Source organism: Mobula birostris, chromosome 12 (assembly GCF_030028105.1).
Source record: "Mobula birostris isolate sMobBir1 chromosome 12, sMobBir1.hap1, whole genome shotgun sequence".
NCBI lineage: Eukaryota > Metazoa > Chordata > Chondrichthyes > Myliobatiformes > Myliobatidae > Mobula > Mobula birostris.
Genome location: NC_092381.1, coordinates 80,865,099 through 81,006,795, shown reverse-complemented (window position 1 = coordinate 81,006,795; position 141,697 = coordinate 80,865,099). Strand labels below are relative to the sequence as shown.

At 40.0% G+C, this 141,697-nt stretch overlaps 2 protein-coding genes across 6 annotated transcripts; one reads left to right on the top strand and one right to left on the bottom strand.

Annotated features, from left to right (window-relative positions):
* Nucleotides 1-20,336: 20,336 nt before the first annotated feature.
* uhmk1 (U2AF homology motif (UHM) kinase 1) lies at nucleotides 20,337-53,684 on the bottom strand. Its single transcript, XM_072274208.1, has 8 exons — nucleotides 53,200-53,684; nucleotides 44,689-44,981; nucleotides 43,542-43,733; nucleotides 40,273-40,367; nucleotides 37,704-37,780; nucleotides 36,384-36,482; nucleotides 35,677-35,765; nucleotides 20,337-27,855 (listed from the first exon to the last, which is right to left on the bottom strand). Exons 1-8 carry the CDS (start codon nucleotides 53,519-53,521, stop codon nucleotides 27,700-27,702), a joined length of 1,323 nt encoding a protein of 440 aa, XP_072130309.1. The 5' UTR covers nucleotides 53,522-53,684; the 3' UTR covers nucleotides 20,337-27,699.
* nuf2 (UF2 component of NDC80 kinetochore complex) lies at nucleotides 53,392-136,833 on the top strand. 5 transcript variants are annotated; one of them, XM_072274202.1, is made up of 15 exons: nucleotides 53,392-53,879; nucleotides 56,415-56,708; nucleotides 81,366-81,493; nucleotides 82,705-82,779; nucleotides 83,370-83,446; nucleotides 91,423-91,484; nucleotides 95,170-95,267; nucleotides 98,540-98,613; nucleotides 99,950-100,046; nucleotides 110,520-110,582; nucleotides 118,828-118,965; nucleotides 123,017-123,160; nucleotides 126,756-126,931; nucleotides 133,772-133,907; nucleotides 134,542-136,833. In XM_072274202.1, the coding sequence occupies exons 2-15, from the start codon at nucleotides 56,663-56,665 to the stop codon at nucleotides 134,671-134,673; spliced, it is 1,446 nt and encodes a 481-aa protein (XP_072130303.1). In that variant the 5' UTR covers nucleotides 53,392-53,879; nucleotides 56,415-56,662; the 3' UTR covers nucleotides 134,674-136,833. The 5 variants fall into 5 exon arrangements, with proteins under 5 accessions (XP_072130303.1, XP_072130304.1, XP_072130305.1 ...); XM_072274203.1 differs by lacking the exon at nucleotides 53,392-53,879 and having other exon boundaries at nucleotides 55,761-56,708; XM_072274204.1 differs by lacking the exons at nucleotides 53,392-53,879; nucleotides 56,415-56,708 and adding an exon at nucleotides 57,270-57,496.
* Nucleotides 136,834-141,697: the final 4,864 nt, after the last annotated feature.

The following is a 141,697-nucleotide window of genomic DNA, read 5'->3' as shown; positions in this document are numbered from 1 at the left end:
CACAAACAACTCCCCACTGCTCACACCCTGTTCACACTGCGAGAGCCACTGATGGATCTGCCGAATCGATCCTCTAAAACCCACTTTTTCTGTGGGCACAACAAAGCTCATTCAATGTCCAAAATCATGTGTCTCAGGTCTATCATCTGACCTTCTATTTATCTCCCCATACTGAGTACCAACTGTCATTCAACCAGCTCCTCCCTTCTCTGTCTGTAAGAATGTACAAGCAGGCAATGTCCTTGTAGAAAGTATAAACAAACTATGAGCAGTCTTTCTTTCTCTCTCTCTCTCTCTCTCTCTCTCTCTCTCTCTGTCTGTCTTAAAAACAATACGTTGGTGTTAAATAACTCTCTCTCTCTTTTCAAAAGCACAGTTCATAGGGGTAATCGAGCGCAGTTCAAAGGGGTAATTCAGGACCCCATCACAGTACAAATAATAATTGCTGTACACAATGGATTTATTTATTCCAATCCTTACAATAGAAAACAATGTGATACAAACTCTACATTAATCTAACAGTGAACATTTTTGAATATCACCTTGAGACATTGCAAATGAGACCTAAATTTTGTATAAACCATCTCCATTTCCTGCGTCAGGAACGTGAAACATGTCTTGCATTCAAATGTACTGCCATTCTGACTGATAGTTTCATCTTCTTGAAGTCAGTTTTAATTGATTTACAGTACCTAGAAAATGCCATATTACAATTTCAAATTAAATAAATTGATGCACATAAAATAAGAAGTAGATTATTAACATTCATGCCCTGGGATTTAGAAATGTTAATATACCCAAGGCTGGTAGGTTTAATCTTTAATGTTCATGTTCCTTCTCCACTAAGATATTTCTGCACCTGTGATTGATGTATTAAATCTATTGCCAATACAATTTAATATAACCTCTTCTTTTGTTCAGAAATTACCTCCAGTTTTTGGATTTTCAGGCACACTTATTAGAAGTGCTGTTGGCAATAGAACCTGAAGATTACTGGATAGAGGTTCAGATCACAAGTAAATATTTTTAAGTTATCCTTTCTGATCTGTTTTCTTAAATTTAATAAAACTGCAATGTGTCTCGCTACGTTCTTTGCAGAGATAGATACATGTCCTATATTCCTTTTTGCACTTTATATCATGAAAAACTTTTAAATCCATTGGTTCTGAGGCATTGTAAAATGAGTAGATCATTTAGTCCCTTGTTCCTGTTCAGTGGGATCATTAGTAATACATGAGCTGACTGTGCCTAGCTCCTCACATTCCTTGACATGTTTGACCATCACTCTTACATTTAAAACAGTGTTGATCCAGCTCCAGTTGTTGTTTGTAGAAGGTTGCTTCAAACATTTTTTAAACTGTGCTGCATATTCTTAGATTCCTCTGGAGGAAACAAAATAGCTTGGCCTAGATTAGTTGGATAGATAGAGCCTCCCTTTTAACCTGGTACTCAGTCCCATATCCATTTCGATCAGTGTAGATCATGCTGGAGATTACTTCTGGGGGAAGACTTGCCAGGGGCAAAATTGGACCCTGGAGCAACAAACAGGGGAAGGGTTAGGGTGGAAATGTGAAGCAGCTGTCAGATTATCACCAGTAATTAATTTATTTATTCAATTTATAGTACCAACCACACACCTGACCTCTCCAGTGTCAAATATACACTAAATTGTGTCATTGTTTTCATAATACTTATTCTCCTTTCCCCAATAAAAATGGATTTTAACACTCCACATTGTGATCACAAAGAGAGAAAAGCATGCCACACTCTTGTTGTTGCTCCTTTACTCTTTATTATTAATTAGACACTCTACTGACGTCAGGAGACTTCATTGGACCCACTCAGCAAGCTGATCAGACACTTACCAAAGATCATAGTGTACACTAAAAGCAACCCTATGTTTTCTCCAGCTGAGATATTAACTCAGCAATAGCACAGTCTGCAGTACTACAGTCTTGGAGAGGTTGGGTCAGGGATCTGCAAGGGACAATGAAATGGCCACTAAAGAAGCAGCCATTCCCACAGCATCTTTGAAGTTCCCACATTCTACCAAACCCTCGCATGAACAGTATATATGTATGTCTGGATTCAGCTTTTCCAAGGCCATCATCACTGAGGTAATGGGCATTCTGAGTGAGAATCCTTGACTGCACTTTAACACTGGGATTGTTCTCATTGTGGAGCTCGGTGTCATGTCCATTCTGTCCTAAAAAGTATAACGCTTTTTGTGTTACTAATTAAATTGGCATCTTTTTATCTAGTTTTGGGACTTGCGTGAAGATCTGATCACATTTTAGGTCATACTTACGCAGAAATAGAGAAAATTCTACAGGGTTCACAAACTTTCTAGCACCGCTGTAGGTATGACAAAGGTTCTCGAGTACTATCTGAGCCATGCTTAAGTTGCTTTGAAGTAAATGACATCACATAGTGAAAAGATTGAACATAGAACATAGAAATCTACAGTAGTTACAGGCCTTTTGGCCCACAGTGTTGTGCTGACCATGTATCCTACTCTAGAAACTGCCTAGAATTTCCCTAGCGCATAGACAATGGACAATAGGTGCAGGAGTAGGCCATTCAGCCCTTCAAGCCAGCACCACCAGTCACTGTGATCATGGCTGATCATCCACAATCAGTACCCTTTTCCTGCCTTCTCCCCATATCCCTTCACTCCGCTATCTTTAAGAGCTCTATCTAACTCTTTTTTGAAAGAATCCAGAGAATTGGCCTCCACTGCCTTCTGAGGCAGAGCATTCCACAGAACCACAACCCTCTGTGTGAAAAAGTTTTTCCTCAACTCCGTTCTAAATGGCCTACCCCTTACTCTTAAACTGTGGCCTCTGGTTCTGGACTCCCCCAACGTCAGGAACATGTTTCCTGCCTCTAGTGTGTCCAATCCCTTAATAATCTTATATGTTTCAATCAGATCCCCTCTCATCATTCTAAATTCCAGTGTATACAACCCCAGTCACTCCAATCTTTCAACATATGACAGTCCCGCCATCCTGGGAATTAACCTCGTGAGCCTACGCTGCGCTCCCTCAATAGCTAGAATGTCCTTCCTCAAATTTGGAGACCAAAACTGTACACAATATTCCAGGTGTGGTCTCACCAGGGCCCTGTACAACTGCAGAAGGACCTCTTTGCTCCTATACTCAACTCCCCTTGTTATGAAGGCCAACATGCCATTAACTTTCTTCACTGCCTGCTGTACCTGCATGCTTACTTTCAGTGACAGATGAACAAGGACACCTAGATCTCGTTGTACTTCCCCTTTTCCTAACTTGACACCATTCAGATAGTAATCTGCCTTCCTGTTCTAGCCTCCTACTATTCTAAGCTCCATGTGCCTATCTAAGAGTCTCTTAAAAGACCCTATTGTATCCGCTTCCACTGCCGCTGGCCGTGCATTCTACACATCCACCACTCTCCATGTGAAAAACTTACCAATGACATCTCCTCAGTACCTATTTCCAAGCACCTTAAAACTACGCCCCCTCATGTTAGCCATTTCAGCCCTGGGAAAAAGCCCCTGGCTCTCCACACAATCAATTCCCCTCAACATATGCGCCTCTGTCAAGGTCACCTCTTATCCTGTGCCGCTCCAAGGAGAAAAGGCCCAGTTCACTCAATCTATTCTCTTAAGGTATGCCCTCCAATCTAGGCAACATCCTTGTAAATCTCCTCTACACTATCTATATAGTATCAACATCCTTCCTGTTGTGAGGTGACCAGAACTGAACACAGTACTCCAAGTGGGGTCTGACCAAGGTCTTATATAGCTGTAACATTACCTTACGGCTCTTGAATTCTATCCCACAGTTGTTGAATACCAACACACCATACACACATTCTTAGCAACACTGTCATCCTGCACAGCAGCTTTGAGTGTGCTATGGACATGGACCCCAAGATCTCTCAGATCCTTCACACTGCCAAATATTCTGTCATCAAATTTGACCTACCAAAATGAACCATTTCACACTGGGTTGAAGTCCATCTGCCACTTCTCAGCCCAGTTTTGCATCCTATCGATGTCCTGCTGTAATCTCTGACAACCCTCCAGACTATCCACAACACCCCCAACCTTTATGTCATCAGCAAACTCACTAACCCACCCTTCTACTTCTTCATCCAGGTCACTTACAAAAATCACAAAGAGGTGGGGGTCCCAGAACAGATCCCTGAGGAACACCACTGGTCACCGACCCCCATGCAGACACGGATTCCTCCATGATGTAGGGAGAAATGGATTTCAGCTTGCAGGGCTCTGGCACCTATACTGGGAAAGGACAGAATTGTTCTATTGGCATAGGCTTCCCTTCACTCAGTCTAGGATGCGTGCTTTGATGAATCTACATCACCGTAGCGTCAAATTAAATAGTTGATGGGGGGGCAGGGCGCGGAGGGTTGAGTTGGGAGGATAAATGCCGTGTTACAAAATGGGAGACGATGCAGTTTGTCAGGAATGTGCAATGTATACCTCAGATCAAGAGTCAGAGTAGAGAAATATGAAGAAACAACAGAACTGAAGGCTCTCGACCTGAATATACGCAGGGTTGTTTTAGGGGAGTGAGCTAATGGTACAAATGGTCATGGAGTTGACCAACACAATGCTGTCTCTTGTACCCTAGCTATATGGTTCCCACATACCTTCATTCACGCCATAAATGGAAAATTCCACAAGTTGCTGGGAAGTTTCCCAGGCAATGTGCGGGTCTCTGTGCACCAGATAGTTTTGGGAAGTGACCCCACACACTGTAGGGAATGAAAAGAAATTAATACAAACATTTTTTAAAAAAATGCATAAAGTAAAAAATCGAGATCTCAATCATGTATTGAAAGAGTGGATTCAACAGTGTCTGAGTGAACATGTACCACTTAACGGTATGCTGATCATGAAACGAGAAAAGATCCATCACGACAAATTGAAAATTGAAGGTAATTAGAGTTTTCAGCAGGCTGGTTACAGAAGTTTAAGAAAAGTCGCAGCATTAAGCCTTTAAAGATGTGTGGTGCTAATGTCTTCTGGTCACAAAGGAGCAGAAAAATTGATGGATGAGCTTGCCAAGAAAGTCACTGATGAAAATCTAACATGCTGAACAGCTGCATCAGTACATACGTGTGATGAACAAAGACTGTGTATGTGTGAGACAAAGACTGTTTACCAGCAGCACACCAATTCAGAGTCAGAAATGACAGCAATCTCAAGCTACCTCATTATTATTCCAAACTCCAAAATTCAAAATCTGGAACACTTCTGGCCCATAATCATTTCAGATAGGGGGTACTCGACCTATACTGTGCCAGTGACATGGTTGCAAAGTGAGCAAGGTTGGAAATTAAATATTCCAGGACACAAAGTTTGGAGCTTGAACTTTTGTACTTAAATTTTTGAAGTGCTAGGCAAACTGGAAAGGAGTTGAGGTAAGTATGAATTTAAAGAATCAGATAAAGGCAGCAGCAAACCTCAGAAAATTAAGAAGCTGAATCAGTTTGGCTAGAGCCAAGGTAGCAACATTGGGTAGAGGTCATCAGTATGAGTTATACATAGGGCTCCAAAGAATAGTGTTAAAGCAGGGCGTAGTACAAATCAGGAAATCAAAGATGTATGTAACAAGACTAATAAATAAATCAATGCAGTTTTAATCTATATATAGACTAAGAAATTTAGCTATAAAAGTGTGGAGGAAAAATTTGTGGAATGTATAAGAGAGCCTTTTCCAAATTAATATATTAAGGAACGTGCTTAACTATATCCAGTATTGTACATTTTAAAATGGTTAATTGTTGATTTTGTGGATAAGGGAATTCTAGGAAATGTTGAACATAATATGATAGCATTTTGTATCAAGATTGAAAATACATTTGTAGTTTAACTTGCTCTGCAACTGGGGCAAAGAATCCTAAACAAAGCAAACTACAAAGATATAAGGTATGAGCTGGCTATGATAAGTTGAGAAATCATATGAAAAATGCAATTGTTAAAGGAATTAATACATAGTTTACAAATACTATAATGTATGTCCCAATTGTGTAAAGGTTAAAAGTCCAGCTGTGGCAACCAAGAGAAGTTAAAGATTATTAGATCCACATTTTGTTGCCAAAAAAAAACATAAAGTCTGAGAGTTGGGAGCCTTGCAGAATTCAGTAAATGATGTCCTAGGCATTAGTAAGGAAAAAGCAAGTGAAGTGCAAGACAAGCAACAGGAATTCTGCAGATGCTGGAAATTCAAGCAACACACATCAAAGTTGCTGGTGAACGCAGCAGGCCAGGCAGCATCTCTAGGAAGAGGTACAGTCAACGTTTCAGGCCGAGACCCTTCGTCAGGACTAACTGAAGGAAGAGTAAGAGATTTGAAGGTGGGAGGGGGAGATCCAAAATCATAGGAGAAGACAGGAGGGGGAAGGATGGAGCCAAGAGCTGGACAGGTGATTGGCAAAGGGGATATGAGAGGATCATGGGACAGGAGGCCCAGGGAGAAAGAAAAGGGGGAGGGGGGGAAAACCCAGAGGATGGGCAAGGGGTATAGTCAGAGGGACAGAGGGAGTGCAACACCTGCTATTATGGTGTAAGGTTGAGAAACACACTACTCTGTCACTTGTCAAAAGTGGCCCTAACTGCAAACAGTGTAAGTAGGCTGATTACACACTCTGTGTCCAATTTATTAGATACACTGGTACACCTGCTCATTAATGCAAATATCTAATCAGCCAATCACATGGTAGTGAATGCATAAAAGCACATAGACATGATGAAGAGATTCACTTGCTGTTCAGACCAAACATTAGAATGGGGAAGAAAAGTAATCTAAGTGACTTTGATTGTTGATGCCAGACAGAGTGGTTTGAGTATCTCAGAAACTGCTGATTTCCTGGGATTTTCATGCACAACAGTCTCTAAAACCAGAGAATGGTGCAAAAAATAGAATAAAAAATCCAACGAGTGTCAGTTCTGAGGGCGAAAACACCTTGTTAATGAGAGAGGTCAGAGGAGAAAGGACAGACTGGTTCAAACTGATGGGAAAGCAATAGAAGCTAAAGTATTCATGCGTCACAACAGTGGTGTGCGGAAGGGCAACTCTGAACTCACAGCACATCAATACTCGAAGTGGATGGGCTTCAGTGGAAGACCATGAAACATACACCCAGAGGTCACTTTATAGGTACAGGAGGTACCTAATGACGTGGCCTCGGAGTGTATTTGAATCTTGTGTACTGTAAAGGTCAAAGCAATGTCACGGATCAGAATTAGAAGCAGGTTTAATATCACTGGCATATGTCATGAAATGTGTTGTCTTTGCGGCAGCAGTAGAATACTATACATAATAATAGAAAAAAGATGAAACAGAAAGACCATGGAATAGGTCAGATTAAGCCTACTAAGAATATGTCATAATGTGCTAATGACATATGGTACTTCGAACAATTAAGCTAAGGGCAGAGCATTAATTAAAAGAGAAGATAAAAGATTTATTTGTCATTTGTACATCGAAACATAGAGTGAAATGCATCATTTGTGTCAATGACCAACACAGTGTGAGGATGTGCTGGGGGCCAGCCTGTAGGCCAGTAGCGGTGTCATCGTGCTTCTGGCATCCTGGTAGCCTGCCCTCAACAGGAAAGGGAGGACACTGAAGGAGTGTTTCTCTGACCATAGGGGACTGTACCTGTAACATAATGTGAGATAATTAATGTGACAATAAGAGAGAAATAAGCGTGATAGAGGATGACACAGTGAAGCAGCTAGAGCTGCTCCTTCTCAGCTCCAGAGACCCAGGTTGATTCATCCCAAATGTCTGAGATTCATTTTGGATTCAGATTCATTTATTTGTCACATGTATTTTGAAACATACATTGAAATGTGTCGTTTGCATTAACAACCAAACCTCCTAACGATGTACTTTGGACAGCCCAAAGTGTCACCATGCATTCCAGCGCTAACATAGCATGCCCACAGTGCTCAGGAACAACATAGAGCACAACAAAACAACAACAGCTAAACAAGCCCCTTACCCCACTCCCTCCCACCCACACATATGGACAGCCCTCCAACGCCAGAACAGGACTGGCCTCTGGGCCTCCAGTCTCCAGGCTTCAGCATCGGGCTTCCATCAACCTTTGGGCTTTATGCTGTCTGTGAAGTTTGCACGTTCCCCTTTTGACATGAGGTTTACTTTTCTAGAAGCTGTGACTTCCTACCACATGCCAGAGACATGTGGGTTGGTGCATTACTCACGGCAATTTGTCCCAAATATGTAGTTAAGTCATGAGGGGGGGTAGGGGATGGATATGTGTGGGGAGAATGAAAGCAGATGAGTGTAAATAGGTTATTAATTGTCAGTGCAGTCTTGATGGGCTGATTGGCCTGCTTCTGTGCTGAATGACTCTGTAAAAGAAGATAATGAGACGTAAAATATTGTTGAAATGCTGAGAAAGAAGCTGCTTTGCTATGACATAAAATCAAAGGGAAAATTCAGATAAAATATTAATGTCAGAGAGAGGACAAGGCTGTTAGTAAAAGAGACGCTCAGATGTCAAACCTCAGAGGTTTCAAGGAACAGATTATGACTTTAATTATTAAGTATTGCTGCTCCGTATTGACTCAATTTAATAAGTATACCTGTACCAATAGCGGGTAGTTGTGGTCAAGAACAAATCTCTTGAGTTAGTTTATAACCTTTGAAAATAAACTAAAACTACAATCTGGCAAATCCTATACAAGGGAACAGCAGATAAAATTAAACAAATGTTTTGTATCTTTTTCACAGAAGAAGTCATAGAAAATCGGGGAACATAAGGAACTGCATACTGTATCTAGAATGGATTTAGAGATCAAAATAAATAGCAATGATAAAACATAAACACATGAGATTCTGCAGATGCTGGAGATCTTGAGCAACACGCACAAAATGCTGGAGAAACTCAGCAATTCTGCAAGCATCTGTGGAGGGGAATGAACAGCTGATATTGCCATGCTCATTCTGACATGCCTGTCCACAGCCACGAAGAGGACACACTCGGTTGGCGGAGCAGCACCTCTTATGCCATCTGGGCAGCCTCTAACATGACACCGTAAACACTGATTTTGCTAACTTCTGGTAAATGTTCCCACTCCCTCCTTCTTTCTTTTTCCATTCCCCATTCTGGTTACTCTCTCATCCCTTCTCTTCTCCTCACCTGCCTCTCATCTCCCTCTCGTTCCACAGCTTCCCTTTCTTCTATAGTCTACTGGCATCTCCTAGTAGATTTCTTTCTCTTCAGCCCTTCACTTCTTCCACCTATCACCTCTCAGCTTCTTATTTCATACTCCCTCCCTCACCCACCCACCCACCTACCCACTCACCTTGTCTCACCTGCCAGTTTGTGCCCCTTCACCCTCTTATTCTGGCTCTGTCCCCTTCCTTTCTAATGCTGATGAAGGACAGTTGTAAAACCTTGCTTTGGGAAGGAGGAAATCTAAGACAGGCAACAGTACATTATTTAACCTGACGCATTGTGGGGGAACTGTTGGAATCTGGTTATTAAGCAAATGTATACAGGCTGCTTGGAAAATGGTAAAAGGATTTGGCAGAGTCACCAAGGACGCCACGGTGGCATGGCGGTTGGCGTGATGCTATTACAACTTGGGGCATTCTGGAGTCTGGAGTTCAATTCTGGTGCCGTTCTGGAAGGAGTCTCTATACGTCCTCCCCATGGAATGCGTGGAGTTTCTCCGGGTGCTCCAGTTTCCTCCCACAGTCCAAATGCATACCGGGTTGGTTAATTGGTCATCATAAATTGTCCCATGACTAGGTTAGAGTTAATCGGGTTTGTCAGGGCTTGCTGAGGTAGCATGACTTGAAGGACTGGAAGCCCTACACAGCATTGTAATGCTAAATAGATAAATGAAGGGGAAATTACTTCTGACAGATTTGGTAATATTTTCTTTGTAACTGGCAGAATAGATGTAGTAGGTTTTGATTTTCTGCAAGTCATCTGCAGGGTGCTGTGCAAGAAATTATTAAACAAAATTATAGATAATTATATACAACTTTGGTTAGGCTGTACTTGGAATACTGTGTGCAGTCCTAGTCATACCATTACAGGAAAGATATGGGGGCCCTGGCAAGGGTGCCTGGATTGGAGAGTATGAGCTACAAGGAGAGGATAAACAAACTTATATTATTTACTCTGGAGTATAGGAGTCCGAGGGGATACCTGATAGAAGTTTATAACGTTATAAAAGGCACAGGATAGACAGTCAGAAACCTTACCCATTGTAGAAATATCACCTACTAGATGGAATGCTTTTACACAGAGAATAGTGGGTGTCTGGAATGGGCTGTCAGGAGCAGTGGAAGCAGATACAATAGTGTAGTTTAAAAGGTTGTTAGATGGGCACATGTAGCAGGGAATTGAGGGATTTGGATTGCATAGAGGCAAAAGATTTATTTTAATTTGGCACCATGTCTGGCACAGACATTGTAGGCCAAAGGCCTGCTCCTGCGCTGTGCTGTTCTACATAAACATTAGAGTACAAGGGAATAGTTGGGAGGCTATGACCAGTAGGCCACTGCAAGGGTGACAGTCAATAATCTGGATGATACCCAAGGTGGCTCCTTATACAAGACTGGGTCAGAGTTGTGAGGAAAATGCAGAAAGACATCTGAGAAAATAGTATAAGAGAACAGGCAAGGACATGATGGATGGAATATAATGTGGAAAGTGAAAGATCATCCATTTTGATAGAAAAATAGAATAATTTTTAAATGTTGAGAGATCAAAGTCATCTATGTCTAGAGGAATCTGGATGCAGTTCTACTTAAATCCCCAAAGTTAATATGCAGATACAACAAATAATTAGGAAAGCAACTCATGCACTGGCCTTTATTGCAAGAGAATTTGAGTACAAGAGTAGAGATTACTATTCCAATTACATAGGGTCCTGACAAGACTACATCTGAAATATTGTGCTTAGATCTGTTCTCCCAAACTAAGGAAAGATAAACTTGCAATAGAGGGAATAGTACAAAGATTAGCCAAATTGATTCCAGGGTTGGTGGCTTTGTCATATGAGGACAGATCAAACAGATTGGGGCTAGACTCTCATTTAGAAGAATGAGAAGTGACCCTAGTAAGGTGTACAATATTCTGATGAGGTGTGACAGGGTAATACAGGAATTACAGTATGTTTTTCTTAGCTGTCTCTAGAACCAGGAGTTGCAGTCGCAAGTGGATGGAAAACTTGGAATTTTTTTTACCCAAGAGGACTGAGGAGAATCAACAATTGGAAATATTCAAATTGAGAGATTTTTTAAAAAACTGAGCGAGTTAGGGGATATATAGTTAGTGTTAGAATGGTCAGGCGCAACCTTACTAAATGGCAAAGCAGGCAGAATGTGTTAGGCCACTCCTGCTTTGATTTTTTATGAACTTATATATCCATCCTGAACGTGGTGTGGCCAGATATGAGAATGGTGTTTTCATACATTCTAAACAATGCCTGGGATTGGAAAAGTCTACAGAAAATGGTAGACAAAGCGCAGTCCATCACAGGCACAACCATCCCATTAGCAAGTGTATCTACAATGAGCCCTGCCACAAGAAAGCAGCTCCCATCATCAAGGACCCCCATCCTCCAGCTCATGGCCTCTTCTCACTTCTACCATCAGGCAGGAGGTACAGGAGCGTTAGATCCCAAACCACCAGATTCAGGAACAGTTATTACCCTACAACCATCAGGCTCAAAAAAAGAACCTCTACATTTCCACTGTGCATTTTCTTGGGTACATCGGTTCCCAAATTACACTCCATATTGCTTGCCAAATAGCCTCATAATTCACCCTCCCCCAGCTGAATACTGTTTTCTCCTATCCCTGTACAAAGCTATGGTAAAGGCTAGGGTGATGTAGTCAACGTCTCTGAAATGTTCACCCACTGGGAGGTCTGTCAGCTGACTGGGTTCTTTATCCATAAGACATAGGAGAAGACTTAGGCTATGTGGCCAATTGAGTTTGCTCTGCCATTATTTCATGGCTGATTTATTCTCCCTCTCAACCTCATTCTCCTGTCTTCTCCCTGTAACCTTTGATGCCCTGATTAATCAAGAACGTATCATCCTCCGCCTTAAATATACCCAATGACTTGGCCTGTACAGCTGTCTATGGCAATGAATTCCAGATTCATCACCCTCTGGCGAAAGCAATTTTTCCTCTTCTCTGTTCTGATGAAGGTCTCTCTACTTTGAGACTGTGCCCTCTGTCCTGGACTCCCCCACTATAGGAAACAGCCTCTCCATATCCAGTCTATCTCGGCCTTTCAATTTTCAACAGGTTTCAAAAAGAATTCCCTTCATTCTTCTAAACTCCAGGAAGTACAGGCCCAGAGCCTTCAAACGGTCCTCATATGTTAACCCATTCCCAGAATTATTCTTGTGAACCTCCTCTAGACCCTCTCCAACGTCAGCACATCTTTTCTTATGTATCCCTCAGCAGGCTTGTACACACACTTGGCTCATTAGCCAGCTAGAAACATAGAAACATAGAAAATAGGTGCAGGAGTAGGCCATTCGGCCCTTTGAGCCTGCACCGCCATTTATTATGATCATGGCTGATCATCCAACTCAGAACACCGCCCCAGCCTTCCCTCCATACCCCCTGATCCCCGTAGCCACAAGGGCCATATCTAACTCCCTCTTAAATATAGCCAATGAACTGGCCTCAACTGTTTCCTGTGGCAGAGAATTCCACAGATTCACCACTCTCTGTGTGAAGAAGTTTTTCCTAATCTCGGTCCTAAAAGGCTTCCCCTTTATCCTCAAACTGTGACCCCTCGTTCTGGACTTCCCCAACATCAGGAACAATCTTCCTGCATCTAGCCTGTCCAATCCCTTTAGGATTTTATACGTTTCAATCAGATCTCCCCTCAATCTTCTAAATTCCAACGAGTACAAGCCCAGTTCATCCAGTCTTTCTTCATATGAAAGTCCTGCCATCCTAGGAATCAATCTGGTGAACCTTCTTTGTACTCCCTCTATGGCAAGGATGTCTTTCCTCAGATTAGGGGACCAAAACTGCACACAATACTCCAGGTGTGGTCTCACCAAGGCCTTGTACAACTGCAGTAGTACCTCCTTGTTCCTGTACTCGAATCCTCTTGCTATAAATGCCAGCACACCATTGGCCTTTTTCACCGCCTGCTGTACCTGCATGCCCACTTTCAATGACTGGTGTATAATGACACCCAGGTCTCGTTGCACCTCCCCTTTTTCTAATCGGCCACCATTCAGATAATAATCTGTTTTCCTATTTTTGCCACCAAAGTGGATAACTTCACATTTATCCACATTAAATTGCATCTGCCATGAATTTGCCCACTCACCCAACCTATCCAAGTCACTCTGCATCCTCTTAGCATCCTCCTCACAACTAACACTGCCACCCAGCTTCGTGTCATCCGCAAACTTGGAGATGCTGCATTTAATTCCCTCATCCACGTCATTAATATATATTGTAAACAACTGGGGTCCCAGCACTGAGCCTTGCGGTACCCCACTAGTCACCGCCTGCCATTCTGAAAAGGTCCCGTTTATTCCCATTCTTTGCTTCCTGTCTGCTAACCAATTCTCCATCCACATCAATACCTTACTCCCAATACCGTGTGCTTTAAGTTTGCACACTAATCTCCTGTGTGGGACCTTGTCAAAAGCCTTTTGAAAATCCAAATATACCACATCCACTGGTTCTCCCCATCCACTCTACTAGTTACATCCTCAAAAAATTCTATGAGATTCGTCAGACATGATTTTCCTTTCACAAATCCATGCTGACTTTGTCCGATGATTTCACCGCTTTCCAAATGTGCTGTTATCACATCTTTGATAATTGACTCCAGCAGTTTCCCCACCACCGACGTTAGGCTAACTGGTCTATAATTCCCCGGTTTCTCTCTCCCTCCTTTTTTAAAAAGTGGGGTTACATTAGCCACCCTCCAATCCTCAGGAACTAGTCCAGAATCTAACGAGTTTTGAAAAATTATCACTAATGCATCCACTATTTCTTGGGCTACTTCCTTAAGCACTCTAGAATGCAGGCCATCTGGCCCTGGGGATTTATCTGCCTTCAATCCCTTCAATTTACCTAACACCACTTCCCTACTAACATGTATTTCGCTCAGTTCCTCCATCTCACTGGACCCTCTGTCCCCTACCATTTCTGGAAGATTATTTATGTCCTCCTTAGTGAAGACAGAACCAAAGTAATTATTCAATTGGTCTGCCATGTCCTTGCTCCCCATAATCAATTCACCTGTTTCTGTCTGTAGGGGACCGACATTTGTCTTTACCAGTCTTTTCCTTTTTACATATCTATAAAAGCTTTTACAGTCAGTTTTTATGTTCCCTGCCAGTTTTCTCTCATAATCTTTTTTCCCCTTCCTAATTAAGCCCTTTGTCCTCCTCTGCTGAACTCTGAATTTCTCCCAGTCCTCAGGTGATCCACTTTCTCTGGCTAATTTGTATGCTTCTTCTTTGGAATTGATACTATCCCTAATTTCTCTTGTCAGCCACGGGTGCACTACCTTCCTTGATTTATTCTTTTGCCAAACTGGGATGAACAATTGTTGTAGTTCATCCATGCAACCTTTAAATGCTTGCCATTGCATATCCACCGTCAATCCTTTAAGTGTCATTTGCCAGTCTATCTTAGCTAATTCACGTCTCATACCTTCAAAGTTACCCCTCTTTAAGTTCAGAACCTTTGTTTTTGAATTAACTATGTCACTTTCCATCTTAATGAAGAATTCCACCATATTGTGGTCACTCTTACCCAAGGGGCCTCTCACGACAAGATTGCTAATTAACCCTTCCTCATCGCTCAAAACCCAGTCCAGAATAGCCTGCTCTCTAGTTGGTTCCTCAACATGTTGGTTCAAAAAACCATCCCGCATACAATCCAAGAAATCCTCTTCCTCAGCACCTTTACCAATTTGGTTCACCCAATCTACATGTAGATTGAGGTCACCCATTATAACTGCTGTTCCTTTATTGCACACATTTCTAATTTCCTGTTTAATACCATCTCCGACCTCACTAGTACTGTTAGGTGGCCTGTACACAACTCCCACCAGCGTCTTCTGCCCCTTAGTGTTATGCAGCTCTACCCATATCAATTCCACATCTTCCCGGCTTATGTCCTTCCTTTCTATTGCATTAATCTCTTCTTTAACCAGCAATGCCACCCCACCTCCCCTTCCTTCATGTCTCTCCCTCCTGAATATTGAATATCCCTGAACGTTGAGCTCCCATCCTTGGTCACCCTGGAGCCATGTCTCTGTGATCCCAACTATATCATAATCATTAATAACAATCTGCACTTTCAATTCATCCACCTTGTTACGAATGCTCCTTGCATTGACACACAAAGCCTTCAGGCGCTCTTTTACAACTCTCTTAGCCCTTATACAATTATGTTGAAAAGTGGCCCTTTTTAATGCTTGCCCTGGATTTGTCGGCCTGCTACTTTTACTTTTCTCCTTAGTACTTTTTGCTTCTACCCTCACTTTACACCCCTCTGTCTCTCTGCACTGGTTCCCATCCCCCTGTTGTGAACTAACCTCCTCACGCCTAGCCTCTTTAATTTGATTCCCACCCCCCAACCATTCTAGTTTAAAGTCACCTCAGTAGCCCTCGCTAATCTCCCTGCCAGGATATTGGTCCCCCTAGGATTCAAGTGTAACCCGTCCTCTTTGTACAGGTCACGCCTGCGCCAAAAGAGGTCCCAATGATCCAAAAACTTGAATCTCTGCCCCCTGCTCCAATCCCTCAGCCACGCATTTATCCTCCACCTCATTGCATTCCTGCTATGCTAACAGCCACATGATCAGTGGTGAGAACACCATCTTTCACAAACAATATATGCCTAGGGTAGGTATGACTTGGGGTTCAATCAAACAGGAACATAATTATGTTCCAATTAAAGGAATCTTGATTTGAGTGAACGCTATATAAATATTGCCCATACACAATTATCGGTCAGCCAGAAGTAACAGATGGTTCATCACATGAAATTATAAAGAATATCTATTTGCTAATTTCAGCTTTATCAAACAGTTAAGAGAAAGAAAAGAAAGAAAAATTTAAAGGGCCCATTACAGTTAGACCCGTCTAAATGTGCACACAAACATTGGAGCTCATATCTTCCAAAAGCCTGGTATAACCATTGCTCACAGTGCTGAATTCTCATCAACAATCACTAGTAGAACTTCTCATCTTTGTTTTGCGAAGCACTCCTTGCTGTCGCATCTTCCTGCCATCTCCGCCGATTTTCTCTTCTCTGCATCTCCCACCAAAAGGCCACAAATCCCACTAGTGTCTGCCCAGCTCTCTCCAGAACCTTCTCCCAATTCCTTCATTATGATTGGCTGACGTAACATTCCTAAGTTGAACATTTTAGCCCATTCTCTTTAGCTGAAACCAAAACATTCTACCAGCACTGGTTTTACAGAAAGTTACTAAATGAAATACCCCACGCAATAGCAGTAGAAATCTTAACCAAGGCATTACCCTTAGATAAGTGGTTCAAAACTATTCACAATACTGCGTGTAGTCTGACCAATGCCTTATAAAGCCGCAGCATTACATCCTCCAGTCCACTCGAAATGAATGTTAACATTGCACTTGCCTTTGTAGCACTGATCTAACCTGCAAATTAACTTTTAGGGAATCCTGCACAAGGACTCCCAAGTCCCTTGGCATCTCTGATTTTTGAATTTTTCCCCCATTTACAAAATAGTCCAGGCCTTTATTCCTTCTAGCTAAGTGCATGACTGTTCTGCCCTTTGGACAATTGACTTATGTTTTTTACTATGTAATTAAGCATATTCAGCTTTTATGTTAAAATGAGCAGTTTCAGATCAGGTCACTTGCTGTGCAGTGAGGACATAGTAAGAAAGTACATTGGCTGGCAGAAGTCCAGAGGCTTATGTCAGAAGCAAAATAAGTTTCTATCTAAAGCCATCCTGTTGTTTCCCCAGCAGATGTATTACTTGTAAGTTGATGTTATATTGTTTAGAAGTTAATCTAAAGGTATCAATATGATTTTGCTAAAATAGAAAGTTATAATTGAGTTTATTAGACACTAACATTTTACACATACTATTTACTTGTAGTATTTACTTCTTGGAATCTTAAAATATTCACCTGCAGGACACTTAACAAAGTTCTTACTTACCTTTGTATATTTACTTATGTGAATGGACTATGCAGTAGTTGTACTCCATTTTGGTGTTTTTCAGTTTCATTCCTATTGGCATGCCATTGAGTCTGCAATAAACCCAAGGAGCTAGGATGCAACATCCTGTCTCATATCATTTTTGAATGAAGTTTGGCTGACTGTCTAGTTGACATTACAACACCTCAGCAAGGGCAGTACAATGACCATGCACTTCTCTACACTGGATGATCAGCCATGATCATAATAAATGGCGGTGCAGGCTCGAAGGGCCGAATGGCCTACTCCTGCACCTATTTTCTATGTATGTTTCTATATTTCATCTGGCAGTTTACTCAGTTCCCAATCCGTCCAAGTCCTTCTGCAGACACCCTGCTTCCTCAACACTACCTATCCCTCCACCTATCTTCATATCATCCACAAACTTCGCCACAAAGCCATCAATTTCTTCTTTCATATCATTAACATATGTGAAATGAAGTCATCAGAACATCAACGCCTGCAGCACACCACGACTCACTGGCACCCAACCAGCAAAGGCATCCTTTATTCCAACTCTTTGCCTCCTGCCAGTCAGCCAATCTTCTATTCTGCTAGTATCTTTCCTGCAATACCATGGGCTCATCTTGTTAAGCAGTCTTATTGGTGGCACCTTGTCAAAGGCCTTCTTAACATCCAAATAACAGCATCCATTGACACTCCTTTGTCTATTCTGCCTATTATTTCCTCAAAGAATTCCAACAGATTTGTCAGGCAAGATTTCCTCTTAAGAAAACTATGCTGATTTTGGCCTGTTTTGTCAAATGTCTCCAAGTACCCCAAAATGTCATCCTTAAAAATAAAATTATGTCTGCCTACATACTGGTCTGGAATCCTTCCTTCACGCATGTTACTCCATCTGGCAGTACGTGCACACAGATCATTGAAACTGGCAGGACAGTGTCATAAAATGCAGAATTTTGTGTGTACATAAATAAAGATATTGGCCTGAGATATTGAGAAAAGTACTGGAGGAAATCATGAAGTCACCAATCATAATTGTTCAGTGCTCTGGGATTGGAAAGCAACATGTTACTCCTTTGTTCAAAAATGGGAATAAAGTTAAGCCCAGCAACTACAGGTCAGTTTTATCCTTGGTGGTGTGAAAGCATTTTGAAATATTGATCTGGGGCACGAACAATAATCATCAGGGGAAGGACAGATGAATTAAGGCAGCATGGCTTTAAGGGCAACATCAGTAAAGGGCAAACTTAGCCACAATTATTCTAAACCCTGGTGCTTCACAAAATTGGATTCTCAGTCACCTACTCTACTCCCTGTACAGTCAAACTGCATGGCCGGATTCTGCTCCAACATCTTGAGGATAAATTCTGTGGTAAGCTGCATTTCAAATAACAGTCAATGAATATAAGTACAGGAAGGGCATAGAATGTTTAATGACAGGGTTATGACAACCACCTTTCTCTCAATGTCAACAAAAGAATTGGTCAATGAAGTGTGTGTGAGGGGGTGTGCATATGCTGTTGTTTGTCAATAATGGTGTTGAGGTTGGGAGCTTCAAGTTCCTTGGTGTGAACATTACCAGTAGTCTATCCTGGTCCAAGTATATTGCAAGAAAGCTCACCAATGCGTCTACTTCCTCATATGACTAAAGAAATCTGCCATATCCCCATCCACTCTTATCAACTTTTTAGAAGCATTATAGTAAGATTTCTGTCTGCATGCAGATCAGTATCAGCTTGGCATGGCAATTGCTCTGCACTTGACCACAAGAAACTGCAGAGCTGTGGACACAGCTCAGCGCATCACAGGGTCCAGTCTCCCCTCAATGGACTCTATGCTTCTTGCTATCTCAGTGAAGCAGCCAGTATAATCAATGACCTGATTACTCACCCTAGATATTCTCTATTCATCCCTCTTCCATTGGGAAGAAGATACAAAACCCTGGAAGCACGTATCACAAGGCTCAAGGACAACTGCAATCCCACTGTTATCAGACTCCTGAATGGACCACTTGAATGTTAAGATGGATTCCTGGCCTCACAATTTTACCTTGTTATAATCTTGCATTTTTGGTACCTTTTACACAATGTTCTGCATTGTTATTGTTTTACCTTATTGTAGCTCAATGCACTATGTAATGATTTGATCAAATATGCAAGACAAGCTTTTCAATCTATCTAGGTGCATGTGACAATAATAAACAATTGCAAAATTAGGTTTACCAAATTTGACAGTTCTTTTTTCCAGTTGAGGTAACAGATGAAAGTTGTCAGAGGTAACGTAATTTATGTGGTGTGCATAGGCTTCCAGAAGACTTTTGTTGAGAGTTTCACTAAACAGGCCTATTAGTAAACCTTACATAAAAGAGACATCAATAACTTCAAAATAAAGTTGGATAAGAAACAGAAAACAGTAGGGCATGGTGAATGATTGTTTTTCAAACTGGAGGCAAGTAAACAGTCATATTCCCCAAGGGATTGGACTTAGGACATTGTCTTCTTGACATATTAATCGAGTGCAAGCCATAATTTGTTTTAAGTTAATGGATGACACAAACTTGGCACCGTGAGCTGCAAAGAGGTTATAGAATGCTGTAGGATAGGAAATACTCTGGTTGAATTTTCAGTTGCATGGCAGATGAAGTTTAACGCACAGAAATAAACCAATATATTCTAATTGAAAAAATGAGTTGCAACATAAAAGGCACTTTTCTAAAGAGGCAGGACCTGACAGTTTGTGCACAAATCACTAATAAGGCATGCAGAATTCTGAACTTCAGCAAACTCTATTAAAGGGACAATTACGTTTTACCTTTTCAAACAATTGCCTGTCCTCAGGAAAGGTGCATAATGTTCAGCTCTTTTTAATATATTATTGTAAGGATGTGAAGGCTTTAAAGATGGTGCAGAAAAGTTTTATCAGAATGGTGCTTGGGAAGATAGTACTAATAAGCAGAAACTAATAGATTTTATAAGAGCATATACAATGATAAGATATCTAGACAGAAAAGATAGTGTCAAGCTGTGCACTTTGGTGGAGGGATTAAGGTCCACAAGTTATACCAATGTAACATGGCAAATGTTTCAATGGTAAATTCACTTTCATGACAAGACTGAAAAGTTTGTTTAGGTAGCTCTTTATTGTGACTAAAGCATAAGGCATTATTTCACCAACAAAAGATATATGTTACAAGACATAGTAGCATGTCTTTTAAGATAGTTAAGTACACAAAGCAGCAGAATAATCAATGTAACAACACCAGTGTACATAACCAAACCCTTGCATAAGGTACGTGGATGCAGCACTGTAAAACTGCTTTTCTGGAAGAGGATAGGAATTGATATACTAATTGCATATTTGGATGCAGGAACCATCTAGTAATGCTACAAGTTTGGTGGGAAATTCAACAATTTTATCATACAATAAAAACTGTACTGGAAATACAGTGATAAATTTTGTTTCCGCTTTTTCTGCAATACGGTTGTGCAAATTTCTGTCTGCAACTCAGACAGAAATTTCACGTTAATCATTGTGGTTAAAGTAATGCAGATGTGAAACAACCCATTGTTTAGAATTAATGGTCTGAAGATAAGTCAGAATTATAATCACTCATTTTTTTCCATCTTCTAAAATTTTGTAGCTACAATATCAATAGTTATTTCATTTTTCCCATGACCAATAGTACTCTGCAAATATATGTAAGTATACAACAGCTCTTAATCTATCAGGCTGGCCTGAATTCTCCCTTGCTTAATAAACTTCAGTTGGTTCTAAACTGGAGTTGCACCCAGATTATTAGCCTGCTCCAAAAGAGTTCATGTACTATTAAGTGCAGTTTCAGTGTTTTAAAATATTCAGTGGAATAAAATTTGACAATATAACCATGAATACAACACAAGCCAAAAATTTGCAAGTGGAAGAACAATCCCAATATTGCAATATACTGTATATAAAAAAACTGCCTCCAAATGTGAAAAATGATAAATCAACACTGATCCATTTGTGTCAAATGACTTCAGTCCTGGAAACACAGAATTAACTCAAACATTGGCCTTTTTGCTAAGGCAGAAATTAGCTTAAAACAGAGTTGACATTTTCTTTGAAAAAAAAATGTTGTCTCGGAAAGACGATTATCTGCAGAATAAACTTGCACAACCAGCACACCCAATGAACATTCATTCAAACTGCTTGGGAAATTAAGCTTCCCAATTATTTTGATTTGCAATTCCTGTGCATTGTCTTTTACATGACTTCTTCATTTACTAGTGTGTTTCTCTGCTCTCTGTCTTTAATCCTCTCTCTCTCCCTTCCAAAGAAATAACTGCAATAGGTTTCGGTTTCATTGCTTGGCACAAGTGTTAGAAATAGGCATCTATATGGTACTTAGCATTTTAGTGCAGACATTTTTAATTATCAATCATTATGAAATGCATAAAATGAAAGCTGAAAAATACATTTCAATGTTGCAGCAATTAATGTATACAAACTGCAGCTCAATCACAATATTATTATACACAGTTGGTTTATGCATTTTATGCATGTTCACAGTAGCATATCAATATATTAGCAAAAGAAGTATCACGAACAGCAGTATTTTATAATGAAAACAAACTAATGCACCTCCACTTACATTAATTCAGTTAGATGATGCTTCAGTGCATAATTACATTTATAGGCCCACTTTAAAAAAAACAAAGCACATACAATTCTTGTAATAGTACATAGCCAAGATATATTAAATATTGAGAAAGATCAATTTCTTGAACATCTGGCGGTAATGAATGGATTTTCAATTGCAGTTGAACACGCAGTGCTTCAGTGTTTTTCACAACAGATACAAACTGACAATATAGATACCTGACTCATTTTTTAAAAGCACTGTATTCAATCATCTGTGTTTATAAAGTTTCAGTGTTTAATATTAGACATCCAATATAGCAACCTGGATTAGGGAAAAATTATATTTGCTCATTAAAAGTTTGCCAGAAAAAAAACTGGCTTATCTATGCACTAAGAATTTTGTTCATCTTTAAAAACCTAACACAGCAGCAGAGAAATAATGGGTGATGGAGTGATCTCAAATCAGAAGTGCATTGAAAGACATCCAAATGCCAAAGTACAGGGCCACATTATGGCTGGTACATTATGTCTTAAAACTGTCTGGGGTGTTATGTTTTTGAAGACTAATGAGTTATCCAATCAGCAAACTGTCTGGAATCTGAGATGCAATCAGCCTTCATATAATGTTGTGGCTTCTACAGAAACTGCCAAGGATTACGATTGATTGTACAACTTTTAAGGACAGTTAATTTTCACTTTAACATTTTTGGGGGTTTAGAGGATAATAATTCAGAAATATAACAACATTGTATATCATACTTCTTTGTGGCAGCACATTAATTTTACAGAAATAAATTTCAAATGATAAACAATCTCTCAGTGAAAAGAAGCTACACCCAGAATTAACATTTACCAGCATATAAAACTTAGTAATTCCTTGCAAAAATCCAAATTTTCCTGTTTTACAAATGAAACTTATATCACCCTTGTCATAGCAAGAATCAAACAAATGCAAAGGAGAACCCATGGAAAATTAGAAATGGCACACAAAAAACGCAATAAAAATGCAAGAGGTTACAACTTGCATAAGCCATTCAGACTGCATTCTGAATATCGTGATCTGAAATGTAAACTGTGAACCTATTGTATTTTTGTAAGTTTTGTTAAAAATCTAAATTAAAATGTTATCTATAACTGGAGGAACAGCATGTCAGATTGAGGTGAATGATCTGAAGCACTCTTTTGGAATAGTCTTCATTTAATCACAAGATTTTTCAGCATGATTGTACTCCTCTTAGGAGTGGATATGTTGCAGATGACTGACCCTGAGAGATGCTTTGGGGATGATTCTGTAATATATTTTAAAAATAACTACTGGAATCATTCCAGTTGAGCAATTATCAACTACAGAATCTCAATGCATGGCTACATTTAATCATCAAAACCATAAAATTTATTGAAGATGGCAACAAACGCAAAGAGATAAAACATATCCAAAATCAACTGCACAATGTTCTGGTAATCACATCAGTCTTCAGGTATGTAAAAGAAAGGGTATATGAATAAAATTTTTATAAAGGCTTATGCTTTTTGAAGTGGCCCTATGCACACTGTTCAAAAGTGGAAAGTTTTATCTCTTCCCTTCCCATTTTCTCTTCTATTTCAGTAAAAAAACTGGATGCACTGCTACAAGGCATCTGGGGAAACACAAATATTCAACCCACCCCAAACAACTGCTATAAGGTGGCATGTTTATTTCTTTTGATTCAAATCTTTAGCACGGGGAACACAGAGATCAAGGGAAAAGTGTGTATGATCTGTGCAGTGTCAGATTATTCACTACTTTCAGTAGATAAACAAACTGCTGCTAGACAAATCATACAGGTCTAACACATGCATTCTTAAAAATTAATCCGAACAATGTTAACTTTCAACAAGTTACCTTACATGAGAATTTCATATACAAATCTGGCTGTATATTATTTTGTGAAACAAATTGTGATGTAACATTAGTGTGCTGATAATGAAGAGAAGCTTTGCCTTTCTATCTCTCGTTTAATCTCACTTAGATGCTGCAGTTCCTAAAAACAGAATCCAGAATACACCATGTTTACCTCCCAAGATTTTGGTGCAAAAGTAACTGGGATTGTTGCATACTTAAATGGAATATTTTACTGTCTTGTGGGTGAGTTGCCAGATAAAGAACCCTGACTCACAATTCAGTAAATGGTAAGTCACATTACATTCAAGCCCATGCTATGTATGGTTTTTAATTTGCAAACATGACTCAGGACTGATCTAAGAATGTAACCAGAATTAACTGAACTCTTAAAGCATCCAGTAGTGGAAAAAACCAACAGGTTTCTTGTGTTATCATTTAAATCCTATGGATCAACATCATAGGTTTGCATAAACACACTGAAAAAAATCTTTGGCCATTTAAAAATATGTATTATTTTGCTCCATCTGGACAGAAATTTATAAGACAAATTAATATGGCCAGAGCTCCAAAACGAGCAGTGCTAAATCCAGTTAATTATATCTACCGCAGCTCTTTCAGCCTTATTCAACAACAAATTAAACCTACTCTGTTAAAGTTCTTGTGTCCTGGAGAACTTACTTCAGGACTTACAAGGCCCTTCAAAAGGAGTTGTGATTTTTTTCAAATTTCAAAACAAGTTTTTCACATTGCAAAGATGTATGTTTTTGAAATCTCATAACCCCTTGGATTTTCTATGAAAAAATCTTCTATGTATAGTTTAAAACTTTACAATTGTTTAGAATAGATTGGAGCACACTGAAATATGCCATTGCGGTTTCATTGTTTCTAACTTCAGCATTGTGCTAATGAGAACTGTAGAATTACATGTTTAAATATTAGTACTTACTAATTTGATTAATTTCTTCCAAACATACTGAAAATCTGTTCTTTTTCAGCAGTGTGTAGCTAGATTTAATGGCTTCAAAAAATCTTATGGCAGAAATCATATAAAGATTTGAACTAGCACAAGTGACCAAATCAGAGAGTATGAACTAATATCATAAGCCAGGGAGAGTCCAGGTACATTGAAACTTAAGCGTGCACCTGGTAAGTACATTTCATATTCAACTGCTGAACTGTTTTACTCATCTGTGTGTGAGAACCGATTTCAAGTACCTATGCATTTACTTGACCAAATCCGCAAAATATACATCCAAAATTTAGGAAACCACCTTAAGAAAAATGTAATCCAAGAACCAGCACTGCATCGGAATTGAATTGGAATGTTAATATCTAGTTCAACAGAATTATTCAGATTCACTTGTTTTAAATTGGAACTGTCTCAGCCACTGGTAATACAATATTAACATAAGCAAATGACAAGATCAAAATGTACTGTATAACACAATCCATGAGGATACGAATATCCCTAGATGAATTCTCATTTCCCTACAAATATTTTAATACTTTGATAATCACAGAATATTTAAATCAGAAATCTATTAATACTAATCAAATAAAACACTAACTTAGGAGATACGCACTTTGTCTACACCAATGGCTGATTTCTGAGTGTAGATAATAAATGTTCTAAATAAATATCAGTAACAGTAAAGCAAGAAATGGTCTCGAAGTGCATTATTTAATTAAAATGAGTTGGAAGACACAAGCTCACTTTTGTGAATAAACACAAGAGCTGAGTAATGGTTTAGCGTATTCGTGTATATAGAAAATTATGGGTAAGTGTGATATGTAGGGACAGAATTTGCAGCCACATAGGAATCTGATAGCGGAAGGATGCAGTTGTGAGGCATTCCTAATTGTTGGGAGTATTTGTGTTGTTTTTTTTTACTTTGGCATAATTTGATAAGTAAACATTTTAAAATGGTTTACTTTGCTATAAAACATCTGAACTAAATGTTAGAAATACCTTTTCACAAATTGCTAAATTTAAGTTCACTGTTTTGATTCTAAATTTCTTGAGTTTAAGTCCACAGATAAATTGCTAGAGTTCATTTGTTTTGTGGCTTAAGATTGCAGAGTACAGCTAAGTGACAGAAAGACATATCAATTTTTAAAACACTTTTATAATTGCCTTATATTATAGGTTCCCAACCTGAGGTCCACGGAGCCCCTGCTTAATAGGATTGGTCCATGGAATAAAAACGGTTGGGAACCTCAGCCTTAAACGCACCTGAGCAAATGCCTGAAAGAAACAATCTCAACCGTGCATAACCATACTGCAACAATCCAACAGAGTTCTTTTTGAGACTGAATAGTTCATGTGTCTTCATAAACTGGTTCAATATTCTTGTTCTGCATTTTCTCCATTTCAGCAAGCTGTCTTTGGTTATTAGCTAGAATTGATCAACTTTATGAAATATCCTGCACCTTTACAATTCTAATATTGTAGGAATAAGTGCAATGAACTAGAACACATAACCACAATAATATTTTAACTGCTAAGGACCTGATACTAGCGCTGTGAATACTGTCAATTCCAAATGTAATCTACATTTAGGTGAGATGTTTTCCAAATCAACTGATGGGAGTCCCTGTAAAGGACTACATGGAAATATTTTTCCTAAAATATGTATTTAATATTGCCACAGTAAAATGCTGGGTACATGGAAAACTACGCAACAGTGATGCAATCCAGATTAATTGAATCTTTTGGTTAGGGTATGATTACTTTTGGTTTTTGTTTGGAGTATATATTAAATTTTACTGGAAAGTCAACATATAAATTGCACTCACCGGATTATAACATATGTGCAAACTCACTTGAACCACTGTTATGAAATTCATCTAAAAGTACTTATTAAAATCATTTAATTTTAGCAGTATCTTTTAAAATGTTTAGACTCCCAAAGTGATTTGAACAATTACTGCCAGTCTACTTAGTCATTTAGTCTAACAATGATTGCACAGTTTTACTATTTTAGAATTACTATTTTATTGTGTGGGTTGTCAATTTGCTGAAAAACTAAGTGTAGCCAGCAGTCTGATGTTTTCCTCAGCCTTTATACCAAATTACATGGAATTAATTATCTGCATGCTTATTATTTCTGATCAGATTTGCTCAAGTATTAGAACACTTGTCATTCATTATGTCTTTGTGTGCCACTGTGGTCAAAAAGTTCAAATCCAGGCTACACAATAGCCAAGCCACCCCCATGCAAGGAAAACAATATAAAAAATAACCTTAATGCAATCTCTGAAGCTGAGAAAGGATACAAGGAGCTTTCTTGTGTTTCTCCCCTAATATAAATAAATCTGCAACACACCACACATGTATACACACCATTCAAGCAGCTGTATACTAAGGCCAAAAAAAGCACTATTAAGGAATTCTAGGAGTTGTGCTCAAATATGTGTACCACTTGCCCACAATAAAAATCCATTGTTTAATGTATGTCTATTTATGCAAATACACTCACTAAAATCCTTCAAGATATCACAAATATTCTCCGTCTGATGTACCCATAGTAGCTATAGTTAAATGCTTGCAATAGGATCCTTATGACATCACTAACAGATTCAATCTATTTTACTTTTTATTCCATCATTTACAAAAAAGTGTTCTTTGATTTATTCAGATTAAGATATAGTAATCTATAATAGGCTTCATCAGCATGCTCCCCATTATCAAATGCATTCTTGTTACCTCTGCCAGCAAAACTGTTAAATTAGCATTTTATAAACCAAATGCAGTGGCTATAATTTCTAGTAATAAAATAGATTTTGTTAATAACTTGCTGGCAGTTTTAAGTGCATTAATACCTAAGTTTGTAAACCTTTTTCTAAACCAGCTGCTTAAATCAATGCTATCTTACACATAAAATGAATCAGAGCAAAACATTTAACCTTTATACTGTTGTACTGAGGAATTTTTCAAAAGGGACCTGGGTGATTGTAAAAGGTTGCATGCCCAGTTGAAACTTAAGTATCAGTAACTACTGTATGATACAGATATCCCCTCTTATAGGCACACAGAGGGTAGAACGTAGCCACAACAAACTTGCCATCGAACATTCTTCCAGTCAGCATCTGCTGAGCTATTTTGCAGTCACCAGCGCTTCTGAATTCAACAAAAACCTAGTTTTAAAAAGAAAGAATTAGTGTTGCACACCTTTTGTTTCTGTAAACCATTTGGTCATCTTGCAACAGCTACATTGTCAATTGTTGCTGAGGAAATTACATCGGAATTGGACCCTCATCAAAACGGTAGCACCTTTGGCAGTTTCGTACTAACTCTGTTCTGCACTGAGGTTTAATCTTGTGCTCTATTCTCCAGAGAGGGGCTTGACACTTGTCTGAATCAGAATGTTGTGAGTTCATGCCAACTTAGTCAGAGTTGATAGCCAAAGTATAACTTAACTATCATAAAATGTGGTACTTTTCTAGGCTGAGTCCAATCCAGACCAGCGATGCGGAAGTCTGAATATCCTCCTGTTGAATGAATTGTCTCCACTTGGTGCAGATTGGACAAAATACCCAACTTGAATCAAAATTTCTCAAAATAGCTAGATAGCGGCAGCAAAAGAATTAAGTCCCAAGATATTTCCTCATTCCCAAGTTATATCAAATCCATGCACTTAAGGTGAGAAGGAGTAAGTTTTTGTTTACACATAGAGAGTGATGGATGCCTGGAATGCACTTCATGGAGTGGTAGTGGAGGCAAAAACAATCAAGGTGTTTACGAAGTGCTTAGATAGGTACATGAATGTACACAAAATGGAACGATATGCTCAATGTGTAGGCAGAAAGGCTTAGTTTAGTTGAGCATTTGATTATATTTTAGTTTGGTACAACATTACTAGATGTGGGTGGGGCCTGTTCCAGAGCTGCATTGTTCTTCATGTTCTATCCTCCAATTATCAGGAAGACAAAATAAGCTGCGAGAGTGAACTATAAGTTGTTGGAGCAGACAACTAGCATAAGGAGGTGAGGGCATCTTGTCTCAATTCTCTTCCTCGCCTCTTTCTTTCTGGCTATATCCCTTTACGATCTCAGTTCTGATGCATGGATTTGATCCAAAACATCAACTATCCCTTTGCCTCCACAAATGCTACCTGACCAGCAGCTTGCTTTTCACTCCAAGTCCCAGATTCTGCAGTCTCATGTGCCTCTAAGTCTGCTAGACTTGGATAAGTTCACAGCAAGTGGATACTTTTTCCATTTCCTGAGGAAAGATCTTTGCATTCATCCCTACCCTACCCCTGCTGCTACAATAATCGTTTATAGCTACATGGGTTATATCAAGCTCCAGGTCGCACTGTCATGGATGTGCCCTGTACAGAAGTGATCTGTGAGCAGTGACTAAGCTTCAAGCAGCTAGACCACCCAGATGTCCTTTTGTCAGTTGGCTGAGGTACTTAAAAACAGCTAATGACAAAAATAATTAAAGTAAGACCATAAGACAAAGGAGCAGAAGTAGGCCATTCGGCCCATCAAGTCTGCTCCGCCATTTTATCATGAGCTGATCCATTTTACCCTACTTAGTCCCACTGCCTCGCCTTCTCACCATAACCTTTGATGCCCTGGCTATGCAGATACCTATCAATCTCTGCCTTAAATGCACCCAATGACTTGGCCTCCACTGCTGCCCGTGGCAACAAATTCCATAGATTCATCACCCTCTGACTAAAAAAATTTCTTCGCATTTCTGTTCTGAAAGGGCGCCCTTCAATCCTGAAGACATGCCCTCTCGTACTAGACTCCCCCATCATGGTAAACAACTTTGCCACATCCACTCTGTCCATGCCTTTTAACATTCGAAATGTTTCTGAGGTCTCCCCTCATTCTTCTAAACTCCAAGGAATACAGTCCAAGAGCAGGCAAACGTTCCTCATATGTTATCCCTTTCATTCCCGGAATCATTCTAGTGAATCTTCTCTGTACCCTCTCCAACGTCAGCACATCCTTTCTTAAATAAGGAGACCAAAACTGCCCACAGTACTCCAAGTGAGGTCTCACCAGCGCCTTATAGAGCCTCAACATCACATCCTTGCTCCTATACTCTATTCCTCTAGAAATGAATGCCAACATTGCATTCGCCTTCTTCACTATTGACTCAGCCTGGAGGTTAACTTTAAGGGAATCCTGTACGAGGACTCCCAAGTCCCGTTGCATCTCAGAACTTTGAATTCTTTCCCCATTTAAATAATAGTCTGCCCATTTATTTTTTCTGCCAAAGTGCATAACCATACACTTTCCAACATTGTACTTCATTTGCCACATTTATTAAATAATAAAACTATCTAAAACACATTTGAGTGATATAAATTAATTTAAAACATGATGCAAAAGAAAGAAAGATACCACACTGAGAGGAGCTGAGTCACATACAGTACGTAAATTCTGTTGAAATAATGTTGAGCAACTGCACACTATGTCACTGCAAAGGACATTGGAGCTGCACTCACTGGGAACTCAGACGTGCTGGCACCTGACCTTCAGGAGTACCTCACTAATAAATCTCTACCAAACTATCAGAAAAGTACAAGAACGGTTTATCCCATTTTCAACCTTTCAAAGTCCTCAAAATAATTGACACTCACATTATAAATACAGTTGCAAGAAAAAGTTTCTGAACCCTTTACCAGGTTTTCTGCATTAATTACTCATAAAATGTGGTCTGATCTTCATCTAAGTCACAACAATAGACAAACACAATCTGCCTAAACTAATAACACATAAGCAATTGTACTTCTTGTCAATACTGAATACATCATTTAATCAATCACAGTCTAGATTCCAAGAATTATGTGAACCTCTGGGGTAATGCCTTCTACAAAAGCTAGTTGGAGTCAGGTGTTCCAATCAATGAGATGACACTGGAGATGTGGTTTGTTGAGATGCCTTGCCCTATAAAAAAGACATATAAAGTCAGGTTGCTGACAGAGACCCTCTTCTCAAGAAAGATCTGTTTTTGTGCAATTTGCCTTGATCAGAACAACTTCCAGAGGCCCTTCGAAGAATTGTAGAGATGCACAAATCAGGAAAAGGCTACAAAAACATCTCTAAAGACCTAAGTATTTATCAGTCCACAATAAGAGAAATTGGAGGAAATTTAGTACTGTTGCCACTGTCCCTAAGATTGGGTGTCCTGCAAAGATCCACCAAGAGCAGAATGTGCAATGCTGAAGAAGGTGAAAAAGATCCCAAGGGTAACAGCAAAAGATCTGCAGAAATCTCTGGAACTTGCTAAAGTCTCTGCTCATGCGTCCACTGTAAGAAACACATTGAACAAGAATAATGTTCATGGAAGGACACCATGTAGAAAACCACTGCTCTCCAAAAAAAAACATTGCTGCACACCTCAAGTTAGCAAAAGATCACCTGAATGTTCCACAAAGTTTATGGGACAATGTTCTATGGACAGACCAGACAAAAATTGAACTTTGTGGCAGAATTGCACAGTGCTATGTTTGGAAGAAAAAGGGCAGTGCACACCAACAATAAAACTTTGACCCAACTGTGAAGCATAGTGGAATGAGTATCATGGTTTGGGACTGCTCTGCTGCCTCAGGGCTTGAACATCTTGCAATTGTTGAGGGAATAATGAATTCAAAATTGTATCAAGACATTATACAGGAGAATATCAGGGTAGCAGTCCATCACCTGAGACTTAATAGAAATTGGATGATGCAACAAGACAATGATCTGAAACACAAGATTAAATCAACAACAGAATGGTTTAAAAAGAAGAAAATTTCTGCTATGGAATGGCCAAGTCAGAGTCCAGACCTTAACCCAATTGAGATGCTGTTGCATGACCTGAAGAGGGATGTTCATGCAAGGTATCACAGAAATATTGATGAACTGAAACAGTTTTGTATGGAGGAATAGCGCCAAAGCAGGTTCTACTAGTATTAAGTACAAGGGTTCACATACTTATTCCAGCCTGGACTGTGAATGATTAAAAAATGTGTTAAATACAGACATGAAAAATACAATTGTTTGTGTGTTAATAGTTTAGGCAGATTGTGTTTGTCTATTATGGTGACTTAAATGATGATCAGACCACATTTTATGAGTAATCAATCCAGAAGACCAGGTAGCTGCAAAGGATTCACAAACTTTTTGTTGCAACTATACATAAGATTCAGTCTTTTGGCTTTTTACTTTAATTTCTTGCATCAAGAATGGAGCTAAATAAATTTGGCAACCAGCTTTTTCAAAGAGAGCTAAAGTAAATACAGGAAGTGAAACATGGGAATATAGATATTTGAAAGCGGCAGAACAAATTGGGAAGGTTGTTGAGGAGGAATGCAAGTTTATTAATAGAAACATAGAAAACCTACAGCACAATACAGGCCCTTCAGCCCACAAAGCTGTGCTGAACATGTCTTTACCTTAGAAATTACCTAGGGTTACCCACAGCCCTCTCTTTTTCTGAGCTCCGTGTACCTGTCCAGGAGTCTTTTAAGAGACCCTATCATATCTGCCTCCACCACTGTCACCGGCAGCCCATTCCACGCACTCACCACTCTGAGTAAAAAACTTACCCCTGCCATCTCCTCTGTACCTACTTCCAAGCACCTTAAAACTGTGCCCTCTCGTGCTAGCCATTTCAGCCCTGGAAAAAGCCTCTGACTATCCACACGATCAATGCCTCTCATCATCTTTTACACCTCTATCAGGTCACCTCTCATCCTCCATCGCTCCAAAGAAAAAAGGCCAAGTTCACTCAACCTATTCTCATAAGGCATGCTCCTCAATCCTGGCAACATCCTTGTAAATCTCCTTTGCACCCTTTCTATGGTTTCCACGTCTTTCCTGCAGTGAGGTGACCAGAACTGAGCACAGTACTCCAAGCGGGGCCTGACCAGGGTCCTATATAGTTACAACATTACTTCTCGGCTCCTAAATTTGATGAAGGCCAATACACCGTATGCTAGCTTAACCACAGAGTCAACCTGTGCAGCAGTTTTGAGTGTCCTATGGACTCGGACCCCAAGATCCCTCTGATCCTCCACACTGCCAAGAGTCTTACCAATAATACTACATTCTGCCATCATATTTGACCTACCAAAATGAACCACCTCACACTTATCTGGATTGAACTCCATCTGCCACTTCTCAGCCCAGTTTTGCATCCTACCAATGTCCTGCTGCAACCTCCGACAGCCCTCCACACTATCCACAACACCCCCAACCTTTGTGTCATCAGCAAATTTACTAACCCATCCCTCCACTTCTTCATCCAGGTCATTTATAAAAATCACGAAGAGCAGGAGTCCCAGAACAGATCCCTGAGGCACACCAGTGGTCACCGACCTCCATGCAGAATATGATCCACCTACAACCACTCTTTGCCTTCTGTGGGCAAGCCAGTTCTGGTTCCACAAAGCAATATCCCCTTAGATCCCATGCCTCCTTACTTTCTCAATAATCTTTGCGTGGGGTACCTTGTCAAATGCCTTGCTGAAATCCATATGCACTACACCTACTGCTCTACCTTCATCAATGTGTTTAGTCACATCCTCAAAAAATTCAATCAGGCTCGTAAGGCATGACCTGCCTTTCACAAAGCCATGCTGACTATTCCTAATCAAATTATGCCTCTCCAAATGTTCATAAATCCTTCCTCTCAGGATCTTCTCCATCAACTTACCAACCGTAGAAGTAAGACTCACTGGTCTATTATTTCCTAGGTTATCTCTACTCTCTTTCTTGAATAATGGAACAACAGCCGCAACCCTCCAATCCTCCGGAATCTTTCCCATCCCCATTGCTGATGCAAAGATCATTGCCAGAGGCTCATTGGAACAAACCTATGCAGGATTCCACACAAATATCTCCTGAACATTTGCCACATTTCTTCTGTACATTTCCCTGATAACATCTGTTCCCAATTTATGCTTCCAAGTTCCTGCCTGATAGCCTCATATTTCCTCTTATTCCAATTAATAGATGCATATTAGACAAAACATTAGTAAGAAAGACCTGGAGATCAGAGCCAATGAAAGAAGGCAGATTTAGTTCCAAATCAGACTGCTGTGGGACTTGTAGGAGAACATGTAGGAAGTAACATTACCAAACACCTGCAATTCTTATCCTAAATAGTAGAGGTCTAGGGTTTCATTACTGCTGTTGGAGTAACCTGGGTTAGTAACTGCAATGGATTTTGAAGACGGCATGTATCAGAATCCTGGTGTAATGATCATGGAGGGAATGAACAATTAGGGTATTTCTGACCTGCTCATGTAATCATAGTATTTATGTGGCTGATTCATTTGAGTTTTAGCAATGTGTTAGTAAGGATCCGGGATGGCAATTCAATGGAATATCAATCTCTGGTAGTTTCTTAACTAGAGATAGGGTTACTGGTCACTCAAATGTTATTTGCCAGTTATCAACTCATCACTGAATGTTCTACAGGCTATAAGGTCACATGCACAACATTTTAGAGAGGGAGGGAGAGCAAGCAGATGTCTTAGTACATATTGGTACCAATGACATAGGAACGAAAAGCAAAGAGGTCCTGAAAAGAGAATTTAGAAAGCTAGGTAGAAAGCTGAGGAGAAGGACCTCCTGGGTAGTAATTTCTGGATTGCTGCCTGTGCCACGTGCCAGTGAGGGTAGAAACACGATAATTTGGCAAATTAATGCATAACTGATAAACTGGTTCAGGGGGCAGCGCTTCAGGTTCTTGGATCATTGGGATCTCTTCTGGGGGAGGAATGGCCTGTTCAAAAGTGACGGGTTGCACCTGGACCCCAGGGGGACCGATATTCTCACGGGCAGGATGAGCCATGATTGAATGGCGGAGCAGGCTCGGAAGACCAAATGGCCTAATTCTGGCCCAATGTCTAATGGTGTTTACTGCAAAGAGTCATAAGCTGCTCCATTTCCGTAAGAGTTACAAGTGGAAATGTTTCATGGTGGGGATGAATGCAAAGAGTGTTTGGATCTTTATCATGGAAATGCAAGAAGGCTCCACCTGCTAAGAATTCACCCAAGTCTTAGAGACTGCAGATGACCTTACAATGGATGGCAATAATGAAACAGCTGAAGATTTTGCCTAGTATACTGCCTCAAGGGTTCTCATGTACAAGACTGAATGACTGGCATCCAACAACTACAACCCCCTTTGCTTTGTGCTAAATATGACTTAAATCATTGGAGCGCTAACAGTTATGCAGAAAGGCAGAATTGTTCTCTGCCTGGAGATAAGGAGGCTAGATATGTTCAAAGTCACAAGAGTTTTTTTGTGATTGAGGAAAAGGAAAATGTTTCCAGTGACAAAAAGGTAGGTGACCCAAGGATAGATTTTAAACAATTGACTGTTCAAATAATTTTTCTCATGCAGATGGAATTGACCTCTAATAAACTACTTGAATGAAAGGTGAAGGACTTTTAAACTTAATGGATAGCAATCTTAAATCACAGGTGAAAGAGTTGGCTCCTCCACCCCTGCTTCACATTGCTTCCTTTATTTCTAACAAGTTAGATGTACTAAAACTGGGTCCAGACACCAAAAAGGTTCTTTGGAGAAGTTCAGGACTGTCATGCCTTTGGATACAGTTGAAATCTGTATTAGGAGCTCACAACCAACTTGCCTTATGCTAGTGAGTGAATAACAACCAATGACATTCAAAGGTTTTGTTAATAGTAATAATATAACTTTCTATGATATTGTGATTTAAATGTGCTACATTGAATATTTTTGATTTTTTTTATAAATAAAGTATATTTTCAAATAAAAACAAGAGCCCAAAGGCTATTATTGCAGGTTGCTTTTGGGGTTTTACAAATAAATTGCCTAAGTAGCATTGCTCATGTAAGGTTCTATTCCAAACTGCCCTGCTGCCTTACTCAAGAGATCACCTTTACTCCCAGAAATATACTATATTTGTTATTATAAAAATAGAAGCAATATGCAACATTTTAAGGTAAATGTTTATTTACCTGGCCTTTACCAGGGTTCTCCTTTGGGACAAGCAGACTCATAACTGGTCCAAACTTCTGACATTCTTCCCTCACATCTTCTACGACATCTGTTTGGAAAAGAAATACTAGATTTTAAACAAAATTCAAATGCAGTAATACACTCAGTGGCCATTTTATTAAGTACACCTGTACTTCTACTTGTTAATGTAAATATCTAATCAGCCAACCATGTAGTACAACTCAATGCATCAAAACATGCAGACAAGGTCTAGAGGTTCAGTTATTGTTCAGACCAAGTATCAGAATTGGGAAGAAAAGTGATCTAAGTGACTTTGACTGTGAAATGATTGTTAGTGCCAGATGGGATGGTTTGAGTATCTCAGAAACTGCTGATCTCCTGGGATTTTCACACACAACAGTCTCCAGAGTTTAGAGACTGGTTCAAGATGACAGGAATGTGACCGTAACTCAAATAACCATGCATTATAACAGTGGAGTATAGAAGAACATCTCTGAACATTCAACACGCTGAACCGTGAAGTGAGTGGCTATGGCAGCAGAAGACAAACAAACATACTCAGTAGGCACTTTATTAGTTACAGGGGGTACCTAATAAAAGTGCCCACTGAGTGTATCTTACAAATAACTAACCTTCATTTCTTTCTAATATTATTGAATTATTTAGAAACTACTTCCATAAGTCAAAAAAGAAAGCACGAACTGACCTTCATATTCTTCTTCACTTTGAAGGTGGTTGTCATCAATAACATTTAGCAGTCTCAACACCGGGGTTGGAAGCATAACCAAATCTTCAATATGGGGGGCTAGTAATGAAAAATTATATGACAAAGATTTTATTTTGACTGTCGATATTATCACAGTTCAGGGTAAGGAGCTACATTTTTCTGATACATATAAGGAATTGCGATGGAGTAAAAGACTAAGATGCTTTGCTAAACTCATTCCAAGGGTTCTTCATAAAAGAAAAGGGGATGGAAGTAAAGGCATTTCTATCCCAGAAATATGACTGAACCTTGTGTAAGGGGGTTTCGATTTTTATGTTACTGTGGAGGCGAATTAAAATGGCGTCTTTATGTTAATCTGGGGAATGCGGCTTTGTTGTCTTAAACACTGAGAAAGTTTGCGCTAGCAGCTTGTTGTGGTTTAGAGGGTGATAAGAAATACATTATTAACCAATTGGGATAGTTGTTATGGCTTTGGTGTATTTGAAGATACTGATGCGCGGGGTTTTGGGGCAGAAGGCGGGAGAGCGAGACAGAGGATGGACGAGGTGCTGTGAGTCCGCTAACTGGGTTGGACCCTGAGCGGGACGTTCGGCAAGGAGACGGAGACGGATTCGTGTGGAGCGTCTGGTCGACCACAGTTGTTGGTCCCAGGCGGCCGGTCAAGGTGGTCCGAGGGGGTCGCAGGGTGAAGAAGAAGGTCCTTGAGCTCCAACGGGTTTTTTGTGCACAAAGAGATTGAACTTTGATAAGTGTGGCGCCTTTTATTTTCCTTTTACATTTTATTCTCTATTAATTATATAGTTCCAGTAATATCTATAAACTGTAAATCATTTAATTGCATCTGGTGTATTGTCTGTTATTTGGGCAGGGTGGGGTACCTCACACAGCATCCACACAAACTAATTACCCAGTTTTGGCGGGGCCGAGGCGGTTTCCCTAGACAACAGCGAGCCGAGCGACCCTGAGGGTGGCCGGGGGGCTACACTTGCAGTGCAAACTAATGTGGATTTTCACACAACAGTGCCGATCAAACATGACACATTTGTAATTGCTCCTTAATTGATGATAATTTAAATTACAACTTTCATTTATTTTTCTTATCAGGATAAGAATGGATGGCTAAGCTGTACAAACGATGAAAGGAACACAAAAATCTCACATTTTCAGATTAAAATTTCAGTTGCAATCTAATTCATAATACAGTTGTATTAAAATGTAAATTCAATAGTTTTATGTAAGTACATAGCACTGGTTTTGGATTCTTACCAATATGCAATTCATAAAGGACACTGAACTTACCAAAGGGAATACTGAAGAACGGGTTGTATAGAGCACTTTCTGCTGTTACTCTCTGTGCTGGGTCATCATGAAGCATACTGTAATTTAAATAATGGAAGGTGAAAAATGTGGCATTGAAGTATTTTTTTATATAAACAAGTATCCTGCTGTGGGTTGAATATAATTATTTTCACCCATGCACAATGATGTACTTTAACATTTCTAATATCACTATAGAAGCTTTCTGAATCAATATCAAAACTGAATTTTTTAAAATTTCAGTTACTTTCTATAATAAAGCATGATTATTATATAGGGATAGTGTTATTTTACAAAACACTTGCTTTAATAATATTAATATCCATCCAGTTAGCAAAGACTTCCCACTCAGTTATGCTTGGAAATCTACTACAGGTGACTTCTGTGCTACAGGGTGGGGGCAGGAGGAAGGGACTGTGTTCTACAAAATGGTTTACATCATGATTTTCTGTAACATGAAGCATCACATGCTTGCATTCAGAAAATTGAGTTTATTTACTTTTTCCATATACAGGTTTCCCCCGCCATCCAAAGGCAGAGCGTTTCTATGAAATGGTTCGTAAGCCGGAATGTCGTAAAGTGAAGAAGCAATTACCATTTATTTATATGGGAAAAATTTGTGAGCATTCGCAGACCCAAAAAATAACCTACCAAATCATGCCAAATAACACATAAAACCTAAAATAACAGTAACATATAGTGAAAGCAGGAATGATATGTTAAATGCACAGCCTATATAAAGTAGAAATACTTTTCCACAATCATTGCCGAACTGTCCACCGTAGCGAAAATCTCACGCAAGTGCTCTCGGCAGAAACACTCTTTCCAGTAACCCTTAAGCTATGAATTTGTCAAATCATACCAAATAACACATAAAAATACACAGCCTATATAAAGTAGAAATAAAGTATGTACAGTGTAGTATCACTTACCGGAATCGGGAAGACAGCACCAAGCACACTGATGATGGTGTGTTAGGCTGAGTTGTCGGAGGTTGGGGTGGTGCAGTGGACCCCAACCTCCAGGCTGCCAACCAATACCGATCCGCGAATCATGCAGTGGTACAGTGGTAGCTGGAACTCACTCAGCATATCGTTAAGAAAAAAGCCGAAATAAACAAGCTACTTAATTAGGTGCCGCCTGGCACGTAAATGTCGGCCCAGGTCAGAGGTGACGCAATTGGCAATCGCCTCTGATCTGGGCCGACATTTAAGTGCCGGGCGGCATCTAATTAATTAGCTTGTTTATTTCGGCTTTTTTCTTAAAGATGTGCTGGGTGCATCCCGGCTACCGCTGCACCGCTGCATTCTTCGCAGCCCGGTATTGGTCCGCGGCCCGGATGTTGGGGTGGGGTGGGACACTGGGGTGTCATGTCATCGTCGTCAGTTTCCATCAGGGCAGGCAGGTCATCTTCTTTTATGCCTGCCTGCCTGCCTCAATGTCGAAGGTCAAGGTTCGTTGTCTACTGTGGCTGATGTGGATGGCTTGAAAAACAACAGTATGCTTGACTGCTCAGCCTCGCCCATTTTTCTATCATACAGTTCTTTGTATGCACTCAAACCATCCTGCAAATACGCCCTAAACCTAAGTACCCTTTCAAAATTAAAGTCGTATTTTTCTGCAATCATTGCAGTGAAAATCTCAAGCAGCTTCTTCACGTTCAGTTCCTGGACGACTTCACTTTCCGTCCGTTTTCTACTGCATTTGGTTTCGATTGTTATCCTTTCCTCTTTCAAATGCATCAGCTCTTCATCTATCAGTTCTTGGTCATGGGATGCCAAAACTTCTTCAACATCATCTTCGTCAACTTCCACAAGCCAAACTCACTTTGTCCTTACTTCGTTCACCACGATTGAAATGCTTAATTATGTCTAGTTTTACGCTAAGTGTAACACCCTTACGGGCTCTTTTAGGCTTTTCCGATACCTTAGAACTCATCTTGCTAATGAATGCTCTAAGTAAATCGACATAATGCAAAGATGCTCACAGGCACGTGTTTAAGCAATGCAGGCTAGAACGCCGCTCCGGGGGAGGAGCTTGGCTGCGTGGGGCGCGCGCTGCCTTTTTTCTTAATAGTGAAAACTGGTAATTTTTTTGACTGAGGAGCTACTCAAAAAGAGTAAAATTCACATTAAGTTATCTGTATTGTACTGAAATAATTAAAAGTAGGGACAATTGTTTCAGTTTTGGCTCATTGGACGTAGTCTCACCTCTGAGTTAGTGGTTGTGAATTAAGCCACTCCAGTAACTTAAATAATCTACTTTAACATATTTAATAAAACAGTAACCTTTATATATTTTGTTCTTGTTATCCCTCACAGCAAATGCTTATAAATATTAAGATTGGCTGAATTAACACTACTAGCTATAACATTTGTCTTTAAAACACTCTTATTCATTATCTTTCCATAGTTTGATATAGCACAGATATTTTTCCTGTCCCAACAAGCGCATACACATGTATAACTTTCATTTTATTTAAGTGAATAGCAACATCCATTTAAATAAAGAAAAGATCTTAGTTAGCAAATATTAGAGGATGATAATTTACCTTTTAATAACATCTCTGAGGTGATAAACTGGGATAGCTGAATATACCATATCTTTACTTGCAAAAATGGAATCTATGATAGCAGAACTGTTGGCCTAGATAGAACAGAACAAAAATGATTAGATCAGAAAACAGAAGTTTTGAGTGTAATCATAAAAAACAAGTCAATCTTTTTTTAAAAATTGCAGAAAAATTACTATGTTATTATTTCCCATATTTTGCCCAATTCCACTCATGAGCCTCTCTCATGTGTTACTTCAAAATAAAAATTTTAAATTAAATGTGTTTGTGGGAAATGAAAAGCACTCTGGCAGATGCTCAATAGTGGAAATTATTTACAATCTACAATATAATTATATTATATATTATTGCATTTATATTTGCAATATAAAATATCCATCCCCCTGTGTAACCATCTACACTATCTACAACACAACCTACCTCAGTATCATCAGCAAACTTTCTAAGCATGCTTTGTGCATTCACATTTGTAATTATATAAATTACAAACAACAAAGGTCCCTGCATCGACCCCTGTGGCACACTACTAGACCCAAGTTTCCAGTCTGAGAAACAAGCATCACTCTCAGCTCCCTATCTTTGAGCCAATTCCTTGCCAACTCCCCTGAACCCTATGCAACCTCATCTTGCATTATCAGCTTACCAAGTGGGACCTTGTCAAAGTTAATACATACAAGATCTACTACTGACCCTTGTTGATATCTCCTCAAAAAACTCCAAGAGATTTGTCAGACATGATTTCACATGCACAAAGCCATGTTGACTGTCCCAAATCAGATCCTGTCCTTCAGAATCCCCTCCAGCAATTTACCCACCACTAATGTCAGCTGGCCCATAGATTCCTGTCTTGTTTTTGCTACCCCTTTAAAACACTAATACCACATCAGCCACTCTCCAAGCCATTGCAATTTCACCTGTGGCCAAAGATGGAGCAAGAAATCTCCATAAGGGCCTCCGCAATTTCATCTCTAGCTTCCCACAAGGTCCGAGAATGCACCAGATCAAGCACTGGAGATTTATCCACCTCAATGAACTTCAAAACTCTGCCGTGGATGGTCCCAAACCAGGCTGCAAAAGGAGGACCGATCATGGGGCTAGCAACTCCATCCTGTAAAACCCAGAGCTACAGAAACGCCAACAGAAGCTCCATAGACCTCGTCCTGGGAGATGAAGAATTCTAAACACCTGGAAGCAACTTGAAAGTGGCCAAGGACAGAGGACTCAGGACAAGCTACTGTCACTGGCCTATGCCCAGTAAGAGTGATGGGTTTAAGAAGAATGCACTCGGCCTCCAATGTTCCACCCTGTTCATTCATATGAAGTTTAAAACAACACCACTTATTTTCCCCATTTCTGTTATTTCCATTGGTTTAACTCCATGAAAAACTGGAGAAATAAAATATTCATTAAAAATCTTACCCATTTCCTTTAGTCCCACAAAGGGCCTGCTGATCTTTAAAGGGATTTACTCTCTCCCAAGTCATCCTTCTGATATACCTACAGAATTTCTTTGGATTAGGTCTCACTTTATCTGCTAGATTCTTCTCATATCCTACTTTCTGCCCTCCTAACTTCTCTCTTAAGTGCATTCCTATACCTCTTGTAGCCATCGAGATATTTACAAGTTCCCAATTGTTCATGCGCAGTAATTGCCTCTTTCTTTTTCTTAACCAGGACTCAAAATCTCTTGTCAACCATAGTGTCTGAAACCTGCTGGTCTTGCCCTTCACCCATGCAGGCCCTGAACTCGTGACCTTAAAGCCTTTCACTAAGCTCCCAAATGCTGTGGCAGATAAGCAGTATCTATTATCAGGGACCCCCACCACCCAGGACATGTTCTCTTCTTGCTGCTGTGTTGCTGCCATCAAGAAGGTACAGGAACCTCAGGACTCATACTACCAGGTTCAGGAACAGTTACTACTTCTCGATCATCAGGCTCTTACTTCACTTGCCCGATCAATAAAATGTTCCCACAACCAATGGACTCACTTTCAAAGAGTCTTCATTTCATGGTCTTGATATTTATTGTTTATTTATTAATTATTATTATTTCCTTCTTTTTGTATTTGCACAGTTTGTTGCCTTTTGCACACCGATTGACCACCCAAGTTGCTGTAGTTTTTCACTGATTCTGTTATGGTTATTATTCCATAATTATTCAGTATGCCCACAAGAAAATGAATCTCGGGACTATATATGGTGATACACATGTACTTTGATAATAAAATTACTTCTAATCAACCCCTGCAAGATCCTGTCTAATGGCTCCAAAATTTGCTCAGCTCCAGTTCCTGGATCCCCAGCAATGGAATCCACAGTATCTTTCTCCACAACTATTTTAAATCTAAGGGAATTATGGTCACTGTATCTAAAATGTTCGCTGACAGACAATTCCTCCACATGCCTTACCTTATTACTATCTACAAGGAGAAGGCAACATCTATTGTCAACAATCCCTACTATCCAGGCTATACCATCTTGCAACTACCGCTGGGCAGAAACATGAAGTTCACACCATCAGTTTCAAGAATGGCTATTTCCTTTCAACCATTTGGTTCTAATCACTACAGTTTAATAACACTAGGACAACTCTGATCACTACACTAAAATGGATTTTGTGTTTTTTTTTATTTTTGTGTTCTTTCTTGGAAAAAATATGCTTAATTTATATTTAATTTGTTTTTCTTGTGAATACTGCTTGCTCTTCTTGTGCATATTCTACTTGTGCACATCCCAATAAACTTGACTAAACTAATTTCCCAAGGGGTGCCCTAGTGTTGAAACCCACTCTAGTAGTTCCCTCAATATATTAATAAAAAAGCTTTCTTGGGCATATTTCACACAATCCACTCTGTCCACACCATTTATACTGCCAACAACACGGAGGTTAAAATCTTTAAAAGATTTTAAAGGTTAGCTTTGTTTGTCATATGTGGAATGTGGAAGGAAACTGGAGCACCTACAGAAAACTAATGCGATCACAGGGAGAACATACAAACTCCTTACAGACAGAGGTGGGTATTGAACTCTGATCAGTGATTGCTGGTGCTGTAAAGAACTGTGCCAACCACTATGCTATCATGTCACCCTTATCTCCCACTAATGCTAATCCATTATGTTTATAACTAGCTGCAATGTCTCTACATATCTGACTGTCAAACATGTCCATTTTCAGTTGATGTTGACCTGTAAATCAACATTACAATGCATATTTTAAATATCTTGGTCTAGTAAATATCACTTCTTACCTTCCATTGCAGAGATTTGATTGTCTCTTTCAGTTTAATTCCTGAGAACATTTCCAGCAAAATTATTCCCAGACTCCAAATATCAACTGCTGTTGTGCATTCTGTATTACTTTCCAATCCCATCTGTGCAAGAATATTATGCAACTCCGCTTCAGGAGCTCTGTAACCATCCGTTTGGATGTATTTTACATCCTGCATAGAATATGCAAACAAAGACAGATTATGATTGAATCTTTGATTACCATATCCTAAAGTAGGTCAAGTAAGCAATTTCCAGATCCTTTCAAGCAAGTTACAGTACTTAATTTAGCTCCTGTAAAGCCCTCTGGAACACTGTACCATAATAAAAATGCATTTTGCTATTGGAAGATTTATTAATAAATTTACTTTAAGAAAATAACTGCCATATGCCAAAGAAACTGCTTACTCAATAAATGGTCAACAACTTCTTGCCAAAATTAACTATAAAAGTTAAAGACAGAAAGCTACATTTTAAAGATTAATTCAATTTATTTTGCTTGATTGTTCATTTGTAACTACTTAAGATATTTGGCTACTAAAAGCTCAAGCAGTTGATTATACTTATTATTTCATCCACGGCAACTTCCAATGATTATGTTTAAAATTCAGACTTCTGTGAAAGGAATGAACCTTTAATTTTATTGACATAATTTATTTAACATGTAATCTCCCCATAAAAATAGCCAGTTTTTCAAAATTTCATGCCTGCTCCTCCTGATTAAAGAAGTTTTCTAACTCGTCATTTACCTCACCAAAAACTACCAGAAATAGTTTTCTGCTTACTAAAACTGTAATGTGATTGTTGAGTCCTTCAAGATTTAAGCTGCATGTTAACTGCAATTCTGGCACCACCGCTTTCAAACTAGACACTTGATTTGTCTTCCTCAATGTTTACACACCTCCTTTACTTTAGAAAACTTACTAAAATGTCAGATCAGATAATCCTTTCAAATAAAGTCCAGATGGAAATAAGCAGTATTATTTATTTCAATAATATTCATTTAAAGTATTAATATCATTGCAAGTTTTTGCTGTTAAGCAGTGTGCAAATGTTTAACAAGCTATGCTTTTAAAAATATTTGAACAATTATTGCTATATTCTTACTTAATGAAATATCTAATTTACCTGATTTCCCTCCTGGAAACTAAGCCCAAAGTCTATGAGTTTAAAACATTCATCCTCTGCACTCCAGAGGATGTTACAAGGTTTGAGGTCTGCATGCACATAACCCTCATGGTGAATAAAAGCCAGTGCATTCAGAACATCCCGTGCACAATGCTGGATCATCCACATCGAATGCCCTCGATTAATGGAGTGTAGCAGCAACTCAGAGACACTGACATCCAACAGTTCAAGCAAAATGCAGTTGCAACGTTGGTTTGGGTAGGATAAGTTAGAAAATCTCCCATATAGAGTTACTGGAATATAAAGAAGAAATTATGGAATTAATCCACATGAAATGATAGAATATTCCTTTTCTGTTATTGTATTATCTTCGTCACAAGCTTCCAATTCTGTGTTGCAAATGCCCGTTTTACTATCACATGAAATAACATTGTAGTGAATGTGTTTTTGGGAATCTTGGTCAATATCAAAGTACAAATAACACACACTGATCTCGCAGCTTTAAAATATATACTCAGATGTATGATACAAACGTTTTAACAGTGCTATTGAAGAAAAAGGGTATTACCTACCATCTGCATTAACTTAAAAGATCCTGTGGCGCAATTTTGAAGAGCAGGAACGATATCCTTAGTGCTCTAAACAATATTTTTAATATCATCAAAATATAACACTGCAGATTGTCAGAGCTCATTGTGTGCAGATTGGCAGATGTTTTCTAGATTATGATTTCACTTCCAAAATACAATATTGGGACTTTTAGAAATGGATATGAAAGTTGGCATTTCTCTTTGCCTTCCACTGCTGTTTTAAGTACCAGATTTTAAAAATTTACAATGGATATCAGACTGAGAAAAAATATGAAAACCATTGTGCAGAGATGTTAAATTAATTGCAAAATCTTGATCTTAGTTATTGAAATTTGCACTCAAAAGTTTTGACCTCATTTGAAGTGATTTAAACAATGGAGAAAGTCAGCTTGTTTTGTGTAAACAACAGGAATTCTGCAGATGCTGGAAATTCAAGCAACACACATCAAAGTTGCTGGTGAACGCAGCAGGCCAGGCAGCATCTCTAGGAAGAGGTACAGTCGACGTTTCAGGCCGAGACCCTTCGTCAGGACTAACTGAAGGAAGAGTTAGTAAGAGATTTGAAAGTGGGAGGGGGAGGGGGAAATCCAAAATGATAGGAGAAGACAGGAGGGGGAGGGATGGAGCCAAGAGCCTGGACAGGTGATTGGCAAAAGGGATATGAGAGGATCATGGGGCAGGAGGTCCGGGGAGAAAGACGGGGGGGGGACCCAGAGGATGGGCAAGGGGTATAGTCAGCGGGACAGAGGGAGAAAAAGGAGAGTGAGAGAAAGAATGTGTGTATAAAGATAAATAACGGATGGGGTACGAGGGGGAGGTGGGGCATTAGGGGAAGTTAGAGAAGTCGATGTTCATGCCATCAGGTTGGAGGCTACCCAGACGGAATATAAGGTGTTGTTCCTCCAACCTGAGTGTGGCTTCATCTTTACAGTAGAGGAGGCCGTGGATAGACATGTCAGAATGGGAATGGGATGTGGAATTAAAATGCGTGGCCACTGGGAGATCCTGCTTTCTCTGGCAGACAGAGTGTGGGTGTTCAGCAAAGCGGTCTCCCAGTCTGCGTCGGGTCTCGCCAATATATAGAAGGCCACATCGGGAGCACCGGACGCAGTATATCACCCCAGCCAACTCACAGGTGAAGTGTCGTCTCACCTGGAAGGACTGTCTGGGGCCCTGAATGGTGATAAGGGAGGAAGTGTAAGGGCATGTGTAGCACTTGTTCCGCTTACAAGGATAAGTGCCAGGAGGGAGATCAGTGGGGAGGGATGGGGGGAACGAATGGACAAGGGAGTCGCGTAGGGAGCGATCCCTGTGGAAAGCAGGGGGGGGGAGGGAAAGATGTGTTTAGTGGTGGGATCCCGTTGGAGGTGGCGGAAGTTACGGAGAATAATATGTTGGACCCGGAGGCTGTACCTCTTCCTAGAGATGCTGCCTGGCCTGCTGCGTTCACCAGCAACTTTGATGTGTGTAGCTTGTTTTGTGTTCTCATTACCAAGACTGCATAAACAACTTCCTTTGAAAAAGTCAATACACTACCAGGGAATAGCCAAACCACTGATTTAAATGTATAAATTATATTTCTAACTCCAGTTCCTTTTTAAACTTATTTGCAAAACCACTTTTGTACTTCAGGGGGATTAGAAAGCTTCCTTTCCATCTCACAAACATGAGGAAATCTGCAGATGCTGGAATTTCAAGCAACACACATAAAAATTGCTGGCCAGGCAGCATCTATAGGAAGAGGTACAGTCGACGTTTCGGGCCGAGACCCATCATCAGGACTGACAAAGGGTCTCTTCCTTTCCATCTGATGTGTTTTCACGTGCCCAAAATCACTTCACAGCTTTGTTATCAAATGTTACAAGTAATTTGCATCACAGAATGAAATGAATAAACAATTGTTTCCTAAAGCTGTTCAAGAATTTAAAATGTTAAGATGTTAAAAATTCAAAATGTTGAGGAACAGGAAAACCCCTCCTTTACAAATAGGACCCTGTTGGTATTTTAAGTCGGTGGTGCATAAATTTACAGTCCAATCTGACAAAAATATTTGGCCACTGCAACACCATTAACTCCAATGGAGAGGAAATGGTTTTGAGGAAGCAGGCAAGTTTCAGGAAAACACTTAAAAAGCTGGAGGAACTCAGTGGGTCAGACTGCACCTATGGTGGCAAGGGCTAACCAATGCTTTGAGTTGACACCCTTCATCAGAATTTAAGTAATTTACATCCAGTTGCAGCTAATTTACTTTTTATAAATATTTAAAACTTCTAGAAATACCATGATTCCTTAATTTAAAATATTTTCTGATCATTATTCATTCCTACAAATTCCCAAATATTTTCAACTTGATGCAAGTATGCAAGAATATGGGAGGCATAAATGGTATAATCAAAGTATTTTTCTCATTTAGGGGTATTAAAACCAAGAGGGCATAGAGCTGAAGTAAGAGATCGAAATTTTTAAGAGGTCCGTTTTTACCAAGGGAATCAGACATAATTACAACATTTATGAGGCACTTAGACAGACACTTAAATAGGCAAGGCAGAGAAGGATGTAGTCCTGCAGGGAAAGGGGATTAGCACAGATGAGCAAAACAGTTTGCATTGATGTGGTGGACCAAAGTTTTGATGTGTTATACAAATCTATACTCATACATGTATTCAGTGTTTTGCCAGCTTAAGTAACTGTCATAGCATTTCTGGAAGTAGAGCCCATCACTTATTGCAGGATAAACCTCTATCCAGAGAGCCTGGCTTCAGGGAGAAAACCATTGCTGCAGGTACTAGAGTGGAAACTCACATGGCAAATGAAAGGAAACATTGTGCAGGTCAATTGTACTAAATGACACTGTAATATTTGTATGCCTTTCTACTAAGCTGAGCCCAAGAGCTGGTAAATGAAGATGTCTTTGCTGTAATTCAATTATTTTTGGAAAGTTTACATATACCATAAAAAATTTAAATATGTCATTACTAAAGTTTAAGTAGCTATTTATCAACAGAGACAGCTCCATTTACTGGGTCTATCCATTTTTGAACCTATTTTAAATTTTGGACGAATTCATGTGTTAACATCTTTTGTTTCTGTAATATCTACTGTATCACTGGCCACGATGTTAAACAGAAGCCTAGTCATGTGGCTATAAAAGATAATGTGACATTATCTGAAGGCAAGCAAGAGGTTTGCTGTCTTCCTTCCATAATCATCCTTCAAACACATTAAGTTGTAATGGGATAGCACACTTGTGCAGCTGTACAGATTCTGCTTCCTAGCTCCAACGAAGAGTTCAGTCCTGGTCCCTAGTGTTATATGTGTGGAATTTCCACTCTCTGGGATGCTCCAATTTCATCAAAAAATCCATGGTTTGCTGGGTTGATTGTCTCCATCGTGTAGATGAGTGTAGAATAATGGGGGAGGGGAGAGAAAGAGGAATTGATGGGAATATGGGAAATAGGCTAGGATATGATTGGTGTAAAAAATTGGTGCTTGCTGGTCGGCACAGACTTGGTGAGCTGTCTTCATTACTATTAACCAGTCATTTGTCTTTCTTGCTGTTTATATAGCTGCACCTTCATAATGCCAATGGCCACTTTATTAGATATGAAAGCTTTTGGAGCATTCTGCACTTGAGGTAATGCTTGAAATGAAATTCTTCAAATGTTGTTTTGTTTTACTGGAATCTAACCCTGTCCCCAAATTAGATCTAATATATAAAGGCCTATTAAATTATTTCCCGTTTTAATTTTATACAGGGGGTTCTAAACATACTATGCTCTGTAAATCAAATGATTTAGATTTCTAAGAAAGGAATGTCCTTTCAGATAAAATAATCAGTGCTGATGGGACTAATAGCAAGCAGTACTAGATAAACACTTTACACTACACAGTATTAGATCTGCACTCTATGAATCATCCTGATCCAGTGCATTTCAAATTTTGGTGGTAAAATCAATATTTGAGTATAACTGATTTGATGAAATTACTTTACAATGTATTCACTATCTTTACTATCCTGTTCAGAAATGCAGAGTTTAATTACAAGTTATGTTCATATTTTTAAACAACTAAAGGACTTTTGGAAACCTAGTTAACTTTAACATTGCATACCAACAACAAATTCACACTTAATTCTACTTTTAAAGCACTTCAGTGGGGCTTTTTTATACAATACTGAGGGTCTACATTTTTGATCATTTGCATTTCTTTTAAAGCTCTGGATATCCAAGAGCTGTGTGGCTGCAGGTATAAATTGATCCACCCTTTTCAAATGGAAAAGGCTTGCCCGTCAGAGTGATGTATCATCTGGGTAACTTGATCCGAAAAGACATTAGAATGTTCTTCTCTTATCTGTTGTTAAATTTCCTGGAACTTTTGCTACACTACCACAAAAGTTACAAATTATATGCGCCTGCTTAAATAAAAATTGTAGCTGTATACGTTAATCTTCTTTTGACCTTCCTCAATACTATAATACTAAGGAAACAAATTAGTATAACAGAAGAGTAAAATAAAAATCTTAAATAAAAACAGAAGCTAGAAATATTCAGCAGGTCAGGAAACAACGCAGTTAATGTTTCAGAACAATTTTTTTATATCATAACTGGTGAAAGTTGAGGAGAAATATACAACAATATGCAGGAAGAAAGAACAAAAGGGGATGTCTGTAGAAGGGTATGAGACAAGACAGCACAAATGACAAAATGAGTTTACACTGCAAAATAAAAATATTGTACTTAATAACTTCCTGGTCCTTGTTCTCGTATTGTGTTGTACTTTATTTTGTAATTTTACATTTGTTTCAATACAGTTGCTTTTCCTTGATTTCATTTTCATTGATCCAATTATGTGCTTATTACATTCGATCCTTTGCTTTCCCAGGATATTTAACCTTTAATTTTAAAAGTAGCCACTTATACTTTCAGAATTACTTTCGCATAATCTTCTTTAATATTACTCAGCACAATAAACACATTATATGTGTGGTTTGATTATTTACTGGACTGCTTACTATGATATTGCAAGAACTACTGCATCATAATCATTACCACCAGTTTACTGAATCCACATGGCACAACTTCCCAGGCTCTATCTAGTTACGCGTGGGACAAATACTGCCATCTGTGAGACAAATATTTTTATAATAGAAGAGAAATGGCACATGGAAATGTAATGAAGTACCTTTTCTAGAGCATTAAATTACTGTCATTGTCAAAGATACAGTTTACCCAATCACATAATGATACTATAAAATAATTACTTCCTAATTGTGATTGCACTTATTATGGCTCAAATGGCAGAGACATTTGATTCAACCATAGAGGGAAAGGACCTCTTTTCAAGCCAGCTGTGACAATGGTAAAGTCAAATTAAGTTCAAACATCTGATCAGAACAGAAGTGGTGATGTGCTGAATAAAAACTTGTTCTATGAATATAGTGAGCAACAAACAAAGAATCCAAAATGGAGAAGACAGTAAACAATGTGGAAATTAACAATGGAAAAAAACATTTTTACAGAAGCATAGTGTTTAAAACTAAACATTAAAATATTAGTTGCATTATTTCAGTTCCTATCATAAGTTCCTCTGAAGCCAAGGTCTTTCGGATAGAGCATTTTGATCAGAGTGTGGGTATGATACAAAATCTTCAAATGTTGTTCTAGCTATGCTTTCATATTTACCAAGAGGACAGTGTTTTCCCTGATCTGACCTTCTACAAATAATTGTAATATCACTGCAATGTCACAAGGTATGTATAAGATATGATACAATTGTAAAATACATGTTACTCTCCTCCATGCATTTTTCCAAGTGCTTTGATAACAAGGGCCAAGAAAAAAAATTGCGTACTAAAAAATCCTCATTGCATAGAAATAGAAATGAGTAACCAGTATAGTGATTGTGCAAAACATCTGATGTGATAGACTGGGATGCGTGTTAATCAGCACACAATTTGTTTGTTCATCAATTTATTTTCATACAATCCTCTTCAGCCTTCAACACCTGCAGTGATCACAATATATTTTTAATTGAAATTATACACACTGAAACAGTTGTGCACACAAATAATTGGAAAATTAAAACTTCTTTTGCCACATGAACTTGTTTTCAGGTTGATATAAAAGATATTTTAATATTCAAACAGAAATGCAATTCACTCTGTTGAACTGTCTAAAAATACATTATTATTAGGCACACCTAATCACTAGTTTAGTAACAGTACAGCACTCCAATCATTTTGCATTACATGGACTTTTTTTTATTCTAATTGTTTTCTTTCTCGTAAAAGTTGTTTAAGTTCTTCTTGTGAATCATCTGTCTTTGATGCTATATTCCTAAGATGCTGCTGCAAGTAACATTTTTTCATTGCTCCTGTGCATACATGTACTTGTGCAAATGACTATGTACTCAACTTTTACTTTTGATATTCTGTATTTTAAGCTGGTTCCTGGTTTTCTACATTACTCCTACACTTAAAGTATTGTTTGCCGGAAAGGTGCAAAAGAAAAATTGGCTACAGGCCTCTCAAAAAGGTAGGGCAACAAACTTAAGATTGTTTTTTTTTGAATAAGTACACCTTCCCCCAGGGATATTCACATGTGCACTGGTTTCCTGGTGTAAATTCATTCTAGAAAGTTTCTCATCACTTACATTTTCATGATTCCAAACGACAAGGCACATGTGTTTCATCCATTTATGTCTGTTCTGAATATGCTTAATGTTAACTGCAATATATCTTGACAGTGATAATTTATGTATACTTCTCATTGAGCTATTTGAATACCTGTAATACTAATGGCTGTACAGTTGCCTTCTTCAAATGGACACTGATTTGGAAAAAAAAGGCAAGGAGCAATTAGATTACAGTCCACATGATATGCAAATTCTAATTTACCACCTCATTTTTATTCAATGTAATCTAGTTTTAGTAGCATTACATACTGCAGTGCATCAAGATTATGCTTAGTCTACCTGTACACTCAGATCATTGTAAAACACTTGGTAGCCAATGAAGCTCTTCTAAAGTAGAGCTATGTTTAAACACAGCAAAAGAATATGCAAACAACTGGCAATTATTAACTTATTTTGGATACTGACTGGGCATAAATAATGAAATGTTTCCCTGAAATTGTGCCACAGCATATTTTATATTAACCCAATGGAGCAGATGGGGTCTGATATAAAATTTAATTGTATAGCAGCATCTGTGATAGGCTGAAACTTACTAATTGTGTTACATAAATTTAATGATCCAATTGCTGCTGTATCATTTCTTTCCATTTATGCCTTGTTCTGTCATTTCTGCAAATAGACCCAAACAGAAACATCTGATCATAAAGTATGAGGTGAAGGTATGTAATGGTCTAACACCCATTACTAAATGGAAAATGACAGAAATGAACCAAATCAGCATCTGTAAAGAAACACACATTAACAATGCGGGACAGTGATTTGGGAATTAGGTCCTTCACACCTACACTTTAGTTTTGATTGGCAGGGTGGGTGGTGAATTTGGCAGCAACCCACTATAGGCTTTTCGCACGTACAGAGCGTGGGTTGCTATCAAGTTCACACAAAAAGATGGGCATTATTCCACACTTGCTGGTGTCAAAATGCAGTCGCTGAGAATGTACGTGGAGCAGAGAAGGAAAACACAAGCTGCAAGGACAAGTGGTCGGGGATGGCGAACGGCAGGCGGAACTGAGGATGCAGCATCAGTGGTTAGGTGTGGATGGGGGTAATATGCATGGGCCGGGGGCAATGTATAAAAGGGTGTGTGTGGGGGGGGGAAGAGAAGGGTAGCGTGTACCTAGGGTTGTGGGGAGGGCAATACATACTGGGACGGGGTGGCGTGTACCGGGGAACGTTCTTGCCCACAGGTGCCCCGGGCTCCGCTCCCACCAGTCCCTCGGATATTTACCGATGTTCCTGTGGCCCTGCAAGTCCTCCAGGACCCCGCTCTCCGTCAGGAAGCCGTAGTCTGACTTGGTGTCATGAACGAATTGTTTGACGGCGGCCCGCGCCGTCCCCGACGTCACACCATAGACAGCGGCCGAGGAGCCTTTGCCGAGGCATCGCTGCGCCCGCCACAGGCGCCCATTGGCCTGGAAGACTCCCGATGGCGGAAGAACATTGCAGCCCCGCTCCGGCTCTGAGTACCAACCGCGCGCCGCTCCGCCACCGCCGCCGCCACAACCACCGCGGTATCTGGGTCTCGGCCTCGACCCGCCATACATCGCCATGACGTGGCGGCGGCTCGGACGAACTCGCGATCGGCCTTGGTGCGACAGCCTGACTGTAAACAAGGCCGTAGGTCCGGGGCCGACTCCGCCGCCACCCGTTCGATCGATCGGGCCTACACGGTCACGTCATCACCACGCCCCTTTTCAGAGCCCTACAAACAAACGCATGACGTAATTGACTCCGGGTCTCTGATTGGGTTATTCAGGGTCCGGAAAACCGAGTTTCATCGAGCGAGACGAGTGCCGAGTTCGTGAAGCCTCTGAAGTTCACCGGAGGTTCGACACTTCAATGAAAGCTGATCAAATAATGAAAGGGCGACCCGTCCCGGGCGGTCACATGAGTGACAAAGCTGCTCCAGTTAAGAGCTTTGATGCCCATATACATACGTTTTTTAATGTTTCTTTAAACAGGGCACTTTTTATTCTCCGTGGAGGAAAAACATCGGAAAGTTACTTCGCAGTGGCTAATTGGTGGCCAGTAGCACCTCTCACACACAAAACAAAAAATAACTTTACTGGAACTGCTTAACCAAGTCACTGCCTTGAAGCAGTTCCGCACCGTTAAAATTTTCCACTGGGTAGATACATCTATCAGTAAAATTTTCCATTTTGTTTAATGGTGTTCCATTTTTATTCCCTTAAAATTAACGTTGATATTCAAATTATTTTGCTAACTTAATTTATTATGCCCTTAATCTTTTTGTGAAACTTAAGTAATTATCTCTATATATCTCCCAATATAGTTCTTAAGTTTTATTTTGCATGCCCTAAATTTATTACAAGGTCTTTTAAATTTACCTTTTATTTTTACTAATCAATTTTGTATTCATTGACTATTTATAACCATTATACCGTAACTTGATATGCTTTTTATTCATGCCTAACAACTTTGGTGTTAATTTTTCTAATTCTCTGACTCTCCCTTTTCTAGTTTAAAGTCAGATCACCAAACTCCAACGGGATCCCACCGCTAAGCACATCTTTCCCTCCAGCCCCCCACCCCGCTTTCCGCAGGGATCGCTCCCTACGCGACTCCCTTGTCCATTCGTCCCTACTATCCCTTCCCACCGATCTCCCTCCTGGCACTTGTAAGCGGAACAAGTGCTACACATGCCCTTACACTTCATCCCTTACCACCATTCAGGGCCCCAGACAGTCCTTCCAGGTGAGGCGACACTTCTCCTGTGAGTCGGCTGGGGTGATATACTGCGTCCAGTGCTCCCAATGCGGCCTTCTATATATTGGCGAGACCCAACGCAGACTGGGAGACCTTTGCTGAACACCTACGCTCTGTCCGCCAGAGAAAGCAGGATCTCCCAGTGGCCACACATTTTAATTCCACGTCCCATTCCCATTCTGATATGTCTATCCACGGCCTCCTCTACTATCAAGATGAAGCCACACTCAGGTTGGAGGAACACCACCTTGTATTCTGTCTGGGTAGCCTCCAACCTGATGGCATGAACATTGACTTCTCCAACTTCCGTTAATGCCCCACCTCCCCCTGGTACCCCATCCATTATTTATTTATTATTATTATTTTCCCTCTCTCCTTTCTCTCCCTCTGTCCCTCTCACTATACTCCTTGCCTATCCTCTGGACTTTCTCCCTCCCCCTTTCTTTCTCCCTAGGCCTCCCATCCCACGATCCTCTCATATCCCTTTTGCCAATCAACTTTACAGCTCTTAGCTCCATCCCTCCCCCTCCTGTCTTCTCTTATCATTTCTGATCTCTCCCTCCCTCTCCCACTTTCAAATCTCTTACTATCTCTTCTTTCGGTTAGTCCTGATAAAGGGTCTCGGCCTGAAACATGGACTGTACCTCTTCCTATAGATGCTGCCTGGCCTGCTGCGTTCACCAGCAATTTTTATGTGTTGCTTGAAATTCCAGCATCTGCAGATTTCCTTGTGTTCACCAACCTTACTCATCTTTTTCTCTTTCATCCAACAGTAAAGATAATTAATAACCATAACTGGGTAATTGTTTGCTTCCAAAAGGAAGCCAATAGTTGTTAATACACTTAAGAACAATGGGCCCATATCCTCTATGTAGTTGTGTGGATTCATTTCTATATATTATTTGTGATATTTCAATGTTTTAAATATCTTATGGTTTTTATTTCCATATTTTCCTTAAGTTTCTAAGATCAAAATAGACTACAGATCACACATACTTTGATATTCCTCTTTATGTTATTTTAGTAAGAACATTAGTTCAACTATTTTCATTATTAATTCTCAAATATATTTAATTTCAATTTAACATTATTCTCAAATATGTATAAAACATGAACATACTTTTGGCGAAAACATTCTTCTGCCATTCCGCAACAATCTCATCAGTTAATGATCTTCTTTTGTTTTTTTCCTATTATAATACCAACCACCCTCCAAGAGGACCAAAACACTGTCGTGGTTTGGAAGGCTGTGTGGCCTTAATGATCTGTAGACCTATATTGGCTGGAGTCAGGGCTGTATGTTTTATGTAGGTGTTAAGAGTGATTTTTGTGTTTAGGTCATTTACATTTAGCAAATGGCTTTGGCCACTAGTCTTCTGTTACTTGACAATGTATTGTGGATTTAGTTTGTAACAATGTATTTCCTAAAAGCTGTGAATCCCAGTCCAGACACTGCTGGCGCCTGTGGGATGGATGTAATCTGAAGGTGTGAAGTTTGTATGTAGCTTCAAAAGAAAGCATTGTCTATACTTTGTAAATATGGATTGCCCTTTGTGCTTAGCAAATAAATATTGAGCCCCACACTGGGCCAGCAGACCTTTCCACCAAAAGCATCTCCATACGATGCCTGCTGTATCTCGTTTTGTTGCATAAAGAAGATGCTTTGTATCTAACAGTAACTCTCTCTCTCTGGTGATTTCATTCATGCAACAACAGTAGGGTCACCGATACTGAACAGGTCAAAGGGTAGAGGCCAGGCAGAGAGTGGCCCACTGGTCCACCAGCTTCGGGGGTTCAGCTCAGGACTGGTAAAACAAAATTGTTACAGAAGTAGCAGTGAAGAATCCTTCTACATCTGAGTGCCACGGTATCCCTGGGTCCCACTGGGACTTGCATGACTGGCAGTAGAGAAAACAGAGAAGATGCAACTGACATGATGAAGGAAGCCCTGAACACCGCCAGGGATGGAGGACCTTTATTGCTTCCGAAACACTAATGACATAATTGACAGTAAGTAAGTAATAACAACTGCGATCAAATGATATATCCTGTATATAGATCTTTCGATCACCATCATTATGTACTGTGTTGTATAATTTTGTAGTGGAACCAAAATCTGATAAAAAGGTCTAAATTTAACAGGCACAGTTGAATTGAATTGCATAACATTGATATATATGACTGCAGTATTTTCCTCTTCTTTTCCATTATCTTTGAACCAGTTAACTGTAAGAGTTCAGTGAAATTTAGATTTGAAAATGATCCCTTTAGAGTTTTATCGAACTTGTTCAAAGCACTTCTTCAGCAGATTATTCTCTGAATCCAGGACAATCTTGTAAGGCTGCCAACTCTAAACACACCCTTTAGACGTTTAGGGCTCTACAATATGACGGCTAGAATACCTTTCTACACTTTCTAACCATCTGTGGAATTAGGAACAAACTGATACATTTAAAAAAAATGTTAGATTACTAAATATTTACAGAGAACAGTGCTCGCTCAGTGCCTCCGGAGTAGGAATATATGATGTCCTTTTTGTATCTGGATCGTGCAGCAACTGGATGCATCCGGCATTTTGCATTATTCCAGAATTCCGTGGATGAAAACCTATTGCCAGCTCGCGTCATTTGATCAGCACAAGCCTCGTTCCGTTCAGAACAATTGGTACAGTATCTTGAGCCGGCCCGATCCCGCACAGCCCAGTGACGAGTGACGAGCCCGATGAGGTCATGCGCTGGGCCGTTGACGTCGAACGCGCCAACTTTCAATGTTCGAAGACGCCGTGGCGGTTGGAGTAGGTAAGCGCGAGCTTGTTTTCGGGAGGTTTGCGATGGTCGTTGTCAACAAGAGTACGGCGCCAGTTGCTGTGTTTGGAGTAGCACTGTCTTTTTGTGTTTTCTTTTCTGTCAGTGCCTTTGTTCTACCTCCACAGAAACCTTTAACGGTCTTTTATTTTGGTCTAAGGGAATGTGCAGACAATTGAATGTGACAGCTCGGGCCGTGCTGGTTATAGTTTCTCTCCCCTGGTGGTTTATTATTTTTTTAACGCTACATTATAGTGAAGTGTCAAAGTTGCGCCCCAATCGGCTTGTTAGAAATTGCTCTGTACACATAAAACGAAAAGCGGTCGAACTTGGCGACACATCTGAAACTTGTCGGCAATCAGTTTTTCGTCTGCGCATGCTCTATTGAATGAGCGACCGGCCCTAAGGACACCGCCGTTATGTTTGCGCATGCTCGGCCTCCGTTTGGCGCTTGCTCAGTTAGTCAGGAGCCGGCTTTATAACTTCGGTCCTTTCAATATAGGATTGACGAGAAACTCCGCTGCTTTATTGGAGTATACATTTTCGATGGACTCCTAAGATGCTGAGTTTTGATTATGTACGTGCAATGTATAAAGAAAGCATCTCCTTCTTAAGCCCATCCTCCTCCACCTCTAGTTTAAATTCCATGCGGAATATTTTGAAGGATCAAGAACCAAGAACGATATGTTCAATATCTAAAATAATTTCCCAAAGTGCATAACTGAATACGATAGAGGCGTTTCCGAGGCTCCTAAATATGCACATGAATGTACTGAGAATTTATTCTTTTGTTATAATTTTCTCAACGCTCTAGCAGCAGATTCCACATACGTATACAGTTGGTCCTCAAGTTCCTTGTAAATATTTCCCTCTCATCTTAAACCTATGCATTCTACTGCTTGATTTCCCCAACCCTTGGGAAAATACTGAGTGCTTTCACCCTATCTGCACGGCTCATGATCTTATATACTTTTCGACAAGATCACCTCTAAGTCTCCTACACTCCAAGCAATAAAATCCTAGCCTCTTCAAACTCCCCCTATAATTGACTCCCACAAATCCTGGCAACATCCTTACAAATCTGTTCTGTCCTCTAACATTTTAATAATCACTTTCCTATAGTGGGGAAAGCTGAACTCAGTATTCCAAGTGTGACCCCGCTAGTGTCTTGTATAACTGTGCCATGACCTCCCAACTTCTATATTTAATGCCCTGACCAATGAAGATCAGTGTGGCAAAAGATTCTTCACTGTTCTCTCTACCTGTGGTTCATTTCAGAGTATCATGTATTTGCGCTCAAGCTTTACACTTCCCAGGGCCCTACTATTCACCTGGCATTAATCTAAATGGTGTTATATTTGAATGCACACAATATATAGTCAAGACCATAAGATTTAGGAGCAGAATTAGGCGATTTGGCCCATTGAGTCTACGCCACGATTTCATCATGGCTGATCCATTTTTCCCCTCAGTCCCAAATTTCTGTCTTCTCCCCATATCCCTTATGTCCTTGAGTTTGAGGACAGAGAGGAAATTAAGAACCTGGTGGTATGGTGCGAAAACAATAACCTATCCCTCAACGTCAGCAAGATGAAGGAATTGGTTGTTGACTTCAGAAGGAGTAGCAGACTGCATGACCCAATTTACATCTTTCTTGCGCAAGTGGAACAGGTCAAGAGCTTTAAGTTCCTCAGGGTCAATATCACAAATGACCTGACTTGGTCCAACCAAACAGAGTTCACTGCCAAGAAGGCCCACCAGTGCCTTTACTTCCTGAGAAAACTAAAGAAATTTGGCCTGTCCCCTAAAACCCTCACTAATTTTTATAGATGCACCGTAGAAAGTATTCTTCTAGGGTGCATCACAACCTGGAATGGAAATTGTCCTGTCCAAGACCGAAAGAAGCTGCAGAAGATCGTGAATACAGTGCAGCATATCACACAAACCAATCTTCTGTCCGTGGACTCACTTTACACCACATGCTGTCAGAGCAGTGCTGCCAGGATAATCAAGGACATGACCCACCCAGCCAACACACTTTTTGTCCCTCTTCCCTCCGGGAGAAGGCTCAGGAGCTTGAAGACCCGTACGGGCAGATTTGGGAGCAGCTTCTTTCCAACTGTGATAAGACTGCTGAACGGATCCTGACCCAGATCTGGGCCGTACCTTCCAAATATCCGGACCTGCCTTTCGGTTGTTTTGCACTACCTTACTTTCCATTTTTCTATTTTCTATTTATGATTTATAATTTAAATTTTTAACATTTACTATCGATTTGTAATCCAGGGAGCGGGAAATGCAGAATCAAATATCGCTGTGATGATTGTACGTTCTAGTATCAATTGTTTGACAATGAAGTATAAAGTCCTGACTATTCAAGAATTTATCAACCTCTGCCTTAAATATACTCAGTGATTTGGCCTCCACAGCTGGCCGGCAACAGATTCACCACTCTTGGCTAAAGAAATTCCTCCTCATCTCTGTTCTGAAAGGACATCCTTCTATCCTGAGGTTGCGTGCTCCGGTCTTAGACTCCCCTAGCAAAGGAAGCATCCTTTCCACATCCACCTTATCGAGGCTTTTCAACATTCGATAGGTTTCAATTAGGTTACCCCTCATTCTTCTGAATTCCAGTGAGTAGAGGCCCAGAGCCATCAAATGCTCCTTATGTGACAAGCCTTTCAATCCTGGAATCATTTTTTGTGAACCTCTTTTGAAGCCTCTCCAATGTCAGCACATCCTTTCTTGGCCCAAAACTGCTCATAATACTTGATATGAAGAAACTTTGAGATGGGATGCGAGCCAATTTTCGACTCTGTTTCACTGTTTAAAACGTCGAGGAAGACTGAGACATCGAGGCGAATGCAGAAGTGTCAGTGTCAACTGCCTGCATTTGATCGCTGCTGGAGAAGGAGTCTGAGCGATCTATGATGTGTGGCTTGCTGTGGCAGCCGGTAGGCCTTTTTGCTTTGTGTGGTGTTCCTCTCTTTCGATGAATATCGGTGATATCATATGATGGTATCGTGGTTTTGCGTTGACGGAATGGACTATTGCATTTATGGACAGTGGAATTTTTCAGACATAGTTTTTATTCATCACTTGTTACTCTGCTGTTTTCTGAGGGGAGGGTGTTCGGGGTTTGATATTTTAGAGTTTTGTGTGGTGGAGGTGTTGTTTTTAAGTGGTCAATATTTCTGTTCCGTTTAGGTGGGGGAGTGTTTTAATTATCGGGATGCTGGTCTTTTTTGAACGGGTCATGAGGGAGTGTTGGGTTTGATGTTTCTCTCTGAATGCCCTTCATGTTCTTTCTTTGTTTCGTGGCTATCAGGAGAAATACAGATTTCATTAAGTTTTACATGGATACAAGCGTTGATAAATGAAAATTTGAACCTTTGAAATGAGGCCTCAGAGCTTTATAAAGTCTCAACATTATATCCTTGCTTTACATTTTAGTCCTCCCGAAATGCAATCCTCACCATTGACTTGACCTGCAAATTAACCTTTAGGGAATCCTGTACAAGAACTCCCAAGTCCCTTTGCAACTCAGATTTTTGAATTTTCTCACCATTTAGAAAATAGTCTACACTTTTTATTTCTTCTACCAAAGTGCATGACCATACTTTCTGACACTGTATTCATCTGCCACTTTTCCCTAATCTAAGTCCTCTGTAGCTTCTGCTTCCTCAGATCTTTCTGCCCCACCACCTATCTTCATACCATCTGCAAACTTGGCGACAAAGCCACCAATTCTTTCATCTAAATCATTGACAAATAACAAAAACAAGTAGTCCCAACTCCAGCCTCTGTGAAATGCCACTTGTCACTGGCAGCCAACCAGAAAAGGCTCAGTTTATTTCTGCTCTGCCTGCTGCCAATTAGCCAAATATCTATCTATGCTAGTGTCTTTCCTGTCATACCATGGCAGCCTCCTGTGGCACCTTGTCAAAGGTCTTCTGAAAATCCAAGAACACATCTACTGATTCTCCTTTGTCCATCCTGCTTGTTATTTCTTCAAAGAATTCCAAGAATTCCCTTGAGGAAACCATGCTGACTACGACCTATTTTATCAAGTGCCTTCAAGTACCTCTAAACTACATCCTTAATAGACTCCAATTTCTTCCCATCCACTGAGATCAGACTAACTGGTCTATAATTTCCTTTCTTCTATCTCTCTCCCTTCTTGAAGAGTGGAGTGACATTTGCAATTTTTCAGTCCTCTGGGACTATGCTACAATCAATTGATTCTTGGAAGATCATTACTACTGTCTCCACAATTTCTTCAGCCACCTCTTTCAGAACCTTGGGATCTATGCCATCTGGTGCAGGTGGCTTACTTACCTTCGGACCTTTTGAATTGAATTGACTTTATTGCTTGCATCCTTCATGTACATGAGTAAAAATCTTTGCATTACATCTAAATGTGCAATTTATAGTAATTTATAATAGTATGTACAACAGGATAGTCAATATAACATAGAAATACAGTTGTGTCAGCATGAATGAATCAGTCTGATGGCTTGGTAGAAGAAGCTGTCCCGGAGCCTGTTGGTCCTGGCTTTTATGTTGGGATACTGTTTCCCGGATGGTAGCAGCTGGAACAGTTTGTGCTTGGGGTGACTCGGATCCCCAATAATCCTTTGGGCCCTTTTTACACACCTGTCTTTGTAAATATCCTGAATAGTGGGAAGTTCACATCCACTGATGCGCTGGGCTGTCCACACCACTCTCTGCAGAGTTCTGCGATTGAGGGAAGTACCGTTCCCATACCAGGCAGTGATGTAGCCAGTCAGGATGCTCTCAATTGTGCCCTGACAGAATGATCTTAGGAATTGGGGGCCCACACCAAACTTCTTCGACTGTTGTGCCTTTTTCACCACACAGCTGGAATGTACAGATCATGTGAGATGCTCGGTGATGTTTATGCTGAGGAACTTAAAGCTGTTCACCCTTTTAACCCCAGATCCATTGATGGCAATAGGGGCTAGCCTGTCTCCATTCTACCTGTAGTCCACAATCTGCTCCTTTGTTTTTGTGACATTGGGAGAGAGGTTGTTTTGACACCACTGTCAAGGTGATGACTTCTTCTCTGTGACTACCTCATTATTATTTGAGATTAGGCCAATCAGTGTAGTGTTGCCAGCAAATTTTAATTAGCAGATTGGAGCTGTGGATGGTGACACAGTAATGGATATACATAAGGAGGGGGCATAGGTCATGAGGGGCAGAGGTGAGGGGGCCCACTCTTACCACCTGCCAGCAATCTGACAGGAAGACCAGGATCCAGCTACACAAGGCAGGGTGAAGGCTGAGGTCTCTGAGCTTCTCGTTGAACCTGGAGGGAGTTATGTTGAATGCTCAACTGTAGTCCAAGAACGGTATTCTCACATAAGCATCCTTCTCCAGATATATAAGGATGGTGTGTAGAGCTGCGGCTATTGCGTTATCTATCGATTGGTTGTGTTGGTAGGTGAGCTGTAGGGGATCCAGTGTAGGTGGAAGCATGCTGCAGATGTAGACCTTGACCAACCTCTCAAAGCATTTGCTTATTATTGAGGTGAATGCGACAGGACGCCAGTCATTCAGACATGTTACTTTGGTCTTTTTAGGTACCGGAACAATGGTGGTATTAGTTTCCCAAGAATCTTCTCCCTAGTAATGGCAACTTCACACACTTCTACCTCCTAACACTTTCGAACTTCCAGCATACTCCTAGTGTCTTCCACAGTGAAGACTGATGCAAAATTCTGATTCAGTTCATCTGTTGTTTCTTTGTCCCCCATTACTACCTCAACAGCATCATTTTTACAGTGGTCTGATATTTTTCCCTCTGTTTTACACGTTATGAATCTGAAGAAATTTTTGGTATCCTCTTTAATATTATTGGCTAGCTTGCATTTATATTCTATTTTTCCTCCTTTATGACTTTTTTTTTTAAAGTTTCCTTCGGTTTTTAAAAGCTTCCCGATCCTCTAACTTCCCACCAATTTTGTTCTAATTATACTCTTTGGCTTTAATTTATTCTCTTTGGCTTTAATGTTGGCTGTGACTTCCTTTGCCAGCCACGGTTGTGTCACCCTGCATTTAGAATACCACTTTGGGATGTATATATCTTGGGCCTTCCAAATTGCTCTCAGAAATTCTAACCATTGCTGCTCTGCTATCATCCCTGCTAGTGTCCCTTTCCAATTAATTTTGGCCAGCTCCTCTTTCATGCCTCTGTAATTCCCTTTCTTACACTGATGCTGACACATCTGACTTCAGCTTCCCCTTCTCAAATTGCAGGATGAATTTGATCGTATTATGGTCTCTTCACTTGTTCCCTAAGTGTTCCTTTAGCTCTAATCAATTCTGGTTCATTGTACAGCATCCAGTCAGAATAGCTGATTCCCTAGTGGGCTCAACCACGAGCTGCTCTAGAAAGCTATCTCAGATGCATTTTAGAAATTCCCCTTGGGATCCTGTACCGACCTGATTTTCCCAATCAACCAGCATATTGAAATCCCTCATGACTATCATAACATTGCTCTTTTGACATGCATTTTCTATGTCCTAATGTAATTTGTAGACCCCATCTTTACTACTGTTTGGGGATCTGATATAACTTCCAGCAGGATCCCTTTTTTTTTTTACCCCTGCAGGTCCTTAGCTCTATCCAGAAGTGATTCTAAACCTTCCGATTCTATGTCACCTCTTTCTAATGATTTGGTAGATGATTTTATAATACAGTTAGATTGGCAGGTATGATATTGTGGGCATTACTGAATCGTGGCTGAATGAAGATTATAGTTGGGAGCTCAACATCCAAGGATACACATACACACTCTATGGAAAGGATAGGTGGGTAGCAGAGGGGTGGGGTGACCCTGTTAGGGGAAAAAAATGAAATTAAATCCCTAGAAAGAGGTGATCTACCAATGGAAGATATAGAATCCATGTGGAGTAGAGTTAAGAAACTGCAGGGGTAAGAAGATTGATATGGGAGTTGTACACAGGCCTCTGAACAGGAGCCAGAATGTGGGGTAGAAATTACGAAGGGTGAAAGAAAAAGCAATGTTATGATGGTCATGGGGAATTCAAATATGCAGATAAATTAGGGAAATCAGGTTGGTTCTGGATCCCAAGACAGGGAATTTGTAGAATGCATATGAGATGACTTTTCTTGAGCATTGTGTGGGAACCACTAGGGGAAAGGCAATTCTGGATTGGGTGTTGTGTAATTAACCATATTTGATTAGGGACCCTATGGTAAAGGAACCCTTAGGAGACTGTGACCATAATATGATAGAGTTCATCCTGCATTTTGAGAAGGAGAAGCTGAAGTCGGATGTATCAATATGACAGTTGAGTAAAGGGAACTACAGGGACATGAGAGAGGAGATGGGTAAAGTTGATTGAATGAAGACATGAGCAGGGATGTGGCAGAACAGCAGTGGCTGGAGTTTCTGGGAGTAATTCGGAAGGCATAAGATGAACGCATCCTAAAGATGAAGTACTCTAAACGGAAACCCTTTCTAGGGAAGGGGTGACCAGTATAAGAGGGATGGGTTGCACCTGAATTGGAAGGGAACCAATTTCCTGGCTGGGAGCTTTGCTGATGTTACCCAATAGAGGTTAAGCTAGTTTTACAGGGGGCTAGACACCAAAGCCCCAGGTCGGTAAGGGAAGGACTAGACCAAAGGTAGATGTCAGGGGAAGCACTGAAGGGCAGAAGTGGTATGATGGGTTGGATAGTTTGAAGTATGTATATTTTAATGCTATGAGTATTCGAAGTAATGGTAATGAACTTAGAGCATAGAGCATTACATGGAACTATGATGTTGTAGCTATTACTGAAACTTGGTTGAGAGGGAGGCAGAAATTGGTCATGAATGTGCCATGTTTTTGAAGTTTTAGAAAAGAGAGAAGAAGGGCTGTACCCTCCAAATATCCAGACCTGCCTCTCGGTTTTTTTGCACTACCTTACTTTCCATTTTCTATTTATGATTTATAATTTAAATTTTTAATATTTACTATTGATTTGTACTCTAGGGAGCGGGAAGCACAGAATCAAATATCGCTGTGATGATTGTATGTTCTAGTATCAATTGTTTGGCGACAATAAAGTAAAGATTGGGGGAGGGGAAGAGTTGTACTACTAGTTGGGGACAATATCACAGCTGCACTCGGGAGACATAATGGAGGGGTCAGACACTGGGTCCATTTAGGTAGAACCAAGGGTGCAATCACACTGATGGGATTGTACTACAGACCCACTTATAGCTTCCGGGACATTAAGGAATAGATGTGTAATTAGATTAAGGAAATGTTTTAAAAAAAAATAGGGTTGTTGGCGTGGGGAATTTCAACTTCCCCTAATATAAACTGGGACCTTTGTGTAAGGGTTTAGATGGGCAAAGTTTAAGTGTATCCAGAAAGGTTTCTTAAATCAATATATACACAGTGCAAACACAGGGGCTGTGTTGGACTTGGTGTTGGATAATGAACTTGGCCAGGTGACTGATCTTTCAGTGAATGAAAAGTTAGGGAACAGTGACCACAACTCTTTAACTTTCAGGCTATCTATAGATGAGGATAGGTATGGTTCTCGTAGGAGAGTTTTAAATTGGAGTAGGGAAATTACAAGGGCATTAGGCAGGAACAAAGAAGCATTAATTGGGACCATCTTCTCTCTGGCAAGTCCACATCAGATATGTGGATGGTGTTTTAAGATCAAGCATAAAGTACAGGAAAAATATGTTCCTATTATAAGGAAGGACAGGGATGGAAAGGATGTCGAGAGAGGTCAAGAAGAAAAAGCTTCAGAAGTTAATTTCAAACGTAACACATGAGTATCAGAAAGATAGAAAAGACCTAAATAAAGAATTGGGAGGGCCAGGAGAGGCCATGAAAAGTTCTTGGCTTAAGGTCAGTCCCAGGCATTCTATACATACATCAAGAGTAAAAGGGGTAGGACAACTTGAGGATGGGGGGGGGGTGGAATCATTTGATTGGATGCAGAGAATAATGAGTACTTTGCTTCAGTATTTAAAAGGAAAAGGATATGGAGGACCAAGAGATCAGTGAAGTTTATAAATATGTTGGGATGTTTAGAGTTCAAAGAGTAGGAAGTGTTGCACCTCCCTAATGAGTACTAAGGTGGATAAGTACCCAGGGCCTGATGGGATTTACCCCAGGTTATTGAAGGAAGCAAGAGATGAGATTGCTGGGCCCCTGACTGTATCTTCTTGTCCTCCCTAGATACAGCTAAGATCCTGGAAGACTGGTGAGTAACTAATATTGTACCTCTACTTCAGAAGGGAACAAGGGAAGATCCTGGGAACTATAGAGCAGTGAGTTTCATCAGTTGTAGGGAAATTGCTGGATAAAGTCCTTAGAGACAGGATATGAGCATTTGGCAACCCATTGAGAGCCAGCATGACTTTGTGCGTGGCAAGTTATGCCTTACCAACTTGATTGTTTATTTTGACAAGGTGACAAAAGAGATTGATGGGGGTAGGGCAGGCATGTTGTTTACATGGATTTTGGTAAGGCGTTTGATGAAGTCACCGAGGCTAATCCGGAAGATTAAGATGTATGGGGTCTGCAGCGAATTGGCTATTTGGATTCAGAACATGATTGTGCATAGAAGACAGAGGGTAGTGGCTGAAGGGACTTATTTGATCTAGAGGTCTGCAATCAGTGGCGTTCTGCAGGGATCTGTGCTGGGATCTCTGCTGTTTGTGATGTATATAAATGACCTGGATGAAAATGTTGATGGGTGGGTTATTAAATTTGCCGATGATACCAAGATTGATGGAGTTGTGGATAGTGTAGACGACTGGCAAAGAATACAGCACCATATAGATCAGTTGCAGATATGGGCAGAGAAATGGCAGATGGAGTTTAATCCAGATAGGTGTGAGGTTTGCACCTCAGTAGCTCAAATGCAAGGAGACATTACAATGTTAAGGGCAAGATCCTTAACAGTGTTGCTGAGCAGAGAGATCTTGGGATCCAAGTTCATAGCTCCTTGAAAGTGGCTACACGGGTTGATAAAGTGGTTAAGAAGGTTTATGGAATGCTTGCTTTTATTAGTCAAGGTGTTGATTTCAAAAGTCAGGAGGTTATGTTGCAACTTTATAAATCTTTGGTTAAGCCACATTTGGAGTATTGTGTACATATTTGGTCGCCCCGCTGTAGGAAGGATGTTGAGGCTTTGGAGAGGGTGCAGGAAAAGTTTACCAGGATGCTGCCTGGTTTAGAGGACATGTGCTGTGATGAAAGACTGGATATATTTGGGTTGTTTTCACTGGAGTGCCAGAGGCTGAGGGGAGATCTGATAGAGGTTTACAAGATTGAGAAGCATAGAGAGTGGACGGAGTATCTGGTTCCTCAGGGTTGAAATGTCTAATACCAGAGGGCATGCACTGAAGGTGAGAGGTAAGGTAGTAGGTTGAAGAGGGATGTGAGGGGTAAGATTTTTTACTCATTCATGGATGCCAGGAATGCGCTGGTATGGTGGTAGAGGCTTTTATAAGATGTTTTCATAGGCACATTGATGTAAGGATGATGGAGGGATATGGACATGGTGTAGGTAGGAAAGATTAATGTTTGAGTGTTTTTGATTTGCTTATTAGCTGGTTCAGCACAACATTGTGAGCAGATTGTACTGTTCTATGGGAGGATGACACAACTGTGGCTGATGAGGGAAGTCAAAGACAGCATAAACTCAAAAGAAGGGGTCATATAATACAGGAAAGTTAAAGGATTGGGAAACATTTTAAACAATCAACAGAAGGCAATTAATAAAGCCATTGGAGAGAAAAGATGAAATGTGAACATAAGCTATCCAATAACATAAATCAGTATGCCAAGTTTTTTTTCCAGATGTATAAAGAGTAAAAGTCAACCCATCATATGACGCTCAATGGAAAAACATTGAGGAGGGGATACTTCCCATCCCCATACAGGCAATTTTGGTTGATAACAACCTACAAAGTTACATAAATACTATTGATAACCCGTGGGTGAAATGGACTCTTAAAGTATGGAAAACTATTATAAAAGAATATAAACTAGAGAGAGACATTGCAATTCTTAAATGGTGTGCATGTGACTCTGATTTTACACTGAATAAACTGGATGCTAGATTTAAGGTCTGGACAGCTAAAGGAGTAACAGCTATTTGCAATATAATGAAAGAAGGAACACTGTTCAGTTTTGAAATGCTCAAAGAGAAACACTTATTAGAAAAACAAGACTTTTACCAGTATTTACAGATGTGACAGTATGTTAATAGGTTGGTTAAAAATGTAACCAAGGCAAGTACATGTCTGATACAGCTATTTAGAAAAGCATATAATTCAGACAATGGTATTAGAATTATCTCAAGCATGTATAAGGGTTTGTCAAATCTTAAAACACATTCAACTTCATACAGTAAAACAAAATGGGAGAAGGAGGGAGGGATAATAATATCTGAGGAAGACTGGACAATAATGTGGAGGTATCAATGGAAGTGTACCAGTTCACAGAAATGGAGGGAGTTCAGGTGAAAAACTTGATAAGATATTTTACTACATCCTCTCAGAAATCCCATTATGATAGTAGCCCCCACTGTTTGCTGGAGAAATTGTGGAAATCAAAATGCAAACAATTATCATATTTTCTGGGAATGCCCTGTTATCAAAGACTATTGGAATGGGATACATGATGCCCTATAAGACATCTTTAAATGTGAAATACCTTTAGAGAGTAAGACCATATATTTTGGGTATATACCTCAAGAATGGTTGAAAAGAGATAAATATTTAATGAATGTACTGCTGGTGGCTGGTAAAAAGACCCTTACCAGGAAATGGATATCACAGGAGAGCCCAACTTTAAATGTATGGATGGAAATTACAATGGGCATTTACAAAACAGAGAAGATAACAGCATCTGTTAATCATAAGTTGGAACAATTTTATTCATATTGGGAAAAATGGTTTAACTACATAACACCTCATAGGCCTGATTTTATTCTCACAAGTCAATGAATATGTTGTAAAAAAAAAGATCACTCCATCCTCTACATAGTTTTCTTCTTTCAATTGTTCTTTCTTTCCTCTCTATAAGTGTATACCTCAGATAACTATTATGTGGAGATTTGACAAATATGATTATATGATATATATGTACAGTATCTGAAATACATCTTATGGAAATGTTTGAAATTCAATAAAAAATAAATTACAAAAAAAAAGAGTAAAAATGAGGCGAGAGTGATATCGGATCATTGGAAAATGATACTGGAGATGTAGTAACGGGGGTGAAGAAATGGTGGATGAACTTTAAGTATTTTGCATCAGTCTTCACTGTGGAAGATGCTAGTGATATGCCTTAAGATTTCAAGAATTGCTGGATTTTGGAATGGTTATGGAGGATTGGAAAACTGCAAATGTCACTCTACTCTTTAAGAAGGGAGGGAGACAGAAGGAAGTAAATGCTAGACCAGTTAACCTGACTTTAGTGGTTGGGAAGATGTCAGAGTCCATTATTAGGGATGAAGTTTCAGGGTACTTGGATGCACATGATAAAATAAGCACAAATCCGCATGGTTTCCTTAAGGGCGAATCATGCCTAACATAATTGTTGGAATTCTTTGAGGAAATGACAAGCAGGATAGACAAAAAAACATTTGTGGATGTGGTAAACTTGGATTTTCAGAAGGCTTTTGACAAAGTGCCACACATGAGGCTGCTTAAAAAGATAAGAGCCCATGGTATTACAAGAAAGATACTAGTATTGAAGATTGGCTGTCTGGCATGAGGCAAAGAGGGAGCCTTTTCTGGTTGGCTGCCAGAGACTAGTATTCTACAGGGATCGATGACCACTTCTTTTCATGGTGTTTGTCAATGATTTGGATGACAGAATTGATGGAGTTGTGGACAAGTTTGCAGATGATATACAAGGTAGGTGGAAGGGCAGATAGTCTACGGAAGGACTTGGACAGATTGGTAGAATGGGAAAAGAAGTGATAGATGGAATATAGTGTAAGAAAGTGTATGGTCATACACTTTGGTAGAAGGAATAAAGGTGTAGAATATTTTTGAAACAGGAGAGGAATTCAAAATTCAGAGATGCAAAGGGATTTGGAAGTCCTCGTGCAGGATTCCCTACTGCTTAACTTGTAGGTTGAGCCAATGGTAAAGAAGACGCGCAATGTTACCATTCATTTTGAGAGGACTAGAATAGGATGTAATGGTGAGGCTTTATAAAGCATTGGTTGAATTGCACTTGGAGCATTGTGAGCTGTTTTGGGTGCCTTATCCAAGAAAAGGTGTGCTAGCGTTGGAGAAGGTCCAGAGGAAGTTCATGAAAATGTTTTTGGAAATGAGAGGGTTAATGTATGAGGTGTCTTTAATGGCTGTGGGCCTGTACTCACTGGAGTCTAGAAGAATGAGGGGAATCTCTATCTATCGAATGTTGAAAAGTCTAGATAGAGTTGTCATGCAGAAGATATTTCCTGTGTGACAGTCTAGCACCAGAGGGCATAGCCTCAGAATCGAAGGACATCCATTTAGCAATGAGGAGAAAGTTCTTTAGCCAGAAATGAATCTATTGAATTCTTTGCCACAGACAGTTGTGGAGACCAAGTTTGGGTATGTTTAAAGCAGAGGTGATGAGTTCTTGATTAGTCAGGGCATCAAAGGTTACGGGGAGAAGACAGAATGGGATTGAGAGGGATAATAATACAGCCATGATGGAACTGACTCGATGGGCTGAATAGCCTAATTCTGCTCCTCTGTTTTATCGACTTTGAATTAAACTCTATTTTCCATTCTTCAGTCCACATACTCAGTTGAGTAAGGTTTCTGTAAATTTTGATAACTTTCTTCATTCTTCACTATACTACCCATTTTAGTGTCTTCTGCAAACCTACTAACTAAGCCTTGCACGTTGTTATTCAAACCATTGAAATGCATGACAAACAATGGTCCTAGCAGTGACCCCTGAAACGTACCATGAGTCAATGGCCTTCAGACCAAGAAACAGATTTTCACCATCACACTCTACTACCTGCTGTTAAGCCAATTGCGTATCCAATTAGTTAACTCTCCTTGGATTCCATGTCTTCTAACCATTCAGAGCAGCCTATCACTGGAATTTTATCAAAGCATACTACAAGGCTATGCCCCTTTCCCTGCATAAAGACGGAAGCTGAAGCATGAGAATCCAGTACGGAAAATTTTCAAGTCTGGTCTGAGGAAATAAGTGAGCTGTGTGACTTCTTTGAGTCGGTAGACTGGTCCATGATCAAAGACTCAACAGTTAGCCTGGATGAGTATGTCATCTTCATCATAGACTTTATCAAAATTGTGTTGAGGTCTGTGTACCAAAGAGGGCCACCTGGATGTTCCCAAACCGGAAATCATGGATGAATGAGGAGATTCACTCCCTACTGAAGTTCAGGGCTGCAGCATTCAAATTGAGTGACTTAGATCTTTAGAAGGAATCAAAATATGACCTCTGTAAAGCTACACACATCAAAGTTGCTGGTGAACGCAGCAGGCCAAGCAGCATCTGTAGGAGGAGGTACAGTCGACGTTTCAGGCCGAGACCCTTCGTCAGGACTAACTGAAGGAAGAGTGAGTAAGGGATTTGAAAGCTGGAGGGGGAGATCCAAAATGATAGGAGAAGACAGGAGGGGGAGGGATAGAGCCAAGAGCTGGACAGGTGATAGGCAAAAGGGGATACGAGAGGATCATGGGACAGGAGGTCCGGGAAGAATGACAAGGGGGGGCCACCCAGAGGATGTGCAAGAGGCTTTAGCACTTTAAAAACTTTTCCCCCTCGATTTCTTGTCGTCGTCAGATATTGAGGACAGCCACCAGTAGTATTGGTAGTGTTCTAATTTGTTCTGTATTTCATTTAAATACGTAGTTTTGTTACTCAGTTAAATGGTATTTGTCTTTTTATACCTTAATATTTCCATGAAACTGGCTGATTGGGAGAGCTGCTTAATTGAGCCAAAATGTACGGGTCCCAATGGGCCTCAATTAATTGGAATCCACTGTATTTACTTAAGGGTGCTTGGAAAATAGCATAAAATAGAAAATAAATCATTATCATTTACAACACTAAGGGACAAAAAGCTTCGGTGATGTAGCTTATGGTCACGTATATTGTTTGAAAATAACTCCAACGAAAAAGTAAGTGATTGTGTGAAGGGTAACACAAAAATCAAAATAACTTTAATCTTGTACACTGGAGACATCGATTAACAAGATTAGTTCAGATTCATTCTGAGTGCATTTAGGCTATATTCCCAGGAGAACTTGTTATGAAACCAACTTGGAAACAGATGAATGATTTTACTGTGTAACTGATCCTTCCAAGAATACCACAACCTAGTGATAGTTAGGAGGCTTGCTTGCCTCAATCACCTGGAGATCTATGTTGGCTGGAGTCAGGGCCTTGTGCCTTGGCTCTTGGCAGGGTCACCCATGCCAAACAGGTCAAAGGGTAGAGGACAGACCAAGTGTCCACCAGACCTCCAAGTTTGGGGGTTCATCTTGGGGCTAACAACCCTGACTGCTCAAAAAAATTTGTTGCAGAACCAGCAATGAAGAATCTTTCTATACAGTCAGAGATGGAGGATCTTCATTAATGCTCTGAATGCAAATAGTGTAACAGGCAGAAACCTAATGGCCTATGTAATTGATCAAGGTCAATCAAACAGTAAAGAACCTTTTGGTAGAATTGCAACCACAATATAACAACACTTTTCCTGATCTAGTTTTATAAACTCCACTTTCTTGGTAAAAATTATTACATTCACGGTTGAAGTACAAATGCATTTTGAATGTTTATGGTTCAATAGTTCAATTTAATATCAGAGAATGTATACTGCATGCAACCTGTGAAATCCTCACTCTATCTCTTTAAAAAAAATCCCAGAGTGAATGACAGAAATGTCAGAACCTCAAAGTCTCCCCTCCCATGCACAAGCAGCATGAAAAGCATCAACCATCCCCTCCCACTTGCTCCAGCAAAAGTTTTGATCCACTTCCCCCCCACCATGAAAACAGTAGCAAAGCCCCCCCCTTCCCCCCACCCACAGAGACCTAATCTGGAGTCAATCCAAAACTACTGTACTTAACCCATCACTTCGGTATCTTAGACAGTCTGTCTGTCTGTCTGTCTGTCTGTGTCTCTCTCTCTCTCTCTCTCTCTCTCTCTCTCTCTCTCTCTCTCTCTCTCTCTCTCTCTCTCTCTCTCTCTCTCTCTCTCTCTCTCTCGAGAGAGAGAGAGAGATCACTCCTGCAGCAATGAGAGTGGTACACCAGCAGCTCGCTGTTGCAATCTGCCACATTGCTTCTCAGAGTCCCCCAACTCAAGGACCGAAAGGGTCTCACTCACCATTGAGAGAGAGGATCACTCAAGTGCAGGGGCGTACTGTCTCGATGTTTCAGTCTCCGAGGTGCCTCAGTTAGTGACATGGGCAAGAAAACAGGTCGTTCACATCTTCCAGGCCGCATCTGGAGATATCAAAATGCCAGGCCACACAGTGAGTCCGAGAGCAAGAACCCATCGCCCATGGAGAACCCTGGTTTGAGCTGTGCATCATGGATTCTGACAGAACCCCAGCCTCCTTGAGAAGAAAAGAAACGTGAGTAAAGAGGAGCAAGCTGTTTCGTGGACAAACTTGAAGCAATCACCTGGGTTTGCAAGAACCATCTTTTCTAGCTCCTCCCTACATTCTGGCATTTTTGATTTGAATGATAAATTATCATCACAAATCAGGTTAGGCTCTTGAGGCACTGTCCAAAGCCCATTGACTGCCAAATTGTGAATTTTATTGCTTTTAATACTTAAAATTCTCATACTGGGGACATCAATAGTAACACTAATAGGTGTTATCTGTTACCAGAGTAATTGCAGTTGTTGTGATTGGCCATGTGGGCTGGGTTGGTAGCCTTAGCCCTTGAATTGAGTATGTATCAATCAAAGATACTGTTCCTAGCATGTTCAGAAACAGTTTCCAATCCAGAACTCTGAATGTCTTTAACCTTTGAAATTCTGAGCCTGTTATCATGATAAGGTCTTTGTGCCACACTGTCATGCCCAGGACTGCTGTTTTGACTGTCAACTTCCTTTACACAGGATCATTCTAAGTAGCCACCACAGCTTTTGCTACAGCTCCAAGGTTGTTGCTTACTGCTGTCAGAGCAGCAACAGAGCCACTTATGGAGGAATCAAGAGTTCAGTATGAATTGCCTGTGGAAAGAAAGCAAGTAATATACTGTAACTGGTGGTGGTTAGTCATATGACTACCCCACATACCAAAGAACGTCAAGAGATGTCAGGAGAAGTTAACGCAAGTTTTTTTTTGTTTGTGTAGGCGACAATCTGCTGACATGCTGCCCCTATATTCATGTACAACATAAAAGCTGCTCACATGCAGCATCCTCCTATCCCTAGAAGATGAACTGCTTCGAGATAGCATCTTTACATCTTAAAAGCAAAAATTTTTGCCATCCACATCGCTCTGTGCAGGGCTATTAGGCTGCATGTTAAAAGCACAAGGCTGTACTCGTTTAGCAGAGATCAGGATGTAAAAGCCTAGATAAGTTTGAACTTTGTGTGGCTTCTGTCTGTGCTTCCACCTCAGCTGATGCCTGCATCAATAAGTGTTGTATGAGGTGTTGATACTAAGCCCATGCGAACCTATCCTTATGGCCACCAGAGGATAGCTCATGGCACCTTGGCTCCAGCCAAACTGCTGTAGGAGCCTGCAGGTGGATTTCTCCATGGTCCTTGTCATCTCAACATTACATCACGTAGCTATGACAGCATACTTGCCATTTCCAAATGCAATTACATTAGCCCTGTTGAGGTAAGCACTTTGACTGAAGACACACTTGATTCCCTTTGCCTGCTGGTACTCTCCCAATTGCCAAAGTCAAATGTCCTAAGATAACATTTTGATCTTTCATTGTGCCTCTCTGAGTTGATGCTATGGACTATGTAACGTAATGATACAATGTGTACATCTTCAGTTTTTTTCACTTTCCCATCTCATATCAGTATCTCCTTGGCTTTCTCCTGTGACCTTTCTTACTCTGCCCTTCCCTCCACTATTGCCTCTAACTTCTGCTACTCCATTTATTTTTCTGAGGAGTGGGTTATCTCAGACCTGCATCGATACTTTGCAAGTTTAAGAAAAAGACATAGTGGGATGTAAAAAATGTGGTATCTAGGGTTTTGTTAAATGACATCCGGAAAGTATACAAACAAAAGCTTGTCATTGTATTCAGTACATGTGACAATAGTAATCTATAACAGTACTATGGATGTCAGAAGGCTGTGCACTTATCTAGCCCCTTGCTTTTTGCAACAATTTGAAGTCTGAATATTGGGTGTGACTGAACACCTCAGTAAAAGTCTTGTCTATGATATTCTCCCAGATGGTCCTGAGTACATCCAAATCCAGTTGCAGTTCCTTGACTCAGCCTGTCAGGAGTTGCAGTTGGTACACTTCCCACAATTGTAGTCATCAGGGACACAATGAGGCTCCCTGACTTTCATCATCTTAACATTCCACTATCTTAATTGCCATCCTGCCTACATTGAATCAAGTACTAAGGATTAACAGCAAGGATAAAAACCTTACTCATTCTTAATTGTGCCCCTTCACTAAGGCCTCAGCTCTCAATCTCACAATTTCTGCTCCATAAGGCCACTCCATTTAACCTTGCCTTCTATTTGTTAAAGGGCCCACCAATCAATGAGTTCTGCCCTCTTAAAGTTCCTGCTCTGACTTGCAGCACCTAAGGCACTTACTCATTTTCCTCATACCAAAGCATCTCCACTCAGCTCATTGTCACGGTGGTCACTCCACTTCATTCAACCTTTTTATTGGCTGTGGCTAATTATCAGATCACCTATTAACTTGCAATTAGTTTAGTGTCCTGTAAACAAACTCAGATCATGAGACTCGCCTTTTTTAAATTCTCTCGTTCTAAATCCCAAGTCCGCTGGCTGCACACGAATTAAGGCGTGCTGAGTGTTGGGGAGTTGGAAAAGAGCATGGAGGCTGCAACTGCTGAGTTGATGAAGAAAATATCCTGTAGGATGAACAGATCGACGGATAATGAAAGTGAGATTGAGATGGAGGAATGGAGTGAAGAGAGTGGGGAAAGGAAACCGAGGTATGAGATGTCAAACTCTAAGGAGTCAGGGGACAAACAAAATAGGATAGGAAAACAATGGAAAGAAGATGAGATTAAAGCAATTATAGCACTGAGTGAAGACGGAGCAACTTTTGGTGAATGGAACCTGATTCATTTGATGAAGATAATCAACAAATTTATAGGTGAAGTCAAAAGAGCGAAGATTTGATGAAATGGATTGCTATTAGTGATTTATTGGGATGGTGCTCAACAAGGCAAAGTGATAAGATTAAATAAAATAGATGGCAAAAAAGTATAATGCTCAATACCCAACAATAGAAAGTGGACTAGAGGAGTTATTTTGGGAATACCAACAAAAGTTACTATGGATGAGATTAACAGAACATAAAAGGAGCAAAAATTATTGAGGCCAAACGTTTGAAAGTTATAAGAAATGGGAAATAGTGTGATAGTTTATTGGTTATGATCAACTTTGATGAAGAGAGATTGCCGACTAAAGTTTATTCAGGGTATATGTGTTATGAGGTCAGAATATATATACCACCGCCTTTAAGATGCTTTAAATGTCAGAAATTCAGGCATATTGCGGCGGTCTGCAGAGGGAAACAAAGATGTGGAAGATGCGCTGGAGAACATGAATATGGGAAATGTGAGGCGGGAGCTGGGCTGAAATGCTGCAATTGTGGTGAGGAACATAGTGCAGCTTATCAAGGATGCATTATTAGCAAGAAAGAAGCTGAGATACAATATGTAAACGTAACTCAAGGGATCAGTTACGTAGAGGCAGTGAAAGTATTTGCTGGAAAAAAGAAGGCTATCAAGCAAACAAATACAGGGAATAATAAACCGGTGAACTGTGAGGGTTGTAATATGATAAATAAGGACAGACTAATTATGAGTAAGAAGGATTTCGTACTGTTTATGGTAGATGCAATTAACTGTTCAGCGTAAACAGACAAAAGAACCGAAAAAATTAAAATTATAGTCAAGTCTGCCAAAAAATATCTTGGTATTACAGGGCTTAGGTGGGAAGCAGTCAAAGATGTGCTGAATGGAGGATCAAACAGTTCACAGGCAGGAGATGCGAAAAAATTAATGGCTGGCTGTGTGTGTGTGTGTGTGTGTGTGTTTATGTGTGTGTGTATATATATATATATATATATATATATATTTACACACACACACATATATATTACAAGGGAATGCAAGGAGTATTATCGCAAATGATCAAGAATTTACGAAATATGTACCGGAATTTAAGGGAAAAAAAACCTCAGATTTTATGTTACAAGAAACATGGTTGAAACCCAGGGTAAATGTGTGGAACTCCATCAACAAATAGAAGTACTCAATAAGAACAACTGTGAGTTGGAAAGAGATTGGACGAAACGGTACTGCATTTAAAGGAGACGGTTTCTGAAAAAGATGCTTGTTGTCAAAAATTCAGTGACATGGAAAACAGATTAAAAATGGAGGAACTTATTCCAAAGTTACAAAAGGAAAAAGGAATTTGCAAAGTGAATGATCTGCATTTGGATTATAAAATGAAAACATGGAAACAATTGAGGAAGAATTTCAAGATCTCAATAAACAACTACAGGCTTTGATTCAAGAAAAGGAAAATTTGGAAATAGCAGATAGCCTTAGAAAACAACAATTTTAAATGTTAAGCATGCGATAATGAATAATCTCAAGCAAGAAGCTTTTAGTTTTACAAATGATTCAAATGAAATTAATGTAATTTGAGGCAATGCAATTATTTGGAAACCACATGACAAAATTTGAGAAGGAAAACAATCTGCGACATTGCTATTTAATGAGCACATACAGCATTTGCAAGCGGAATTATAATTGATTCTATATCCTGCAGAGGGCAGTAATACGCCTAGATGTGTCTAAGCTGCCGGAAATAGAAGAAGAAGAAGTCGTCCCAAGTCCTGTAAAGTGAGCCCCACTTGTAGAAGGTATGCAGAAGGAAATGCACTGTTTGATCCAATGTGCCATTCGGGTAGAAGAACAAAGAAAGAAGATTGTAATCTATGATCGAATAAGCAAAGTAAATTAGCTTTCACTTTGGTTTTGTTTTATGTTTTGTATATCTCGGGTATCAACACTCAATTTTGCTGCTTTTTTAAACAGTGGATTCTGGCTAATTACACATCGGTTCCAGTACATTTTGGCCCAATTAAGTGGCTGCCCCATTAGCCAAAGTTTCATGGAAGTGGTTAAAAAGGTATAATAAGACAAGCTATCATTTAACCGTGTAACAAATTATGTATTTAAATGAAATACAGAACAAATTAGGACACCACCAAAACTACTACACCACCAAAACTGAGGGTTCCTGATAGTTATTGACAGGGAAATTAATCCAGTTTACACTGCTATGTTCTTTTGATTGTAAATGAATAAAATCATTGCTGTTACCTAGTGCGGACAATGGACTGCCTTCAAATCTTCATTTTCATTGTAACATTCAAGATGCTTGTTGATATGTTTTACATTTTTCATAGTTCCTAACTTGAAGTAGTAAAATTGTTTCATTTTCCCTCCTGGCTGATTCTGACATCTCAAAGTCTGAATGCTTGAAACTGCAGTGAGCAAAACAGTTCTGAATTGTCTTGCTGCTTATTTCTCACCATCTGTCAATGACAAAAATAACTTGCTTTTTTTTTTAAGCACAAACTCATGGTTGTGACGCTATTTTAAAAACTTCACTCTAAGCATGGTGCAGTGTCTAACAGCCACACGGCATGCATGCAACTGATGCTCATTAGAAACTGGCCACAGTCTGTTGTCCCAATTAAGTGGCATAGTGTCCCAAATAAAGGGAATCCTGGCTATTGTCTCAATGTGTTGTTGTTCTTCCCCTCTGCCATCCGATTCCTAAATGGACTTTGAAGCTTTGGACACTACCTCCCTGTTTTTTAATATACAGTACTTCTGTTTTTGCACATTTAAGAAAAAATCTGTTCAATATATGTAATTGATTCACTTGTTATATTTATTATGCTTTATCTCTCTGGCCCTACATTCCTCCTTAGAACACCTGGAGAATAAAGACGCATACGTAAGGCTCCTTTTCATTGACTACAGCTCTGCCTTTAATACCATCATTCCAAATAAACTGATTCCTAAGCTCCGGAACCTGGGCCTTAGCACTCAGCTCTGCAGCTGGATCTTCAACTTCCTCACAGACAGGACCCAGGCTGTAAAAATAGGGGACAAGCTTGCCTCTACAATCACTCTGAGCACCTGTGCCCCCCAAGGCTGTATACTCAGCCCCTTGCTGTACTCACTGTACACCCATGATTGTGTAGCCAAGTTTCCATCAAACTCAATATATAAGTTTGCTGATGACACAACAATTGTAGGCCGTATCTTGGGTAATGATGAGTTTGGGTACAGAGAGGAAATTGAGAACCAGGTGGCATGGTGCAAAGACAATAACCTATCCCTCAATGTCAGCAAGACGAAGGAATTGATTGTTGACTTCAGAAGGAGTAGCAGACCGCACGACCCAATTTACATCGGTGGTGCGCAAGTGGAACAGGTCAAAAGCTTTAAGTTCCTTGGGGTCAATATCACAAATGACCTGACTTGGTCCAACCAAGCAGAGCTCACTGCCAAGAAGGCCCACCAGTGCCTTTACTTCCTGAGAAAACTAAAGAAATTTGGCCTGTCCCCTAAAACCCTCACTAATTTTTATAGATGCACTGTAGAAAGCATTCTTCTAGGGTGCATCACAACCTGGTATGGAAGTTGTCCTGTCCAAGACCGAAAGAAGCTGCAGAAGATCGTGAACACGGCACAGCACATCACACAAACCAATCTTCCGTCCTTGGACTTGCTTTACACCGCATGCTGTTGGAGCAGTGCTGCCAGGATAATCAAGGACACGACCCACCCTGCCAACACACTTTTCGTCCCTCTTCCCTCCGGGAGAAGGTTCAGGAGCTTGAAGGCTCATACGTCCAGATTTGGGAACAGCTTCTTTCCAACTGTGATATGACTGCTGAATGGAGCCTGACCCGGATCTGGGCCGTACCCTCCAAATATCCGGACCTGTCTCTCTTTGCACTACCTTACTTCCCATTTTTCTATTTTCTATTTATGATTTATAATTTAAATTTTTAATATTTACTAATTTTAACTATTTTTAATATTTAATATTTGTAATCCAGGGAGTGTGAAGCGCAGAATCAGATATCGCTGTGATGATTGTACGTTCTAGTACCAATTGTTTGGCGACAATAAAGTATAAAGTATTTTATTTATTTTTTTCTCTGCTAAATAATGTATTGCATTGAACTGCTGCTAAGTTAACAAATTTCACGTCACATGCCGGTGATAATAAACCTGATTCTGATTCTTTATGCAAGATTTCATCTCCTCTGAAATGTTTGAACCCTTTGTAGATTTTTATGTCGAAAAGCCCGGTACATTTCTATCAAATAGGCAAGATATAATTCGTAAGTCCCTGTCATGTTGTGCTCTAAGATAACGGTGTTTAGTGTTTCATGAATTTGTCTCTGAATTTATTTGTGTCTGGTCAAAAAAAAAGAAATGCAATATTAAATGTATGTCTTAAACATTGCCAGCTATCGCCATGAATGATGGTGAGCTCTTCTAATGCCATTACCAATGATGGTGATATATTAAACAAGATTAACCTGAATTCTAAAATGTAGTTGTTTCCTTCATAGCTCAAATGGAGGGGGAAAGCAGAGTTCCTTTTCCTATTTACAAATTGGAATTTATCGTAAGTTATTGTCGCAAGCATATTTTAAATGGGTCAGAAGCTAACAACTTTACAAAAGCTGACATAACAAAGGTAAGCAGTTTACAATTTTTCTAAACCTTTCAAGTCCACAAAAGCTAAGAATGCGTGGATTTATAAGAGTATTAGGCAATGTAATGTGTACGTTGTTTTAATGAAGTTATTCCTTTCTAGGTAAATGTATGCGTCTATACAATCAAAACCTACACTAATTTTTTTCTGTGTCACTTTTAGTATACTATACCATTGACAGTTGTGAATAAATGTCTGTTTTTGAAAGTACTTTGTTTCTTAATGCTTAAGTGATCCTTATAATACCTTTAATGTTTTATTATGTATTATTTTCAGTGAGCTAGATATCTAGCTGTTTCAAAGGGAGTTCCTTGGTTGTGAAAAAAGATTTTGGAATTGAAAGTTTGACTGCATTCTGCAAAACCACCTTTCATATTAGATTATGAGGGCACTCAGTATTCGTTTATTGTCATTTAGAAATGCATGCATCAAAAAATGATACAATATTCTTCCAGTATGATATCACAAAAACACAAGACAGATCAAGACTAAAACTGACAAAAACCACATAATTATAACATATGGTTAGAACAGTGCAAAGTAATATCATAATTTGATAAGAGCAGACCATGGGCACGGTTAAAAAAAAGTCTCAAAGTCCCGATAGCCCCAATATCTCATGCAGACGGTAGAAGGGAGAAACTCTCCCTGCCATGAGCTTCCAGTGCCGCAACTTGCCGATGCTTTGGTAGCACCCGACTCTGAGTCCGTCCGAAAACTTCGAGCTTCCGACCAGCCCTCCGACACTGAGCACCATCTCTGCCAAGTGCTTCGACCCTGGCCCCGGCTGCCAAGCAACAGGCAAAGCCGAGGATTCGGGGCCTTTCCTTCCGGAGATTTCGGATCACACAGTAGTGGCGGCAGCGAAATAGGCATTTCAGAAGTTTCACCAGATGTTCCTCTGTGTTCTTACGTCTACCTCCATCAAATCAGAATTGTGCACGGCCTCCTGCTTGACAGATAACAGATATTCATCACTGGAGAGGCCACGCGTGCGCTGCGTCGCGTTGCGTCACCATCTTTTCCTCCTGCCATTGATTAATAATTGACATTTGCATATGTAAATAAATATTCGAGACGAAACTTGGAGGGTGAGAAGTCCGCTAATAATATTCTTGTTTGAAGTTGTCAATATTCAAACTTGGATGCAATGTAATTTGAATGGGTTTTTCATTTTTCTTTTGTTTCAATAGCCAGAAGTTGTGCAGCGCTTGTATGTAAGAACCTTGCAGTATATCTTTGATGCAAGACCAGACTGCTTCTGCATGGTTAGTAAAATTTGAAAAGAATAATGAATGTGGTGTGTTTTTATATTCTTTGCCCTTGCCTATATATTGGCCATTTTATGGTGGCATGCTTTGTCTTGAGGTAACTACAAAAATTGGCCTATGTTTAGAATGCCGATACTTGATTATTAAAATACTATAATCAATGAATTAAATATGTAATTCCCACTTAAATGTATATTTATGTTTCTTTATCCAAAGATAGTTTGGTATTATTAATTCTCATGATTTTTACATTGGACTTAATGGACTAATATATTAATTCAGAGAAATTTTAATTTTTCCCGATTTCTTGCATCTGTTAACTTCTGTTATTATTTCAGCAGGCTTGATTATTTTGAATTTTAGAGGTCACAGTGAGTCTTGTGAAGTGATGTAGACAGTAGTTTTATGAAATATTCTTTTGCTGCATGATATTGTGAATTCTTGATAATGGACAATGTGCTTTTGACTATAGTATTTGAAGAACTACTTTAGTTCTATATAACCTTCTCCCAGCTAACTTCTCAAGTGTATTATTCAAATGGGATGTAAGAGATATAAATTGATCATTTTGCTTTTTTTTCCTCAAGATGACTGGTGATGAAAACATGCCATATCCTCAACTTATTGAAAATTGTGTCCCAATATTGAATCTGTATATTTGCATGTAAGTATCAAAGTGGCTTAGCAGAATAAAAGATCTTGGGTATGTGAGAATCTAAGTTGTTGAGATTGTCTCTTCTAAGATCTTTGGTTTGACAACATGTTTTCTTTCTGATCATAGTTTTGAGACTCTGTGATCTGAGAAGCACAATGAATATGCAATAATTAATTAAACCCTGACTTTTAGCTTCACAAAGTCACTTTTTAGATCCTATTTTAATAGTCTAATTCTGGAAATGTATCAGAACATTCCAATGAGAACAATGATCATCTCAAGATTTTAAAAACTTATTTAGCAATAAAGTGCAGAGTAGGCCCTTCTGACCCTTCAAACTACACCACCCCAGCAACCCCCCAATACCTGATTAACCCCAACCTATTCATGGGACAATTTACGATGACAATTAACTAATCTAGTACATCTTTGGACTATGGGAGGGAACTGGAGCAGCTGGTTAAAACCCATGCATTTCACAGGGAGAACGTACAGAGACTCCTTACAGCACAGCTCAGGTATTGAACTTAGAACTCTGGAACACCCCGAGCTGTAATAGTGCTGTGTTAACTGCTAAGCTGCCATGATTTGTGCTTCATAGTATTCCATCTCTATTCTTGGACATTTAGTGCCTATAATATTATTGCCTCTACTATGATGATTGGCAGCTTGTTGCAATCGTATATTGATGTTCTTCTGAATATCCTCTGCTCTATCTTCAACTACTTTTGTTACCTCCTCAAACAAAAAACTCAATCAAGACATGCCCTGCCCACTAAGGCCAGTGTCCAATTTTTATAAGATGCTTCAATAAAATATTCCTTACTCAGTGGGAAATAAAACATTTAAGATACAATTGTGATGATGAGCATGCAAGATGGAATTGGATTTGGTGTAATGTTCCTTTTAGACTATAGCTCAATAACCCTAGCGATGGTGATTAATCCTAACCTATTACTAAAGCTTCAGAATTCACCAGGGGAAAAGGTCCTTGGCAATTGTGGGGATGACTTAGAGCGGAGTGAAACGCTTGAGCATATAGACATTAAGAAACAGGATATGCGGGAGGTTTTGAAAAGCATTAAGTTAGTTAAGTCACTGGGACTGGACGAGATGTACCCAAGACTACTGTGGGAAGCGAGGGAGGAGGTTGCTGAGCCTCTGGCGATAATCTTTGCATCATTAATAGGGATGGGAGAAGTACTGGAAGACTGGAAGATTGCAAATGTTGTTCCCTTGTTCAAGAAAGGGAGTAGAGATAACCCAGGAATTTATAGACAGGTGAATCTTGCTTCAGTAGTGGGCAAGTTGTTGAAGATCCTGAAAAGCAGAATTTATGAGCATTTGGAGAGACACAATCTGATTAGGGATAGTCAGCATAGTTTTGTCAATTGGAGGTCATGCCTTATGAGCCTCATTGAATTCTTTGAGGTTGTAACAAAACACATTGAAGGTAGAGCAGTGGATGTGATGTATATGGATTTCAGTAAGGCATTTGATAAAGTTCCCCATGCAAGGCTCCTTCAGAGAGTAAGGAGGCATGGGAGCTAAGGAGACCTTGCTTTGTGGATCCAGAACTGGCTTGCCTACAGAAGGCAAATGGTGGTTATAGATGGTTTGTATTCTGTATGGAGGTCAGTGACAAGTGATGTTCCGCAGGGATCTGTTCTGGGACCCCACCTTTGTGATTTTTATAAATGACATGGATGAGGAAGTAGAAGGGTGGGTTAGGAAGTTTGCTGATGACACAAAGGTTGGGGGTGTAGTGGATAGTCTGGAGGGTTGCCAGAGGTTACAGTGGGACATTGATAGGATGCAGAACTAGGCTGTGAAGTGGCAGATGGACTTCAACTGAGATAAGTAAGAAGTGGTTCATTTTGGTAGGTCAAGTATGAAGACAGGATATAGTATTAACGGTAAGACTCCTGGCAGTGTGGAGGATCTGAGAGATCTTGGGGGTGTGTGTCCATAGTACACTCAAAGCTACTGTGTAGGTTGACAGTGTTAAGGCGTATGGTGTGCTGGCATTGATCAACTATTGGATTGAATTCAAGAGTTGTGGGGTAATGTTACAGCTATAGAAGACCTTGGTCATACCCTACTTGGGGTACTGAGTTCATTTCTAGTCACCTCACCACAGGAAGGCAATGGATACTATAGAAAGAGTGTAGAGGAGATTTACAAGGATGTTGCCTGGATTGAGGAGCATGCCTTATGAGAATAGGTTGAGTGAACTTGGCCTTTTCTCCTTAGTGATGGAGGTTGAGAGGTGACTGCTAGAGGTGTATAAGATGATGAGGAACATTGATCGTGTGGATAGTCAGAGGCTTTTTCCCAGGGCTGAAGTGGCTGTCATGAGGGGGCATAGTTTTAAGGTGCTTGGAAGTAGGTATAGAGGGGATGTCAGGGGTAAGCTTTTCCACACAGAGTGGAGGGTGCTTGGAATGCACTGCCGATGACAGTGCTGGAGGCAGATACAATAGGGTCTTTTAAGAGACTCTTGGATAGGTACATGGAGCTTAGAAAAATAGAGGGCTATGCCGCAGGGTAATTCTAGGCAGTCTCTAGAATAGGTTATGTGGTCGGCACAACTTTGTGGGCCGAAGGGCATGTGAGGTGTACGGTGGGAAGTTACTCCAACAAGGCCCATTCTCAGGCTAACTTTTGAGAACTGTTCTTTTAGGTGGCAATGCCTGGCGATCGCAGATCTTTGAAAATGGAGCCACCGGGAGTGACAGTTTTTCTTTTATTTAATGAAAATATTTTCCATCTTTCCATTGAGATCTGCAGTGTAATGGAATAAATTCTACAATGAATTTACACTTGAGTATAGTCAGGGAACTAGCACAGCAAAATATTTAAGTAAACAAATTACTGGAGGGATTCAGTGATCAACTTGAACTGGATTAATTGGATGCTGCAAGAGCTTCAGTTCCATGTGCAGTAAGGATCTTGCCAAGTAGCATTCCATATAACCTTTTCAGTACAAATCACACTAGTACAAGGAGACATGGGCCAAATTGCTCTTAGAACTTGGATACAATCACTGTTGCTGTAAAGACAAACATTAAGTTCGTGATTGATTTTAAGTTTACAGTTTACTTTTAAGCCTTGTTCATAGAACAGAGACGGATCCATTTGGTGTACTAAGGCCAGCATCGGCTCATAGAGAGCTTCAGTTCATGTCTACCTCACCCAGATTGATATTGTCTGTTCAAGTATAAATCCATTTCCTTTATGTGGGTTGCTGATAAATTTAATGGGACCACCTTTTACAGTGAACTCAGATTGCAAATTACTGCCTTTAATAAGCAACTTGCTTATGACCCCCAGTAACCTCTCAGCTCTTCTTTGAATTAGTTCTGCTTCACATTTACCTGAAAAAGTAGATGGGACTTTATTTTAACATCTCATTGGGGAAACAAAATCATAAAGTATCCTTCCCATGTCTGGAGTATCAAAAACAAGAGGGCAAATGTTTAAAATAAGAGGAAGGAGCTTTAAAGAGGATCTGAGATGTAACTTTTCTTCACACACACACACACACACACACACACGCACACACACGCACGGGCAAAGCTTGATATCTGTAACTTGCTACTAAAGTATAGGTGGTGGAATCAAATACAATTACTACATCTAAGAAGCATTTAGACAAATACTTCAATAGACAGTTCAAAGAAGAATATGGTGTAATGTGTGACAATGGGATTAGTGTAGATGGGGAGAAAGGTCAGCATGACTGGTGAGCTGAAGGGACTGTTTATGTGCTGACCTCTGATATATATAAAACTTATTGTTATCAATTTGCTTTTGTGTTCTGATCACCTCTCTTTAATCTGCTTTGGTTTTATACTATTTAATATTTTGTGCTAAGTGCTTTTAAAATTGCATGCTTTAAGTCAGGGGTCCCCAGCCTTTTGTGCGCTGCAGACCAGTTTAATTTGACGATATTCTTGCGGACCAGCCGATGGGGGGGTGGGGTGGTGTTCAAGTTCAACAGTGCATGACAGGGAATGAGGAAAGGTGCAGCTGACTTATATTGGTTCATATTGCCAAATCATGTCGTTTCCTCGGTGGTTGGGAGCCACTGCTTTAAGTTACAGGCAGAGTTACTGCATTGCAGCCATTTGGTACAGAAATTTGCCCTTACAAAATTCACAAATCACTACCCAAAACTTTGACATATAAGTTCTGCGAGGCCGAATTTTATTCATGTGGAAAAATGTAAAATGAATAAACACTAAGTTTATCATTCTCTTTCAACTTGCGTTTCTTGACATATGTGTAGAAGATGTAGTTTTATGTTATGCAAAATCACAACATTGACTATTTTCTAGGAATGCAGCTCTGTAACCTGGGAATGTCTCTTTTAAAATTTTCTTTAGTCAACTTATTTTGTAGTAATAATTGGCACGTACGAGGGGTGATTGATAAGTTTGTGGCCTAAGGAAGAAGGAGTCAATTTTAGAAAACCTAGCATATTTTTCCTACATTTACACACTTAGTCTAGCAGTCGTGGAGCATATGGGTTCCTTCTTTGTAGAAGTTGGCGTCTTGGACCTCCAGAAGTGTTCCACAACAGGGGTGATTGATAAGTTTGTGGCCTAAGGTCGAAGGAGATGAGTTATTAACTTCAAACTTTCTGCATTTCCACTCAAAGAGTTGAACTACACGTACATCTAACGAGAGCTGTATAACCTTCTACCTTAGGCCACAAACTTATCAATCACCCCTGCTGTGGACCACCTGGCGGTCCAAGATGCACTCGTGACATGCACGAGCAGTTCAACTCTTTGAGTGATAATGCAGAAAATTGGAAGTTAATAACTCATCCCTTTCTACCTTAGGCCACGAATTTATCAATCACCTCTGCTGCGGACCACTTCTACAAAGAAGAGATCCGTATGCTCCACGACCACTGGACTAAGTGTGTACATGTAAGAGGGGACTATGTTGAAAAATAAATGTGCTAGGTTTTCTAAAATTGACTGAGTAATATAAAGAATCCAGAAAAGGACTTGTGAAAGGAATTAGAAAATTAGGATCCATGAAAAGTTCTTGGCAAGTAGGAATAAAGAGAATCCCAAGGCATTCTATATTTACATCAGGAGAGGGTTGGAGCACTCAAGAATAAAGGAGTGTTCATGCGCTTGGAGGCAGAGAATGTGGGCAAGGTCCAAAATGAGTACCCATTTGAGTGAAGGGCATGGTGAACAGTGAGATCAGTGTGCAGCATGATTATATGCTTGGGCATTTTGGCCTCCCTCCCCCCCCCCCTTCAAATCTCTTACTATCTCTTCTTTCAGTTAGTCCTGACGAAGGGTCTCAGCCCGATACGTTGATTGTACCTCTTCCTGTAGATGCTGCCTGGCCTGCTGCGTGCACCAACAATTTTTACGAGTGTTGCTTGAAATTCCAGCATCTGCAGATTTCCTTGTGTTAGTTTTTGATGGAAGATGCCATGTTTTTTTGATTGTAAATGAACAAATTCAGCGCAGACACCTAGTGCATATAATGGACTGCCTTTATAGAATGCTATGAAGAATTGCACTCTCCAAGTCTTCATTTTCATTGTAACCTTCAAAGTGATTGTCGATACCTTCAAATCCTTCATGGTTCAAAACAGTTCTGAATTGTCTTGCTGCTTATTTCTCACCAACTATAAATGAGGAAAAATGACTGATTTTTTGAACACCAGTGCACACAACTGATGCTCTTTAAAAACTGTTCGCTCTAAGCATGGTGCAGTATCTAACGGGTACACAAGTGCATGTGTCTAATGCTAGTTAGAAACTGTTCAGCAACAGTCTCCTGGCCCAATTAAACAGCATAGTGTCCCAAATAACGAATCATGGCTATTTTCTCGATTAGTTTTTGTTCTTTAAGAGTTATTCCAAATTAGCTGTCCCAATTAACTGATTGGCAAAATTAACCTGAATCCACTGTATTTGTAATGACTTGGGCGGAAACATATATGATTAGTTTAGTAAGTTTGCAGATAACACAAAGGATGGTGATGATGTGTATATTGTAGAAGGTTGCCAAAAGATACTGTGGGATGCAAGTTGAATATATATACAGGCAGAGAAGTGGAAAATGAAGTTTAATATGGGGAGGTGGGAGATGTTGCACTTTAGGAGAGTAAAGGGAAAGTACACAGTTAATGGCAGAACTCTTAACCGTATTGATATATACAGATACCTTGAGGTCCAAGTCAATAGCTCCTTCCCTGCAAGTGGCCACAGAAGTTGATGGTGTTTTGGCATCCACCTGTCTCAAAGGACAATAGGTGATAATGATCATTGTTGCAAGTCTGGGCAGAAGTTATAGAGATCCTGAGATGCCCAGTCATCAAGATCCCCCTCTCAGCATCACCAGTGTAGTCCAAAGGAAAGCTTATGAAGCAATACTTTTGGTACCAGCTTGGATGCAGGAGCTGCCGGAAGGATGTTCAATGACATCCAGCCTCCTTAGGGGCTCCACTCTGGATTTGCTGTCTGGGCTTACTCCCGATGCTGCCCACAAGGCAGTGGGGCTAATTACCCATAGCTGGGGATCTGGTTCACGAGTACCAGGGCATGCCCACACTCTGGTGGGACTGCGTGCTATGGGAGCAGGGGCCAGACCTCCTCCCTGTCCTCTATAGTTCAGCCTGAGTCTAAAAGGAGTTTAGTTTCATTGTGTCACCAGCGAGGAGGCACTACATGAGGCTTGCTGTTGAAGAGGCTATGTACTGGCAGGGAGAGACTTGCATATTCAGCTCTCCTTTTCGCAAGACTGCTAGCCAGTGGTGGAAACTGAAAGTGAGTGACAAGTACTACCCACTACACTACCACACTAGACAGGTCACAGCAACCATTTTGACACCGGTTGATAAGGTAGTTTTAAGAAAAAAGGAATATGTGTGTTTGCCTTTATTAGTTGATGCATTAATTTCAAGAGTTGGGAAATTGTGTTTAAGCTGCATCTGGAGTATTGTATGTACTTCTAGTTGCCCTGTTATGGGAAGTATATGGCAGCTTTTGAGAGGATTTAGAAGTTTACCAGGATGTTGACTGATACACCTCATTCCATCTGGGTAGCCTCCAGTATGATGGCATGAACATCAATTTCTCTAATGTCCGGTAATTTCTCTGCCTTCCCCTTCTCTTTTTCCCATTCCCCATTCTGCCCTTCCCTTCTCATCTGCCCATTACCCCTCTCTGGGTGCCCCTTCTTTCCTTAACTTTCACATTCCCCTCTCCTCTCCTATTAGATTTTTCATTCAGTTCTTTCTCCTATTACCTCCCTGCTTTTCACTTCATACCATCTCCCCCATCCATCCACCTTCCTCGTCACCTGGCTTCACCTGCCAGTTTGTACTCCTTCCTCGCTATTTCTTATTCTGTTTTATCCCCTTTTCAGTCTTGCCCCTAAACATCAACTATTCATTCCCCTCCATAGCTGCTGCCTGTCCTGCTGAGTTCCTTCAGCATTTTCTGTGTTGCTGTGGATTGGAGGGCATTGTATTAAATGAAATTGAACAAAATATGGTTGTTTTCTGTGGAGTGGCAGAGGGAAGATCTAATGGAAATTTATAAAAATAATGAGAACTATAGATAGACAGCCGCTATATTTTGTCTCACGATCAAAATGTCTAATACTGCAGGGCATTGGCACAGAGACAGTAAAGTTCAAAGGAGGTGTGTGGGGCAAGTTGTTTTTTTTTCCACTGAGCATTGGTGCCTGGAAATGTGCTGCTAGGTGTGGTGGAGGCAGATAAGAGAGAGGTATTTAAGAGGCAGAAACGTTTAGTCATCATTAGCTTTTTTGTTCAGCACAAGAACCCTGTGCGGTACTGTTCTATATCAAGATTTAACATTACTTTAGAACTATGTATTTACATGGAATTTGACACAAGAAGGATATTGTTAGCTTTTTTTTTGTTTGCTGTATTGTTTGAAAGAAGCCATAATACTCATTGATTTTAATATCTCTTCCAGGCATAGCTTAATATCGTTATGTGCCATACCAAATTTTACGATGAATGACTTCTGGAATCCGAGTAAGTTTCCAAATTAATGCAAATTCCATATTGAAGCATGCTTAGTTTCAGTGGTTGGAAAAGTAAATCAGGGGTTAGACAATTTCATCTGTCATAATACACCTCAGGATTATAACCAATTACAATTTGCTAATTGCATAGTTTTATGACTCAAATTCACACTACTTGTATTTAAAATTAAGGGTATTATCCAGATTGAAAGTCTTTTAAATCATATTATTCAGTTTACTAAATGAAATGAAATTACAACAGACTCAAAAGCATGAAGGAATTCCCCGAAGAAGTAATTTATAGACTTGTAAAGAGTCATGGAAAACTACAGTGCAGAAACAGACCCTTGGCCCATTTAGTCAGTGCCAAACCATTTAAGCTGTCTAGTCCCATTGACCTGCTCGCGGACCACAGCCATCTATACCCGTCCCTTCCATGTACTTGTCCAATTTTCTCAAATGTTGAAATTTGAATTGTATCCACCACTAGTGCTGGCAGCTCGCCACCCTGAGTGAAGAAATTTCCCCTTGTGTTTCCCTTATAAATTTCACCTTTTCACACTTAACTCATGTCCTCTAGTTGTAGTCTCATCCAACCTCAGTGGAAAACGCCTTATTGAATTTACCCCATCTATGCCCCTCATAATTTTGTATACCTCTATAAAATCTCCCCTCAATCTTCTACTTTGTAGAAAATGAAGTTCTAACCTATTCGATCTTTCCTTATAATGCAGGTTCTCCTGTCCCAGCAACATCCTTGTAAATTTTCTCTGTATTCTTTAAATATTATTTACTTTTTTCCTGTAGGTAGCTGACAAAAACTAAACACAATACTCCAAATTAGGCCTCAGCAGCATCTTGTACAACTTCAGCACAACATCCCCAACTCCAGTGCTCAATACTTGGATCTAAACTGTTTTGCATCCACAAGTTTTTTTTTCAGTTTCAAACCTCTTCTGTGTAGTATAGTGAATAATACAGCAAGGGAGTTAATTTGACTGTGACTTGCCACTGTAAGTGAATAGCCAGATGTATGAAGTTTGTTTATTTTGCAAAGGACCTTTTCCTGGTTAGCAAAAAAACTCAGTTGAATTAAATTTTTCTTGAAATTTGTTATGTTTTGATATCTGGTGCTGTTTAAATTTTTAGAGGCAATAATTTGCTGAGCCAACTGAAATTTGATACAATAAAGTCCAGATTCTTTTCCATGTGGACAGTATGAATCACCACAACACGACTATAGTGGATAGATTTCAATTCAGTATTTGATGTGGTAAACCACAATTAACCAAAGAGAAAAGCGATTAAGATTGCAACAAAATATTTATTCCTCTATCCAGAAGAATTGATTATACTTTTTGCCCATTACATTCTCCCAGGCATTCCTTCCCAGTGTGAAAGATCAACAGTCCTTTCATACAGTATGTTTCAACAATGTGTTTGCTAAACCTGTCATGGAGGTGTATAAAGATGTTCCTTTGCTTAATAACTTATTTTCAGCATTCCCTAGAGTACTGTGATATCTCATATACATTCCTGGTGGTCTCATTGAATAATCATTAACTTTATCTAGCCTATAGAAGCATCACCAAAAATGCACCAACTCTTAGCAATATTATTAACCACTTAAAAGTTTTGATGATCTTGACTCGTGAGGAATCTGTTCCTGACTGAACAAAAATAATAACAAGCTACATGGAGCAGAGCATTTTTTCTAGCCAAAGGGTGCTGTAGCATTCATGCAGAAATGCGAGAAAATATGATCGGGAGTCCTTTTAAACTGCTCCGCCATTCATTTGGATCATGGCTGATATGCCCCTGGCCTCAACTCTTCTGTACCAATTCAGCAAAGCTGTGAATTCACTGACCTTTCAAAAAATTATGTAGGTTTTTTTTTTAAGAAGACTACATTAATCTGGGTTCTACAACCCTTTAGGATAGAGAATTACACAGACTCACCACTTCTGCAATCGTCCTTTTTATTCCTTTAAACTCCAAGTAATCAATTTTGACTTTATTAACTGTTTGTTATGGGGTAGCCCACTTATCCCAGGGATTAGTTTAGTGAATCTCTTCTGGATAGCTTTTAAAGCTGGTATACCCTTAAACAAGGAATTCAAGTTAGACTGAATGCTCCAGCTCCAATAACACGCTGTATAATTTTGACAATGCTTCACTATTTTTTAAAGCCTGAGCAATATGCCACTCCACTTATTTCTAAATTGCTTATATTCACTACATCCTTTTTTTTCGCTGGGACATTAACATTCCTCTGTATTCCACTAATTTGCAATCTCTCTCCATTAAGATAATAGACTGCCTTTTGATTCCACCATCAAAGCACATGACTCGTACTTTCATATTTCAAGTTCCATTTGCCAAATATTTATCCATCCATGCAACCTGTTTTATCTCCAGAATTTAACCGAATCAGATAATATCACTAACTTATGACGGGAAATTTGTTTTGTAGCAGCAGTACAGTGAAAAGACAAAATCTACAAAATTACAATATATAGGGCAAAAAAGGAATAACAAGGTACTGTTCATTGGTTTATAGATTGTTCAGAAACCCGATGGCAGAGGAGAATAAGTTGTTCATAAATTGAGTGTGGGTCTTCAGGCTCCTGTATCTCCTCCCTAATGATTGTAATGAGGATCACATTATGATTTTCCCATTGCCATCAGTAAACTTGAATGCCTTGCACTCTTCCTCCTCTAAGTCATTAACATAAATAGCAAATAAGTGAGGGTCAACAACTGATCCATGGGCCTAGTTCTCAGTCCATGTTAACATATTACCCATTTTCTCCACCCCATACGTAATGCTGGCTTACAGTTTGCTGTAATATGTTTTTTTTAAAGGTATTTTAGGAAATCAGATTCTAGGTATTATCCAGCAGTTGGGCAACAGAACAAACTTAATGGTTTGAATATTCCATATGAATGTCTTTTTAAGCACTTTTGTAACAACTTTATCCATCTATGTAAATTTTCTTATCTTCTGCTGTAATAGGTCATGTAAAGTGAAGAGAATGTTTTAATCCTCACATAGTTACCTCTGAACCCCAGTTTCCCTCAAACATCTTTTCATGCCCAACAAATTATAGATTTTAAGCTATAGGACTGCCTTGGGAATCAGATCTGATGGAAAATGGAAGGCAAACAAAAAAACTGAACTAGGGCAAACTTTTTCCAATCTATTCACATAGTTCCAGTACACTTTGAAACAATCTATAAAGATAAATTTTGAACTGCATCTAACAGAAAACTAGTAGATTCCTTTTGATCTATAAACTTTTTTTTATTGCATATGCAGTATGTCGATGTAGGAAAAGTAGAATCGTCCAGTTTAACATAGTTTTGTTATACATCTTACTGTTAACCTGTTGATAATTACAGTTGACTTGAATTAAATAAAATGGTTTTACAATTGTGTAATTGAAACCAGATTATTGTACATTACACTTTGGAAAAATGACAAGGAAAATTACAAGTTTGTAGATTTTTTTTTTGAGAAGCACTGGTGTTGAATGGATTTTATTATTGTGGCCCAACACATTTGCCTGAATGGCTTAATTTTAATAATTGAACTTCAGAATAATATTGAAGGTATTTTGGAATGTGCAAAGTTCTAACCATTTATTTTTCTGCTTCTTACTTGCTCATCTTTTACGCTATTTTCAATATCAAAGAAAAAAAGCGTACCATTATGATCCTGAGTGGTATCATTAGTTTCCTTCAACTAAGGAGGAGAGCCTTGGACACCTATCTGAACCAACAAAAAAGTTTTGTAAGTACTGATTTTTTTTTTCAAATTACTGGATAATATTATGTTCCAGCAAAGAATATATACCAATATTCCTGTAACAATTAAAGTGTTCACAGCTGTATCATCATAGGAAGGAATTGGGTTGATATGGAATTATTTTTAATGAAATTTCTCTATCATACTCTGTTATTTGTCCTGATAGATTTAAAAAAATTGAAGTAGTAACTTTGCACTTTTTTTCCTATGGGAGAATGTGCATAAGGTGTTGGTTAAGGGAACAGAAAGTGGGTTCGGTGTACAAGAATGAGATTCCTGGATGAAATGTCTCCCGGGTGCAAGGGTTAGGAACATCTCTGAGTCCACAGCATTAAGTTGAAGGGTGAGCAGCCAGAGATTGTGGTCCATATTGGTACCAATGACATGGGTAGGATGGGTGACAAGGTCCTGCAAAGTGAGTTCAGGGAGTTAGGTTGAAGGTGATTATGGAAAAGGATAGGTCTGGTCCTCTGGTTGAGTTTCTAAATTGGATAATGGCCAAATATGATGCTATCAGAAAGGATCTTACAAGTGTGGTTTGGGACAGGTTGTTTTCTGGCAAAGGTATACTTGGTAAGTGAGAAGCCTTCGAAACTGAAATTTTGAGAGTACGGAGTTTGTATGTTCCTGTCAGAATAAAAGACATGTTTAGGGATCCTTGGTTTTCGAGAGATACTGAGGCCCTGGTTAAGACAAAGAAAGAAATGTATGGCAGGTAGGAGCAAATGAAGTACTTGAGTATAAGAAATGCAAGAGAACATTTAAAGATAGAAATCAGGAGGGCTAAAAGAAGACGTGGATAACAGATAAGGTGAAGGAAAATCCTAAGGGCTTTTATAAATGTACTGAATTAAGAGCAAAAAGGATAGCAAGGGACAAGATTGGTTCTCTGAAATATCAGAATGGTAATCTGTGTGTGGAGCTAAAAGAGATGGGAGAGATCTTAAATTTTTTTTTGCATCTGTATTTACTCAGGAGACAGACACACTCTTTATAGAAGTGAGGTCATGTACTGCATACATATTACAGAGAAGGAGGAGGTGTTTGCTGTCTTGAGGGCTTGAGAAGGTGTTCCCTTGGATCCTGTGGGAGGCTGGTTCAGAAATAACAGAGATACTTAAAACATCCTTAGTCACCAGTGAGGTGCTGGAGGATAGCTAATGTTTTTATTTAAAGGCTCCAAGCATAAGCCAGGAATGAGCCTGATATCAGTAGTGGGAAGTTACTGGAAGGTATTCTAAGGGACCGGATATGCAAGTATTTGTATATTGACTGATTAGGGAAGGTCAACATGGCTTTGTGCATAGTAGATTGTCTCTAACCAATCTTGTGTTGTTGTTGTCATTGTCCACCAGGAAAGTTGATGAAAGCAAGGCAGTGGATGTTGTCTACATAGACATCAGCAAGGCCTTTCGGAGGTTGGTCAAGAAGGCTCAGTTGTTTGGCTGTCAAGATGAGGTAGTAAATTGGATTTGACTTTGGCTTTGTGGGAGAAGCCAGTGAATTGTAGTAGATGGTTGCCTCTGTGACTAATGTGCTGTAGGGATTGGTGCTGGGTCCATTGTTTGTCATCTATATCAGCAATCTGGATGATGACATGGTAAACTGGATACAGAGATTGGGGATGTAATTGACAACGAGGAAGACTATTGATGCTTGCAGCGAGATCTGGACCAGCTGAAAAAAATGGGCTGAAAAATGGCAGATGGAATTTAATGCAGACGAATGTGAGGTGTTGCACTTTGGAAGGATCAACTAGGATAGGTCTTACACAGTGAGTGTTAGGACACTGAGGAGTGGGAAGATCAGAGGGATCTGGGAATATAGGTCTATAATTCCTTGTAAGTGGCATCACGGGTGAAATCAAAAGATAAAGTACAATACTCTACACAATCTTAAAAAGCTTTTGGCACTTTGGCCTTCATAAATCAATGAGTACAGGAGTTGGGATATTATGTTGAAATAGTACAAGACATTGGTGAGGCCTAATGTAGAGTATAGTAAGCAGTTTTGGTCACCTACCTATAGGAAAGATGTAAATAAGATTGAAAGTGCAGAGAAAATTTACAAAGATGTCGCTGGAACGTCAGGACCTGAGTTAAAAGGAAAGGCTGAATAGGTTAGGACTTTATTCCCTAGAACGTAGAAGATTGAGAGGATGTTTGTAGAAGTATACAAAATTGAGGGGTATAGATAGAGTAAATGCAAGCAAGTTAGGTGATATGACAACTGGGGGGGTGGGGGTCATGGTTTAAGGATGAAGGGTGAAATGTTTAAGGGGAATGTGAGGATGAACTACTTCACTCAGGATGGTGAGAGTGTGGAACAAGCTCCCAGTGCAAGTGGTGGATGCTGATTCGATTTCAACATTTAAGAGAAATTCCGACAGGTACATGGATGGGAGGGTCATGGAGGGCTATGGTTCGGGTGCAAGTTGATGGGACTAGCCAGATTAATAGTTTGGCATGTTCTAGCTGGGCTAAATGATCTGATTCTGTGCTGTAGTGTTCTTTGACTCCAAAGCTATAAATCTTTCATAAATCTATTTGTGTGCCAGATTAATAGTTTGGTATGTTCTAGCTGGGCTAAAGGATCTGATTCTGTGCTGTAGTGCTCTTTGACTCTAAAGCTATAAATCTTTCATAAATCTATTTGTGAATCTGGAGAGTTGTCAGCATTGTATATGCATCAGAAATAATAAAACAATCCTTACCTAAGATATTCCAGAATTGAACACAATGCACATATGATCAGATCAAAAACTGGTAGTTCTTTAACTATAAATAATTTGATTCTGCTATTGATTCTCATTGTGTTACTTCATTGTTTAGATATTGAAAGTGCAAGAGATTACAATGTTTGTTATTTCTGATCATCTATCAGAATTTCAGCATTTTCACCATGTGTGGTATATTACTATTATCAGAGCAGCACTGATTTTATTTTGCTCATTTGGTCTATGCATTTCTCTGTCTTTCCCTGTTTGTATTATCTGAAAACTTAACCAATTTACATTTTTAAGTCAAGATCTATTCACTGACTTCCTTTAGTTAAATGGATTTGTTGATTTGATTTTAAGTACATTTTGACGTATATCTGAATGCAAGGAAATGGACTCTGTACTTTGCTGATCTAGTTATTGTAGACATGACTATTCTGACAATAGAACAGTGAAAAGTCTGTTTTAGGCAAAGTACTCTTCACTGTGAAAGTATAATGTTTGTCAAAAATATGTCACATTCAATTATTCCCCACAGAAACTGAATTTGGAGATGATGCAGCAGATGTTTTCTTCAAATGAAGAAATGAAGTACAAAATTCAAAGCTTAAAGTAGGTTTATCTTCATGCAGCTTAACCTAATGAAGGAATAGTTATTTCTCAATTATACCAGTATTATGATACAAGTTTAATCACTTCTGCTAGGTATATTGCGAGATCACAGATCCCACATGTACAGAAAATCAGATTTGCTGTACTTGTTTTATGAGCCTCCAGTGGGAGTTGACCTGCATTATGTGCACTACAAAGCTGTACGAAAAATCAAAATGATGGGAGCTTTTTAAACTAGGGTAACGTAAGCAAAGCAATTGCAAATAGTGCAAATGTAGTGAACGCAGTTGTAGAAAGAAATATGGTTGTATACGAAATAGCTAATTGGAAAAGAAATACTAGATTTTGAACAAAATTCAAATGCAGTAGTACATTCGGTGGCCACTTTATTAGGTACATCTGTATACTTGCTCATTAATGCAAATATCTAATCGGCCAATCATGTGGCTGCAACTCAGTGCATAAAAGCATGCAGATATGATCAAGAGGTTCAGTTGTTCAGATGAAACATCCTAATGGGAAAGAAATTTGATCTAAATAACTTTGACTGTGGAATGATTGGAATGATACCAGATGGGTGGTTTGAGTATCTCACAAACTGCTGACTTCCTGGGATTTTCATGCACAATAATCCCTAGAGTTTTATAGAGAATAGTGTGAACTGCAGTTCTGTGGACAAAAGGGCTTTATTAATGAGAGAAGTTAGAGGAGAATAGCCAGACTGCTTCAAGTTGACAGGAAGGTGACAATAACTCAAATAATCATGTGTTTCAATGGTGGTGTGCATAAAAGCATCTCTGAACGCAAAACACACAGCCTTGAAGTGGATGGACAGAAGACCATGAATGTCCACTTTATTAGGTACAGGAGGTAATTGTTAATGAGGCCTGAAATATATTACTCTCCTTCAATCTCCATTGTTATACATTCTGTACCATTTTGATAAAATTCAATTTTCTTGGGTGAATGTTATAATTTTGCAAAATTAGTGGCTCTGTAATAAGCCATTGATGCTATTCTATAATCATTTGCACAAGATAATAGTTTCATTAATCATTAGTTCTTCAAAAATGCAAACTTGATTTTTCTGTGCTATTACAATTGTAATGGAATACTTTTATATAATCCTATGCACTTTGAACTCAAGTTCTCAGTTGAAGGGTGAAGAGAGGCCAGTTCAGTCATCTGGTACCACAAACTGAAAGTAAAATTGATTGAATCCTATAGTACTGCTCAAATGTATTTCTATAAGACTGACTTCAGTGACATTTTAAAGATGTGCAAGTTGTATGAAGTAATATAAAACAAAATAATTGGAAAACATTTCTTTTACCAGCACAGTACCACCTGAGCAAAAGGCAAAAATTGACGTACTTTCAGCTGATATTACAGAATTACACCAAGTGATAAATGGGGAATATCGTCACAAACAAGTAAGTGTACTGTTGTTTCTGGCAGCAGGCATAGAATAGGAATCAAAGAGGGCCTTTTCTGGCTGACTGTCAGTGACTAGTAGTGTTCTGCAGGGGTTGGTGTTGAGTTGGCTGCTTTTTGCATTATATGTTAATAATCTGGATGATGAATTGATGGCTTTGTGTCATGTTTGCGGATGATATAAAGATATGTGGAGGGGCAGGTAATATTGAGGAAACGGGGAGTTTGTAGCAGGACTTGAACAGATTTTGAGAATGAGCAAGGAAGTGGCAAATAGAATACAGTGTAGGAAAGTCTATGCTCATGCACTTTTGGTAGAAGAAATAAAGTCATAGACTATTTTCTAATTGGTGAGAAAATTCAGAAATTAGAAGTGCAAAGGGACTTGGAAGCCCTTGTGCAGGAATCTCCTAAGGCCAACTTGGAGGCTGAGTCAGTAGTAAGGAAGGCAAATGCGTTGCTATCATACATTATATCAAGAGGACTAGCATGTAAAAGCAGGGATGTATTGCTGAAGCTTTAAAAGGCATTGATCAGACCACATTTGGAGTATTGTGAGCAGATTAGAACGTGTGGAATATAGAACATTACAGCTCAGTACAAGCCCTTAGTCCATGATGTGCCAAACTTTTAACCTAGTTTAAGATCAATCTAGCCTTCCGTCCTGCATAGCTCTCCAATTTCTATCATCCACTTTCCTATCCAAGAGTTTCTTAAATGCCCCTAATGTATCTGCATTTACCACTACCACTGGACACTTCTGTCTTTGTATAAAGAAAAACTTACCTCTGACATTACCCCGCTTTACTTTCCACCAATCATCTTTAAAATTATGTCCCCTAGTATTAGCTATTTACACACTGGGAAAAAGTCTCTGACTGTCCAATTGATCTATGCCTCATCATCTAGTATACCTCTTTCAAGTCAGCTCTCATCCTCTTGCTCCAAAGAGAAAATGCCTAGCTTGCTCAACATATCTTCATAAGGCATGGTCTCTAATCGTGGCAGAATCCTTGTAAATCTCCTCTGCACCCTCTCTAAAGCTTCCACATTCTCCCTATAATGCGCCGACCAGAACTCTATACAATATTCCAAGTGTGGTCTAAAATAAGGTTTACAGAGCTGCAACATTTCCTCTTGAACTGAACCCCTGACTGATAAAGGCCAACACACCATACACCTTCTTAATAACCCTATCAACCTGTATTGCAACTTTGAGATGTCTATGGATGTGAGCTCCAAGGTCCCTCTGTTCCTTTACACCGTTAAGATCCTGCTATTAACCCTGTATACTGCCTTCCAATTCAACCTTTCAAATTTTTCTGGGTTGAACTCCATCTGCCAGTTTTTAGCCCAACTTTGCATCCTGTCAATGTACTGTCGCAATGTGCAGCAATCTTAATTAATACAGGTCCGCAATCCCTTATCCAAAATCCTTGGGACCAGTTGCATTTTGGAATTCAGAATTTTTCAGATTTCAGACCCAACCCCCCCCCGCCATACCAAAAAACACGTATGCCTCAAGTCCCTTATTTAACCTGTCTCAGTGCAGTGGACTTTAGGACCCAGCGGTGCATCAAACCTATGCACATCCTCCTGTATACTTTAAGTCATCTCTAGATTACTTATAATACCTAATACAATGTAAATGCTATGTAAATAGTTATACTGTATTGTTTAGGGAATAATGACAAGAAAAAAATTTATTTCCAACAAAAACATTCAATAAAACATAAAAATGTACAGTTTCAAACGAAACGAATCAAACAAATGGTAAATGACTTATTGGAATAAATGTAGAACGTCACTGTCAGTGTCACTATAAAACTTCAGTAACTTGTCTTTCTGTTTATTTAAGTCATATACAATGGTAGTTCCAACACTATTTTCTTCAGTAAGACACCGCACAGACACACCACGATCAAGCTTCTGCAATAACTCCACTTTCTGCGTTATGGATAATGATAGATGCTTCCTTCCCTTTTTCTCATTGTTACCCATAGGGGTATCTGCAGCTCTTTTTGACATTTTCACAGTGAAATTAAACACAAAGTCAACAGTGAACACAAAATATCAGCGAACAGCAAGTGCACATGTAACCAGTACGAGCGCTGAGCCACAACTGACGTCTGGCAGCCTCTGCTAGTGCTGCTACGGCACAACTGAGTGATGTCAGCTGTTGGCGAAAAAGAACTTTGGTTTTCAGAGCTTTTTGGATTTTAGAATTTCGGATAAAGGAATGTACATGTGTATCCACAACTCCACGGACCTTCGTGTCAGCTGCAAACTTACTAACCAACCTTTCCATTTCCTCATTCAAATCATTTATAAAGTTCACAATAAAGCAGAGGTCCTAGAAAATACATGTGGAGCGTTATTGTCCATCAAATTCTAGGCAGAATGTGCTCAATCTACAACCACTTTTTATCTTCTATGGGCAAGGGAAACCGGTTCTTTATCCACACAGCAAGGTTCCCTGGATCCCATGCTTACTGACATTCTGAACGACCTTACCATGAGAACCTTATCAAAAGCCTTACTAAAATCCATATACATCACAATCATTGCTCTACCATTATCAATGTGCTTTGTAACATCCTCCAATAATTCAATCAGGTTCGTGAGTGGTGAATCTGTGGAATTCTTTGCCACAGGAAACTGGAGGCTAAGTCTTTACGTATATTTAAGACAAAGGTTGATAGATTCTTGATTGGTCAGTGCGTGAAGGGATATGGGGAGAAGGTAGGAGGTTGGGGCCGAGGGGAAAATTGGATCAGCTGTGATGAAATGGTGCAGCAGACTTGATGGATCAAATAGCCTTATTTTGCTCCTATTTCTTATGGTGAGGCATAGTCTGCCTCTCAAAGCCACACTGACTATCCCTACTCAGACTATTTCTCCAAATGCTTGTAAATCCTGTATCTAAGAATCTTCAATCATTTGCCCATCACCGAAGTAAGACTCACTGATCTACAAACCTCAGGGTTATCCCTACTCTCTTTCTTGAATAAAGGAATAATATTTGCCACCCTCCTAACAACTGGTACTACTCCTTTGATTAGTGAGGATGCAAAGATCACTACCAAAGGTGCAGCATTCTCTTCCCTTCTTTCAATAGACAACAGGCAATAGGTGCAGGAGTAGGCCATTCAACCCTTCGAGCTAGCACCGCCATTCACTGTGATCATGGCTGACCATCCACAATCAGTATCCAGTTCCTGCCTTAACCCCATAACCTTTGATTCCGCTATCTTTAAGAGCTCTATCCATCTCTTTTTTGAAAGCATCCAGAGACTTGGCCTCCACAGCCTTCTGGGGCAGAGCATTCCATATATCCACCACTCTCTGGGTGAAAAAATTTTTCCTCAACTCCATTCTAAATGGCCTATCCCTGATTCTTAAACTGTGGCCTCTGGTTCTGGACTCACCCATCAGCGGGAACACGCTTCCTGCCTCCAGCGTGTCCAATCCCTTAATAATCTTATATGTTTCATTAAGATCCCCTCTCAGCCTTCTAAATTCCAGAGTATACAAGCCCAGTTGCTCCAATCTTTCGACATATGACAGTCCCGCCATCCCGGGAATTAACCTTGTGAACCTATGCTGCACTCCCTCAATAGCAAGAATGTCCTTCCTCAAATTTGGAGACCAAAACTGCACACAGTACTCCAGGTGTGGTCTCACCAGGGCCCTGTACAGCTGCAGAAGGACTTCTGCTCTTATAGTCAATTCCCCTTGTTATGAAGGCCAGCATGCTATTAGCTTTCTTCACAGCCTGCTGTACTTGCATGATTGCTTTCAGTGACTGATATACAAGATCACCTAGATCTCGTTGCACTTCCCCTTTTCCTAACTTGACTCCATTTAGATAATAATCTGCCTTCCCGTTCTTACCACCAAAGTGGATAACCTCACATTTATCCACATTAGACTGCATCTGCCATGCATCTGCCCACTCACACAGCCTGTCCAAGTCACCCTGCATTCTCATAACATCCTCCTCACATTTCACACTGCCACCCAGCTTTGTGTCATCGGCAAATTTGCTAATGTTACTTTTAACTTCCTCATCTAAATCATTAATATATATTGTAAACATCTGCGGTCCCAGCACTGAACTCTGCGGTACCCCACTGGTCACCGCCTGCCATTCCGAAAGGGACCTGTTAATGGCTACTCTTTGTTTCCTGTCAGCCAGCCAATTTTCAATCCATATCAGTACTCTGCCCCCAATACCATGTGCCCTAATTTTGCCCACTAATTTCCTATGTGGGACTTTATCAAAGCTTTCTGAAAGTCCAGGTACACTACATCCACTGGCTCTCCCTTGTCCATTTTCATAGTTACATCCTCAAAAAATTCCAGAAGATTAGTCAAGCACGATTTCCCCTTAGTAAATCCACGCTGACTCGGGCCAATCCTGTTACTGCTATCCAGATGTGTCGTAATTTCATTTTTATAATTGACTCCAGCATCTTTCCCACCACTGACATCAGGCTAACCGGTCTATAATTCCCTGTTTTCTCTCTTCCTCCCTTCTTGAAGAGAGGGACAACATTAGCCACCCTCCAATCCACAGGAACTGATCCGGAATCTATAGAACATTGGAAAATGATTACTAATGCATCCACGATTTCTAAAGCCACCTCCTTAAGTACCCTGGAATGCAGACCATCAGGTCCCGGGGACTTATCAGCCTTCAGACCCAACAGCCTATCCAACACCATTTCCTGCCTATTATAAATTTCCTTCAATTCATCCATTGCCCTAGGTCCTTTGGCCACTATTACATCTGGGACATTGTTTGTGTCTTCCCTAGTGAAGACAGATCCAAAGTACCTGTTCAACTCGTCTGCCATTTCCTTGTTCCCCATAATAAATTCACCCGCTTCTGTCTTCAGGGGCCCAATTTTGGTCTTAACTATTTTTTTCCTTTTCACATACCTAGAGAAGCTTTTACTGTCCTCCTTTATATTCTTGGCTAGTTTACCTTCGTACCTCATTTTTTCCTCTGCGTATTGCCTTTTTAGTTACCTTCGGTTGCTCTTTAAAAGTTTCCCAATCCTCCGGCTTCCCACTCGTCTTTGCTATGTTATACTTCTCTTTTATTTTTATACCGTCCATTACTTCCCTTGTCAGCCACGGCCTCCCTTTACTTAGGATCTTTCTTCCTCTTTGGAATGAACTGATCCTGTACCTTCCGCATTATTCCCAGAAACACTTGTCATTGCTGTTCCACTGTCATCCCTGCTAGGGTATTGTTCCATTGAACTTTGGCCAGCTTCTCCCTCATAGCACCATAGTTCCCTTTGTTCAACTGTAATATTGACACTTCCGAGTTTCCCTTCTCCCTCTCAAATTGTAGATTAAAACTTATCCTATTATGGTCACTACCTCCTAATGGCTCCTTTACCTTGAGGTCCCTGATCAAATCTGGTTCATTGCACAACACTAAATCTAGAATTGCGTTCTCTCTGGTACACTCCAGTACAAGCTGTTCTAAGAATCCATCTCGGAAGGACTCCACAAACTCCCTTTCTTGGGGTCCAGTACCAAATTGATTCCTCCAGTCTACCTGCATGTTGAAGTCCCCCATAACAACTGTAGCATTACCTTTGCGACACGCCAATCTTAACTCTTGATTCAACTTACACCCTACATCCTGACTACTGTTTGGGGGCTTTCTGCTCTGTTGATTCTGCTGTCATTCTTAACTTTTCTTATTCTCACTTTCCCTTTATCTCTATCCTTATGTTTCCAGTTCGTCCCCTCCCCCACAATACTTAGTTTAAGCACACCCGTGTTGCAGAGACAAACCTGCCTGCCAGAATGCTGGTGCCCCGCTTATTCAGGTGCAACCTGTCCCTTTGAAACAATTCATCCTTACCCCGAAACATACCCTAGTGGTGCAAGAATGTAAATCCTTGCTTCCTACACCAGTTCCTCAGCCACACATTCAGATCCATTATCTCCCTTTTCTTTCCCATAGTATTTTCTCATCCGGCCCCAGGAACTTGTCTATCCTAAAAAATTTTCAGAAATTCCAGCACATCTTTTGTAACTGCAACATGTTATAGCATATTACCCTTTTTTAAATTGCCCTCACAAATGTCAACGTCCCTGTCACTGGTGAATTTTTTGTTTTACGTCGCATCTGGACGATTTCCCTCCATGCCTCTCTGACGTAGTGGGGAACTGCGTACGAGGCAAGTTACAGCAGTGGTTTGCCATTGCCTTCTGCCAGGTGAGTTTCCAAAGAGATCACCAGCTTGTAACCCAGCACGGATGGAAAGCATGCAGGGGAGCCGGCTGGGTTCGAACTCGGGACCTTTCGTCCCGAAGTCTGATGCTGATGTCACTAAGCCACCAGCTGGGTCCACTGGTGAATACAGAAGCAAAATGTTCATGAAGGACCTTCCCTCCCACCTTCTTGTGTCCCAGCTCTAAGAAAGCATGTGTTGGCATTGGAAAAGGTCCAGAGGAGGTTTACGAGAACAGTCCTGGTATGAAAGATTTAACGTGCGAGGAGAGTTTGATGGCTCTGTGCCTTTATTTTCCAGAATTTAGAAGAAACAAAGATCTCATTAAAACCTGTTGATTATGGAAAGGCCTAGATAAACTGGACATGCAGAGAATATTTCGAATCGTAGGAGTGGTAGTGTCTAGGACTGGAGGGCACAGACTCGGAATAGATGGATCTCCCTTTAGAACAGAGATGATGAGGAATCTCTTTAGCTAGAGGGTGGTGAATCTGTGTAGTTCATTGTTACAGTCAGCTATGGAGGCTAGGTCACTGGGTGTATTTAAAGCAGAGATTGATGTCCTCACTAATTAAGTATCTATCAAAGGTTATGAGAAGAAGGCAGGAGAATGGGGTTGAGAGGGGAAAATAAATCAGCTACGATAGAGCAAACTGGATGGGCCGAATATCCTGATTCTGTACCTGTGCCTGATGGTCCAAGTATTTGCACTTCTCCTTTATATAAAAAAAAATAAATAATTGGACAGCAAATGTTTTCTACCTCTGTTCTCTTCATTTTGTTAGCAACTTGAAGTAATGTAGCAGAAGATTACAAAGTTCCTTCATCATCATCATCATCATCAGGTGCCATGCCCAGTTTGAGCTTTGACTGCCATGGCCCACGCACTCCTGTTTCAGGTCAAGTGGATCAATTCATTGGTATTCATTTCCAGTTCTCTGGCTGCTGTCTCCATCATCATTTGTCTTTGTCTTCCTCTTGCTTTCTTCCCTTCAATCTTTCCTATAATTACTGTGCATCCTAACTTCTCTTTCCGAATCACATGTCCAAAGAAGTCACGTTGCCTTTTCATGATCTCATAAATTATTTCTCTTTTTATGCTTGCTCTGTTCATGACATCCTCGTTAGATATTCGTTTCATCCATGATATTCTTTGCATCTTCCTCAAAAACCACATCTCTGCTGCTTCAATTCGTTTCTTCATGTTACTAGATATTGTCCAACATTCTGAGCCATGTAGCATAAGTGGATAAATATAACATCTCAGTGCTCTGAGGTGGGTTGTCATGCCTAGTTTAGTGTTGGTCAGTATACTCTTCATTCTCATAAAGGTGTCTTTTGCCATCCATATTCTTCTTTTGATGTCCATGTTGCACCTGCCATCTGATGTCACCCAGCTTCCTAAGTAGCAAAAGTTCTGTACTTGTTTTATGTCTTCCCTGTTTATTCTCAGCCTGCAGATAGGATTCTCCTCCTTTTTGGATATCACCATACACTGTCTTTTTGCAATTGATGGATAGACCCATTTTTGCACTTTCTTCAACAACTATATCAATTAAGTTTTGTTGTTCCTCCTCCGTACTTGCCATCCGCATATCTAAAATTATTGATGTTTTCATCACCAACTTTGATACCCAAGATGTCTTTTTTTTTGTAATATTGTTTCACTGTACACATTAAACAAATTGGGGATGTGACGAGAATATACATAAATTAAGATGTTTGCTGGCCTGGGCTAGCATCAGTGGCATCAGCAGTTGGTCTGCCACCTGTCCTCAGGGGAAAGAGAGATAAGGAACTGTTTGAAGTGATGGACAGGCGATCTGGAGATGTGTAATGAAGGGGCAGGAGAGAGAGCTGTCTGGAGCGGCTCCCCCTTTGAACCCTGAACTGTTTGAAGTGATGGACAGGCGATACCCCAGTAGGGGGATAAAAAGGGACAGGTTCGCTAAGGCAGGACACACACAACACTCGAGGTAACGAGACCCTGGAAGCGGTGTGCCTCTCACGAGTCGGTGGGAAGCTCTTGGACGGCTGATCGGGGGATCAGCCTTAAACGCACAGGGTGGAAAGGTACGATCAGCGGGAACCCGGTGTGTGTCCACCCTCGCTTGGGTGCCGGGCTCACTGCAGAGGATCGACCGCATCTGGAGGAGGGGTCACAGTCGGTGACCTCAGGTGACATCACAAAGGACCCGCCCGAAAGCTGCTTGTGAGCAATATCGCTGGTCTGTGAGTGGAAGCCGTTTCTGAATGATCAGTCGTTCTCTCTCTCTCTCTCCCCCCACGTTGTCCATCGCCATGGCAACGATTACTGCGAACTGAACTAAATTGGACTGAACTTTGTGTCACTTTGAAATTGGTCATTTACCCCTAGACAACGATAGAGCTTGATTGATGCTGTTATCTTAATTCTGTGCACATGTGTGTTTATCATTGCTGAACTGCTGCATTTATTATCCTTTCGATTACTGTGTTGCTTGTTTCTTTAATAAAACTTTCTTAGTTCTAGTAATCCATACTCCAACTGAGTGATCCATTTCTGCTGGTTTGGCAACCCAGTTACGGGGTACGTAACAGGGAGAAAACACACCCTTGTCGAATGCCTCTCTTGATTTTCGTAACTGACTCACTTCTCCATCTATTCTTACAGTGGCAGTTTGTTCCTAGTACAGATTTCTGATTAGGCGGAAGTTTTTCGAATCTAGATCTAGAATTTCCTGTAATATTTCAAATAAATTATTGTGTTTCACTTTATCAAATGCTTTTGTGTAGTTGATAAAACAAACAAACAAATCTTTTTGCACTTGAATAGCTCGTTCTGATAGTATCCTTAACATCAATATCGCGTTTCTTGTACCTTCGTCTTTCACAAAACCACATTGTTCCTTACCTATTTCAGCTTGTATCTTACTTTTAGCTCTCGTTATCAAAATTCTTAGAAGTATCTTAGTGATATGGCTCATTAAACTTATGGTCCTGTGTAATTCACATTCTATTGCTCCATGTTTCTTAGGAAGAGTGATAAATACTGATTTTTTTTTTCATCTCTTCTGGTATTATTCCAGTCTTATAAATGTCATTGATTAAATCAGTAAGCTTTTCAATTCCATAATCTTCAAGGGCAATAATTTGTTCTATTACTAATTCATCAGCACCTGCTGCCTTTCCTTTCCTTCATCTTATTTATTGCATTACGAACTTCAGATTTTAAAGTACTTGGACCTTCAATGTTCTTCTTAATTTCTGGCTTTTCGCCTCAATCGTCTTCAAACAATTCCTGAATATGCTCAGTCGATCTGTTCATAATCTCATCTTTTTCCATGATAATGGTACTGTCCTTTCCTTTCAAACATCCACCTGAAGAACAGAGGAGCTTTTTACCAGTGATATTCTTGATTTGTTGGTGTAACCTTTTTGGATCAGTAATAGGGATTCTTTCTAATTGCTCACATTCCTGGTTTAACCATTCTTCTTTGGCTTTTTGACATAAGCTTTTAACTTTTTTATCTAAGGACTTGTATTCTATAGGAAAGTTCTTTATAACAAAGTTCTTTACCATTACATTTACCGATGCATATGTTTACTGTTAGATGGAGAAGCACAGTCAGTGTGTGATCTGCTACAGGCAGAGGAAGCCCAAATTCTGCATTTAAAAACCTTCAGGCTAGGAGTTGGGTCAGTACAGTAGATCACTGGATAATAGCTCCTATTTTAAGGCTATGAGGGACATGCCCAAATCTAATCTAGTTCTGTTTTAAAGTTTTAATGTGAATTTTTGTGTGGTCTTTGGATGAAAAATGGAGAATATGAAAACATATTGCTCATTTATTTCGTATTCTGTGGTGTTTGTCTTTGAAAGCTGATTAACTTGGGCCGCAAGATTTGTCTTCTCTTTATCAACAGCCACTTTGAAATTAATTGCCAAGGTTACCATGTTGGGATCATGTGGGCTTGACATAGCTAATAATTTGTCCTCATCTTCAGTAATGAAAAATAATACAAAATCTCCAATTTTTTTAACATGGCCATTTCTTGGAACTTTTTTTCACCTGCCCTATGAAATCTTGTAAAAGATCTGTTAATTCAAAAGCTGCTAATTTCATAGACATCTGGCTACATCAGTGGGCAGTCAATCCGCAGGCAATATCTTGAAATGCCCTCCTTCATGCTATGTTGATGACATTGTAATGTGCTTTTTTTTTTTGGCAGAGTTCTGTTCAAGATGTAACTACACAACTGAAAGCGAAAATTGCTGAAAGAAACAAAGTGCTGGTAGATATATTTCAAGTTTTAATTTTGATTAGGATTTTATATGTTAGGATAAAAATTGTATCTTTTGTGAGTCAACATGTGCTGCAGGACAGAAACAAGCTTTGGGCTTGGACAATAAAAAATTGAAGATTTTAGTGATTTGGTGAACACCAATATTTTTAGCTGACTTTTTGAAATGTAAATTTGTTTTAAGATTTTGCACATGCAAATTCATTCTGCCTTCCAATTTCTGATCCAAGTAGTGGTGTGCTTATTTTTCAAGAAAAGTAGTTTTTCTTTGAATATCAAAATGAAGCTCAAGCAACCCATCTCAGTAAAAGCATCATCATCGAGCACAGAATTATAGAACAGTATAGCACACAATGTTGTGTACTGCAAAATTAATCTAACTCTTCCCTTTCACATAACCCTCCCTTTTTCTTTCATTCATGAGTCCGAGTGCCTTAAATCTCTCTACTGTATCTGCCTCAATCACCACGCATGTCATATGTCAGTTTATCTTGACATGTGGAGGTGCAATATTCAATGGAGCTGAGTTGATGCTTTTTATGTGCAAGAGGAATTTCAAGCACTTGTATATAATATTTGACTGTACCATTGCTTCATTATTGATTTTTAAAAAAAGGCACTATTTTCCTACAGAATTGTGATTATTTCCATCATAACACAGATTGCTGAGGTTTGAGAAAATGCTTGCCAATGCCTCCTCAAGTGTTCCTAAGAATTGGCAGTAAGTCTGACCTTTTGTAGCAGCATCTATGTTTTGTAAATAGATTAACGAAAACATTCTCCCATTATGCTTGCAATTGCAAAATACAGGAGGAATCTTCGACACAAGAGGTACTGCAGATGCTGGAAATTTAGAGCAATATACATAATATACTGGAGTTCAGCAGGTCAGGCAGTATCCATGATTGGGAATAAACAGTCGATGTTTTGGGCCGAAACCCTTAATTAGGATTAGATTAGTGAGGAGAGAGTAGAGAGCAGTGCGTTCAAAGGGAGTAAGGTTTGAATTGGAGAGAGGAGTGTTAAAATTGAGACGGTTGATGTCTCTTTGGCAGTTAGAGTTAAAAAGATCCAGAGCAGGCAGAAGACCAGAGTGGTGCCTCCAAGAAGAGGAGGAGGGTTAAAGATGAGAGAAGGGGCATCGGTGCGGGCTGGAGAATCCTTGCCAAAGAAGTAGGCATGGAGACAAAGGCAACGGAAGAAGAGCTCTGTGTCATAGTGGGTGGGGAACTCACTAAGGTGCAGGCGCAGGGGGATAAAGGTGAGGCCCTTACTGAGAACAGAACATTCTACCTCAGAGAGGGGAAGATTGGAGAGTATGGTGAGAACATGGCAGGAGGTGGAGCTAGGATAAGGGGTGGGTAGAGAGTTGGACGGGTCAGAGGAGCGGATGGTGTGGGGGGTGTTCTGGGGACGTAGGGTAGGATGAAGATAGAGGCTCAGAGGACTGAGAGGGGTGGGGGTAGAAGGGTGAAGAGGAGCCAAGGAGCTCCGGGATTGGTGTGGAGTAATAGTGGTGGAAAGAGGAACCACTGAACCCAGCGGCAGTGAGAAAGGTCTTGGCCTGGGGGAGTAGGCAGCTGAAGTCTGAGTTGGAGATAGCAGGGTCCGCAGTTTGAAAGCGGCTGGTATAGAGGTTGACGAGAGAGCTGGTGGCAGCAAGGTCTGCGGTTTTCAGGTGGCAAGTTCAGAACTGGAGTTGGAAGTGGTGTCTGCGTTCTGGAGGCGGTTAATCCCTAGGTTCGAGCCCTAACTGGAGGCGGCGGAGTCGGCAGCCTGCAGGAAGTGGAGTTCAGAGCCGGAGGGACTGCAGGCTGCTGCGTCTTCAGATGCACGATCTTCCAATTAGTAGATGCAAGGAAGGAAAAGAATTGTTGGTTGGAGCTGTGAATTTTTTGGAGTGGTGAGGGTGGCACATAGAATCCAGAGGGAGCAGTGGCGGGAGAAACAGTCAATTGAGCGCTTGCTGGATCCAAGCTGGAAGATCTGGAAATGGAGCTGGAAGCCATGTGGTACAAGATGGTGGCGGAGACAAATTCCCAAGAAGGGTACATGGCTGTGATAGCGAGTCTGGATGAGCATATGGTGGAAGAATCAGAGCAGCAGAGGAGCATTGAGAGAGTCTCACTGAACTCCTTTCGAAGAGGATTTAAACTTCAGGGTAGGCATATCTTGAAGAGACTTTGCAGTGGAGCAATAAATCATAGACACAAGAGGTACTGCAGATGCTGGAAATTTAGAGCAATACACACAATGTGCTGGAGGAGCTCAGCAGGTCAGGCAGTATCTATGGATGAGAATAGAGAGTCAATGTTTTGGGCCGAGACCATCAGGTTGTTAAAAGAAGAAGGTCTGTACCAGAGTTGGTGCGTGGCCAAGTGGTTAGGATGTTGGTCTAGTGATCTGAAGTCGCTAGTTCGAGCCTCAGCTGAGGCAGCGTGTTGTGTCCTTGAGCAAGGCACTTAATCACACAGTGCTCTGCGGCGACACTGGTGCCAAGCCCACAAAGCTGTGCCGAACATGTCCCTACCTTAGAACTACCTAGGCTTTACCCATAGCCCTAAGCTCCATGTAGCCATCCAGGAGTCTCTTAAAACACCCTATTGTTTCCGCTTCTACCACCGCCGCCAGCAGCCCATTCTACGCACTCACCACTCTCTGTGCTTTTATAAAACAAAACTTACCCCGACATCTCCTCTGTACCTACTTCCAAGTACCTTAAAACTATGCCCTCTCATGCTAGCCATTTCAGCCCTGGAGAAAAGCCTCTGAGTATCCACACGATCAATGCCTCTCATTATCTTGTACACCTTTATCAAGTCACCTCTCATCCTCCGTTTCTCCTTGGAGAAAAGGTTGTGTTCACTCAACCTATTCTCATAAGGCATGCTCCCCAATCCAGGCAACATCCTTGTAAATCTCCTCTGCACCCTTTCTATGGTTTCCATGTCCTTCCTATAGGGAGGCGACCAGAACTGAGCACAGTACTCCAAGTGGGGTCTGACCAGGGTCCTATATAGCTGCAACATTACCTCTCGGCTCTTAAACTCAATCCCATGATTGATGAAGGCCAATGCACCGTATACCTTCTTAACCACAGTCAACCTGCGTAGCAGCTTTGAGTGTCCTATGGAGTTATTGACCCCTTCCTATTCCTAACTTCTACCCACAGAGACTCTGTAGACAACCCCTCCATGACTTCTTCCTTTTCTGCAGCCCTGACTCTATCTCTGATCAACAGTGCCACACCCCCACCTCTTTTGCCTCCCTCCCTATCCTTTCTGAAACATCTAAAGCCTGGCACTTGAAGTAGCCATTCCTGCCCCTGCACTGTCCAAGTCTCTGTAATGGCCACAACATCATAGTTCCAAATGTTTATCCACGCTCTAAGGTCATCCGCTTTATTCATGATGCTTCTGGCATTAAAATACACATATCAAACCATTGGACTGAGCACGTCCCTTCTCTATCACCTGCCTATCCTACCTTTTGCACTGTCTCCAAACTTTCTCTATTTGTGAGCCAACCTTCCTTTCCTCCATCACTTCAGTTCAGTTCCCACACCTCCAGCAATTCTAGTTTAAACTCTCCTCTGTAGCCTTAGCAAACCTTCCCGCCAGGATATTGGTCCCCCTCGGATTCAAGTGCAACCCATCCTTTTTGTACAGGTCACTCCTGCCCCAGAAGAGGTCCTGATGATCCAGAAATCTGAATCCCTGCCCCCTGCTCCAATCCCTCAGCCACACATTTATCCTCCACCTCCACTTTGCAAGACTTTACTTCCTACAAAGCAAAACCCAATAGCATCAATGGCAGCGATGCCTCACTACCAGATGGACTCAATGCTTTCTGTGCCTGCTTTGAAAGAGAGAATATTACTGCAGTTGTGAACATCCCTGCTGCCCCTGATGACCCTGTGACCTCTGTCTCAGAGACTGATGTTAGGTTGTCTTTAAAGAGGGTGAACTCTCGCAAGGCGGAAGGTCCCGATGGAGTACATGATAAGGCTCTGAAAACCTGTGCCAACTAACTGGCGGGAGTATTCAAGGACATTTTCAACCTCTCACTGCTGTGGGTGGAAGTTCCCACTTCCTTCAAGAAGGCAACAGTTATACCAGTGCCTAAGAAGAATAATGTGAGCTGCCTTAATGACTATTGCCCGGTAGCACTCTTATCTACAGTGATGAAATGCTTTGAGAGGTTGGTTCTTTACGGGAATGGGACCTGCTCTTGGGGTTCCGTAACTGGCCATTATGCACGCCAAAGGTTTGGCCTAAGAGTCCGGCTCGAATTCAGAAGCCTAGGATCTCAGGGCTCTGGAGACGAGTGGATCGAGGGTTAGTGTCACGACAGGAGACCCGTGCGTCATTGGGGGTGTCGGGATATCTGCTGTGTGCCCGGAGACCTGAGATCTTTGCGATCTTCAGGCACAGAGCTTGAAAAAAGTGACGTAACGGACTTTTAACATCGTAAACCAGCGAGTTATTTGTTATGGTTCCCCGCTCGCTGGGAAAATGGAGACCCTTCTTTCTCGCTTACTAGGGAGAGAGATCCTGCGGTATGTCAAATACCGGGTGAAACGCGAAGTCTTTGGGGTAACTGCAAGTCTGTGTCTTTGCTATTGCTTTGCTAATGCTTGAGTGCTCAGTGGCGGTGCCAATGCTTTTTTTTGCCGGTGGGGTGAGGGGAAATTGTTGCTCGCTGCCAGTTATGAGCCAGGGTGGGGGGAAGCTTTGGGGTTCTAACATTTAACTGTTGTTCATTTTTTTTGGGACATTCCTCTGTTTTTGTGGATGGTTGTGAAGGATGTATATTGTATACATTTCCCTGACATTAAGTTGTACGTTTGAACCTTGACTAGACTGAAATCCTCCCTCAGCAAGGACCTAGTCGCATTGCAATTTGCCTATTGCCGCAATATGTAAACGGCAGATGCAATCTCAATTGCTCTTCACATGGCTTTAGACCACCTGGCAATACAAACACCTGTGTCAGGATGCTGTTCATCGACTATAGCTCAGCACTTAATACTTTCATTCCCACAATCCTGATTGAGGAGCTTACAGAACCTGGGCCTCTGTACCTCCCTCTGCAATTGGATCCTCGACTTCCGAACCGGAAGATCACAATCTGTGCGGACTGGTGATAACATCTCCTCACTGACGATCAACATGGGTGCACCTCAGGAGTGTGTGCTTAGCCCACTGCTCTACTCTCTCTCCACCCATGACTGTGTGGCTATGCATAACTGAAATACAATCTATAAATTTGCTGATGATACAACCATTGTTGGTGGAACCTCAGGTGGAGACGAGAGGGCGTACAGGCCAACTAGATATGCAAGATATGCCAACTAGTGGAGTGGTGTTGCAGCAACAACCTTCAAATTTCATGACACATGCCAATGTTAGCAAACCTGATTCTGATTTGGGAGATTAAACACAAAAAAATTGCAAATCTGGAAGTCCAAGCAACGCACACAAAATGCTGAAGGATCTCAGCAGGTCAGGCAACATCAATAGAACACCTGATGAAGGGTCTCGGCCCAAAATGTTGACTGTTTACTCCTTTCCAAAGATGTTGCCTGACCAGATTTGGGAGCTGCTGTTGACAAAGCCATGGCAAGTCTATCTTAGGGCATTATTAGATGTGTCACTTTGCAACAAGGTGCACACGGTGAATGGAATGGGTATACAGTATAGATGAATGATATTGAGTAAGCAGCAACATTTTGAATAATGCCATCCTTTTGGGTCTTGAAGCTGAAGTTAATAAGATTCCTAAATAATAAGGAGATCTAGAGAATGTTTATCTGGTTAGTTTGCTCCAGCTTTAACAGATGCCAATTAAATGTATGTCAAGTCTCGAACATTTGTCCCCAATATCTGGAATTAAAGCATATTCCATGTTACTAAACTGAAATAAAGTACAGGAGACAGACACCTGCTCTGAATTTTGCCTCCCTATCCCTAATGTCCTGGTTGGATTGTTAATGTGCAAGCTGTCCCCATGCCTCAAAGCAAGGCATTCTCTATATTTCAGTGAAGAAATTGCAAGTCAGAAGAATAACTATTGCATGATGACTTAAAGCTGACTATCTACTCAAGCTCATAGGTAGATCAAATTGGCAGATGACATGTAGCCAACAGCAAAGTAGTTCCCTGTGTGGAGCAGGTAAAAGGTACATAAAGACAACAGCTAAAGAAATTTGTTCCCAGCTTCTGTTTCCAATCCTAAGGCTGGTAGCCTTTCTGGACTGAGTGCCATCTCAACATAGAATATCATCTAATGTATGGTTGTGGCTTCTCTGTCCAGGATATTGATGGGGCTGGGAAATTTGCTGGATGTCAGAACTCTAGGTGGTCATTCTGTGGCAAAGTGTTACTTTTCACTTATCAAATGTGAATTTACCCAATGTAGAGCACAGGTGTACGCTGTCATCATCAGTTAAAATGCCTACTTTAAGCTCCAAGTGCAGTTTCACATTTCTTCACTACATCATTAGTGGTACATTCACCCAGAGTGCATTTTTGTACTCTCTTTTAATCTTAATGCTTCTATCAAGTGGTGCTCATTGTAATGGATTTCTGATACATCAGCGCTGAGTGGTAATCTGCAGGAGTTTTCTTTACTCTGGTTTGACCTTGTACTATAAGATTCATCACGTTATGTCATATCACCTTCAGAGACCCTGTTGAAGGTGGTGAAAGAATTAGGAACTTTTGCTGAAACATTTGGTAGTAAGGTTTGGATAATGTTGTCCTTTGGGTGTTGAAGCCAAAGTTATCAAGGTTCCTGAATAATAACGAGATCTAGAGAATGTTCATCCAGCTAGTTTGCTCCAGCTTTAACAGATGCCAATTAAATATCTCAGCTTTGATATTTCCCAGATTTTAGTGAAGGGTATTTGTGGGCATACCTTTTACGCGTGTTTTGTGCCCGGATTGATGCTGAATGAGCCTGTAAACCAGATTAATTTAACTCAATGCTGTAATGTTACCTGTGGAGGGATGAAAATGAGGTTTACAGAATTTAAAGAACTTGAGGGAAAAAAGCTATGGGAGAACGAGGCTTGGCTGATGCAGTGCAGGAAAGCGAGAGAAACGCAGCAAGCTATTAGAATCTAAAGATATAAACTGTTAGAGTGTAATTGGTAGTGAATATCTCTACCCTACTTACTTGAAACCCCTGGAGGAGAGACAATAGAGAAAAACGATCTATTGAAGCTATAGCTATAACGAGCAGCAGCCCTAAAATGAGACAACATCGGTAGAGATGTGTGTCCAAGATCGCTACCATGTAACCGGGAATTGGTTCTGTTAAGTTATGCCAAGGGATTTGGTCAGGTTTCTTTTGTATAAGTTTGGGAATTGACTTTCCCTGGATGATCAACTAATTCAACCAAACAAGATGGCAAGCCACCCAAGATGAAGAACCAGTGCAGGAACGAATTGTTTCATGACATAGAGGATTTAATACGATTGGATGTACAAGTTTATTTTCATTCAAAGCATCTGAATTTGATTTTCTGCAATAACTGATTATTTTTGCAAAGATTTTGATAAGTTACTGAACGAGATTTACTTTGTTTAAAAGTTGTGATGTTGGAGAATTATTGTGAAAGGAGTTGAGCTGTATAGATATATAATTTTTCAATTTCAATTTGTAGATATACTGACTTGAACTGAAACCTGAAGTTAACCATAATACTTAAGAATAGGAATTCAATTAGTTTGCTAACTAGGTTAGTCTGTATACCTTTAAACGGGAAATAACACTAACTACAATTTCTCTAACTAATTAGATTAACAAAGGTTATTCTAATGAATGTCACTGGTTCTAACTAAGCAGAAATTTGTTTTTTGTTGATATCTGAGATTTGGAACGACAGAATGTGGGAATTTTAATTGTTATTCATGTAAATATTTTGTATATCTTGATTTTTATATAGAGATATAAAGCCTGTTCCAATGCCTAGAGCTTCTGATGGCCTACTAGCACTTAGCGTAGTACTATGTCATTTGATTTTTCTCATAAAGAGTGTGGTGACCAGTCGCATGAGACAAGATGAGCGCTACACAGGTGTTACAAACCATCTGGTTTACTAAGTTTCATGTGGTAGTTTGATACAACTTCGTGGAATGCTATATCATTTAAAGGTATAGTTGTATGTAGTCATGTCTGCACTGTATTAATCTAATTTTTACCCCTAATAAAGTTGTCTTTTTATTGGTAGAGCCAGCTGAAAGTGGACTTGGTTAATGAAAAGGAGATGCAAGCAAAGCTCAAACCCATGATTGTGGAATGTCCAGAACAAGAAAAGAGTGAAATACAAGCAATGAATGAGACAGTAGAAAAGAAAAAGGATGCCTTGGTATGAATGTCCCTGTAAAATTTTAGATCGTACACTGCCATCTTTTGCTGGCAGCTGTTTGCTAACTTGTCTAAGGTTCCACTTGTTTTTCAGACCATATAATATTGTTCAAACGAGAAAATCTACAGATCCTGGAAATCCAAACAACACACTCAAAGTGCTGGAGGAACACTCCAGGTTAGGCAGCATATATGGAAAAGATTAAACGGTTGACTTCTCAGCCCGAAATATTGACTGCTTGCTCTTTTTCATAAATGCCACCTGACCTACTAAGTTCTTCCAGCATTTTGTGTGTTGCATGATACTGTCAGTGTTTTCCCCGTTCTAATTTTTAAGTGAAAAAGATATTAAGAAGCAAATAGCTTTTGTGCAATAGTCAAAAAGTATCATTGTTTTAGTCTCAAACAACAGGAATTCTGCAGATGCTGGAAATTCAAGCAACACACATCAAAGTTGCTGGTGAACGCAGCAGGTCAGGCAGCATCTGTAGGAAGAGGTGCAGTCGACGTTTCAGGCCAAGACCCTTCGTCAGGACTAACTGAAGGAAGAGTGAGTAAGGGATTTGAAAGTTGGAGCGGGAGGGGGAGATCCAAAATGATAGGAGAAGACAGGAGGGGGAGGACCTCCTGTCCCATGATCCTCTCGTATCCCCTTTTGCCTATCACCTGTCCAGCTCTTGGCTCTATTCCTCCCCCTCCTGTCTTCTATCATTTTGGATCTCCCTCTCCCCCTCCAACTTTCAAATCCCTTACTCACTCTTCCTTCAGTTCGTCCTGACGAAGGGTCTCGGCCTGAAACGTCGACTGCACCTCTTCCTACAGATGCAGCCTGGCCTGCTGCGTTCACCAGCAACTTTGATGTGTGTTGATTGTTTTAGTCTAACTATTTTGTGAATTGCTTTTTGCGTCCACATCTTAGGTTAGAAGAATTCTTCAAATAACACACCTTAATGGACTTTTCCTACCAGTTTTGGAATTTTTATTCTGATTGGGTTCCTTCTTTCTCGGTCTCTTTTTCTCCCATGGTATCAATCGCCTAAATTTCTGAACATCTTACGATCATTCTGAATCTGCTGTAGGATCCATTCTCAATAAATTTTTCTTCTTCGTCTTGTTTTACAGCGTTTGGCACCCAGCTTAATGGTGCATTACCGCCACCTTCTGCTCTGGAGTGTGCAATAGACTTGCTTTCTAAATCCCTTCACCCAATCAATATCTATCTATCTATCTATCTATCTATCTATCTATCTATCTATCTATCTATCTATCTATCTATCTCTCTCTCTCTCTCTCTCTATCTCTCTCTCTCTCTCTCTCTCTCTCTCTCTCTCTCTCTCTCTCTCTCTCTCTCTCTCTCTCTCTCTCACTCACTCACTCACTCACTCACTCACTCACACCCCCCCCCCCCCCCCAACCTACACTTTATCCTTCCATCTTTGGCCATATGCTTATCCGTCATATCCTATATATAAAAAAAAACCAGTACCCCTTAAGAAAGTTAAAAATTCCCTAACCTGTGCTCTCTCACCCATGCCCAGCAACCCTTTTAATGTGAATTCCTGCACCCCCAGTTCCCTTAAATTAATTCTGATCATCTCTCTCTGTATCCTATACTTCCTGCAACTCAGAACTACATGTTCTACTGACTCCTCTTCCTGACATTCCTCACACAATCCTGTCCGGTGTTTCCCTATCATTTTCTATGTTTTGTTTAATGCATAGTGCCCCAGCCTTAACCTAGTCCACACAGTTTCTTCTCTTCTGTTTCCACTACCTACCCTAGTACCTGCAACACTTCTTTGTATTTGATATAAATGCCTCCCTTTCCCCTCCCTGTCCCATCTTTGTTGCCACATTTGGTTGATTTTTTTCCCAGATTACACACTTAATCTCTGCTTTACTGATACTAATGTGCATTTCTATATTTTCTTTCTTTAATGCCTTCTTTGCCAAATCATTCACCCTCTCATTTCCCTTCACCACTACATGTGCTGGAACCCGTAGAAATTTTACCTGACCTCCCTGATTTGCAATTCTTGTGACTGACTGAATGACTTCATAAAGTACATCTTGCCAACTGTTTGTGTGAAAAGACCTTAAACTTGCTAGAATTGAGGATGAATCTGAGCATATCAACACTTTGACTTGTCTAACTTTCTCCACCCATCACAATGCAACCAACACCGCCAGCATCTCCACTGTATACACCTCTAACTTATTAGATGTTCTTCTGCTGATTTCAATTTCTTTTGCTGGTATAGCCATCCTAATCCCTGTCACTCCTGTTTCAGGTTCCTTAGCACCATTCGTATAAATGTGAGTATAATCACTATACTTTTCCATCACATGACAGTTAAATGCACTTACCAAATGAGTTTTATATTTTCCTATCCTTTTTACCTCTAACAAATGCCAGTCTATATCAGGCCATACAAGTTTCCATGGAGCTGCGACCGGATAAACTACTGAAGGACTTATCCTTCGGTCAAACACTCCACATTCTTTAGCAATATCATTCCCTACCTGACTAAAGTTATCCCTCTGAAACCTCCCATTTTCCCAGCATTCCTGCAACACTCCTTTTGCAGGGTGAGAATCATTGTGTCCCTGCAAATTAGCCGCGTAGTTTGCCATCAATTGCATCCTTCTTAGTTCCAAAGGCATTACTCCCATTTCTACCTGCAGGGCTGATACTGGTGATGTTTTAAAAGCCCCACTGCACACTTTCAAAGCCTGAGCCTGAATCACATCCAGTTTCCTTAAAAGAGACATAGCTGCTGATCCATATGCTATATTTCCATAGTCCAGCACAGATCTCACTTGCTCCCCATTCCCTATCAGTCAAACATCTTATCACATTTATTACTTTTTTGCATTTCTCCTCAACTTTCCTGATATGGTCTGCCTATGTTAATCGTGAATCAAATATAACTCCCAGAAATTTTAAATGATCCAACCCTTTCTAATTCAATCCCATACATCCTTAACTTCTTCCCTACCTCAATTCTTTTCCTGGTAAAAAATACAATTTGAGTTTTTTCTACTGAAAATCTACATCCCCAATCATAACCCCACTCCACCACTTCATCAATTTTTATTCTTCTTGCTGTCAATTTTGTGCTGTTGCTTGAGGAAAACACTTGACAAAATCTGAAAGTCATCACTCCTAAACAATATAACTTTTTCTGTGTTGCAACCTGACAATCAAGCACTAAACTACTGTTCTAAGCCATCAATAACCACCTTTTCAAGATCACCCCCAACCCTGCACAGCATGTTTCTACATTCTTTCCAAGATCCATAAACAAAACTACTCTGGTTCTTTTCCTGTCCTTTTGAATGAGGTTTTCCTGTCATTTCTATTTCTTATTTCAGATTTTAAGGACATCTGACAATTTTTAGCTTTCTGATCTTAACTGGTGCCTTTTTTTCCATGGATGTGTAAGAGAACATTAGATTTGGGTTACATAAGATATGATTGAAATGTTATCCTGCAACTGAAATCAATTCCATATTTTATCAATGACCAATATCTTCAAAATTTGTAAGATCTGCTCTATTGCTGCCTGTTTGTTCCTCCAGGATTAAAGGTTGTTTATTTGCTCTTTAGGTTGTCTGCTGCTTTAAGCTAATTGAGATGGTCACTGTTCTTAATTTCCAGATGTTTTTTCTGATCATCCACTTAAAGGAAATCTGAGGCACCAGACTATAACAGTATTACATTGACCATTTATTCTGATCAGAATTGTGCTTGTCCTGGGTGCATCTGCAATTAAAGCATATTCTGTGTTACTAAACTGAAATAAAGTAGAGTAGAGCCTGCTCTGAATTTTGCCTGCCTTTTCCTAAAATCCTGGTTGGATTGTTAATGTGCAAAATGTAGTTTGGATTAGCGTCATCAGATCTTGATCTTAAACAGAGTTGACGACTGCTAATCTAAGGCTGTGACAGCGCTAGTTGGTGCAGTAAATGTACCAACTTGGCACTTATCAAAAAAGCAAGTAACTGACAGGTTATTTCCATAATAATTCAGTTTTGTGTGTATTTAACAGCAAAAGAAAAATGAGCGAATATTAGAACTTCAGGACAAGTCGGCAAATTTTACCAATTTCCAAAAGAAAGAACTAGAATCTTACTTGGGTATCTTGGTACAAAACCAGACTGGCTGTAACCAAATAAGCAGTAAGAACACTGAGGTATGCAAATTCTTATGTTTCACAAACTATATGGACTGTATTACTTTTTGCTTAGCTGTTGCCAAATCCTTTTAGAATGCTTCCAAATTTTTGTTTTCATTATTGTGTGTGTTAGCGAAGTGCTGATAAACCTTTAAGTTGGTATTCTCTTTCTTGGTAAAGTAGATGGAGCACCTTGATTTACTTGATAGTCAAGGATAGTTTGAAAAATAAATGTGACATAACTGCATTATAAATTTAACTTTTTGTATATAATGTGGTAGATTTCAAAATACTGTTCTCACGCCTGAAGTGTAGGTTTGGAGCCCATCCACTGATTGAAATGTATAATGCTGCTTTTATCTGCCCTTAGGATATTTGACCAAATCAGTGTGGTGAATTTGATAGAAAAATACGCTAATCAGAAAAGGATTTCATTTTTGTTATTTAGCATATGCATTTATATGTAAGAATTTTTCAGTAATATTTGAAAAACATATTATCCTAATAATTGCAGGCTGACATTCTTTATGTTTTGCTTGTAAATCAGATTAAATATTTGATGTATTTTCCCCCTTAAAGAGAATGTACTGCACCTTCCATTACTCTGTTCTTAGTGTTAAAGTAAACTTAGTTGGTGTTCATCTCTTTATAGCGTGCTTTAAATATAATACACTTTCTAATTGCATAGAAATGATTAGAAGCCGTGACTTGGAAATTGTCTTTTCGCACAATGTGTCTATCTTTCTGTTCACTCTCCATCTGAGCAAGTAGTTCAGATCATATTTACCTATCCTGTGCTCCTCAGTCCTTTTATTTTCAGCCTAAACCAAATGATGAATTTCTCTACCTTTATTCTGGCAATGAATTTTACACCTCTCTTAAAGTTGTTTTATTTATCCTTGCATTGATGGCAATTTCTTCTTGACTCATCGACCACTGGAAATAATACATTTTAATCTTTCCTGCTCTATCCTTTGATAAATTTTAATTAGTTCTGTAACTATTATATTCTATAATAATCTGTACTGTTCTAAAGGAAATGTCCTGCGTTTTACAAGTCTGCTTTCATATCTGTGATTTCTAATGCCAAACAAGGTTCAAGCAAATCCTCTGTTGTATTCACCCAGAAGCTTCAGGATTCCTCCTACACAATGAGCCCAATCTTGGCCACTGTTTCCGAGATGTAAATCTTATTCTTTTGAAATCATAGAGTACTGCACTACTGTACAGAATCAGGCCCTTCAGCCTGTCTCCATGCCAAACTGTTATACTGCTTAATCTGATCGACACAATCTGGATCATAGCCCTCCATAGCCCCTCGCCTCAGGTACTTCTGGAAACCCATTTATAACACTCCTTTCTACCCTACCCATACAGAACCCTGATTAAAATGGTCAAACATGATTCCTTTTCATAAAGCATAGTAATTTGGCCAGATTATCTTGATTTATTTTTTCCAAAGCACTCTGCTATAAATAACTGCATCAAGCATTTTTCTATGTCAAGTGTGTCTAACTGGTCGTTACTTTCCTGTCTTTCTGCCACCTTTTTAGAGGAAAAAAAAGAGGTGATATTTGCTGTTTTCCATTCCAAAGGAACCTTCCCTGAGTCCAGGGAATTTTGGAAAATTAATATCAATGTGTCAACTCTCTTATGATCCACTTAAAACAAGACCCTCAGATGAGTTCTGTGGGATCAGAGAATTGCCAGCCCATAGCTCTAACAGCTTGTGAAGTACAACTGTCTTTGTGATTGTAAATTTCTTGAATCCTACTTTTCTTTCCAAGAGCCTGATTACTTGCATCCTCTGTAATGGAGAATAATGCAAATTTCCCACTTAATTCACCTGATATCTCCCTGATTTTCATTATTAATTCAGAAGATTTAAATAGCTAAAATATTTACTGAGGTTTTGATAGGTCACAGTCCTTCAAAGTTCACATACACTCAGTGGGCACTTTATTAGGCACACCTTTACAACTTATTAATGCAAATATCTAATTGGCTAATCATGTGACTGCAACTCAATGTATAAAAGCATACAGACATGATCAAGAGGTTTAGTTGTTCAGACCAAACATCAGAATGGGGAAGAAATGTGATCTAAGTGGTTTTGACTGTGGAATGATTGTTGGCGCCAGACAAGGTGATTTGAGTACCTCAAGCTGCTGATCTGGGATTTTCATGCACAAAAATCTTGCGTTTACAGGGAATGGTGCGAGGTGTGGGGGGAGGGGGTGGGGAACATCCTATGAGTGGCAGTTCTGTAGCTGAATATGCCTTGTTAATGAGAAAGATTGGAGGAGAACACATTCTTTCTCTCTCTCTCTCTCCTTTTTCTCCCTCTGTCCCTCTGACTATACCCCTTGTCCATCCTCTGGGTTTTTCCCCCCTCCTCCTTTTCCTTCTGGGCCTCCTGTCCCATGATCCTCTCATATCCCTTTTGCCAATCACCTGTCCAGCTCTTGGATCCATCCCTCCCCCTCCTGTCTTCTCCTATCATTTTGGATCTCCCGTTCCCCCTCCCACTTTCAAATCTCTTACTAGTTCTTCCTTAAGTTAGTCCTGACAAAGGGTCTCGGCCCGAAACGTCGACTGTACCTCTTCCTAGAGATGCTGCCTGGCTTGCTGTGTTCACCAGCAACTTTGATGTGTGTTGCTTGAGGAGAACAGTCTGACTGGTTCAAGTTGACAGGAGGGTGACAGTAACTCAAATAACCTCACATTACAACAGTGGTGTGCAGAAGTGCATCTCTGAACTCAGAACACATTGAACCCTGAAGTGGATGGGCTATAGCAGTAGAAAACCATGAATGTACACTTTGTGGCCACTTTATTAGGTACAGGAGATAACTAATAAAGTAGCTACTAAGTGTTTAATTTTTTTTTTGTTTTGCAAGCGGATTTTCTCTCTGAACCCTACTTTAATGTGCAAGGACCTGACAACTGACTCTTCGTTGAAAGGATATAGTAATATCTTTGTTCCTTGAAATGTTTTCTTTGCATATTTGTCCAATACAATGCAAGAGGCCAATTCCTGCTTTACAATCACAAACTTTTCTAACTACCTCTGCCCAAAGTTTAAAGTTAATTATTATCAAAGTAGGTACACGTTATTATAACTCGGAAGATGTGTAGCTCAGGTGGTTGATGGTTGGGTTGTCCAGATTGGAGAACAACATGTTAATATATTCTACCTTGAGATTCGTTGTTTTTTTTGTCAGGCGCCCACAGGAAAAAAGAAACAATGGAATTTCATTTTAAAAATCTATACATAGACAAAGACTGACAAACAACCAATGCGCAAAAGAAGGCAAACTGTACAAATAAAATTAATACTGAGTTGAACTGGAGCTACCCTTGTGAGGGCACTCTTGTAAATTGCAGGAAAAATGCATTCATATGTACAATTTCAGAGCCATCCTATTATTTATTTCCCTGCCACTAAAAAGAAAGATTAATTCATGGTCTTAAGTTATATAGAAAGCATGTGATTTTTTAAATATACTTTTTAGTATACTTGCCCTTTTCAATCAAATAGCTGTTAGATGTTATGTGTCAAAAGCTATACTCTAAATCATGCAAGAATATATTGTTCTCTTGACTTCTATAGATTTGGAATGAAGGAAATGAGCTTGACAGAAAAAAGGTGGAACTTGAAAGCATGCAAACAGAAGAGACTCCACTGAAAAGGCTTCTCTGTTCAAAATTAGAAAAGCAAGACAAGCTAAAGATGCAGATGCTGAAGAAACAGGAAGCTAGGGATCATGATCTTGACTCAGTAGCCACGTATGTAAACTTAACCCTTGTTTTTGTATTTTCTTTGAACTGTAGCACTGTGCTGAATCTTTTATCATTTATAATTGGTTAGTATAATAAGCTTGAGCAGAGTAGTCAAATTTATAACCATGCTCATCTGTGTAGTAGTTTACATAACGGAGAATAGCTATGGGTTTTTGGTTTAATCTATCAGTTTTAATCAAAAATGTCACTCCTGTCTATTTCATACAAATATTCTGCATAGTTTTATAATTCTTCAGCATAAAATTGAAATAATTATTGGGCCTGGGTGTGCAGACGATATGAAATTTAGAGCTTTTTAACATATGGAACTTGGTGTGCTGCTGAATTCATGTTATATTGGAAGATAAAGCAACAGTGTTAAAACTACAAATTCAGCAGTTATGATTGAAATATAAAACTGTTAGCTTTTCAAAAGCATTTATTTTGAATTATTTCATAATATGGAGAAAAGAGTTGGCTGTATGCGTTCATACTGTTAACCAAAGAACATTTTCTGAATAAAACTCTTGGATAATATGCAGGAAATTGCTGACGAGTAACAATATAAATGAGAGCATTTTCTTGGCACATCTGACCTCAGGCTCTGCCTCTGGACTTGCCATTTGAGTCCAAGGGCATTTTGTAAGCTGCTGAGCAAAGGAAACAGATACATTTCTCTCAGACTCATCAGCTTTTAATTTGAATGGTATCCATTTTGTATTTAATAATTGTAATAAATTTAGACCAATTTGTAGAAGAAGTTTGTTGCCATTTTGACATAGAGGTCTTTTCTGTTGATCAGTGTCAAAAGAGCCAAATGATTTCTCATTTATTTTTATTTCAAAGTGATTATATTTTTGATTTACAACCGTGTTTAACTCAACTTTTCAGTCTTTAAACTTTAATTCCACATAATAAAAACAAGTTGTAGTGCCTATCAAAAAGTATTCATCCCCCTTGGAAGTTTTCATGTTTTATTGTTTTACGACATTGAATCACAGTGGAGTTAATTTGGCTTTTCTGACACTGATCCACAGAAAAGACAAATGACAAAAATTTTTGCAAATTGGTCTAAATTCGTTACAATTATTAAATACAAAATAATTGCACAAGTATTTGCTCCCTCCAAGTCAGTATTTAGTAGATGCACCTTTGGCAGCAATTATAGCCTTGAGTCTGTGTGGATAGGTCTCTATCAGCTTTGCACATCTGGACATTGCAATTTTTCCCCATTCTTCTTTACAAAACTGCTCAAGCTCTGTGAGATTGCATGGGGATCATGAGTGAACAGCCCTTTTTAAGTCCAGCCACAAATTCTCAATTGAATTGAGGTTTAGCCATTCCAGGACATTAACTTTGTTTTTTAGCCATTCTGGTGTAGCTTTGTCTTTTATGCTTGGGGTCATTGTCTTGCTGGAATACAAATCTTCTTCCAAGTTGCAGTTCTCTTGCAGACTGCATCAGGTTTTCCTCCAGGATTTCCCTGCATTTTGCTACATTCATTATACCCTCTACTTTCACAAGCCTTCCAAGGGTCTGCTGCAGTGATGCAGCCACCAACATGCTTCACGGTAGCATGTTGATTCTAGCACTTGTCTGACTTGTGCTTTTCAATATGCTTTTTGTGGAGTTGCTTGGAGTGTTCTTTTGGCTTCATGGTGTAGTTTTTGCCAGATACTGGCTCACCAGCAGTTGGGCCTTCCAGATACAGGTGTATTTTTTTAAATTACATACATACATGGAATTATGATGTAGTGGCCATTACAGAGACTTGGCTGGCACCAGGGCAGGAATGGATTCTCAATATTCCTGGATTTCAGTGCTTTAAAAGAGATAGGGAGGAAAAAGGGGAGGAGGGGTGGCATTACTGGTCAGGGATATTATTACAGCTACAGAAAGGGTGGGTAATGTAGCAGGATCCTCTTTTGAGTCAGTATGGGTGGAAGTCAGGAACAGGAAGGGAGCAGTTACTCTACTGGGGGTATTCTATAGGCCCCCTGGTAGCAGCAGAGATACAGAGGAGCAGATTGGGAGGCAGATTTTGGAAAGGTGCAAAAATAACAGGGTTGTTATCATGGGTGACTTTAACTTCCCTAATATTGATTGGCACCTGATTAGTTCCAAGGGTTTAGATGGGGCAGAATTTGTTAAGTGTGTCCAGGATGGATTCCTGTCACAGTATGTGGACAGGCCGACCAGGGGGAATGCCATACTAGATCTAGTACTAGGTATTGAACTGGGTCAGGTCACAGATCTCTCAGTGGGTGAGCATCTGGGGGACAGTGACCACCGCTCCCTGGCCTTTATAATTATCATGGAAAAGGGTAGAATCAAAGAAGACAGGAAAATTTTTAATTGGGGAAAGGCAAATTATGAGGCTATAAGGCTAGAACTTGCGGGTGTGAATTGGGATGATGTTTTTGCAGGAAAATGTACTATGGACATGTGGTCGATGTTTAGAGATCTCTTGTGGGATGTAAGGGATAAATTTGTCCCGGTGAGGAAGATAAAGAATGGTAGGGTGAAGGAACCATGGGTGACAAGTGAGGTGGAAAATCTAGTCAGGAGGAAAAAGGCAGCATACATGAGGTTTAGGAAGCAAGGATCAGATGGGTCTATTGAGGAATATAGGGAAGCAAGAAAGGAGCTTAAGAAGGGGCTGAGAAGAGCAAGAAGTGGGCATGAGAAGGCCTTGGCGAGTAGGGTAAAGGAAAACCCCAAGGCATTCTTCAATTATGTGAAGAAAAAAAGGATGACAGGAGTGAAGGTAGGACCGATTAGAGATAAAGGTCAGAAGATGTGCCTGGAGGCTGTGGAAGTGAGCGAGGTCCTCAATGAATACTTCTCTTCGGTATTCACCAATGAGAGGGAACTTGATGATGGTGAGGACAATATGAGTGAGGTTGATGTTCTGGAGCATGCTGATATTAAGGGAGACGAGGTGTTGGAGTTGCTAAAATACATTAGGACAGATAAGTCCCCGGGGCCTGACGGAATATTCCCCCAGCTGTTCCACGAGGCGAGAGAAGAGATTGCTGAGCCTCTGGCTAGGATCTTTATGTCCTTGTTGTCCACGGGAATGGTATCGGAGGATTGGAGGGAGGCGAATGTTGTTCCCTTGTTCAAAAAAGGTAGTAGGGATAGTCCGGGTAATTATAGACCAGTGAGCCTTACGTCTGTGATTGGAAAGCTGTTGGAAAAGATTCTTAGAGATAGGATCTATAGGCATTTAGAGAATCATGGTCTGATCAGGGACAGTCAGCATGGCTTTGTGAAGGGCAGATCGTGTCTAACAAGCCTGATAGAGTTCTTTGAGGTGACCAGGCATATAGATGAGGGTAGTGCAGTGGATGTGATCTATATGGATTTTAGTAAGGCATTTGACAAGGTTCCACATGGTAGGCTTATTCAGAAAGTTAGAAGGCATGGGATCCAAGGAAGTTTGGCCAGGTGGATTCAGAATTGGCTTGCCTGCAGAAGGCAGAGGGTGGTGGTGGAGGGAGTACATTCAGATTGGAGGATTGTGACTAGTGGTGTCCCACAAGGATCTGTTCTGGGGCCTCTACTTTTCGTGATTTTTATTAACGACCTGGATGTGGGGGTAGAAGGGTGGGTTGGCAAGTTTGCAGACGACACAAAGGTTGGTGGTGTTGTAGATAGTGTAGAGGATTGTTGAAGATTGCAGAGAGACATTGATAGGATGCAGAAGTGGGCTGAGAAGTGGCAGATGGAGTTCAACCTGGAGAAGTGTGAGGTGGTACACTTTGGAAGGACAAACTCCAAGGCAGAGTACGAAGTAAATGGCAGGATACTTGGTAGTGTGGAGGAGCAGAGGGATCTCGGGGTACATGTCCACAGATCCCTGAAAGTTGCCTCACAGGTGGATAGGGTAGTTGAGAAAGCTTATGGGGTGTTAGCTTTCATAAGTCGAGGGATAGAGTTTAAGCGTCGCGATGTAATGATGCAGCTCTATAAAACTCTGGTTAGGCCACACTTAGAGTATTGTGTCCAGTTCTGGTCACCTTCTGCTCACTATAGGAAGGATGTGGAAGCATTGGAAAGGGTACAGAGGAGATTTACCAGGATGCTGCCTGGTTTAGAAAGTATGCATTATGATCAGAGATTAAGGGAGCTAGGGCTTTACTCTTTGGAGAGAAGGAGGATGAGAGGAGACATGATAGAGGTGTACAAGATAATAAGAGGAATAGATAGAGTGGATAGCCAGCACCTCTTCCCCAGGGCACCACTGCTCAATACAAGAGGACATGGCTTTGAGGTAAAGGGTGGGAAGTTCAAGGGGGATATTAGAGGAAGATTTTTTACTCAGAGAGTGGTTGGTGCGTGGAATGCACTGCCTGAGTCAGTGGTGGAGGCAGATACACTAGTGAAGTTTAAGAGACTACTAGACAGGTATATGGAAGAATCTAAGGTGGGGGCTTATATGGGAGGCAGGGTTTGAAGGTCGGCACAACATTGTGGGCCGAAGGGCCTGTACTGTGCTGTACTATTCTATGTTCTATACAATCAATTGAAACACCTTGACTGTATGCAGGTCTCCAAAAACAGATCACCATTTAATTATGAAACCAATTGGCTGCACAAGTGATGATTTGGTGTGTCATATTAAAGGAAGTAAATACTTGTGCAATCAATTATTTTGTGTTTGTAATTAATTCAGATCACTTTGTAGAGATCTGTTTTCATATTGACATGAAAAAGTCTTCTTGTGTTGATCAGTGTCAAAAAAAGCCAAATTAAATCCACTGTGATTCAATGTTGTAAAACAATAAAACATGAAAACTTCCAAGGGGGGTAAATTCTTTTTATGAGCACTGTAGTCTGAAGGCCATGAGTGATCCATATGGTAATTCTTGCTGCCTGCACCTTGGTGTGCTTTGTGAAAAGGTTGCAGTGGTAAAGCTCCCATTACATTTGGAGCCACATAGCTATAAAAGTTTATTCATATTTGTGCTCATTAACAGGTTAGCAATGGCAGCAACCATAAGTGTATGCTGGGTTTAACCCAGTCTGTTCTGACCAGGGCATAATGTTCTATCATAGGTATGCATACAAGCAATAAAAGCATATTGGTTATACTATCCCTGAAGCCTGCTTTACTATTCATAAGTTCACAGCAGCAATTTATAACACCCTCATTTATCTGCATGTGCATTGAAATGCTTTCACATTCAAAAACTCAATTGATTTTTAATATTCCTTGACAGTTATCATTTGCCGAGTGTAGAAACTTTTTTTCACTTGTGTTCTAAATGACTGATTCCTAATTCAAATCCTGTCACTATTAGTTCTTTTTGGTCAACGCCTTTTTAGTATCTATAAAAGTTACTTGTGTTGTGGTTTGTACTCTATGGTTTAGGGTGATGCAGCTAATTGCCTGACAAATCTGTTGGAATTCTTTGAAGAAATGATAAGTGGTACTTCTTTGTCTATGCTGCTTGATGTTGCGTACTTGCATTTTTAGAAGGCATTTAACAAGGTGCCACACATGAGGCTGCTTAACAAGCTATGAGCCCACAGAAAAGACTCTAGCACTTGTACAGCACTGGTGAGGCATCATATGAGTATTGTGAGCAAGTTTAGGCCCCTTGTCTTAGAAAGGATGTGCTGAAGCTGGAGAGGGTTCAAAGATTCCCAGAATTGATTCCAGGATTGAATGGCTTGTCATATGAAGAGCATGTGATGGCTCTGGGCCTGTATTTACTAGAATTCAGAAGAATGAAGGGTAATCTCAGTGAAACCTATCGAATGGTGAAAGGCCCTGATAGTGTGGATGTGGAGAGGATGAAACTTAATAGAAAGAATGGTGAAATGCCAGGTGTTACCTTTCATTATAAGCCATAAGGACAGATACTTTTCTACCCATTTCACCACCCTTTGTTTCCTTGGAGCTTATTCCAACCTTCCTTACTATCTATCATACTTCCAACTTCTCAGTGGCAAATTTTAAAAGCTCTATCCACAACTCATCAATGTCCTTCAAACCATTCTCTTTTTGATTTCCCAATTCCTGTAGCCCCCCAACCCCTTCCATTTGACCCCCACACTGACTCTCATGGCCTGTCCATCATTTCCCTTTCATTCCTGATGTCCTTCCCTTCATTCCATAGTCTACTATCTTCTATCATCCCTTTGCCTCTTCTACCTACCATCATCTCATATCATTTGCTTTTATCCCCCTTCCACCACCTACCTACCATCCTCCCCCTCAACTGGACTTGCCTATTATCTACTAGTTTGTGCTCCTCCCCCTCCTATTTATTCTGGCTTCTGCCCTCTTCCTTTCCGGTCCATATGAAGGTTATTGGCCCAAAATGTCAATGTTCATATTCCTCCATAGATGCTACCCGACCTCGCCCAACATTTTGTGTATGTCGCTCAAGATTTCAGCACCTGCTTAATCTCTTGTGTCTGTCTTGCATAAAATTAAACTCGTGATGTACCTGTTCACGTAGTGTTTGAAAGGAAAGCATTGAAGAGGCTTTATTCAGTAACCAGTGTAAAACCTGCTCTGGGAATGTTGGATGGAAATGTAAAGGATACTCAGCCCTCATCAAGCACTGCTAGGCAGGTAAAAGGGAACCAGTGGGAATAAGAGAATGATTGCCATAGTCATTTTCTTATTTCTATATGATAGTACAAACTGTTATATTAAAGCATCGTGATATATGGTCTAGAATTTTACTTAAGTATGGAAGGAGAAATGTGTTCTTGACTTCTGTTTGCTCATTTTCTTACAAATTAAGCTCCAGCCTATTGAGGCAAGCAAAACGATATTTTCATTTTAAAATGCATCACAGCTTTTTCTTTTTTTTCTTCCTCAAAAAGTGAGTGTGATCAACAAAAGGTTCGAAACCAGGAAATATCTGAGCAGGTTGCTCAAGTAAACAGTGAGCGTCAACATGTTTTGGCAAAAGTTCAGTTGCTGCAAGAGAACTGTGAGAAGGATGTGTCTGAATACAAGGTATGTATTCGCAATTTGAAGAAAAGTCCATTCTATAATAGTTTTATATTAATAAGATCGTGCTTTTGAATTTGTATTATTTTGTGTGTGTATAGTTGTGTGAGCGTCAACAGGAATTTGAACAGTTTAAGCTACCTCTAAACAAAACTCTCATAGTAAACAGGAGTGAAGCATTACTTTAACTATATCACTATCTGCAGTTTGCGGAAGTTTTGATTTTGATAAGCTGTCAAAAGTATGTAGAAATAATTTAATTTGAGTTATTATCCTTGTTACTTGTACCATGACCTAGATTAGGGAGTTTCAGAGCAACACGCTAAATTAATCTCTAGCAAACATTTCCAATTATAAATCTACTGAACGCTACATTGGTGATAAGATGTAAAATATTTTATTTTGGAAACAAACCTCTACATTTGAGGCTCTATTTTAATCTTATTCATGTAGAGAAGGGAGAGCAGTTATTGCAAATTATTGCTTCAGCAGACTGACTACCCTGTGCCCACCATCTGGAAGAAATTGATAGTACCAATAACTTGAGAAATATGCCCTGAATTTGTTTTTGAAATTGCACTAAAATGCACTATACTTGGATTGAAGTTCTGAGATCCATCCTGTATTTATCTACCAACAGAATCTCCTTTCCAAATTGCTGACTCATATGGAACAGTATCATGAGCATCTGGCCACAGTGACGGAGAAGGCTACACACGAGAGGCGTGAACAAATGACAGAACTGAAGAGGGCCATAAATGAACGAATTTAAAATCCTTTTTACAGTTACTTCAAAATTTTGTACAACTTATTTTTAACTTTTTAAAAAATCTTCTGTCTCTCCTGCTTATTCTTAACAAGCAGCAAATTATTCTTGATCAGATATTTCAAAGCTAACATATTTGTCACTGCTTGACCTAATTTGTATATAACGTGATCAAAAATGACAGCCTCTGCCGGTATAATGTCTATACATATTATGGTATGTGTTTTGAAATAAATATAAAAATAAACTGCAGATTAATGAGGGTTGCTATAGTTAATACGCAAATAAAATGTGAATGTGTTTCATAGATTAACTGCTGTTGAAATAATGGTAAAGGATTGTCGAGGGAGATTGCCTGTTGCCTAAACCGCCAGAGGTCTTTTCAAACTCCCACAGTAATGCTGAATGGCGGGAAGGTTGCACCTTGAATTCAGGTATAATTGGTTCAATGACAGATTAAAATCTTTGCAGGAAAATGGGAGTGTGGTGACATGTTGATCTAATCTCTACATGGAGTCTTTAAGCTACCTTTATCACACAACTCCAACTCCAGTGTAATTTTTCTCCCACTGTAATTATCCCTCTAATCCTTTCTTCTTTGTGAATGTATCAGGTGTGCCATTTCAATCATCTTGTGTGGTACTGAGTTACACATTCTCTAAAATTATTTTTATTAACTTGTTGCTCTCTGATTTTCATGCCTCTTTTGTTAAGTGCTGTGCCTATCAATCTCTTCACTATCCCTCAGTTCTGGTTATACATATCCTCTCTACTCTTTAGATGCATAGTCATAAAGCACACAACTGGCTCAGCTTGTCTATGCTAACCAAGATGTCTATCTGAGCTAGTACCATTTGCCTGCATTTGGCCCATATCCATCCAAGCCATTTTAATCCAGTACAATAGCCACCTTCCAGTCTTCTGATACCTCACCTGGGGCTAAATATGATGCAAATATCTTTGCCAGGTCCTTTGTAAATTTCTTGCTTAGCTTCCCAAAATGTTCTTCGTCCCTCTGTTGCCATGTGGATATCCAGAATAGTCTGTTCTGAGTGACCTTCTGACTATTGTTGAGCTGTAACAAGCCTTGCATGCATAATGTGCCTTTTAATGTAAAATTACCTAAAATGCTTCACCATTGTGCCTCAATCCACATAACTGGTGACAAAGTTTAGTGAAACCTTTTATTTTGAAAGAGTCTTGGAGTAGGTTGCAGTTGAAATATTTTGAAAATTCCAAAAATATAGTGGTTGGTAATGGTAGAGCTCTAAAAACCAGGAGCGCAGTATTAAACAGAATTCAAGTGCAGGGATTTCGTGAGGTTGTAGTTTAGAGACCAGCAAAGAGGCAAGGAAGGGATTTCTTTTCATGCGAGAATGGAGCAATCATCTTCTCAAAGACAGTGAAATAATGACAATGCTGTTTTAGCAATGATTATTGAAGGATAGTTACTTGCCAAACCACTGTGGAAATCTCTTTTGCTACTTAAAATAGCACCATGGGACCTTTGACAGCCATTTGAAAGCTAGAGCCATGAGTTAATGCTCGTCTTGTCCTTTGTGGAAATTGTTGACTTGCTGTACAGCTGTTTTGGCAGTTTTACCATTTGCCCTTTTAACATGCTGGTACTCCATTTAGATTTTTTTTAAAAAGCATTCAGGGATTAATCTGCAAATTACGTGATTTAAGCGCAATTGTTAACGTGATTGGAAGTGTAAATGAGTATTAGAAATGTAATTCTTCAGTGATATACTGGGGACAATACTAAATTAATTATTCGCTGTGGGGACAGAAGTCTGATGGGTAAAAAAGGCAAACAAAATTCGAACTGTCCAGTGATGGTTGCTGGCAACCTGATTTCCATTGAGAAGGTTTAACTTTATTCCAATTATCAGTTTGGAGGTGGGATGATGATACTTTTAGACCATATCTAACATTTATTAGAGACATATCCTCACCCCTCCATCTTTGTAATCTTGTTCAGGCCTACAATTCTCTGCCATATCTGTATTTCTCCCTTTTTTTTAAAGCCATCCAAGTCTGATCACTCAGCTTTATTTGTTCAGAATTCTTTCTACCGTTTTTGTATATTTTATTAAAACCTACATTTTTAAGTCCAGATTTTATTAGGAATTGGTTCTATGGAGCAATGTTGTGAATGTCAAAATACAGGTCAGATTAATTAAAGCTATTAATTTTAATAGCTGCTTTCTTTCAAGTTTTTTTGGAAACCTTGAAATTCCTTCAAACTGCATTGCATGAATAATATTTGAAAGCCAAAACTGATAATGTTTGTTCTTTTAAAATCCTGTCATGGTCTAGATGGCAGCAATGATGCATTTAGTTATATCAGGTTACCATTCTTTCTTGTCCATTTAAAGGTCCAGGTCAAAAAATACTTTATTGGTAATAATACAACTCAGTGCACTGTTTTTCAGACCATAGATTTGACTTGTTCCTGTAGTTTCTTGCGCTGCGTAATACTTGGTGAATTCTTCTGGGTGAATATTACTCAAATGAAATGAGAAGGCAGTTGAAAATTATGATAAGATGTATCATCAAAAGATGTTCTTTCATAATGTCACGAGAACCAGTAATCAAAGCAGTGTAACTTTTTTTTTGCCATTATTGCAGTCGCCCTCCAGCATTGCATGCAAGTGGTGGAAGAAATCATAGTCATAGGGAAATACAGCACAGAAAGAGCCACATTCTTCCCACTAAGTCTGCGCTGGCCAGCAGGCATGCATTTTTTTTACACTAATCCTACCTTAACCCTTTTTATTCTCCCTGTATTGCCAACAATTCTTCCCCCATCTCAACATGCCAATACACTCTCTACCCACTAGGGCCATTTTGCTGTGGCGAATTAACCTATCAACAAGCACTAAGCGTCATAGAAGAAAACGAGAGACCCAAAAGGAGTCCAGGTGATCACAAGGAGAATATGCAAGTTCCACGTAGGCAGCAGCACTGGAGGTCAGGACTGAATGTCCAGAGTCTATGCAACTTGTTGAGCTATTTAGGGAGCATGTCATGTGAATAGGCTGAGCAAGCAGGGCTTTTCTTTCTGGAGTGACTTGATAGAAATATACAAGATGAGAGGCATAGATCAAGTGGCTAGCCAGAGACTTTTTCTAGGGTGGAAATGGCTAATACAAGGGGGAATATCTTTAAGGCGATTGGAGGACAGATAAATTAAGGGCATTTAAGAAACTTTTATATAGGCAATATGGATGATAGAAAAATGGAGGGCTACATAGGAGGGAAGGGTTAGATTGATCTTGAGTTAAAAGTCTGGCACAACATCATGGGCTGAAGGGCCTGTACTGTGCTGTGATGTTCTATTTTCTAATTATTATTATTATTGTCGCTCCATTATAGGAAGGATTAGAGGGTGTTGTCTGGAAAGACAAACTTGGGTTGTTTTCTTTGGAGTTGCAGAGGCTGAGGGGAGAATTGATAGTAGTTTGCAATTGAGGGCATAGACAGAGTGGATGACCAATATTTTTTTCTCAGTGTTGAAATGTCTACTACTAAAAGGCCTAAGGAGATGTGTGGTGCAAGTTTCTTGCAGGGTGGTGGATGCCTGGAAAGCATTGCCAGGGTTGGTGGTAGAGGCAAATATAATAGAGATGTTTCAGAGGTGAATGTGTAGAGAATAGAGGCAAAAGGAACAAGTTTAGTAGGCATTTAATTTCTAATTTAGTTATTTTGGCACTACATTATGGGCCAAAGGGCCTGTTTCTGTGCTGTTCTATGTTAACTGAGTCTGATTTTAGCTCATTAGATCCATTCCTATGCACAAGTGCTTCCAAAATAACTTGCTGGATAATGGTAAGAACACACCGTAATTTCATCCCCACTGCCACTCTCCTATTGTTTCTTTCCTGCTTCTAGTAGAAAACTGGCCAACTGCAGTGGCCTTGGTTTAGCTGTAACAACAGTGATCAGACCAGACAGTCTTCCAAGAAAACGGCTCAGGATCAGGTGAACCAAAATTCATTTTGGGAGTTTCCTTGATTTTGCAAACAATGCTTCCCATAGCATAAACAGCTGAATTTTGGACATCTGTTCAAGATCAAAAATAAAAATCTTCAGCTAGCTTTGCATTTTATCATCCCATTTTTTATAGTAGCAAAGATAACTTGAAATCATTTTAGCTTCTTGCAACATCCTTGCAGGCAAGTTTGTTAGAGCTTTTTGGGAGGGTTTTAACTAATTTGTTGGGGGGGGGTGAGAACTGGAATGATAGTGCTGAGGATGGCGTGATTGGTTTACAAACAGAAACAGTGTGTAGTGAGTCTGCTAGTAAGGAGAAGATGGTGATAGGTCACAATTGAAGTCAAGGCGATGAGCTGCAATGTAAAGGGGACAAAATCAAAGAGTGAGTACAAGACTGAAGGTGTTAAATTTGAATGCACACAGTATACGGAATAAGATAGTTGAACTTGTAGCATAGTTACAGATTGGCATGTATAACATGGGCATCACTGAACTGTGGCTGAAAAATTATAGCTGGGAGTTTAACATCCAAGGATACACTTTGTATTGAAAGGACAGATGAGGGTGGGATGGCACTGTTGGTAAAAAGTGAAGTCATATTAGAAAGAGGTGACATAGGATCAGAAGGTATAGAATTGTGCGTAGAGCTAAGAAACTGAAAGGGTAAAAAGACCCTGATGTGAGTTGTATACAGACCTCTGAACAGTAGCAACAATAGGATCTAAAAATTACAATGGGTGATAGAAAATGCATATCAAAGGGACAAAATTATTATAGTCACGGGGGATTTCAATATACAAGTAGATTGGAAAAATCATGTTGGTGCTGGATCCCAAGAGGGGGAATTTGTAGAGTGCCTGTGAGATGGCTTTCTAGAGCAGCTCATAGTAGAACCAACAAGAGGATCAGCTATTCTGGATTGGGTGTTGTACAATGATCTGGGATTGATTAGAGAACTTGGGTAATGGAACCCTTTGGGTTCAGTGAACATGATATGATAGAATTCACCCTGAAATTTGAGAAGGAGAGTCTAAAGTCAGATTTATCACTATTACAGTGGAGTAAAGGGAATTACAGAGGCATGAGAGAGAAACTGGCCGAAGTTGATTGGAAGGTAATACTAGCAAGAATGACTGCAGAGCAGCAATGGCTGGAGTTTCTGTGAGCATGGGATAGATGCATCACAAGGAAGAAGCAGTATTCTAAAGGCAGGATGACACAACCATAGCTGCCAAGAGAAGTCAAAGTCAACAGAAAAGCTAAAGAGAGGCTATATAATAGAACAAAAATTAGTGGGAAGTTAGAGGATTGGGAAGCTTTTAAAAACCAACAGAAAGCAACTTAAAAAGTTATAAAGAAGGAAAAGATGGGATATGAAGGTAAGCTGGCCAGTAATATTATAGAGGATACAAAAAGTTTCTTCAGATACATAAAGTGCAAAAGAGAGGTGAAAATAGATATTGGACCACTGGAAAATGATACTGGAGCAGTAGTAATGGAGGACGAGGAAATGGCAGATGAGTTGAATTAAGTATTTTGCATCAGTCTTCACCGTGCAGTATAGTGGAAGTTCCTGGTGTCAGGGGGTACCATAACTAGAGAGAAAGCTCTTAGGAAACTGAAAGGTCTGAAGGTAGTTAAGTCACCTGGACCAGATGGTATATGTCCTGGGGTTCAGAAAGAGGTGGCTGAAGAGATTGTGGAGACATTAGTAATGATCTTTCAAGAATCATGAAATTCTGAGGGACAAAATCAAAAAGGGTGATGAATATAGGACTGAATGTGTTATATTTGAATGCATCCATAATATGAAATAAGATGAACTTGTAGCATAGTTACAGATTGGCATGTATGATTTTGTGGATATCTCTGAATTATGCCTAAAAGATTATGGCTGGGAGCTTAACATCCAAGGATACACATTGTATCGAAAGGACAAGTGGGTAGAGGGGATGGGCTGGCACTCTTGGTTTTAAAAAAAAGTGAAATATAATTAGAAAGGGGTGACATAGGATCAGAAGATATAGAATCGTTGTGCGTAAACTAAGGAACTACAAGTGTAAAAGGACCCTGATGTGAGTTATGTACGATTAAGTATTTTGCATCAGTCTTCAGTGTGAAAGTGTGTTGGGGCAGAAGGAGTGAAATTGCCAATACTAGGGAGAAGGCGCTTGGAAAACTGAAAGATCTGAAACTAGGTTGAGTGAACTTGGCCTATCCTCCTTGGAGCAACAGAGGATTAGAAGTGTCTAAGATGATGAGAGGCGTTGATCATGTGGATAGCCAGAGGCTTTTACCCAGTGCTGAAATGGCTAACACAATGGGGTTTTAAGGTGCTTGGAAGTATGTGCAAGGGGGATGTCTAATCTAATTTCTGAAGTAAGTTTTTCACACAGTGACTGGTGGGTGTGTGGAATGCACTGCCAGTGAAGGTGATAGAGGCAGATACAATAAGTACATGGAGCTCAGAAATATAGGGAGCTGTGCGGTAGGGAAATTCTAAGCAGTTTCTCGAGTAGGTTGCATGGTTGGCACAACATTGTGAGCCGAAGGACCTGTAATGTGCTGTAAAACAGCACCTGTCGTGAGGGATCCCCACCACCCACAACATGCTCTCTTCTCACTACTGCCATCAGGAAGAAGAGACAGGAGCCTCAGGACTGGCACCACCAGATTCGGGAACAGTCATCACTCCTCAGCCATCAGGCTCATGAACCAAAGGGGATAACTTCACTTACCCCATCATTGAAATGTTCCTACAAGCCTGCGACAATGTTTCGTGTGGACGTGCTCAATGGTGGGGAGGGCTTACTAGTGATAGACTGGGCTGTATCCACTGCTTTTTGTAGGACTTTCCATTCAAGGGCATACCAGGCTGTGGTGCAGCCAGCTTGTCAGGATTTTAGATGTCATGCCAAATCTTCACAAACTTCTAAGGAAGTAGAGGTGCTGCTCTACTTTTTATGCAATATATCCCTACAACGAGCTCAATAGGGTAGCAGTGGTGCTTTTTTTTAAGTTTGGAAGT

Bases quoted from the DNA above. Each gene is read 5' to 3' on its own strand.
- uhmk1 (XM_072274208.1), bottom strand. From the start codon at position 53,521: ATGGCGATGTATGGCGGGTCGAGGCCGAGACCCAGATACCGCGGTGGT. The intron at 44,982-53,199 runs GTAAATATCCGA...TTTATATTCCAG, and splicing joins GCAGGGCCACAGGAACATCG to TAACTCTATATGGGAGATTT. The intron at 27,856-35,676 runs GTAAATAAACAT...TTTTAAAACTAG, and splicing joins AGAACCCTGGTAAAGGCCAG to GTTTTTGTTGAATTCAGAAG.
- nuf2 (XM_072274202.1), top strand. From the start codon at position 56,663: ATGGAGGACCTTTATTGCTTCCGAAACACTAATGACATAATTGACA. The intron at 110,583-118,827 runs GTAGATATATTT...TTTTATTGGTAG, and splicing joins CTGAAAGAAACAAAGTGCTG to AGCCAGCTGAAAGTGGACTT. The intron at 126,932-133,771 runs GTATGTAAACTT...TTCCTCAAAAAG, and splicing joins GATCTTGACTCAGTAGCCAC to TGAGTGTGATCAACAAAAGG.